The sequence below is a fragment of the Bactrocera dorsalis genome, chromosome 6 (assembly GCF_023373825.1).
Source record: "Bactrocera dorsalis isolate Fly_Bdor chromosome 6, ASM2337382v1, whole genome shotgun sequence".
NCBI classification, from domain to species: domain Eukaryota; kingdom Metazoa; phylum Arthropoda; class Insecta; order Diptera; family Tephritidae; genus Bactrocera; species Bactrocera dorsalis.
In genome coordinates, this window is record NC_064308.1 from 40,338,204 (window position 1) to 40,482,382 (window position 144,179).

At 39.6% G+C, this 144,179-nt stretch overlaps 4 protein-coding genes, 2 long non-coding RNA genes and 1 pseudogene across 14 annotated transcripts; 5 read left to right on the top strand and 2 right to left on the bottom strand.

Moving 5' to 3' along the window:
• Positions 1-15,985: 15,985 nt before the first annotated feature.
• Positions 15,986-20,593, top strand: LOC125779564 (uncharacterized). Of its 5 annotated transcripts, none has more exons than XR_007423324.1 (5): positions 15,986-16,147; positions 16,211-16,584; positions 16,637-16,739; positions 16,795-16,987; positions 20,441-20,593. It is a non-coding gene; the product is annotated as an uncharacterized LOC125779564 (long non-coding RNA). The 5 variants fall into 5 exon arrangements; XR_007423323.1 differs by lacking the exon at positions 20,441-20,593 and adding an exon at positions 17,071-17,357; XR_007423325.1 differs by lacking the exon at positions 20,441-20,593 and having other exon boundaries at positions 15,994-16,147; positions 16,211-16,246; positions 16,326-16,584; positions 16,795-17,357.
• On the bottom strand, positions 19,761-21,182 carry LOC125779536 (uncharacterized). Of its 2 annotated transcripts, none has more exons than XM_049460902.1 (3): positions 20,803-21,182; positions 20,644-20,744; positions 19,761-20,539 (listed from the first exon to the last, which is right to left on the bottom strand). In XM_049460902.1, the coding sequence occupies exons 1-3, from the start codon at positions 20,886-20,888 to the stop codon at positions 20,346-20,348; spliced, it is 381 nt and encodes a 126-aa protein (XP_049316859.1). In that variant the 5' UTR covers positions 20,889-21,182; the 3' UTR covers positions 19,761-20,345. The 2 variants fall into 2 exon arrangements, with proteins under 2 accessions (XP_049316859.1, XP_049316858.1); XM_049460901.1 differs by having other exon boundaries at positions 19,761-20,542.
• A 25-nt stretch (positions 21,183-21,207) lies between these two features.
• Positions 21,208-28,335, bottom strand: LOC125779589 (uncharacterized). Its single transcript, XR_007423365.1, has 5 exons — positions 23,207-28,335; positions 22,902-23,142; positions 22,567-22,832; positions 21,463-22,344; positions 21,208-21,365 (listed from the first exon to the last, which is right to left on the bottom strand). It is a non-coding gene; the product is annotated as an uncharacterized LOC125779589 (long non-coding RNA).
• Positions 28,336-31,750: 3,415 nt separating this feature from the next.
• LOC125779849 (small nucleolar RNA U3) lies at positions 31,751-31,880 on the top strand (annotated as a pseudogene).
• A 13,192-nt stretch (positions 31,881-45,072) lies between these two features.
• Positions 45,073-77,520, top strand: LOC105221846 (zinc transporter ZIP9-A). 3 transcript variants are annotated; one of them, XM_049460731.1, is made up of 4 exons: positions 45,073-45,471; positions 76,318-76,363; positions 76,439-76,672; positions 76,725-77,520. In XM_049460731.1, the coding sequence occupies exons 1-4, from the start codon at positions 45,373-45,375 to the stop codon at positions 77,246-77,248; spliced, it is 903 nt and encodes a 300-aa protein (XP_049316688.1). In that variant the 5' UTR covers positions 45,073-45,372; the 3' UTR covers positions 77,249-77,520. The 3 variants fall into 3 exon arrangements, with proteins under 3 accessions (XP_049316688.1, XP_049316687.1, XP_049316686.1); XM_049460730.1 differs by having other exon boundaries at positions 45,076-45,471; positions 76,318-76,672; positions 76,725-76,874; positions 76,941-77,520; XM_049460729.1 differs by having other exon boundaries at positions 45,079-45,471; positions 76,318-76,672.
• A 32,559-nt stretch (positions 77,521-110,079) lies between these two features.
• LOC125779389 (uncharacterized) lies at positions 110,080-113,094 on the top strand. Its single transcript, XM_049460727.1, has 2 exons — positions 110,080-111,728; positions 111,814-113,094. Exon 1 carries the CDS (start codon positions 110,739-110,741, stop codon positions 111,720-111,722), a length of 984 nt encoding a protein of 327 aa, XP_049316684.1. The 5' UTR covers positions 110,080-110,738; the 3' UTR covers positions 111,723-111,728; positions 111,814-113,094.
• Positions 113,095-113,130: 36 nt separating this feature from the next.
• Positions 113,131-133,972, top strand: LOC125779408 (uncharacterized). Of its 2 annotated transcripts, none has more exons than XM_049460760.1 (2): positions 113,131-116,963; positions 133,449-133,972. In XM_049460760.1, exon 1 carries the CDS (start codon positions 114,935-114,937, stop codon positions 115,856-115,858), a length of 924 nt encoding a protein of 307 aa, XP_049316717.1. In that variant the 5' UTR covers positions 113,131-114,934; the 3' UTR covers positions 115,859-116,963; positions 133,449-133,972. The 2 variants fall into 2 exon arrangements, with proteins under 2 accessions (XP_049316717.1, XP_049316716.1); XM_049460759.1 differs by lacking the exon at positions 133,449-133,972 and adding an exon at positions 117,043-117,660.
• Positions 133,973-144,179: the final 10,207 nt, after the last annotated feature.

Below are 144,179 nucleotides of genomic sequence, written 5' to 3' on the forward strand. Positions count from 1 at the left end.
CGTGAGTTGATAAACGGCAGATGGAATTGATATCAAACCACCGGAAGTATCAACCGGAATTAATCCATTTCGAATTTTTAGTGAAGTCGATGTAAAATGTCTTTGGCAATTTCATTTTTGTTCGTATCGCATAATAGTCGCGGATTTGAAGGCTGATATGTCGAAATGATTATCACGAAAAGTGTGCGAACTTCAATTGCATTCCAGTGATTATCATTTTCCAGCAATTGTAATTGCTGGCTTGCTTCTCAAAAAGTTGTACACACAGTATGCAATGACTCAAATGAAGTTGAACCGCGAACATTTATCAATAGCAACCGAAGGTAGAAACAATCGTCGTTTTCGGGTGGATTGTATAAATTCGTCCTAATGCATTAGTTGGTAACACACCTGGATGTCCATCTACTGGTTGGCCTTGCTTTCTGCGTAATTATTTCTTCAACGATGCATTTCATGTATAATATCAAAGTATTTCCGAATGTCCTCACAAACGGATCTCTGACTTATAACGTTTTCACTGAATAATTTTCAAAAATTTTTGAAGCAAACGACAAATTTGAACAATTCAAATAATTGAAAAACAAAACAAAAGAAATTTGTACGGAAAAATTAACTTTTTGGAATTTTCCAATTTTCCGACTTTTCCTCATGAAAAGCATACAGGTTTTTTTATTTCTAAACTTTCCCCGATCCACACAGAACATTCTCTGAAAATTTCATCAAGAGTGGTTCAGTCGTTCCCTTAGCGTTACTAATAAACCATGGAAAAAAGAAAGGGCTATTTTCAGGGGGTTTCCGGCAATTATTCGAATTTTTCTTGCCGTAAAACCATCTTTGAACCTCAGCAAACATTTAGAAAAAATAATTGGTCAAATTGGTCCAGGCGTTGTTGAGTAATGCACTTACCAACACATTTTGCGATTCATTTTTATATATAAGAAGATAGCTATATAAGATATTGCGAAGAGGAACGCAATTAATCTACATATATTCTAACTCCGCATTTCGACATATTAAAGTTTATGGCATACTAACCCCGCATCTTTATAGGTTAAAGTTTAGCATACTAATATGTATGCCATATATTGTATTCCATTAGAAATATGGAGTCTCCACAGGCAGTACATACAGCAATACAGTTAGTATACGGTAAAGTTTTGCCTGTCGAGATGCCCTGTAACTGTCGATTCTATTGCCATTGCCATAATCATTTGTTATCATAACATAATCATATGCGAAATGGCCATGGATAAAATGATGCGAAGCTCTCGTTTTGGCTCTCTTTTTTTTCTCAAACGCGTTCGTTGCTAGCGATGGGGATTAGGGAATTTCTAACAGCTGATATAAGAAAAGGCGGGATGCCACAAATGAATCACTATAATTAACTGACAAAATCAGTGTGAAATGAAAGTTTATTGAACTGTGCGAACATATTTTGATTAAATAAATGTTTATGAAAATTAATTATTGGTTTTTTCATTTTAACATGTACATATATATGTATATGCATTTTCAAAGTGTTTATTTTAGTGTTTTGTATAATTTATCGAAATATATATCTGATATATATTGTTGCCAATTTACTCCTTGCTAGTTTTACGAGTACTTTACTAGGTTCGTATCTCTGGATTGACAAATAAAACCAAAAGCCGTTTAATTCACTTCAACTAAATCTCTTTATTTTACAACTCGTCTACACTATAGCAGTTTACTCTTACCACTGGTCGATTACGTTGGCGCTGCCACGGCTTATATAGCCACGCACTCATCGCTGATGCCGACGTGTCCTTCTAGAATATTGCGTCTGGAAATTATAAGAACATAATGCTATACGGCGCCAAACTCAGCAATTGTTTAAGTAGACAAGCAGACAGCCGCGGCGCTAGACGCAACAATTGTTTAAGTAGACAAGCAGACAGTTGCTGCGCCAGATGTCTGTTGTTTCGACAAGCAGACAGCCGCGGCGCCAGATGTCTACAACAAGACAAATGCTATTCCATATACCTACAGCTATTGTTCATAATAAGGGATGCATATAGCAATACAAATACAACTTAATACTACTTTTGTAACACTGCCCTCCACTAAAGCCTAATCGTCCCGATTAGGCACAAATCCTCTTGAACCAAATGGGGCGAGCATCTCCAAATGTACTACTTTCATTTTACATCGTGCTTTTCCATTTCTTTGTATGCGGTATTCCACGTCATTAAGTCGTTTCATCACCATGTAGGGTCCTTCCCAGGCTGTCTGCAGTTTCGGGGACAAGCCTTTCTTTCGAAGTGGATTGTACAACAGGACCAGATCACCTTCTTCAAAACCTTTTGAATTTGCCGCTTGATCGAACCGGTCCTTCATCTTACTGCTCATCAGATGCGTATGCTGTCTTACCATTAGATGCAATTCATTAATTTTTTCCTTTAAGGCAGAACAATAATCTCCATCATTTCTTACAGCTGTAGGATTCGTTCCAAACTTAAGATCAGCAGGGAGTCGCAGATCAGATCCGAAAATAATCTTTGCTGGCGTGTAACCAGTTGTCTCGTGCTTCGCTGAACGATACGCCAGCAGGAGCATCTGGATGCACTTGTCCCACTTCCGTTGATCTTTATCAACGATTTTCCGCAGATGTTCTTCGAGCATTCGGTTGAATCTCTACACCATTCCATCTGATTGTGGATGTAACGCTGTTGTCCGTGTCTTGTGGATGCCCAATAATGTACAGACTTCTTGGAAAATGGACGATTCGAAATTCCTGCCTTGATCTACAAACGCTTCGGCTATTGTCTTCGCTTCTTGGTTGGGTAAGGCATAAAATTCTGGCCATTTACTGAAATAGTCCATGACAACCAGTAGAACGGACCTGCAACATCCATTGCGACTCGTTCAAATGGTGATCCCACGTTGTACTGTTGCAGCCTACCGCGACTTTTGACTTTAGGACCTTTAGCTGCCACGCACTTTACACGATTACTTATCCATTCTGCTATGTAATCTCGACCACCGATCCAGTAGAACCGTTGTTTAATCTTCTCTATAGTTTTTGTAATTCCAAGGTGCCCTCCACTAGGTCCATTGTGATATTCTTTCAATACTTTCGGGATCATGGACTTCGGTACTATGATCAGCAGACGAGACTGTTTGCCATCTTCGCTTTCCCAGGTACGATGAAGGTATCCATTAACGAGGTTTATGCTGTTCCATTGGGCCCAATATGCTTTTGCAGTTGGACTCTCGCTACTTATTTGTTCCTTTGGTGGTCGTACCCCATTTTCTTTGGCCATTACCAGCTTTGCAAGATCAGGGCCCTCCAGCTGATTGATTCTGATGCGGTGAGGAGTCCAATCATCATCAGGTTCTATATTCAGTAATCGCACGTCGATTATACCTTCTTTTCCTTCTGATTTGGAGCAATGTTTACATTCCAGTGGGCAAGGGCGACGTGATAATGCATCCGCATTTTTGTGGTGAATCCCCTTTCGATGTTCCGTTTCGAAGTCGTAATTCTGTTATCTTTCGATCCATCGTGCAATTTGGCCTTCCGGATTCTTAAACTGTAATAACCATTTTAATGCTGCATGATCAGTCCTCAGCAAGAATCGTTGTCCATACAAATACTTGTGGAAATGTTTTACACATTCCACCACAGCTAGTAGTTCTTTTCGCGTCACACAGTAGTTTTTCTCTGGTTTCCCGAGCACTCTGCTGTAATACCCAATTACTCTTTCTTGTCTGTCGATGAGCTGAGACAGGACACCTCCAATTCCATAAGCGCTCGCATCTGTTTCCAGGATGAATTTCTTTCCAGGCATTGGATAAGCTAACGTCAGCGCCGTACAAAGTAGTTCTTTAAGCTGCTCAAACGCTTTTTCTTGTTCCAACTGCCATACAAACGGGCGATTCTTCTTTGTTAAATCATGTAAACTTCTAGCCACGTTCGCAAATCCAGGTACAAAACGGCGGTAATACGTGCATAATCCAAGGAAGCTGCGGAGTTCATGTATGTTGGTGGGTCGAGGCCAATCTTTGACTGCTTTTATTTTTCCTTTCTCGGTGTGAATCCCCTCAGTTGACACTGTATGTCCGAGATATGTGACCTGCTTCTTCCATAATGAACACTTTTTGGGATTCAAGCGTAATCCGGCTGATGCTATTCGCTGAAAGACTTCCTCTAGATTTTTCAGATGATCATCGAAACTTTTTCCCATGATGATAATGTCATCAAGATACACCAAACATGTCTTCCAGTTGAGTCCTTTTAACACATGTTACATCAGTCGCTCGAACGTTGCAGGCGCATTACATAACCCAAATGGCATCCCAGAGAATTCCCATAGCCCGTCGCCCATACTGAAAGCGGTCTTTTTCGCGGTCACGTTCATCAATCTCGACTTGCCAATATTCACTTTGTAGATCTAATGTAGAAAACCATTTCGCTTCAGACAAGGTGTCTAATGTATCGTCGATTCTCGGTAGACGATAACTGTCTTTCTTTGTGACATCATTCAACTTCCTATAATCTACGCATAAACGGGTGCTACCATCTTTCTTTTTAACTAAGACGATAGGTGAGCTCCATGGACTTATTGAAGGTTCGATTACACCGTTTTTGTGCATGTCTTCAATAATTTTGTTATCATCCTCACGTTTTGCTAGTGGAACCCTACGCGGAGCTTGTCGGATTGGTTTAGCGTCTCCGGTATTTATGCGATGTTTGACAATGCCGGTTCTTCCTGTGTTGTTTCCTTCGTTTGCAAATATAGTTGCATATTTTTCTAATAGTTTTTCTGCTTTTAATTTTTCATTTCCATGCACCTCGTTCAGCAAATTGTTTAGGAGTGAAGGACTTATCTGCTGTGGCAGCAGAGCCTACTATTCTCCTGTTGTGACCGTTCGCATCGTGCACTTATATTCTGGCACTGCCCAATTACTGCTCCTTTCTTCAGACTTATAGGCGTATTGAATTCATTCACTACTCTGACCGGAATGGTATCGTCTTCTCTAGTTTTCACAAGTGTTCTTCCTACCAATATGGGTGTATCTATTTTTGTTGGTTCCACAATCCACAATTCCTCAGTCCCACCTCCTCCATTCACTTTAGCACATACAGTCGCCTCAGATTTTGGTGGAATACTCTGATTATCATCAACAATCACCCTCTTACTTTCAACGTTGGTCACATATCCGGTGTTTATAGGCATCTCCATGTTCTGGCAAAACAGCATTTGCTTGTTTAAATCCAAGGTAACCCCGTGATCAATCATGAAATCTACTCCCATTATAATTTCATCCGTGATTTCTGCTACGATGAAGGTGTGATTAACTTCCAGGGTACAAATCATCACTTCGCAAAACACTTTTCCCGCGACAGGTGCTTCCTCTCCGTTGGCCGTTCGAAGCTTGTAACCGACTAATGGTTCAACCGTTCCTCTTACCACATCCGGTCGGATAATTGAATGTGTGGCACCAGTATCCAAAGTAAGCGTTGACAGTCATCCATTTACGATACCGTTGATAGTAAGATTGTTATCATGGCGACCTATTTGTGATATCGAGATGGCGGGGCAAATAGTTGTGGGAACCAGCTCACGCCCCTTTGAACTGTTCCGTTTTAGTTTAACGACTTGTGAGATGTGGATGCTCCGTCCTCGCTATCTGTTGGTTGTTTCCGTTTTGATGGGTTTACTTTTATATTGCAATTTCGGGCAAAGTGACCCGCTTTTCCACAGTAGAAACAGCTGCCTGTTGTATTTACTTGCGGTGCAGCAATTGTCTTCAGAGTCTTCAGTATTTCTTCCATCAGCGCCGGTTGTTCCGTTTCAACCCTTTGTACTTTGTGTGCTGGTTTACTTAGTAGCGAAGCTGTTTCCTGTGTGAGGGCGTGCGAAACCGTTTCAGCAAATGTTCCTTTTGGCAATGGCGCGTTTGGTGTCCACAGCACGAATTCCATTCATGAAACTTTGAATTTTCACCCTCTCAATGTAATCCACAGGTGCATCTGCATTTGCCAAATGAGCCAGTCGTTCTATTTCAGTTGCGAACTCTTGCAATGACTCGTTCATTTTCTGACCCCTATTTTGCAGTTCGATCTGGTATATTTGTTTCCGGTGCTCACTACTATATCGTCTTTCTATCGCACTCACCAATGCCTCATAGTTGTCCCGTTCACAGTCTGGAATATTCTGAAGGATTTCTGCCGCAGGTCCTTTCAATGATACAAACAAGGACGCCACTTTGTCCGCTGCATTCCAGTTATTGGCCATTGCTGTCTTTTCAAACTGAAGTTTGAAAATTTGAAATGGAATACTTCCATCGAATGTGGGTGCCTTCAATCTTGGATTATTTGTTGATGGTGCAGGGCCATGCAGTTGCATTTCTCGCATACGATTGCTCAGTTGAAGAAATTTTAAATTTTCTTCTTCATTTTTTAACGTGCTTAATTCGTCTTCGAATTTTGAAAATTTCTCTTGCACTTGTGTTTGTAGGTGTGTAGTATTTTCTGTAATCTGTTGTACCAAACGATTTTCTAACTGTGTATTATTTTCAGTCATTTGTTGTGTAAGGCGAGACTCTAACTGTGATGTATTTTCAGCTATTTGCGTAATTAATTCCATCCGCTTCCATTGCTTCACGTAGTCGTGCCTGCAGATCCGCCTTTTGCCCGCTTATCGGCAAATTACGCTCCTCCAGTTCTTTTTTTAATTGCTGAATTCTCAATTCTCCGAATTTAACCATCTTGAATTTGGAATATTTGACAATTCCACTTCTGGCACCAATTGTTGCCAATTTACTCCTTACTAGTTTACTTTACTAGGTTCGTATCTCTGGATTGACAAATTAAACCGTTTAATTCACTTCAACAAAATCTCTTTATTTTACAACTCGTCTACACTATGGCAGTTTACTCTTAGCACTAGTTGATTACGTTGGCGCTGCCACGGCTTATATAGCCACGCACTACTCGCTGATGCCCACGTGTCCTTCTAGAATATTGCGTCTGGAAATTATAAGAACATAATGCTATACCTCGCCAAATGCAGCTATTGTTTAGACAAGCAGACATCCGCGGCGCCAGACTCAGCAATTGTTTAAGTAGACAAGCAGACAGCCGTGGCGCCAGACTCAGCAATTGTTTAAGTAGACAAGCAGACGGCTGCGGCGCCAGATGTCTATTGTTTCGACAAGCAGACAGCCGCGGCGCCAGATGTCTACAACAAAACAAATGCTATTCCATATACCTACAGCTATTGTTCATAATAAGGGATGCATATAGCAATACAAATACAACTTAATACTACTTTTGTAACACTGCCCTCCACTAAAGCCTAATCGTCCCGATTAGGCACAAATCCTCTTGAACCAAATGGGGCGAGCCTCTCCAAATGTACTACTTTCATTTTACATCGTGCTTTTCCATTTCTTTGTATGCGGTATACCACGTCATTAAGTCGTTTCATCACCATATAGGGTCCTTCCCAGGCTGTCTGCAATTTCGGGGACAAGCCTTTCTTTCGAAGTGGATTGTACAACAGGACCAGATCACCTTCTTCAAAACCTTTTGAATTATGCATGTGCGGATAGGAGAGCTTCTCCAGAGGAGGAATATGCAAATATTGTGTAAAAATAGCTTATACTTTTTAAAATATTCCCGATTAAAAATTCAAAAATTTACACTAAAAATACATGGTATTTCTCTAAGTTTCACTAAATTTTTTTTAAATTTTTCTCTTGGTATATGTAAATATACACTCTAAATATTGAATAAAGTTCAGATTTCGCTTTTATTTTGTTATTTTTCAGCTAAAATTATTAATTTAAAAATGACATAAAATTCATGGTTCAAAATATCGAAACGAGAGCAAAACCAGCTTTGCCACACTTTAAAAACCAAAAATGAAAGATTTTTTAGCGTTTCACAGAGTTTTCTTTGTTTGCACTTTCGAGTTATTCTTTTTTTTAATTAACTATAAAAAAAAATATGTGAACACTTTTTCCAAATACGTATATTTATAATATGTGATAAACACAGATAAGTAAAACCATATGATAATATTACAAAATTTATATCATATCAGAGTATTTGAAATATTTTCGCGTAGTACTCCTTTCTGCGTAGACACCGCTTACGCGATTATAGCCTAGTTAACAACAGCGCGCCAATCGTTTTTTTTCGCTACGTGGCGCCAATTGGATATTCTAAGCGAAGCCAGGTCGTTCTCCACTTGGTCTTTCCAAAGAAGTAGAGATTTTCTTCTTCCTCTGCTTCCCCCGGCGGGTACTGCGTCGAATACTTTCAGAGCTAGAGTGTTTTTATTCATATGGACAACATTACCTAGCCAGCGTAGCCGCTGTCTTTTAATTCGCTGAACTATGTCAATGTCGTCATATATCTCATCTCATACACCTCATCGTTCCATCGAATGCGATATTTGCCGTGGCCAATGCGCAAAAGACCATAAATCTTTCGCAGAACTTTTCTCTAGAAAACTTGTAACGTCGACTCATCAGTTGATGTTATCGTCCAAGCCTCTGCACCATATAGCAGTACGGGAATAATGAGCGACTTATAAAGGTTGGCTTTTGTTCGTCCAGAGAGGACTTTACTTTTCAATTGCCTACCCATTGGATTTCCAGGCTGACATTGTTGGTGGTGTTTATGCTAGTTCCCAAATATACGAAACTGTCTAGAACTTCAAAGTTATGACTGGCAGCTGTGACGTGAGAGTCAAGTCGCGAGTGCGACGACAAGAGATGTTTCGTCTTGCCCTCGTTCACTGTCAGACCCATTTGCTTTGCTTCCTTGTCCAGTCTGGAGAAAGCAGAATTAACGGCGCGGGTGTTGAGACCGATGATATCAATATCATCGGCATACGCCAGCAGCTGTACACTCTTATAAAAGATTGTACCTGCTCGATTCAGTTCTGCAGCTCTAATAATTTTCTCCAACAGCAGATTGAAAAAGTCGCACGATAGGGAGTCGCCTTGTCTGAAACCTCGTTTGGTATCGAACGGCTCGGAGAGGTCCTTCCCGATCCTGACGGAGCTTTTGGTGTTGCTCAACGTCAGTTTACACAGCCGTATTAGTTTTGCGGAGATACCAAATTCAGACATCGCGGCATAAAGGCGGCTCCTTTTCGTGCTGTCGAAAGCAGCTTTGAAATCGACCAACAGGTGGTGTGTGTCGATTCTTTCACGGGTCTTTTCCAAGGTTTGGCGCATTCCGGTCGGTTGTTGATTTGCTAGGTCTGAAGCCACACTGATAAGGTGCAATCAGTTTGTTGACGGTGGGTTTTAATCTTTCACACAATACGCTCGATAAAAGGTTATACGCGAGGTTGAAGAGGCTTATCCCACGGTAGTTTTCGCAGATTGTGGGGTCTCCCTTTTTGTGGATTGGGCAGAGCACGCTTAAATTCCAATGGTGGGACTTGCCTTCGTCCGACCATATTTTACAAAGAAGCTGATACATGCTCCCTATCAGCTCTTTGCCGCCGTGTTTGAACAGCTTGTGAAAACTAAATATCTATACAGAATTTAGTCCACACAACCCATAAAGATACACCCCATTGTTCACAACACAACGGGAAAACACCGCCACTTCTAGCAACATAAGAAGATTGAGAAACCAGACATGCAGATGAAATGACAACAAGAATGCATACGCAACGGTAAAAACACGCCACGCAAACAATACAACGGGATAGCCACTAGGGTGGGCCGATTCCGGACTTTTTTCGATTCGGGATTTCTAATAGTGCGACAAAGTTGCCTTAGTACTTCCTGATTCCAATGCAACTTTTTGTTTTGAGATCGGATTGCATTTTCAACCCCAACTCCGGCCTTGAAATTTCGGAAGTCCGCCTAAAATCGTGAAATTGTCTACCTAGCGTATGAAATACGCATCTCATGGCAAAATGTATAAAACAAAAGTTATTTGTCACGTCATTTGCTACCGAAATGGTATATGTGATCATGGCCGTAGGACGAACCGTTCCCGAGATACGAGTGAAAAGGCGGCGCTCCACAGCGCAAGGTGAAAATCGGCTTGCGGCCACACTTCTTGACGTTGATTTCGCCGAGTGTTATCACTTACATTCATTCACCTACGCCAAAGGACACGTTCGGACTGGTCTCCACAGAAATATTTTTTCATCGAGTTCCTTCACTCTAGTCGGTGATTTCGCCGAGTTCTATCACTTACATACATTCATTTCCCTGCGCCATACGACACGTTCGGACTGGTCTCCACATAAATATTTTTTCATCGAGTTTCTTCACTTATATTCTCTCAACAGAACACAGAACTCAAAATGTCTGTATCTAAATTAAAATTTAGACAGAAATGTCCTGTGTTTGGCATATATCCGTACAATCTCTCTGAGACCCAGTTACCTACTTACCAGGATGTTTTTTTGTGTTATCAGTTTGAAAGATTTCGTATAGGGCGACTCCGAGGCGACAACTATGAACCTAGGAGTAAAGAGGTTACAGAAATAGTTGCAAAAAAGGTTGAAAATACTTTCAAAAAGTCATCTATTCTGATAGTTTCACACACCAGAGTTGTACAAATGCTCACCACTTCCATAAGAAATTTCTGACTCTAAAACAAATGTTTTTAAGGAACCCAATAGGTTTGAGCTCTAAAAGAGACGACTTTGTCTCTTCTGCCGGAAAATTATTTGACATCGCTGCTTGTAAATGCATTTATTTTTCTTCTTGCACTTTTCCAAAGGAAAGGAAAGTTCCTATCAATGAACAACCATTTCTCTTGGACCAGAGAACCAGAAGAATTGGTCGCATTGGAAGTGTTGATCTACCTGAAAAAAAAATTACAAAGAAAAATGAACGTAAAGAAAAGCTTTCAAAACGTCATTCAACATCAACACTTAAAAGAAAAGTATCAGCTAGAACACGTGACCATTCAGATCAGCCAGACTCTCATACAGACGACAACAATGTAGGTGCGTCCCACATGGATTCTTCCAAAAACGATGCTGATGATGAATTTTCTCTTCCATCCTCTAAAACCAAACAAAACACACTAGCATTAGAACACACTGCTTTAGCTGCCCAAAGATTTGGAGTAAGTGATAGAGCAGCGGCCTTGATTGTTTCATCGGCTTTTCTGGATGCGAAAAAAGCAGGTTTGATAACAGAGGATCAGGCTAGCTTTGTCACTGACAAATGCAAGATTAGTCGGGCAGAAAAAAGTGTTGGAGTTAAGCTCCAAAACACCGAAAGTATTGACTCTGTATATGGGCTGTATTGTGACTGCCGCAAAGACAATACACTTACACAAGTCAGTGAAGGTGAAAAGTACTACCGCGACACTGTCAAAGAGGAAGACATTTCTCTTATAGCGGAACCTGGTTGTCATTACTTTGGCCACGTCACCTCTCCTTCCGGGTCAGCTAAGAATGAGACGCAACCTATATGGCAACATTTACAGGACAATTCAGTTGATGTGGAACATCTAGAAGTTGTCGGTGCTGATGGCACCAACACGAACACAGGTTGGAAAGGTGGAATCATTAGGAAACTAGAAGAAAGAATAGGTAGGCCATTACAGTGGGTTGTTTGTCTTCTAATTTCAACGAACTTCCATTTCGTGCTCTTTTCGAACACATAGATGGTGTCTCAAAGAGTCCAAATACATTCTCTGGCGACAAGGTAAACTGCTCCCTGATTGTGAGAAGTTGCCTGTTGTCAAATTTGAAAGTTTTCCACATTGCCAATTACCTTCTGAGGTTATTAATGCGACCCAACTTAGCACAGACCAAGCTTATCTCTATAAAATATCAGAAGCTGTTATTTCCGGTCAATGTTCCTCAGATTTAGCGTCGATGCATCCAGGTAACATGTAAAAATCTCGCTGGCTCACCTGTGCAAATAGAATTCTGAGATTATACATTTCTACTGACAAACCAACAAAGGAAATAAAGATTTTGGTCAAGTACATACTTACAGTTTACTCACCTTTGTGGTTCTCAATAAGATTCAACAGTTAAATCAAAGATGGCTCGCGCCATCTCTATGCTGCAATTCAAAGGTCGAGATACTTACCTGCTAAACTGCGCAAGCTTGTCTATTCATCCATTCAACAGAATGCCTTCTTTGCTCTTCCAGAAAACATTCCCCTTAGTATGATGCTTGACGAACGGATAGAAGTCAGAAAGTTGGCCCTTGACCGTCTTCTGGCGGCCAGAGAAGCAGAGTCTGACACTGTAAATGGAAGAGTTAGATGTAATAAAGAGCCAAAGCTAATAATCATTACGATATGTTTAACTGGAAGACTATTACTCTGACTGTTCCGCCAGTTCTTTGTTCAGTTTTTAACGAAGAACTCATAAAAGGGCTGTCGGGAGACACTGCAGATGTATGGAAATTTAGTGAATTCCCCTCTCGCACCGTGGCAGTTGAGAGAACCGTCAAACTGCTGACAGAGGCATCTTCTAAAGTTATTGGCCCCGAAGAGCAGCCACCTCCACGCGGTGGGTTCTGGGTGACCAATACAGGTTAGCTGAGAGCTGCAACAGTTTTCACCTTGCGCTGTGGCGCGCTGCCTTTTCGCTCGTATCTCGGGAACGGTTCGTCCTACGGCCATGATCACAGATACCATTTCGGTAGCAAATAACGTGACAAAGGCCGGAGTTGGGGTTGAAGATACAATCCGATCTCAAAACAAAAAGTTGCATTGGAATCAGGAAGTACTAAGGCAACTTTTCCGCACTATTAGAAATCCCGAATCGAAAAAAGTCCGGAATCGACCCACCCTAATAACCACGGAGACGGAAAACTCAGACAAGCTGACGAAACAACAACAAGCATACATACGCAGCGGTAAAACCACGCCACTGCCAGCAACATACGCCGTCCCAGCAACATATTGCGAATGTGTTAGCACGCAGCACAGGCTTGGTGGGGAGTTAGATGGCCGATGATCAGTCAGTCAGCTCGGGACTGTGACAGCGTACACACGTTCAGCATCAGACTACGCAGTGAGTTTATCCTCTAGCTAGTCTTGATACCCTGACTTTTGAACGCCGTCTGTTAAGGGTGAGCCTGATAGTGAGTTGATCCTCTGATCAACTCAACCTTTAACATTGCGGTCGCTAACGCAGTCTTCGTGATCCGGGTCATTGCAGCCTACACGAGCGCCGGCAGAAGTAGCCGAACGTAGTCGTCGTAGCACGCGAGCATCAACGTGTACGCCAGGACACCGTCATTGAAGCCTATACGAGCGCCGGCAGAAATAGTCGAGCGTGGCCGTCGTGGTACAGAGCAGCCATTCGTTTAGCACCCAGGAGCGCAGCAGAGCGGGAAACGGTATTGCCCTAACGGACCACACTGAACGGTTACCCTGACAGCACTTTCCTCGGGCGACAACATTACAACGCGGGCGAAAATTTTGTAACTTATAAAACAAAATAAAGTACGATTCGCAGAAGAGCCCCAATGTTTACAAATTTATTATAACGAACCCTGGAAAACAGCTTCGTTACACGTTTTATTGCTTTCAGGCACTTAATTGCTATTCGAACTTCTTCATGGTCGGGCAATGGAACGTCTCCATCGTCTTCGATTGGGGAATCGGGTTCGCCTTCTCCTGGTGTTGTACGTTCACTGCCATTCAGCAGGCTGGCCGCATTTTTTCGTAGAATTTTCGATCATTACCCCTGTCGGCCAGCTTATTAAGCTCTTCATACTCACGCATTTCGGCTTTTTTCTTTTTCTGTCTGCAAATGCGTCTCGCTTCCCTTTTCAACTCTCGGTATCTATCCCATCCCGCACTTGTTGTGGTCGATCGTTATAGCAGAAACAGCCAAAAACGTAGAATCGTGGCCCGTGTCAGCTGATACGACCTATCTTATGGGCGCACAATCTAAGTGAACAGCGAAAAATGCTACTCTCTTCTCTATTTGCCGTAGGAATCCACGGCTTTTTGGTTTTTGCCATAGAAACGTGTCAGCTGATTGCTCTCTCACAACGCAGGGTTGCCAATCTCGATATACTGTAGTAACTATAAAAGTTGTCTTCAATATGTTTGAAATTTTTTTAAAATAACTCAAAATCAGAGTCGAACGCTATTATTTATAAATATATAAACTTTTTTTAATACTTGCCTGTTTTGATATTTTATATTATGAAAAATTGTAATTGAAAACTTAGATGTGTACAAAACTATATATGCGTATTGAGTAATGGCAACATTGTTCAAATGGAAACAAACAAAGATGGCTGATTTCTACGTTTTTACGACGGGCTCAACTTTTAACACATTTTGCTCGCTAAGGAAGGAAGGTAGTAGCGTTTTTGGCTGTTTCTGCTATAACGTTGCGAGGTAGGCAGCCAGTTTTCTCTCCGCTGCGACACGGCACTCCTGGTCGTACCAGCTGTTTATTTGCATTTCCCGAAAACCACTGGTTTCTGTTGCAGCTGTACGTAAGGAGTTTGAAATGCCGTCCCGTCTCGACGTCGATCCTTTCTTTTGTTTGATGACGTGCATTTTTTTCTGCACAAAGGCGGGTGCGAATCTTGGCTGCAACAGGATAGTGGTCCGAGTCGATGTTAGGACCTCGGAGCTTACGCACATTTAGAACACTGGAGACGTGTCTTCCGTCTATCACAACATGATTGATCTGGTTGGTGGCTTTTCGATCCGGAGACAGCTAGGTAGCTTGATGAATTTTTTTGTGCTGGAATCTAGTAGTCTGGGGGGATTTCTTTTCCGAGGCTCGCCTTCAAACGGATGTTCTTAGACTACCCAGAGGATACTTGGTCAAAGACCGGAAGTCGTGAGCTGCTTGAGCCATATGTAAAAAAATCGTTTCTGGGTGCTCCCAAATGAATGGCGATCAGAGAACTTTCCTCACTTGGGTGAACTTCTACACAACACTCCATCCTCCTTGCAGAATCTACTGATATATAAACAGCTGATTCGGTCAATTTATTGTAAATGACTATTTTTTATGACTATTGTGAGTTGGGGCACCTTCTGCATTTATTCTTAGCAAATAAAACTGTAACAAATCTTTGTTATTTAAATAGAAATTATAAAATCTATTTAAAACTTACCTTCCTTGTGCCGTGGCACCAAGTGGATAATTCTGCAATTCGTGCACCGGGGTTCGGGCTTTGCAAGAGCAAGAGAATACCCCCATTGTTTTGTATTTTACGTGACGATGTGTACATTATTATATCGTCACCTGAAACGCAAAATAACGTATCATCAAAAAATTCCAAATTGAGTGTCTTATTGATTACGCTTAACTACTTCAAATAACATACATAATACTAAATATGTTCAATATTTTCAGGTTCTGCGCTCAGATATAAACCAGTTTTAACCAATATTAAAATTTGTTCACTCATGTTCCAATTTATTTCGTGTTTCATTCATGTAACTGTAAATTTCCGAAAATGTTACCATGACTGAAAGAAACACAATGACGACTTCAAATTTTGTTCGTTCTGCGCATCTACGTCACGGTTGACCAACGTCAATCAGCTGATTTTCAGTTGTTTATTTTTCTTTGCATTAAGAAGAAATTTTGTATTGCAGGCATACAAAAACATGAATATCATCAATCGATATAAGTGAATATTTTATAGTGAACATTTATCTACATATTCATTTAATTGTATTTTCATTGTAGTTATTATTTAATTTTGTCTCTTTGCTGTATTTGTTTCAACCATATACATCTATGCAAATAAAAAGATTGAATATTTTATGACCAAGTATCAATTAATTTATTGTCTTATTTTATTTTTTTTTGCTATACATATGGTCAATTAAGTTTTTATTTAATATCTTGTTCAGACCGAAAATTTAAAAGATTAGATTACATGTAAGCATTTCATAACCCAAAAGAGTTCTTACTGCCGTTGGTGATTTATAAATCAGATATTTTTGACATTCGGCCATAAACATCAAAGTATTTATTAAAGGAAAACATAGTAATGTCGTACCTTGTTATAAAAATTGTCTTCTTTTTTCTAAATTATCTCCGCTCAATGGAAATAATTTGGGAATTGTTTGATTCTAACCGCTTAGCAATGAAACGTTTGCTGTATGAGCACGTAGCACTAAAAATGTGTAGGCTATATAAAGCAAATTCAACAAGGTCTATTTGGATAAACGCAAGTACATACATATATAAATATTGGTATTATAACTTCATTTAATTATAATGTGTATATAATTCAGACTCGTGGCCAAACGTTTTGGGAAGTCGACTGCCAGGTGAATTCAGATGCATTTTTTAAAAAGAACTTCCGAATGAAGCGCAATTATTTCATTAAATTGTGTATTATGTTGAAAGGCTTGGAGAAGAAAAACACTAACTACCGGAAAGCAATTCAATTAGAGAAACGCGTTGCTATTGCATTATATGTTCTTAGCTCTTCTGCAGAATACCTAACAATTGGAAATATGTTCGGAATTGGTAAAAACACTGTCTGCTCCATTCTAATTGATATCTGTCATGTATTTGAAGAAATTCCCAATGAACGAAATTCAATTGCGCGACTAATTAAATGGTTTTGAGTCATTGGGTTTCCCTCAAGTGTTAGGAGCTATAGGTAATAAGTTAAATTTTTTACATTGGAGTATTTATATATTTTTAAGTTCTAGATGGTTGTCATATAGAAGTTCGCCCAGCTGCAGAAGATGCTGTTGACTACTACAGTTACAAAGGCTGGTATTCCAAAGTTCTTTTGGCTTTAGTAGATGCAAGGTAAGTTTTTCATGAAGCTGTTTTAAACACCTAATGTATTTCTTTAACCACATAGCCAACACGAAAATTGTCATAAAAGCGTGCTGCGTTTTGCACAACTTTTTAAATGAGGAAAATGACGAAATTGTGGATTGCAGCATAACAAATCGAAAACGAATCTCGGCAGTTGCCAGAAGACGTCTCTAACATTTGTGGAAATTTCAATCCAAGAGCAGAGGAAATAAGACGAGCGTTCGTTTCGTATTTCGGTGAGTTATTACATTCAAATTTGAAATATTATTAAATCTCAACCGATCCATATTTACATACATATCTCATAATTCAATTCCAGTACAAAAAACAGATATTTATATATATTATGTATCTATATACAGTGACGAGCAATACTGTAACACCCCACAGTGATCCATCCTAAAATGACGTCGTAAACAAAAATAAAGAAGGATTTTAATGATTTATTTTTTGTTTTCAATTAATTGTAGCCTTAGCTTTATTAAAGTAACTAATCATGGTAATTTAATAACAATTCAATATGTTTAAAAGTAATAACGTAAAAAAAGCTCAATGTTACAGTTTTGCATTCGGTGTAATGTTAAAATATAATAATCAAAAAGTTAATATTTGGTCCAAAAACCCTTAGCTTTTTTTAAAGCGTTCAACCGGTTGGGCATATTTTTTGTATATTTCGATACAAAATCGGGGGGTATTGCATTCCAAACCTCTTGAGTCCGCTCCCACAACTCATTTACCCCCTTAGGAGGATTAGGGTACTTCGCCAGCTGCGCCTTGACATGACTCCACAAATTTTCGATTGGATTCATATCCGGTGATTGAGGGGGCCATGTAGGGGTCGAAAATTTTTGACGTTTTATCCAATCTTGTACAAGGCGAGCCGTGTGCTTCGGGTCATTGTCTTGCTGAAAGATAACTTTTTCAGCAGCAAGACCCAAATTTTCGATGATGAAAATTATCTATAAATATAAAACAAACACGGGTTTGTTCGAACACTTATAACTCGAGATCTGCTGAACCAATTTTCACGGTTACTGATTCGTTGGATTTGTCTCCACCCCGAATAGCAGAATACATATTAAAAACAATGAAAACTCGATAAAATTGGATAATTCCAAATAGTAATTTTTTTCTAGGGAAAGCGAACCCAGTTCGATTCGAGTCGACAACAACATAACAAAAAATAACCAATATTTGATTTTTTGAATATTTGAAACGAGAATGACAGATGTACGTCAGATGCATGAACGAGATTCAGATACTACTGGCGCTAATTAAAAAATCATGCAAATAGTCAAATATTAAAATTATTCGAATTATTCGAACTATTCGAATAATGCGAATATACGGGTCGAATCTCGGATCGAATAATTCGGTTCGATTCGCGTCGAATAATTCGACATTTCGAATATTCGCATGCCCCTACTTTTTTCCATACAATTTTTTTCTATTTTCGTTTGTTTTGTTTTTCAATATTTTGATTTGTAAATTATTTAAATAGTTTAATTTCGGTCGCTTGCTTTTTTATTCCGGCTATTGAAAATAAAAATTATTAAAAATTATTCAGAGAAAACTTTACGTGTGTTTCACACAAAGAGGTCAATTGCAGATTGAAATTTGTTACGAAGCCACGAAGAGGTCGGCCTAATATCGGTCGGCGTTCGTTTTGCCATCAAAGTATGGCAGCCCAAGGAAAGGCAAGGCAAGAAGTACTCCCAGGATGCGGTGACATACGTGCGGAGTTATGGATCGCGGTCAATCAGCAAGCGATCATCACAGCACGACTTTTTAAACAACAGTTGCGATGTTTGATTGACTTTATCTTAAAGCAACGTATATATGGTGCTGTTGGATGCTAGATGTATTCTGTTGAGTGGCAAAATAGAGGTTTTAGGCACGCACACATTCTTCTTTGGATGGTGGATGATGGTTACACCAGATCAAATTGATGAAATCATTTCTCCGGAAATTCCTGATGTAGAGGAAGATCCAGTATTATATAAAGTGGTGGAAACCAATATGGTTCATGGACCTTGCGGACACTACAATCCCTTTTCGGTTTGTATGTCTAACAATAAATGCACGAAACAGTATCCATGTGCTTTTCTTTCGGAAACTCAAACTGGAAATGATGGATATCAACTCTATCGGCATCGCTCACCAGATAACAGAGCATTCAGCATTCAACTTAGAAGAGTGAATATCGAAGTTGACAACACATGGATCGTACTATATTCACCATTATTGGCTAATTCATATTCAAAACTCATATCAGTGTTTAGTATTGCAGTTTGGTGAAATCGATAAAATACGTTTGTAAGTACGTCACCAAAGGAAGCAACATGGCGATTATTGGTCTTGAACGATACGGTCGATACGTGAACTGCAATAAAGCGCTTTGTAGGATATTTACTTTTGCAATTCATGAACGTTTTCCGACTGTTGTGCGTCTCGCAGTTAATTTGGAGAATGGGCAAAAGGTGTATTTCAACCCAGAGAATACAGTATAGCCAGTGGAAACATCGCCAGCAACAAAATTAACATTGTCGAGTTTTTTCTCAACTTTCGTCAGTGATCCGTTTGTGAGAACATTGCTCTATTCGGAAATACCTTGATATTATACATGGAATGCATCGTCGAAGAAATAGTTACGCAGAAAGCAAGGCCAACCAGTAGATTGACATCCAGGTGTCTTATGCATTAGGACGAATTTACACAATCCACCCGAAAAACGACGATTGTTTCTACCTTCGGTTGCTATTGATTAATGTACGCGGTTCAACTATATTTGAGTCATTGCTTACTGTGAATGGTTCGATGTGTGCAAGTTTTGGAGAAGTAAGCCAGCAATTATATTTGCTGGAACACGTTAATCACTGGAATGAAAATGAAGTTCGCATACTTTTCGATATAAACATCGACATTGTCAAAGACATTTTACATTGTCTTCGCTAAAAATTGGAAATGGTACAATTTCGGTTGATACTTCCGGTGGTTCGATATCAATTCCATTTTCCTTTTATCAATTCACGAAAGATGAACTCATCACAAAACTACGATTCCTTAAGTGCACGCGTAATGTTAGCTGCCAAAAATACCGATGTTGTTGGCTTAAACTGGAAGGTTCAAAGGCAAATTTCGGCAGACTTGCGCTCATACAAATCGATCGATCGTCTTGACAATGAAGACGACGCCGTGAATTATCCAGTGGTATTTCTTAATTCTTTGGACAGGCTTGGTATGCCACCGCATCATTTGCGTCTTAATGTAGGATCCGTCGTTATTTTGTTTTGCAATCTTCATGCGCCGAATGCATGGGGGAGAATGCTTGATTCTACGAATTCTTTCGAGTTCTAACGATTTTCCATTTCAGTTCAAACGTATTCCGGCATAAATAAGGAAATGCTATGTTTTTCACACGGCCGTGGCGTGCTCACGAGTTGGAAAACCATCTTTTCTGTACACCGGAACAGAAACCAAAAAAACGTTGTTTATAAAGCTGCGTTACATTAAAAAAAAAATTAAATGATAAATTTAACTTTCTTTTCATTTCAAAATACATAATTTCACGCAGGAGAACGGCTGCGGGGTCAGCTAGTTATACATATATAAATCGCTTATAGTCGCCTTTAATAAGTCATCCTTAATTTCCTCCATTATTGTTAACACTGTTTTTTTCTTTTTCACAGCATCGCTTGACGATGGACGTGCGCAACCACGCGACGTTAAGACGCTTAAGAGCGGCGACTCTCCTTCTGTATCGTCCTCAATGTAAATAGGTTCCATGTCTACTGAAAATAGAAGAAACAAATAAAAGTGTAAAGAAACATTCCATAAACGTATTTTATTTTATTATGAATATTGGAATCTACTCCAATGCGCTTAAAACTACCCTCGGCGGAACAAAATCCGCATAGTGCTTGGTGGACCGCCTCATAATATTTCCACCGACTAGGGGAGCCACCCGCTGGACCAATTTTCTGCTTTTCTTGTCTAAAAATAAAAAAAAAAATATTTAATTTATATGTTTACCTCATAATTTATTACTTACCTGTATTTTTTGGTAAAATTGTGCAACTTAATTTTAATCTCAGTGGACGTATATTCGTGTCCAGCCAAAAACATCGTAGAAGACATTTCTTCGTATATGTGGTTATTTTTTTCGCGTTGACCCCAGATCTGGCGTGTTTTGTTGCCATACCTCTATTAAGTAGGCCTCGGCAGCCTCACTCTACATAACTCGTTTCTTTTTAATAGTTTTTTCTATATTTTTTTTTACTTTGTACTGTGATTTGTAATCAACGAAAATTTTGTTTTATTTTTTTGTCTTCTTTGTCTGTTAGTTTTAAATTCTGACAGTTTATAGTGTTAAAATCAGCTGAAATTAAACAAATTTGACCAACAGATGGCGCAAAATCAGAGTCGCACAGAGAGATTTAGCGTTGGTCTGTTTCAAATCATTCTGATGAAGTAATTTTGAACTGTCATTTTAGTATGGCGAAATCTGATAAATTTTTAAGATTAGTGGGATAATCCATTCACCAGCCGAAATCGTGTGATTAAGTGTCGGTCTGAACATGGTATAAGGAACGAATCCTAAAATACATCCTAGCTCTGAAAAACAATTATTTTACTTTCGAGCTACAATTTACAAAATTACTTAAATCTAAATGCTTCTGGACGTAATTTGTACATATATGCAAATCAGTACCATTGACGTCGTTAAATACTGCTTGCAAGCCTCTCATACTCTCCATCAACATATCTGTGGGTTTTGAGAGTCCTCCTTCAGAACGGCGATCAACCTAAGTATAAGACGAACAGTTTTCTGAATTGGCACAAATTCGGGAAAGTCTTTACCGAGTTTGTGGCAGATGTACCCTGCCAAATTCTCAAGTCCGTCGTTGTTGGGAATCTCCAACTCATCATTTTTTTTCAATTGGGTCAGTGGAATTTATACTATGTTCGGACCGACATTGAAAACATTTTGAAAACATATTTGTATGTTGTGGAATCTAAGTCGTTCGGACCGACAATGTGTGTTTTCGATGGGTTTTCACTGACAACTATCAAAAGCGGCATTCTCTTGCTCTTGCAAAATTGCACGATGACACAAAATGCAAAAATCCAGAATCTAGTCATACATAAATATATAACGGCTAACGGCACGAAAATAAACATGGGTTTTGGTCTGACATATTTTACAGCCATTGCAAATAATTTTCTGCGTGTGTTTGTTGTTGTGCCGTTGCACCAAAGGGAAAATTCAGCAATTTCTGCACGGTGCAAGGTTTTACAAGAGCAAGAGAATCCCCCTAATATGAGAAGATCAAGCAACAGCTGTATTTGTATATGGAATGTAAACAAATATCAAATGACAATTTAGGGCCGACAAAACATGTCTTCCAAAAACATCGATTAAACTAGAGCAAGCACCGATTATAATGAGTGGAATGTAAGTTTTCAAGTAGTTTTCAGCGACTGTGTTTTCGTTTGACAGATTTGCATGGACCAGTTTTTCCCACGAAAACATGTTTTCGTTGTCGGTCCGAACATAGTATTAGATCAACTGACACACGTTGAAAAATATCACCTGCAAAAATATAATAAACATACATACATGCTTATAAATAAATGGAATAAATTGTTAGTTAAGATTATAATTAGGATAAGAAACAGTGGTTAGTATTTCAAAAACTTAGTTTGCATGTAAGTACATATTTGCATATGTTAAAATCAATACATTTTTATATAAGAATGTTTTCTGTAGTTTTAGGTTTATAATACTATGTACGTTTAATATTTTGATAATTACCGGTTAGAGATAAGTAATTCCCTTCCAAATCTAGTGTGTTGTCGACTTCAACATTGCCTTCTTCTGTGATCACTCTTTCGTTGTGACCAAGTATATTGGAACGCAGCCTATATTTGAACTCCTGTCTGTCAGGGTGATCATGATTACGCCAAAAAAATTTTCCAAAACGTCCTGGTTTAATCGGTAGGTCAAAACGTAATCAATTTTGTACTGTTGTCTTAAGTCATCCAGCAGCAATTTCAAAGCAATATTGCTTTGGAGTATACCTGTAAATCATAAGTAAAACCAAAAACTGTAGAAAATCAACTTATCTAAATATATAGCTAGAGTATTACCTTTTTGGAATGGAAGCAATTGATGAAACCATCATCGATGACCTCCTCTCCTGCAGTTTGAGGTGCCTCTCCAACCTCGTCTTCTTGAATTACTTCAACAGGGGCGGTATTTTTCAACATTGTTGTTAACATCTCTTTTTTAGAACGAGACTCCATCCTTTTCTGTCGTTCATTAGCTTCTGCAGGAGTAGTGGTTAACGTGGGAAAAGCGCTAGGTAGCAACTTAGTTGGATTTCGCGAACTTCAACAAGCAAGAGTGTTTAGTTATAAAAGTAAAATTATTGTAATCAAAATGCTATAATTACCCATTTCAAACTGCAAGTTTCTTTCGAAGGCTTCTGGAGCGAAGTGCACTTCACAAATACATGCATTTTTATACTCTCGCAACAAAGTTGCTAAAGAGAGTATTATAGTTTTGTTCACATAACGGTTGTTTGTAAGTCCTAAAACTAAAAGAGTCAGATATAGGGTTATATATACCAAAGTGATCAGGGTGACGAGTAGAGTTGAAATCCGGATGTCTCTCCGTCCGTCCGTCCGTCCGTGCAACCTGTAACTTGAGTAAAAATTGAGATATCATGATGAAACTTGGTACACGTATTTCTTGGCTCCATAAGAAGGCTAAGTTCGAAGATGGGCAAAATCGGCCCACTGCCACGCGCACAAAATGGCGGAAACCGAAAACCTATAAAGTGTCATAACTAAGCCATAAATAAAGATATTAAAGAGTATTTGGCACAAACCATCGCATTAGGGAGGGGCATATTTTAATCTAATTTTTTTGGAAAAGTGGGCGTGGCCCCGCCCCCTACTAAGTTTTTTGTACATATCTCGGAAACTACTATAGCTATGTCAACCAAACTCTACAGAGTCGTTTCCTTCAGGTATTTCCATATACAGTTCAAAAATGGAAGAAATCGGATAAAATCCACGCCCACCTCCCATACAAAGGTTATGTTGAAAATCACTAAAAGTGCGTTAACCGACTAACAAAAAACGTCAGAAACATTCAATTTTACGGAAAAAATGGCAGAAGGAAGCTGCACCCAGGCTTTTTTTAAAAATTGAAAAGTGGGCGTCGCCCACTTATGGACCAAAAACCATATCTCAGGAAGTACTCAGCCGATCTCAATGAAATTTGGTATATAATATTTTCTTAACACCCTGATGATACGTACGAAATATGGGCGAAATCGGTTAACAACCACGCCTTCTTCCGATATAACGCTATTTTGAATTCCATCTGATTCCTTCTCTGTATAATACAATATATACATTATCAACCAAAATAAACAAATATGTAAATGACGGATAATGAAATCTCGATTATCACTTTATCATGCGAGAGTATAAAATGTTCGGTGACACCCGAACTTAGCCCTTCCTTACTTGTTAACATTAATTTGGTCCGTACGACGACAAAAATGAATCCATTGTTTTAGGACTATTTTATCTTTAGAGAAATGGAAAAATCTCCATTTCGTAGCACAATTTTTACCATTATTATTATTGCAACCGAATACTGCGCAACGCATTTTAAAAACTACTAGAGGACCCGTCCACGCTTCACTGTGGCTGATACATAGATAATACTACTACTACCATCTATATGATTTCTATTAGTTGGATTATAACTATTAGTTAATGAGATATAGCATTTTTCTGAAGCAACTTGTGTTAGTTTAAAAAAATCGATCATAAAGCATTTCATGTGTCAATAAAGCTTTGTTTTTTTGTGAAAAATACTCTTGAATTTGGGCTCAGGGAAATCCACCGTTGAGTTGCAAAGTAGGTGCTCGCAAGTTCATTATCCAACAAAAACAACTAATTCTGAGAAGTGTTTAAGTACTCTCTAATCGCAATAAATAAAAAAATATAGCTCCATCATTTCCCGCTGGAGTCCAATCGACAGTCATTCTAGTGGACTGCACATGATGAAGTTGGTGGTGATGGTTTTCAAGCGTGGAAAAACGAAAAAGGCGGCTGGAAAGGTTGTGACATCAGTCTTTAGGGATGCACGTGGTATAATACATACTCAACGACTGATTACTGAACCATTTATAATCTATTTCACGGCGTATTTGGTTGCAGTTCTTTTCTTCTATTCCAAATACATACTTAGCAATTGTATTATGGAAAATGTCAATGTTATTGGAAGTGTTTCCGCTGGCTGTACTGTATTCTCTGGGTTGAAAAACACTCTTAAGCCATTCTTCAAATAAACTGCGAGACGCACAACAGTCAAAAAACGTTCATGAATTGCAGAAGTAAATACTCTACAAAGCGCTTTATTGCAGTTCACGTATCGACCGTATCGTTCAAGACCAATAACCGCCATATTGGTTCCTTTGATGACGTACTTACAAACGTATTTTATAGATTACACCAAACTGCAATACTAAACATTGATATGAGTTTTGAATGTGAATTAGACAACAGTGGAGAATATAGTACGATCAATATGTTCTCAACTTCGATATTCACTACTCTAAGTTGAATGGTAAATGTCCTGCCATTGTCGTCTGATGAGCTACGACGATAGAGTGGATATCCATCATTTCCAGTTTGCGTTTCCGAAAGAAAAGCACGTGGATAGTGTTCCGTGCATTTATTGCAAGTGGGATGTCTGCAAGGTCCATGCGCCATATTGGTTTTCATCGCTTCGTAGAATAATGGATCTTTCTCTGCATGAGAAATTTCGGCAGAAATGATTTCATCAATTTGATCTGGTGTAACCACCATCCACCATTCAAAGAAAAATGTGTGCCTGGGGCAAACCTCTTTTTTGCAACTCAACAGAGTACATCCAGCATCTGACTGCACCATACTTGTATATAAATACATACGTTGCTTCAAGATAAAGTTCATCAAACACCGTAGCTGTTGTTTGAAAAGTCTTGCTGTATTATCGTGATGATCGCTTGCTGATTGACAGCGATCCATAATTCCACACATATGTCATCGCATCGTGGGAGTCTCATGAAGTTCTTGTGTCTTGAGCTGCCATACGTTGATGGCAAAAAGAACTCCGACCGATATTAGCGCGATGTCTTCGTTGCTTCGTAACAAATTTCAATCTGTAATTGATCACTTCGTTTGAAACACACATAAAGTTTTCACTGAATAATTTTCAATAATTTTTCCGGAATAAAAAAGTAAGCGACCGAAATTGAACGATTCAAATAATTTACAAATCAAAATATTGAAAAACAAAACAAAAAAGAAGTGTATGAAAAGTCACTTTTTGGAAATTTCCAATTTTTCGACTTTTCCTTATGAAAAGTATATGGTTTTTTTATATCTAACCCTTTCCAGATCCACAGCGAACAACTTCTGATTTCATGAAGATTGGTTCCGCCGTTCTCGAGCGTTAGCGTTACTAACAAACGAACAATCATTTTTACTTACATATGTATGTATGTATGTATATACAAAATAAAACGTTTGTATGGGAAAAAGAAAAGGGCTGTTTTAGGGGTTTCCGGCAACTTTTTTCTTACATAAGAACCTTCTCCTAATAATAACAAATACAACAAAAAAAAAATCAGCCAAATCGGTTCAGCCGTTTATGAGTGATGAAATTACAAAGAAAGTGGCATTGATTTTTATATATATAGAATAAAATTTCCCAATTAATACAACACTTGAAAACACAATTCGAATTGACATTCAAAAGCGCGGGCGAACAATAAGTCAACCGTGACAAGAACAGCTGACTGAAAGCAAACATGTGCATTGCGTAATCACTTTCTCTATCATTCTTGAAATGTTACGTTATTTTGCATTTCAGGTGACGATAAATAAAATTTGAGTTTTGGTTATAAAGTGGTTATATATTTTCGTATCCAGCACTCATACTGAAAAAAATAGAGATTTCATTATAAAATCGTTAAATATTGGTTATTATATCTGACAACGGTTTTCATTCATTTTTGATAATATGTTTTTATGTATTTTAGGTGACGATATGTATATTATTACATATATATAAAATTTTAATTTTCGTTATAAAGTGATTATAAAGAGGTTTCATGCATTGAAACAAAACTTGAGTTTTCGTTATAAAATGGTTCTTCTTCTTCTTAATTGGCGTAGACACCGCTTACGCGATTATAGCCGAGTCAACAACAGCGCGCCAGTCGTTTCTTCTCTTCGCTACGTGGCGCCAATTGGATATTCCAAGCGAAGCCAGGTCCTTCTCCACTTGGTCCTTCCAACGGAGTGGAGGTCTTCCTCTTCCTCTGCTTCCCCCGGCGGGTACAGCGTCGAATACTTTCAGAGCTGGAGTGTTTTCGTCCATTCGGACAACATGACCTAGCCAGCGTAGCCGCTGTCTTTTAATTCGCTGAACTATGTCAATGTCGTCGTATATCTCGTACAGCTCATCGTTCCATCGAATGCGATATTCGCCGTGGCCAACGCGCAAACGCGCTTGACCATAAATCTTTCGTAGAACTTTTCTCTCGAAAACTCGCAACGTCGACTCATCGGATGTTGTCATCGTCCAAGCCTCTGCACCATATAGCGGGACGGGTATTATGAGTGACTTATAGAGTTTGGTTTTTGTTCGTCGAGAGAGGACTTTGCTTCTCAATTGCCTACTCAGTCCGAAGTAGCACCTGTTGGCAAGAGTTATCCTGCGTTGAATTTCTAAGCTGACATTGTTGGTGGTGTTTACGTTGGTTCCACGATAGACGAAATTATCTACAACTTCAAAGTTATGACTGTCAACAATGACGTGAGTGCCAAGTCGCGAGTGCGACGACTGTTTGTTTGATGACAGGAGATATTTCGTCTTGCCCTCGTTCACTGCCAGACCCATTTGTTTTGCTTCCTTATTCAGTCTGGAGAAAGCAGAACTAACGGCGCGGATGTTGAGACCGATGATATCAATATCATCGGCATACGCCAGCAGCTGTACACTCTTATAAAAGATTGTACCTGCTCGATTAAGTTCTGCAGCTCGAACTATTTTCTCCAGCAGCAGATTGAAGAAATCGCACGATAGGGAGTCGCCTTGTCTGAAACCTCGTTTGGTATCGAACGGCTCGGTTACATAGTGGTTATTATATCTGACAACGATTTTCTTTTTTTTGTGTTGTTTGTTTTTTTTTTTTGATGACACGTTGAATGTTTACGCTGTGTGGGCACATAGACAAGACCTATCTGGCAACACTGTTTGTCAGTTATTCTATTATTCATTCTCTGTATATTCTTGGAAATTTACAGTTTCAACTGAATTCCTAATCCTTAGTTTTTAGTTTTAAGAAGCGTCAATTCTTGTCCAGACGCCAACGAGAATACAAGTACTCTTCAATAAATCATGCTTAATAATATATAAATGTGGTGATTAAGTCGCCACATAATTGGTGACCCCGACGACTGAACAGCACGCCATAATTGGTACAACTACAGTGTAACAACACTACATCACCTTGCCGCCCAGTTGCGTTTACGAGGCCGCGCAACTGCAACTGGCGCAAACGGCCAACGCAATACGCCACCTGTACGCCCACGGCCTCAGCAGCGGACAAGAAATCCAATGGGCGTCCAGCACCGATCTTACGGGCCTCTCCCCAGCCATCATCGAAGCGCCAGCCATCACCCAGGCGTCAGCCGCCGGCGATGGTACCACAACCTACTACGTTAGCAATTTGTATCAGCCCAAGTTGATTGCCACCACCACCGGTATATCGGCGCATTCGGCTGGTACAGCGCAACAACATGGCCACAGCCATCAACAACAACAACAGCAAAAACCAACACGTACAAATGCAATCGCAGGTGTAACAGCAACACCCCAACAACAGCGCAGTAACAGCAACAACAGACGCTACAGCTGCAGTTGCCGCTTCAACAGCTATATAAAACTTAAATCTTAATCACTATCTTTTCAACAGGACCTGTTGCTGGAGCAACGCACATAAGTACAGTACCGCTTATCTACCAGCAGCAACAGCAAGCACCACCACCACTGCCGCAAACTTTGTAGCAGCAGCAATCATCATCATGCTAGCAACAGTTCCTCCATATCCTGATGTACGAACTACCCAACTTCTAACCTCATCATCAACCAACATCACAACCTCCGACCACATATCAATTGTCGCAGGCACTACGAGCCGTCATCATGCAACACGCACAACCAAAAATGACGCTACAACCACTGCAGCACATGTCAAGGGTACATATGATCGACATCATTTAGAGTCCACAATGTATCGCTTCATCTGCAGTGAATTCGGCTCAACGCACTTTGCATCAGTCGCAGCCTCCACGCTACAGGCAACACTATCAAGTGCACAACAGCACAATCAACCCTCGCGCAGGTTGCCAACCGGCCGCCACGCTACGCTTCAACACCCTACACTTCGCACTACCAACAACGGTAACACATCGCCAACTATTAATTTACTACTGCACATCGAGTACGAAATTCCTCGTCGACAATGGCACGGATTTCGGCAACTCCGCTTTATCGTAAACTCAAAATAGTAAGTCCTTTTCGACTGCAAGCTGCAAACGGTAGCAAAGTCGGAACCTACGGAGATTAGGCGCTCAACTCAGTCTCGCACGTTTAGGCTTCTATGCAATTGTCACAGCCCTAACCGAGAACTCCACAAATATCCAATCGGTCGCTTGTAGACCCTAACCCAGACTCGCACGTTTAGGCTCCTATGCAACCGTCATAGCCCTAACCGAGAACTGCACAACAACCACTTAACCATACCAATTGGCCAGTGACAACAGTATGCCGCATAGCCGTACTCTCACCGAGCAAATAAATTCGCAACAACTACTTAACCATACCAATTGACCAGTGACAACAGTACGCCGCACAGCCGTACTCTTACCAAGCAAATGAATTCGCTACATACATCAACCAGCCTCACTGCACTAAGCAGCCGGACTAGGATCTAAAGGTTGATATCCAGCTCTCAAGTAATTGCTCAAGAAAAAAAAACATTATTTCTCCAAGTAATTTTGACAGCTGGTTACGCATTGTGAATGATACACATTAGAAGAGCAAGAGAGAATAAACAAAGAAAATAAACTTTGTGTGTAATATGTATGTATGTACATACATATGTGTATGGTAACATATATATTTTCATTGAGATTTAAGGAATGTTGTTGATGATTGGTAGATTATACGCAACATTTCAAAATGGAATATACTTCATAATACTGCTTTCAACTAATTTAGGACGAATTTGACGATTACTTCGAATTTCCTTCAAGAAACAATTGTTGATTTGATGTTTCTTCGCAAAACCAGGTTTGCCATATTCACATTTTATTGAAAAAAAGTGTTAAAAATTAGTACTAGATTTCTTTAGAGCTGCATACTAACACAAGTAAATTTATCGCAGGAAAGTTTCTTGACCGTTTCTTAAGCGTTTTTTATATGAAGTTTTTGAAGACTTTATTTGAGGGGGAGTACTGTGGGCACACAGACAATTCGTATCACATCTGGCAGCACTGTTTGTTCTATTATTTCATTCTCTGCATATTCTTGGAAATTTACAGTTTCAACTGAATTCCTAATTCTTAGTTTTTAGTTTTAAGAAGCGTCACTTCTTCATAGCTAACTTGATCGGAATCTCTTTTCTTGCTCTCTCGCTTGTCATCTGGCAGGACACCCTGATCTGTTTTCTGAGCTGGCAACAAAACACAATCAGGGTGCCGTCACCCAGCAGTTAGTGAAAAGGCGGGATGCCAGAAGGGCAGCGTTATAATTACTTGACGAAATTAGTTAGGGGTATTCTCTTGCTCTTGCAAGATTGCAGATTGCAAAAATACAACACCGAAATATACAAGGGCATGAGAGCACCCATTGCAGAATCTAGTGATATATGAGCGACTGGTTCAGTCAATTTATTGTAAATGACTATTGTGCATGGCTATTGTGAATTGGCGCACCTTCTGCATACATTTTTAAAGCTTAGTACGCAGCTCTCAAGAAACGTAAAAACTTCATATAAAAAAACGCTTAAGAAACGGTCCAGAAACGTTCCTGCGATAAAGTTACTTGTGCTAGTACGCAGCTCTCAAGAAATCTAGTACTAATTTTTAATACTTTTTTTCAATAAAATGTGAATATGGCAAACCTGGTTTTGCGAAGAAACATCAAATCAACAATTGTTTTTTGAGGGAAATTCGAAGTAATCGTCAAATTCATCCTAAATTAGTTGAAATCATTATTATAAAGTATATTCCATTTTGAAATGTTGTATAAAACCAACCAATCATCAACAACATTCCTTAAATCTCAATGAAAATATTTGTGTTACCATACACATACATATATACATACCTACGCACAAAGTTTGTTTACTTTGTTTATTCTCTCTTGCTCTTCTAATGTGGATCAGTCACAATGCGTAACCAGCTGTCAAAATTACTTGAGAAATAATGTATTTTTGAAGTTATACTTCTTATACGACGCCGGAAAAGGTTGCGATAGATTCTGGTTGCGCAACCTTCCATATAAAAGTAACGCAAAGTTGCGCAACCTCGCTCCATCCATATGAATGTAACGCAACCTTGTCTGCGAAGATGTGTGAGCAGCAAGCGAAGCGGTGACAATCGGCGATCGTTTGTTCGTTTCTTTCGGCACAGCTCGGCCGACACAACAACACAACACAATGTTCCATGCTTATGCTGTTGTTGTTTTTGTAGAACAATGTTTCAATTTTTGGTTGGTGACATATTCACATGTGTGCGCATATGTATGTTTGCATGCTTGTGCATTATTGAAGTTATACTTCTTTTTCTTTCGTTTGCCTTTCTGCGAATTCTCAACTATTTTACGTATGTTTTGGTTGAAATACTCTGCGTTGGCCTTTCAGAATCACACAGAATCATTTCTGTGGTTTTTGAAACTGACCCACGAGGACGAGGTATATGGTTTTATCTGGGAGCGTGAGATTTAAGAAAATCGCTCGCTTACAAGGGATAAAATGACTTCTGAGTGGCGATTTTAATGAATAAATTCACAGAATCATTTCTGTGCTTTTGGAAATCTATACTAATAAATATTTTTTTCTTACTAATAGAAAATAAATTTATCACAGCAATATACATAAACATATACATAATACATGTGATAAATTTAATTTCTATTAGTAAGCAAAAAATTAAAAATAAATTTATTAAGACTATACTTCTCAGGGCATCACAGCAATGTTATGTATATGTATATACATATTATGCATATTGTTACAAAAGTAGTATTAAGTTATATTTGTATTACTATATGCATCCCTGATTATGAACAATAGCTGTAGGTATATGGAATAGCATTTGTCTTGTTGTAGACATCTGGCGCCACGGCTGTCTGCTCGTCGAAACAATAGACATCTGGCGCCGCACTGTCTGCTTGTCTAGGTAAACAATTGCTGAGTCTGGCGCCGCGACTGTCTGCTTGCGTCTGGCGCCGTATAGCCGTATGTTCTGGTAATTTCCAGACGCGATATTCTAGAAGGACACGTCGGCATCAGCGAGAAGTGCGTGGCTATATAAGCCGTGGCAGCGCCAACGTAATCAATCAGTGCTAAGAGTAAACTGCTATAGTGTAGACGAGTTGTGAAATAAAGAGTTGTTGAATTAAATTAAACAGTGTTGATTTTATTTGTCAATCCAGAGATACGAACCTAACAAAGTAAACTAGCAAGAGTAAATTCGTAACAATTGGTGTCAGAAGTGGGATTGTCAAATAATCCAAATTCAAGATGGTTAAATTCGGAGAATTGAGAATTCAGCAATTAAAAAAGGAACTGGAGGAGCGTAATTTGCCGATAAGCGGGCAAAAGGCGGATCTGCAGGCACGATTACGTGAAGCAATGGAAGCGGATGGAATTAATGTGGACGAGTTCGAATTTGTTGGGCCAGAAACTTCTACAAAGGTAGAAGAGAAAGTAGAAGAACAACGAACATCATCAAGTGTAGACATGAACACGTTGTTAGTGGCTATTAAGCAAATGGCAGAAAATGCAGTGCAAACAGAAAATCGTCTGGCACAGCAAATGGCAGAAAATGCAGTGCAAACAGAAAATCGTCTGGCACAACAAATAGCTGAAAATACATCGCTGTTAAAGTCTTGCCTTACACAACAAATGACTGAAAATAATACGCAGTTAGAAAAGCGTTTGGTACAACAGATTACAGAAAATAATACACAAGTGCAAGAGAAATTTTCAAAATTTGAAGACGAATTAAGCACAATAAAAAATGACGAAGAAAATTTAAGATCAGAATTTCTTCAACTGAGTAATCGTATGCGAGAACTGCAACTGCATGGCCCTGCACCATCAACAAATAATCAAAGATTGAAGGCACCCACATTCGATGGAAGTATTCCATTTCAAATTTTCAAACTTCAGTTTGAAAAGACAGCAACGGCCAATAACTGGAATGCAGCGGACAAAGTGGCGTCCTTGTTTGTATCATTGAAAGGACCGGCAGCAGAAATCCTTCAGACTATTCCAGACTGTGAACGGGACAACTATGAGGCATTGATGAGTGCGATAGAAAGAAAAAAAATATAAAATATACCAGATCGAACTGCAAAATAGGGGTCAGAAGATGAACGAGTCATTGCAAGAGTTCGCAACTGAAATAGAACGACTGGCTCATTTGGCAAATGCAGATGCACCTGTGGATTACATTGAGAGGGTAAAAATTCAATGTTTCATAAATGGAATTCGTGATGTGGACACCAAACGCGCCACATATGCAATGCCAAAAAGAACGTTTGCTGAAACGGTTTCGCACGCCCTCACACAGGAAACAGCTTCCCTACTAAGTAAACCAGCACCCAAAGTACAAAGGGTTGAAATGGAACAACCGGCTCTGATGGAGGAAATATTGAAGACTCTGAAGACAATTGCTGCACAGCGAGTAAATACAACAGGCAGATGTTTCAACTGTAGAAAAGCGGGTCACTTTGCCCGAAATTGCAAGATAAAAGTAAACCCATCAAAATGGAAACAACCAACAGAACACCGAAAGAGGATTCACCTCAAAAATCCGGATGCCTTATCACATCGCCCTTGTCCACTGGAATTTAAACATTGCTCCAAATCAGAAGGAAAAGAAGGTATAATCGACGTGCGATTACTGAATATAGAACCTGAAGATGATTGGACTCCTCACCGCATCAGAATCAATCAGCTGGAGGACCCTGATCTTGCAAAGCTGATAATAGCCAAAGAAAATGGGGTACGACCACCAAAGGAACAAATAAGTAGCGAGAGTCCAACGGCAAAAGCATATTGGACCCAATGGAACAGCATACACCTCGTTAATGGATACCTTCATCGTACCTGGGAAAGCGAAGATGGCAAGCAGTCTCGTCTGCTGATCATAGTACCGAAGTCCATGATCCCGAAAGTATTGAAAGAATATCACAATGGACCTAGTGGAGGGCACCTTGGAATTACAAAAACTATAGAGAAGATTAAACAACGGTTCTACTGGATCGGTTGTCGTGATTCCATAGCAGAATGGATAAGTAATTGCGTAGAGTGCATGGCAGCTAAAGGTCCTAAAGCCAAAAGTCGCGGTAGGCTACAACAGTACAACGTGGGATCACCATTTGAACGAGTCGCAATGGATGTTGCAGGTCCGTTCCCAACCAGTACGGCCGGAAACAAATATCTACTGGTTGTCATGGACTATTTCAGTAAATGGCCAGAAGTATATGCCTTACCAAACCAAGAAGCGAAGACAGTAGCCGAAGCGTTTGTAGAAAATTGGATAACAAGGTTCGGAGTGCCCGTCGAATTACACTCAGATCAAGGCAGAAATTTCGAATCTTCCATTTTCCAAGAAGTCTGTACATTATTGGGCATCCACAAGACACGGACAACAGCGTTACATCCACAATCAGATGGAATGGTGGAGAGATTCAACCGAACGCTCGAAGAACATCTGCGGAAAATCGTTGATAAAGATCAACGGAATTGGGACAAGTGCATCCAGATGTTCCTGCTGGCGTATCGTTCAGCGAAGCACGAGACAACTGGTTACACGCCAGCAAAGATTATTTTCGGATCTGATCTGCGACTCCCTGCTGATCTTAAGTTTGGAACGAATCCTACAGCTGTAAGAAATGATGGAGATTATTGTTCTGCCTTAAAGGAAGAAATGAATGAATTGCATCTAATGGTAAGACAGCATACGCATCTGATGAGCAATAAGATGAAAGACCGGTTCGATCAAGCGGCAAATTCAAAAGGTTTTGAAGAAGGTGATCTGGTCCTGTTGTACAATCCACTTCGAAAGAAAGGCTTGTCCCCGAAACTGCAGACAGCCTGGGAAGGACCCTATATGGTGATGAAACGACTTAATGACGTGGTATACCGCATACAAAGAAATGGAAAAGCACGATGTAGAATGAAAGTAGTACATTTGGAGATGCTCGCCCCATTTGCTTCAAGAGGATTTGTGCCTAATCGGGACGATTAGGCTTTAGTGGAGGGCAGTGTTACAAAAGTAGTATTAAGTTGTATCTGTATTGCTATATGCATCCCTTATTATGAACAATAGCTGTAGGTATATGGAATAGCATTTGTCTTGTTGTAGACATCTGGCGCCGCGGCTGTCTGCTTGTCGAAACAATAGACATCTGGCGCCGCACTGTCTGCTTGTCTAGGTAAACAATTGCTGAGTCTGGCGCCGCGACTGTCTGCTTGCGTCTGGCGCCGTATAGCCGTATGTTCTGGTAATTTCCAGACGCGATATTCTAGAAGGACACGTCGGCATCAGCGAGAAGTGCGTGGCTATATAAGCCGTGGCAGCGCCAACGTAATCAATCAGTGCTAAGAGTAAACTGCTATAGTGTAGACGAGTTGTGAAATAAAGAGTTGTTGAATTAAATTAAACAGTGTTGATTTTATTTGTCAATCCAGAGATACGAACCTAACAAAGTAAACTAGCAAGAGTAAATTCGTAACAATATGTATATACATATTATGTATATGTATATTGCTGTGATAAATTTATTGCGAAAGCAAATGTTCTACAAAGTATGTATATTCTATACTTAAACAAATTTATTAGAACCCATCGTATGTTTCTTGCATTCATAACCAAAACATACTTAAGTCAGCGCAACCTAATTGTCAATGGTGGTGTTGGTGGTAAGCGCTTGGAAGGTCAAAATGCTAACACAGGTCCCAGGTTCGAATCCCGACAGAATAAATTTTTAATTTTTTATTTTGGGAATTTCCAAAAGTGTTTACTTTTCTGTTTACAATTTGTATGCATTTCTATGCTTGTTCTTCTCAACGCAAAAGTGTGACGTCACGAAATTGTTGCCCAATGTATTTGTTTTTGTAAGAATTGTCACGAGCTAAACCGAAAAATTAACGGTAGTACCAGTGTCGTAATCTTATATTCTATCATTCTTGTAAAAAAAACGCTTATTTTGAGATAGACGCTCTCACACTGGAATAAGTTGGGCATCCCATTATCCCTGGTCCAGACGCCAACGAGAATGCAAGTGCTCTTCAATAAATCATTTTTAATAATATATAAATGTGATGATTAAGTCGCCACAGCTGTATATTTTACACTTTATTACGTAATATTATAATATAATATTGCTTTCTCATATATATAATTCGACTAATTTGTTTATTAAATTTAAATATGAAAATGTCCATATGCTTGTATAGAGGAATTTTCGCAAAAAAGAGGAATTTCAGCGAACTGTCTTGTTATCATAAATAAGCGCTCCATTTCGTCGTAATTGTTAGCACATAAGTGGTGTTTACAACGAGTGTAAAATGTAATTTTTTAAATAAATGTTTTTTAGGTAAAAACGTGCAAAAAGTGTGAAATGTGGATTTATTTAAATGTCTATAGCTTAATTTAATTTATTTGAAGTGAAACATGTGCGTGAAGTGTGTTTAATGTGGTGAAATAGATTTTTGAAATGTTCGAACTTTGGGAATTTTTGAACTCTGAGGTCGAATATCTCGTAAACTAAGCGCATGGATAAATTGATCCGAAACTCCTCTCTTCGCTTTCTGAGAGAGCCCATGATCTCACGGTTTGGTATGGCAACACTGAAAGTTCATGGGCTACGAATCAGGTGACAAGCAAAACAATGAACTGCCAGACAAAATCCCATTAAAAATAACTGACAAAATCAGTTCGTTTTTTTCATTGTGGAATACATAAGTAATTGTGTTGTGAAAATATAGTGTTTTTTTATTAAAAATACAGTGTATAAGTGTTTTTACTAAAAATAAAGTTGGTAAGTGTATTATTAAAACCATCGTAAATACATGTATATAAATATATTATGTTTTCCTAACGTATTATAGGAAAATGCCGAGAACTAAAAATAAGTGTGTGGCTGGTTGCGTAGGAGCGCGACGGTTTTTCAATTTCCCCAACAAGGAGAAGGATGGATCCAGGTTCGTAAATAATTTTAATTAAGTAGTAGAAAAATATAGTTATTTAGTGAAATTTAGAAATATTTTTTCATAAATCTATATATATTGTTACGAATTTACTCTTGCTAGTTTACTTTGTTAGGTTCGTATCTCTGGATTGACAAATAAAATCAACACTGTTTAATTTAATTCAACAACTCTTTATTTCACAACTCGTCTACACTATAGCAGTTTACTCTTAGCACTGATTGATTACGTTGGCGCTGCCACGGCTTATATAGCCACGCACTTCTCGCTGATGCCGACGTGTCCTTCTAGAATATCGCGTCTGGAAATTACCAGAACATACGGCTATACGGCGCCAGACGCAAGCAGACAGTCGCGGCGCCAGACTCTGCAATTGTTCAAGCAGACGGCAGTGGCGCCAGATGTCTATTGTTTCGACAAGCAGACAGCCGCGGCGCCAGATGTCTACAACAAGACAAATGCTATTCCATATACCTACAGCTATTGTTCATAATAAGGGATGCATATAGCAATACAAATACAACTTAATACTACTTTTGTAACACTGCCCTCCACTAAAGCCTAATCGTCCCGATTAGGCACAAATCCTCTTGAACCAAATGGGGCGAGCATCTCCAAATGTACTACTTTCATTCTACATCGTGCTTTTCCATTTCTTTGTATGCGGTATACCACGTCATTAAGTCGTTTCATCACCATATAGGGTCCTTCCCAGGCTGTCTGCAGTTTCGGGGACAAGCCTTTCTTTCGAAGTGGATTGTACAACAGGACCAGATCACCTTCTTCAAAACCTTTTGAATTTGCCGCTTGATCGAACCGGTCTTTCATCTTATTGCTCATCAGATGCGTATGCTGTCTTACCATTAGATGCAATTCATTCATTTCTTCCTTTAAGGCAGAACAATAATCTCCATCATTTCTTACAGCTGTAGGATTCGTTCCAAACTTAAGATCAGCAGGGAGTCGCAGATCAGATCCGAAAATAATCTTTGCTGGCGTGTAACCAGTTGTCTCGTGCTTCGCTGAACGATACGCCAGCAGGAACATCTGGATGCACTTGTCCCAATTCCGTTGATCTTTATCAACGATTTTCCGCAGATGTTCTTCGAGCGTTCGGTTGAATCTCTCCACCATTCCATCTGATTGTGGATGTAACGCTGTTGTCCGTGTCTTGTGGATGCCCAATAATGTACAGACTTCTTGAAAAATGGAAGATTCGAAATTCCTGCCTTGATCTGAGTGTAATTCGACGGGCACTCCGAACCTTGTTATCCAATTTTCTACAAACGCTTCGGCTACTGTCTTCGCTTCTTGGTTTGGTAAGGCATATACTTCTGGCCATTTACTGAAATAGTCCATGACAACCAGTAGATATTTGTTTCCGGCCGTACTGGTTGGGAACGGACCTGCAACATCCATTGCGACTCGTTCAAATGGTGATCCCACGTTGTACTGTTGTAGCCTACCGCGACTTTTGGCTTTAGGACCTTTAGCTGCCATGCACTCTACGCAATTACTTATCCATTCTGCTATGGAATCTCGACAACCGATCCAGTAGAACCGTTGTTTAATCTTCTCTATAGTTTTTGTAATTCCAAGGTGCCCTCCACTAGGTCCATTGTGATATTCTTTCAACACTTTCGGGATCATGGACTTCGGTACTATGATCAGCAGACGAGACCGTTTGCCATCTTCACTTTCCCAGGTACGATGAAGGTATCCATTAACGAGGTTTATGCTGTTCCATTGGGCCCAATATGCTTTTGCAGTTGGACTCTCACTACTCATTTGTTCCTTTGGTGGTCGAACCCCATTTTCTTTGGCTATTATCAGCTTTGCAAGATCAGGGTCCTCCAGCTGATTGATTCTGATGCGGTGAGGAGTCCAATCATCTTCAGGTTCTATATTCAGTAATCGCACGTCGATTATACCTTCTTTTCCTTCTGATTTGGAGCACTGTTTACATTCCAGTGGACAAGGGCGACGTGATAATGCATCCGCATTTTTGTGGTGAATCCCCTTTCGATGTTCCGTTTCGAAGTCGTAATTCTGCAATCTTTCGATCCATCGTGCAATTTGGCCTTCCGGATTCTTAAACTGTAATAACCATTTTAATGCTGCATGATCAGTCCTCAGCAAGAATCGTTGTCCATACAAATACTTGTGGAAATGTTTTACACATTCCACCACAGCTAGTAGTTCTTTTCGCGTCACACAGTAGTTTTTCTCTGGTTTCCCGAGCACTCTGCTGTAATACCCAATTACTCTTTCTTGTCCGTCGATGAGCTGAGACAGGACACCTCCAATTCCATAAGCGCTCGCATCTGTATCCAGAATGAATTTCTTTCCAGGTATTGGATAAGCTAACATCGGCGCCGTACAAAGTAGTTCCTTAAGCTGCTCAAACGCTTTTTCTTGTTCCAACTGCCATACAAACGGGCGATTCTTCTTTGTTAAATCATGTAAACTTCTAGCCACGTTCGCAAATCCAGGTACGAAACGGCGATAATACGTGCATAAGCCGAGGAAGCTGCGGAGTTCATGTATGTTGGTGGGTCGACGCCAATCTTTCACTGCTTTTATTTTTCCTTCCTCGGTGTGAATCCCCTCAGTTGACACTTTATGTCCGAGATATGTGACCTGCTTCTTCCATAATGAACACTTTTTGGGATTCAAGCGTAATCCGGCTGATGCTATTCGCTGAAAGACTTCCTCTAGATTTTTCAGATGATCATCAAAACTTTTTCCCATGATGATAATGTCATCAAGATACACCAAACATGTCTTCCAGTTGAGTCCTTTTAACACATGTTCCATCAGTCGCTCGAACGTTGCAGGCGCATTACATAACCCAAATGGCATCACAGAGAATTCCCATAACCCGTCGCCCATACTGAAAGCGGTCTTTTCACGGTCACATTCATCGATCTCGACTTGCCAATATCCACTTTGTAGATCTAATGTAGAAAACCATTTCGCTCCAGACAAGGTGTCTAATGTATCGTCGATTCTTGGTAGAGGATAACTGTCTTTCTTTGTGACATCATTCAACTTCCTATAATCTACGCAGAAACGGGTGCTACCATCTTTCTTTTTAACTAAGACGATAGGTGAGCTCCATGGACTTATTGAAGGTTCGATTACACCGTTTTTGTGCATGTCTTCAATAATTTTGTTAGCATCCTCACGTTTTGCTAGTGGAACCCTACGCGGAGCTTGTCGGATTGGTTTAGCGTCTCCAGTATTTATGCGATGCTTGACAATGCCGGTTCTTCCTGTGTTTCCTTCGTTTGCAAATATGGATGCGTATTTTTCTAATAGTTTTTTCTGCTTTTAATTTTTCATTTCCATGCAGTTCGTTCAGCAAATTATTTAGGAGTGTAGGACTTATCTGCTGTGGCTCAATAGTAGGTTTCTGTTGTGACCGTTCGCATCGTGCTATTGCACTTATATTCTGGCACTGTCCAATTACGGCTCCTTTCTTCAGACTTATAGGCGTGTTGAATTCATTCACTACTCTGACCGGAATGATGGCGTCTTCACTAGTTTTCACAAGCGTTCTTCCTACCAATATGGGTGTATATATTTTTTTGGTTCCACAATCCACAACTCTTCAGTCCCACCTCCTCCATTCACTTTGGCCCATACAATCGCCTCAGATTTTGGTGGAATACTCTGATTATCATCAACAATTACCCTCTTACTTTCAACGTTGGTCACATATCCGGTGTTTATAGGCATCTCCATGTTCTGGCAAAACAGCATTTGCTTGTTTAAATCCAAAGTAACCCCGTGATCAATCATGAAATCTACTCCCATTATAATTTCATCCGTGATTTCTGCTACGATGAAGGTGTGATTAACTTCCAGGGTACCAATCATCACTTCGCAAAACACTTTTCCCGCGACAGCTGCTTCCTCTCCGGTGGCCGTTCGAAGCTTGCAACCGACTAATGGTTCAACCGTTCCTCTTACCACATCCGGTCGGATAATTGAATGTGTGGCACCAGTATCCAAAGTAAGCGTTGACAGTCGTCCATTTACGATACCGTTGATAGTAAGATTGTTGTCATGGCGACCTATTTGTGATATCGAGATGGTGGGGCAAATAGTTGTGGGAACCAGCTCACGCCCCTTTGAACTGTTCCGTTTTAGTTTAACGACTTGTGAGATGTGGATGCTCCGTCCTCGTTATCTGTTGGTTGTTTCCGTTTTGATGGGTTTACTTTTATATTGCAATTTCGGGCAAAGTGACCCGCTTTTCCACAGTTGAAACATCTGCCTGTTGTATTTACTCGCGGTGCAGCAATTGTCTTCAGAGTCTTCAATATTTCCTCCATCAGCGCCGGTTGTTCCATTTCAACCCTTTGTACTTTGGGTGCTGGTTTACTTAGTAGGGAAGCTGTTTCCTGTGTGAGGGCGTGCGAAACCGTTTCAGCAAACGTTCTTTTTGGCATTGCATATGTGGCGCGTTTGGTGTCCACATCACGAATTCCATTTATGAAACATTGAATTTTTACCCTCTCAATGTAATCCACAGGTGCATCTGCATTTGCCAAATGAGGCAGTCGTTCTATTTCAGTTGCGAACTCTTGCAATGACTCGTTCATCTTCTGACCCCTATTTTGCAGTTCGATCTGGTATATTTGTTTCCGGTGCTCACTACCATAACGTCTTTCTATCGCACTCATCAATGCCTCATAGTTGTCCCGTTCACAGTCTGGAATAGTCTGAAGGATTTCTGCTGCCGGTCCTTTCAATGATACAAACAAGGACGCCACTTTGTCCGCTGCATTCCAGTTATTGGCCGTTGCTGTCTTTTCAAACTGAAGTTTGAAAATTTGAAATGGAATACTTCCATCGAATGTGGGTGCCTTCAATCTTGGATTATTTATTGATGGTGCAGGGCCATGCAGTTGCAGTTCTCGCATACGATTACTCAGTTGAAGAAATTTTAAATTTTCTTCTTCATTTTTTAACGTGCTTAATTCGTCTTCAAATTTTGAAAATTTCTCTTGCACTTGTTTTTGTACTTGTGTAGTATTTTCTGTAATCTGTTGTACCAAACGCTTTTCTAACTGCGTATTATTTTCAGTCATTTGTTGTGTAAGGCAAGACTTTAACTGCGATGTATTTTCAGCTATTTGCTGTGCCAGACGATTTTCTGTTTGCACTGCATTCTCTGTTATTTGTGATATATTTTCAGCTATTATTTGCTTAAAAGCCACTAACAGCATGTTCGTGTCTGCACTTGATGATGTTCGTTGTTCTTCTACTTTTTCTTCTACCTTTGTAGAAGTTTCTGGCCCAACAAATTCGAACTCGTCCACATTAATTCCATCCGCTTCCATTGCTTCACGTAATCGTGCCTGCAGATCCGCCTTTTGTCCGCTTATCGGCAAATTACGCTCCTCCAGTTCCTTTTTTAATTGCTGAATTCTCAATTCTCCGAATTTAACCATCTTGAATTTGGATTATTTGACAATCCCACTTCTGACACCAATTGTTACGAATTTACTCTTGCTAGTTTACTTTGTTAGGTTCGTATCTCTGGATTGACAAATAAAATCAACACTGTTTAATTTAATTCAACAACTCTTTATTTCACAACTCGTCTACACTATAGCAGTTTACTCTTAGCACTGATTGATTACGTTGGCGCTGCCACGGCTTATATAGCCACGCACTTCTCGCTGATGCCGACGTGTCCTTCTAGAATATCGCGTCTGGAAATTACCAGAACATACGGCTATACGGCGCCAGACGCAAGCAGACAGTCGCGGCGCCAGACTCTGCAATTGTTCAAGCAGACGGCTGTGGCGCCAGATGTCTATTGTTTCGACAAGCGGACAGTGCGGCGCCAGATGTCTATTGTTTCTCAAGCAGACAGCCGTGGCGCCAGATGTCTACAACAAGACAAATGCTATTCCATATACCTACAGCTATTGTTCATAATCAGGGATGCATATAGTAATACAAATACAACTTAATACTACTTTTGTAACAATATAAAAGAAAGTTGTTGTTAGTTACGCCATTTATAACTCAAGAACGGCTCAACCGATTTGTCTGAAAATTGGTGGAGAGGTAGCTTAGAACCAGGGTAAGGACATAGGATACCTTTTATCTCTTTATGTCAAAGTTTAATACAACTCATAAATACAAAAATTATATTTCAAATCATAAGCATTTGTTCAAAATTCATGTTTGTAGGAATCATTTGAATATATTTGTACAATTTTAAACAGATTTTTCCTCAAAAAATTGCTAAGTATTTGGAATAGTAGAAAAGAAGTGCAACCAAATATGCAGTGAAATAGATTATAACTGGCTCGGTAATCAATCATTGAGTATGTATTATACCACCTTCATCCAAAAGACTGATGTAATAACCTTTCTAGCCGCCTTTTTCGTCTTTCCACGCGTGAGAACCGGTTCATCATATGCAGTCCACTAGAATTACTCTCGATTGGACTCCAGTGGGAAATGTTGGAGCAATGTTTCTATCACCGACGCAAAAATTCGGCTTGCGAGGTACCTACTTTGCACAGAGCTTTCGCCTCTTTAAGCTTAGCAAATATATTTTCATCGGTGGATTTCCCTGAGCTCAAATTCAACAGTATTTTCCTCCAAAAAGCAATGATTTATTAACACACGAAATGCTCTATGATCCATTTTTTTGTAAACTGACAGAAGTAGCTTCATATATTTCATTTTGTAAACTGACAGAAGTTGCTTCATATATTTCATTAACTAATAATTATAATCCAACTAATAGAAATAATATAGATGGTAGTAGTAGTATTATCTATGTATCAGCCACAGTGAAGCGTGAACGGGTCCTCTAGTTGTGCCTATTTTGATCTTGTTTTAGATGCAATTTATTGCATAATAAAAAATATATCATACATGCGAAATATAATGTAATTTAGTAAATAGTATTGTAATATTTAATAGATCCAATTTAATATGTTGTTTGGAGTAGCGTAGTAGATGTAAATATTACTATAATTATAAATTATAAGTACAAATAAATGTAATACTAGTACAAAGTATAGTAAATACTAATAAATATTGTGATTTTATTTTGTACCTATATGGGTGATATAGGCCTATAGGGGAACCGAGCACCCAAAACTAACTTCGGTAACGCGCCTTTTGTATACCTCAGCGGTGGTGTGGAAATTACAAACTCCCAAAACATTTACTAAAAATTCCCTAACACATTTCTTCCATAGTGGCATCATTGGCAAATGTTATAAAAAATGTGGACTTTGACAGCGCCCTCTCGAATCAAAGAGTTTCGTATCAATTTATCCATGCTAAGCGTTTGCGGTACCCATAACCGCACATGTCTTTTAATCAGGAGGACTTCCTCTTTCCAACGGTACCTTCAGATCGCGGCGCGAAAGAAATCGGAATTGTGCCTTTTGTTTTGAATTGTTTTTGTTTCTCATGTTTATATATATAGTAGTCAAAATACCCCAAAGTTATTTATAAAACACCCAATCAAATATTTCTCAGCAGAAGCTTCATTGCAAATTTTATAAAAAAATGTTAGTTTTGACAGATCTCTCTCGAATCAAAAAATTACGTTTCAATTTAGCTATGAAATGTCATTTGGTATGTTGGTAAGCTGCACGTTCAATAAATATCGTGAACCTTAATGGTGGTCAATTAATATTGAACGTGTAGGAGTACCCTTTCCTTTATTAAGTTTACGTTCTATACCATGTCTCTATTCTACTGCTATGAAAATAATAAACAATTAATCAAGTGGGCGACAACGCTATTTTTTAATAATATTTTTCTAGAGGGTCGTGTTACTAATCGAATCTAGCAATGCTTCCACACGTTTTTGTATAAATATTAGTTAAATTAAACCGCGAACACATTAATGTCATTACCATAATAGAGAGCTTTAAACGTGGCATTCCATTGCATGTCACAATATATGAGATTTGATTCAAATATAGTGCAAAGACAACAATTTTAATTGAAATTGTGTCTGAAACTGAAAAAAAAACACATTAGAAATGGCGGAAGATACGTTCATGCTTGTTTCTCTAGTAATCGTTATGCTTGTTGGCTCATATATGGCGGGCATGATACCATTGGTGATGAGGCTAAGTGAGGTAGGTATTGAAAGCTATGCGTTTATCAGTTTTGGGAAACTTTTGTATAATATCCCACGATTTCGGAGTTAAAAGTGGTATGGTTGGACAGAGCAGATGCTTCAGATTACAAAAACATAGAATTATTGCCGCCGGAAACTTGTAGTTTTCGGGATATTTGGATTTAAAGGTGAAAATTTCGCTAATTTAATTCCGCAATTTCTCGATTTATGGTAACTTTTTCTTTCATATTATGCACTTTTTATACACTTACACTTCACTGCAATATTTGTACATATTTACTATTTACAAATTTCACTACATGCACAATAACATAAGTGTTCCGTGTTGTCAAATAATAAGTGTTACCACATTCCAAACGATTGAAAACAATAGAAATAAATAAAAAAACTCAAATGCAGGAAAAAAATATCTCTGGCCGATTCAACACCGGGATGTGTCAGGTTTTTTTTTTTTTTTTGAGTAAAACTCCTTATTGCGTTGGCGGCTTTCGGCCGCGCTTCAAAAAAATAACTTTGGCCGCTCCAACATCGGGGTGTGTCAGGCTTTTTTTTGAGTAAACTCTTTTTTTTGCGATGGCTGCCTTCTGCCGCGCTTCAAAAAAATAACTCTGGCCAATCCAACACCAGGGTGTGTCAGGTTTTTTTTGTGTAAAACTCCTTATTGCGTTGGCGGGCTTCCAAAAAAAAAAATAACTCTGGTCGGTGCAACACCGGGGTGTGTCAGGTTTTTTTTTCGAGTAAAACTCCTTTTTGAGTTGACCTTCGGCCACGCTTCAAAAAAAAAATAACTCTTGCCGATACAACACCGGGGTGTGTCAAGTTTTTTTCGAGTAAATCTTTTTGGCTGGGATTTAGAATAGCATCCCCGGATTTCGGGAATAATATGGGTATCACTTGAAAGGTGACGTTCTCCTGATTACGAAAATATAAAGATATAGTTGCCGCTGACTTATAGTTTTAAAGATATTTGCATTTAAAGTTGAAAAATTGACAACTTTTACATTGATAATTTGTATATTGTAAATTACTTTTTCACTTATATTGCACTTTTCACTTACTAACACTTCACTATAACGTTTCTGTATGTTAATTTTTTTAATATTTGTTGTAAATAAACCAATTTTTAATTAATTTTTATTCGTTTGATAAATGTGCAATTATGGCAACACTTATTATACGTCAACACGGAAAAATAGAAATACAATAAAATTTAAGGTTCTGCACCGCGACCTATGGTCTATTGTGCTCTCCCCTATGTCACATGACCTCCCAGACCCCAGCAGCCTGAACAATTCCAGTAGTTTGCCGGGCGCTACTGAGGTGATGGGATCCTTGCTGATATAAATGGAATCCAGGGCCTTAAGCCTTTTTCCACAGATTGCCGTGCAATCCAGGATTAGGTGTGCTGGTGTTTCCGGCTCCAAGTCGCAGAACCGGCAGGCAGCACCGGAGGCCATGCCCATGTTGGACAGGTGCTTCCTGAGCTTACAGTGCCCTGTGTAAACTGCGACGAGGAGATGGAATTTCTCACGGGGGAGGTTCATTAATTCTTTTAACCTGGAGAGGATATATCCTCCTAGAAGCAGCGTGACGCATACTTGCTGCCTGCCGCCAGTACCGCCCCCTCTCCTCTCTCTCCTCAGTGCGAAGCAGCTCCTTAAGAGTGTGGGGTCCTACTGCTATATATGGCTCTGATCCCAACATCTTGGACGCTGCCGCCTTGCGTGCCAGTTCGTCGGCCTTCTCGTTTCCCTCTACTCCCTTGTGCCCTGGTACCCAAATTAGGTGCACCCGGTTGCGCATGGACAGGCGGTTTAGCCTTTCAATGCATTCCTCGACTAAAAGCGATTTGGTCTCGTACGACAAGATCGCCTTTAGTGCCGCTTGACTATCATTGAGGATAGCTATGCGCTGGTTGCGATAGTTGCGGCTGAGGTTAACTTCGGCGCACTGACTGATGGCAAAAACTTCAGCCTGGAAGATGCTTGGGAAGCAGCCCATAGGAATGGACAGCTTAGTATGCGGACCCGCTATACCTGCCCCAATGCCTTCCGGTGTTTTTGAGCCATCAGTGTACCACTGAATGGTACTGTCCTCCAGCAGCCTTTCCATAGTAGAATCATTCCACTCCGTTTTGCTGCCTAGAGTTACTGTGAAGTTCTTCTTGAAGTTTATTTTCTTTGATGTGCCGTCTCTCTCTCACTATCCTCCCTTTTCCACAGCCTTCTGCTGACATTAGCAGCATGGTGTGTTTTGCTGCTAGCTTGATCCCCTGATGCAGCGGTGTGAGCTCTAGTAGGACTTCCAGTGCCACCGTGGGGCATGTGCGCATTGCCCCCGAAGCACAGACACATGCAAGTCTCTGCAGCTTTGATAGTCTCTGGATCACAGAGGACTGTGCTGCTTTGTCGGCCCAGGCCACCGCTCCATAGGTGACGATAGGCCTTACTATCATGGTATACAGCCATCTGATGATATTAGGCTTGCATCCCCATGATCTGCCGGCCAGGCGTCTGCATATCATGAGCGCTCTAGTTGCTTTGGACAAGGTTAAGTCCAAATGCCTGCTCCATCTCAATGTTGGGTCTAAGGTGAGGCCAAGTAATTTGACCTCCTTTGACATTTCCACCTCTGTGCCCCCAATTGTTAGGGACCTCAGGCCCGGAAGAGATCTCCGCCTAGTGAATGGGATCACGGTGGTCTTTGCTGGGTTGATGTTTAGCCTTACCGTGGTGCACCATCCTTTCGCCAGGTTTAGGCCCCTTTGAACAATGTCACTGAGAGTGTTCTCAAATCTGCCTCTCGCCATTATGACAATGTCGTCCGCGTATCCCTGACAGCGGGTTCCATTGCTGGTGAGCATCTTGAGTAGTTCGTCTACTATCAGGCTCCATAGCAGAGGGCACAGTACTCCACCCTGTGGGCAGCCCCTCATGGTGCCAAGACGTATTTTACTATTTCCTACTGATGTTTCTGCAACCCTCGTGCGCAGAAGGGCTTCTATCCATCTGCGTATCGTGGGGTTGACGTTCCTTCTCTCGAGTGCCATGATCACGCTAGTAAGTCAACACGGAACACTTTTGTTATTGTGCATCTAATAAAATTTGTGTTAAATACAAAATGCTACTTTTAAGCAAATATCTAAATAATTACTGAAAAATAAGTATGTAGAAACAATGTAATGAAGTGTAAGTGTGTAAAAAGTGCATAATAGGAAAGAAATAATTACTAGAAATCGAGAAATTACAAGATAAAAGTTGCAAAATTTTCACCTTTAAATGCAAATATCTCGAAAACTATAAGTTTGCGGCGGCAATAATTAGATATATTTTTAATATGGAGCATCAGCTCTATCCAACCATACCACTTTTAACCCTGAAATCGTGGGATGGTATACTAAAGCCGACCCTTTTTTTATTAATACTGATTATTATTAATAATAGTCATGAAAATAAGTGCTCAAATTAAAAAATTGTATTTATTTCAAATTGCATATGTTCAGATCAAAAATGGAATAAAAATTAATTGATTTTCAAAAATAAGCAGTTTTAGATTAAAAATAACATTAATATAATTCAAGTTATAAGATTAAGTCAAAGTAATTAAGTAAGAAAAAGTAAAAACTTAGCTTAAAGAAAACGCAATACACATACATATATTTTCACAACGAAAATGTATTCAAAATGAAAATTTCTGCGTCTAACCACAAACAATCACTACATATATTCACAATGAATAAAGAAGTTTTCAAAATCACAATTTCTGCTTCTAACACCAAAAAATAACCTCATGCAATTGTTGTTCATAAGCTTGTGCCAATTGTAAATTTCATTCACAGTGATAAAATCACCGGTGGTGAAATATCGCTCATCACTATTGGCGACTATAATCTCCCCAGTAGCTGTCCTCAAGATGAATATGCAAATATGGTATACAGTGAGATGAGTGTGGCTAGCTGTCAACAGTATAATCAAATTCGTACTGTAATGATCGTATGCTTGACTTATGCGTTAGCAGCGTTGAAGTATGTGTGGACAGTACCGAGGCTATTATTGATGAAGATTAGCACCACCCGGCTATAAGTATACGTGCTGAAATTAAGGCCAACCCAAAAATAAACGAGGATGGAGTCATGTGTAGAAGTTCACGCAAGTGAGGAAAGTTCTCTGATCGCCATTCGCTTGGGAGTGGCCAGAAACGATTCTTTTACATATGACTCAAGCAGCTCACGACTTCCGGTCTTTGACCAAGTATCCTCTGGGTAGCCTAATAACATCCGTTTGAAGGCGAAACATTCCCTCCGCAGGGTTGTGCACTGAGTTTGGGACCCGCCACGTAAAAAATCTTACCAATGAAAAGGAACAAAAAGCCTCGGATGAGTGACCCCGTTTTGATGACGACCATGGCAAACGAATTAAGGACTATGATTTGAGGGCAATCACCTGGAATTTCCGGTCCCTTAATTGGGAAGGTGCCGCTGCCCAGCTGGTTGATGTCCTCGTGAAAATAAAGGCTGACGTCACCGCCGTCAGAGAAATGCGATGGACGGGACAAGGACAGAGACGAGTAGGTCCTTGTGACATTTACTACAGTGGTCATATAAAGGAGCGCAAGTTTGGTGTGGGATTCGTGGTGGGAGAGAGACTCCGTCGCCGAGTACTATCATTCACTCCAGAGAATGAACGTCTAGCCACATTCCGCATCAAAGCTAGGTTCTTCAACATATCGCTGATTTGCGCCAACGCCCCGTCGGAGCAGAAGGACGATGTGACCAAAGATGCCTTTTTTGAGTGCTTGGAGCGCACTTATGAGAGATGCCCCCGCTACGATGTCAAACTCGTGCTTGGCGACTTCAACGCCAGGGTGAACAAAGAAGGTATCTTTGGTACTACGGTCGGTAAGTTCAGCCTCCACGAGGAAACATCCCCAAATGGGTTGAGGCTGATCGACTTCGCCGGGGCCCGAAGTATGGTTATCTGTAGTACTAAATTCCAGAATAAGAAGATACATTAAGCTACCTGGCTGTCCCCGCATCGAAAAACCACCAACCTGATCGATCATGTTGTGATAGACGGAAGACACGTCTCCAGTGTTTTAGATGTGCGTGCGCTCCGAGGTCCTAACATCGCCTCGGACCACTATATTGTTGCAGCCAAAATTCGCACCCGCCTCTGTGCAGCAAAAAACGCACGCCAACAAACACAAGGAAGGTTCGACGTCGAGAAGCTGCAATCACAACAGACAGCCGAACGATTTTCTACTCGGCTTGCACTCGTCGACAACTCGGTATAAGGGAACTGTGGGACGGCATTTCAAACTCCTTACGTACAGCCGAAACCGAAACCATTGGTTTTCTGAAAGTGCAAAAGAACAGCTGGTACGACGAGGAGTGCCGTGCCGCAGCGGAGAGAAAACCTCGCAACGTTACGATCGACCACAACACGTGCGGGATGGGATAGATACAGAGAGTTAAAGAGGGAAGCGAGACGCATTTGTAGACAGAAAAAGAAAGAGGCCGAAATGCGTGAGTACGAAAAGCTTGATAAGCTGGCCGACAGGGGTAATGGTCGAAAATTCTACGAAAAGATGCGGCGGCTTACAGAAGGTTTCAAGACCGGAGCATACTCTTGTAGAATCCCCAAAGGTGATCTAGCCACCGATGCCCAGAGCATACTTAAATTATGGAGGGAACACTTCTCAAGCCTGCTGACTGGCAGTGAACACACAACACCAGGAAAAGACGAACCCGATACCCCAATCGATGACGATGGAGCAGACGTTCCATTGCCCGACCACGAAGAAGTTCGAATAGCAATTGCTCGCCTGAAGAACAACAAAGCGGAAGGGGCCGACGGATTGCCGGCCGAGCTATTCAAACACGGCGGCGAAGAACTGATAAGGGGTATGCATCAGCTTCTTTGTAAAATATGGTCGGATGAAAGCATGCCCAACGATTGGAATTTAAGTGTGCTATGCCCAATCCATAAAAAGGAGACCCCACAATCTGCGCCAACTACCGTGGGATAAGCCTCCTCAACATCGCGTACAAGGTTCTATCGAGCGTATTGTGTGAAAGATTAAAGCCCACCGTCAACAAACTGATTATACCTTATCAGTGTGGCTTTTGACCTGGAAAATCAACAACCGACCAGATATTCACCATGCGCCAAATTTTGGAAAAGACCCGTGAAAGGAGAATCGACACACACCACCTCTTCGTCGATTTCAAAGCTGTTTTCGACAGCACGAAAAGGAGCTGCCTTTATGCCGCGATGTCTGAATTTGGTATCCCCGCAAAACTAATACGGCTGTGTAAACTCACGTTGAGCAATACCAAAACCTCCGTCAGGATCGGGAAGGACCTCTCCGAGCCATTCGATACCAATCGAGGTTTCAGACAAGGCGACTCCCTATCGTGCAACTTCTTCAATCTGCTGCTGGAGAAAATTATTCGAGCTGCAGAACTTAATCGAGCAGATACAATCTTTTATAAGAGTGTACAGCTGCTAGCGTACACTGCTACTTTGGACTGAGTAGGCCATTGAGTAGTAATGTCCTCTCTCGACGAACAAAAGCCAAACTTTACAAGTCACTCATTATTCCTGGTCAGCTCTACGGTGCAGAGCGTTGTCGATGACAACAACTGATGAGTCGACGTTACGAGTTTTCGAGAGAAAGGTTCTGCGAAAGATTTATGGTCCTTTGCGCGTTGGCTACGGCGAATATCGCATTCGATGGAACGATGAGCTGTACGAGATATACATAGATTGACATAGTTCAGCGAATTAAAAGACAGCGGCTACGCTGGCTAGGTCATGTTGTCCGGATGGATGAAAACACTCCGGCTCTGAAAATATTCGACGCAGTACCCGCCGCGGGAAGCAGAGGAAGAGGAAGACCTCCACTCCGTTGGAAGGACCAAGTGGAGAAGGACCTGGCTTCGCTTGGAATATCCAATTGGCGCCACGTAGCGAATAGAAGAAACGACTGGCGCGCTGTTGTTGACTCGGCTATAATCGCGTAAGCGGTGTCTACGCCGGTAAAGAAGAAGAAGAAAAATAAACGTAGCACCGACTTATGCATTCAAGAAGGCGGAATGCATGGGATTGAATTACTTCCTTTTGAAGAGTAACTGGATTGAACTATTTAAGTTAGTATCACTGGATAACAAGGTAAACTGGCTATACGAGAGAATTAACGATGGAATTGTGCAATTTGTTCCTGTCCATACTAACAGGAAAAGCAATTATCCATCTTGGTTTTCTAGGGAGCTGATGAAGAAAATAAAGCAGAAAAAGGATGCGCATGTTACGCCTACAATGTTTTTCGTCGGTTACGGTCGGAATGCAAAAGAATCGGCTAAGTGTGTTACAGCGCATACACGTCCAGGATGGATTCGAGTCAGTTTTGGAACTGTGTACTTTGCAAATTTTTCGTCAATTTGCAAAGCTTTCTGTTCCACAGAACTATGAAATTTGATAAGTGATAAGTGGAAATTGATAAGTGTAATTTGCAAAGTCTTTGCAATTTTTATGTTCTCTTTGCAATTTCTGTTCCACGTACGTTCTCTTTTGCAAAGTGCAAAGCTTATATTGAAAAGTGTAATTCGCAAAGACTTTGCATATAATTATGCTGTTCCGTTCCACAAAAACTGTAAACTCTATTTTTGCAAAGCAAAATTTGATAAGTTTGTCAAAAATTTGCTAGGTAAATGATCGCTTTGCAAATTCATATTATCATAACTAGTCAAGCTTTCAAAATGTTAAGACGTGAGTTTTTGTTCGACAATAGTGAAGACGCGGTTAAAGCTAGAAATTATAGAGACCGACTTAATTTTTCGGGACTACAAAATTTCAATTTTAAAGAGTGCTTCCGTTTAAATCGAATCCAGGTGGATTTTCTTTTAAATAATGTACAAAATGTATGTAAATAATGTATAATGGACAAAAATTAGAGCACAATACACAGCGCAGTCATGCTTTGTCGGCTGAAAATCAACTGCTACTGTGCCTGCATTGGCTCGGAAATGGTTGCCAGTACCATGGAGTTGCAGCCTTGCATGGTGTTGCAAAATCCACAGTTTGCAGAACCATCCATAGAGTTGTCGACATTATAATAGACGTTTTATTTCAAAAAACAGTGCGATGGCCCGATGATGTCAGTGGTATTGCTGAAAAGTTTTTTCTGATGGGTGGATTCTCTTCTGTGTGTGGTTGCGTTGATGGCACAATCATTAAAATTGATGCGCCTCCATTACACGAGGAAGGATATGTTGACCGGCATGGAAACCACTCATTGAATGTGATGATGATATGTGGGCCAGACTACACATTTTACAGTGTAAATGCAAGTTGGCCGGGCAGCGTTCATGACTCAAGGGTCCTACGGAATTCGGCTGTAAGTAAAAAATTTGACAATGGATGGAGACCATTTCCGGATGCTGCTGTTTTGGGTGATAGTGGTTATGGATTGAAAAACTGGTTGATCCCACCATTACGCCGAAATCCCAATAATCCTGCTGAAGAAGTTTTCAATCGTTGCCACAAAAAAACACGCCGCATAATTGAAAATAGTTTTGGCATTCTTAAAGAAAGATTCCCGTGTCTAAATTATTTGCGACTGAGGCCTGAGTTTGCAGGAAAGACAGTCATAGTTTGTGCCATCTTACACAATATTGCCTGTAGCATCGGAAGAAGTAGTGAAAATATGCAGCCCACTGAAGACACTGACAATGAAAGCGAGGAATTGGATGAAAATGCTGAAGAAGAAAATGATGCCCTTAATAATATAGATCAAGAGAGTGGAATGGAAAGGGTTACTTCCCTGCTACAATACTTTACCTAATGCCAACTATTATAGTATTGTTTTAAAATAAAAGTGGTGTTTTGGTCATGACTTTTTTTCCACTGCAAAAGCGTTGTATCTTATTGGGTTTAAGATTAAGGTCTCAGAGAATAAATAATAAAGGAAGTATTTTTGTATTTATACATAATTTTATTAATTTCAGAGTTTTTTTGTTTTTATCACAAATTATTTCAAAATAAAATGTTTAGAAATTAAATATACACAAATGAAAAATTGGCCTTTGGTAATCAAACCTCCTCAAATAACACACGCGATATATTTTCTGTTTCTGCCGTTGCAATTCCCAGCGTGATAGCAGAGGGTGGAAGTAGGAGCTCCCTCTCCAGTTTTAGGCATTGAAGTTTCCGGTAGTAAACCTCAACCTCAAGGAGCTCCAGCCGGCATTTTTTCTCTCTATCCAAAGTTTCACTTGGAAACTTGGTAGAGCGCTTCCTCTTTCTTGGGTTTAGAGGTGGATTGGCAATAGTTTCTTCTGAAATAGATATTCTGGAATCATTCTCAGCTGACGGTAGATTTTCTGAGTTGCCATAACTTTCTGGCAAATTCAAACCATCTACCACAGCTGAGTCTGATTCCAGAATATCGAGGATGGCCAAGTCAGCTTCATCCATTACTTTGTCCTTCCCACCTCCGGATCCAGTATTTCGGGCGTTATCCCTTTTACTCTGCAAATTAAGAAAATTAAATTTACAAAAATACAAAAAGTTTCTCGTTAAAAACCGGAAGCTCGATTTTAATTTTAAAGCCATGGTTTCTTGGGCAAATTTTCTTAGAACTCATCGTAGCTTGCGATTTTGATAACCGCTTCGTCGAAAAAAAAAATTGACCCACTCTAGTACACATAGCAATTAGTAATATTTTGGTTAAACCGGTTGTTATCACCAAGAGTTGTTGATTGAGTGCACTGTTAACTCACAACAACAATGTCTATGATGACGTTTTGTTTTGTTGTTGTCAACAACATGCTTGTTAGTTATTAGCAATGCACAATATAATAATTCCAACAACAACAAATGATGCAAATATAGTTATTTGATATGTGTAGGCAATAAATTGTTGTACTTACCATTGTCCGGCTCTTCCAGAGCCCAAACAAACTGTCCCTTGCATAGGTCCATGTTTTTTGTGCTGACGCCAGTTGTAGGGATTGGGCTTTTTTTAACACATCCTCCCATGCTGCCTGTTTATCTAATTTGCTAACCTTCACAAAGAAATATATACTTAAATATGCTTGAAATTTACAATTATTTATTTAAAAAATACTTACTCTGTTGTTTTTAAAACTAGCAAATAAAATGCTTTTTTTTCTTTTATTACATTTAAAACAGCAAGTTTTTTTTCAATTTGTATTTTGCGGCTCATTTTAACAACACATATAAAGCAATAATTAGGCTGTTCACGATAAGGTGGTTATCGGGTTATGTGATTAAGTAAACAACAACAAAATGCGGTATGACAAAACCCTTGTTTATAGATTATGTGGTTGTTTGCTTATTTCCAGTGTTAGAAAGTCGTTGAAATTTTACTAAATGGCAGCACAAAAAATAAATAAAACTAAGCGAATGGCATTTCCATTTAGATTTTCTTATTGGAAAATCTGCTATTAACAGCTGTTTTTTGTTTACAATCAGCAAATTATGCAAGATATCTGTAAATTTTATACAAAGAATTTTTGAACCCTTAAAATTCGGATTATTTAATAAGCACATACCTTCACTAAAGTGAAAAACAATGAACAGCTGTTTGTGTAAAAATAAGCAAATAACCATACAACATAGGGTGCTCACGAAGCATAGAGGTTATTCTTAATTTAATAACCACATAACCCGATAACCACCTTACCGTGAACAGCCTAAATGCAAAGTGAAAAGTGATGAGACAGAAATGCAAAGTTGATAAAACGCTTTGTGGAACACTTTGCACACTCACTTTGCAAGAGAGTGCAAAGACTTTGCCAATAAAGCGCAAAGACTTTGCACTGAGCGGAAAGAGCGTAAAATCTTTGCCAAAATATGCTCAATGCAAAGTGAGATTCGCAAAGAATATTGTGGAACAGAAACGCTTTTCACTTTGCAGTACAATAACAATTGACAAGTGCAAAGTGAAAAGTTGATAAGTTGTTTTGTGGAATAGGGCCCTGGTGTATCATTACTAGATCATTACTAAAATTCCAATAAACTTTAAGTTCATGTAACCTAACTCTCACAAGTACAACCACACATACTAACGTATTAACATCAGGAGAGTATATTTTGACTAGGTTTGATCATAAATCACACATTAATGATTTATTATTAACCCTTAACCCTTGAGACGTAGCTCGCATACGTACAACCAAACATATTAATAGCTTGATAATATCTATTGACTAAGTTTACAACCCTGCTCCTCGGACACCCCGCACGTAGTTCTTCGAAGAGTTGACTGCTTTTAACAGTCTGCGCGACCTCAACCCAGGCATACGACCTACAAGGGCGAATTGTTCCAAAATTTCCGGAGAGCCGGTTAATCCATTTAGTGATTTAAAAGCAAACAAGAGATATGATATTTGTCTCCGACTCATCAGGTCACAAATCCCAAATTGACCACGAACCTCCTCTGAGCCTCCGACCCATCCTTTACGTCCCAGGAAGTACGCGACATATTCACAGAGTTTCTTCTGCACTCTCTCCACTTTGTCAATGTGACAGTCGGTATGAGGAGACCAAACCAATTAACAATACTCCAACATCGGACGCACCAAGGTCGAGTACAGTCTTACGAACGTATCAGCATTCCTGAAGTCAACCCCACATCTGAATATGAACCCAAGTGTCCCGTATGCCTGTGATGTAATTTTGTCAACCCCACATCTGAATATGAACCCAAGTGTCCCGTATGCCTATGATGTAATTTTGTCGATGTGCCCGGCGAAATTTAGTGCATTGTCAATCATGTCACCAAGATCTTTTACTACTGTGAGTTCTTCTAGCTGATGATCAGTGATACGGTAAACAGCTGGACGACGACTCAAGGACCGTGACAAGAACATCACCACGCACTTTTTTAAATTTAAGGGGTTATATACCTCTTTATTTCCAAAAAAAAGGTCTCTAAGGCCACAGCCACCCTTTAAAAACTATTTGATACTTTTCCACGAAATTTCTCACAAACATTGTTAATAAAGTTTTAGAGCAACGCCTTGCAGCAGGGTTGCTCCGTATCCTCCTGACTCGTGCTGGCATTGAGTCCAACCCGGGCCCGGAGGATTTTTTCTGCTGCGTCTGCGCTAAAAGGCTCCATCCAAGCTCCACCTCGGTCAGGTGCAATACATGCAATGGATGGAGCCATCTTAAGACCTGCTCAGGCCTTAAGACCCACAGGGAGTGGACCACGCGTTACGTGGCCCCATGTTGTCTGCGCAATACTGCGATACAAGCCTCTACGGCTGTGCAACCTGCACACTTTTCGCGCGCCGCGCCGCCATTCAATCAGAGTGGCCAACAAAGGACCTCTACGGTCAGGAGCTCAAACAGGCAACACAGCTCCCACTCTGACTTGTCCCCCCCCCCAACCTTCATCCCGCTCCAATCCTCGTGCGAGAACCAATCAGCAACTCTTGGTTCCTCGCACAGTCTGTTCCGTGTGTCAGACCGTCATACGTCGGAACGTCGCATCAGTTAAGTGCAATTCCTGCACTGGCTGGTGCCACTTCCCGACGTGTTCCGGCCTGCGCACCACACGTGAGTGGAGTGTCACCTACGTTGCCCCATGCTGCAGGAGTCTGCCCCCGCAACTCACAACAGTGGCGTCGCCAACCAACACCCCAGTGCGACAACCGCCCCCGCGGGTTCTGCAGCTGCAACAACCACCACCAACACGTCACTCCCTCACCCCCAGGATCATTCACGGACACCCGCGACAAACGAGACTACTTCAATTCAACTGCAACGGACTCCAGAGCAAGATCGAGGAGATAGTTGCACTCATGAATCGGGAACGTATATCGATAGCTGCGGTCCAAGAAACCAAGCTCAACAGCCGCTCAGACCTTCTGAGTTGTGCAGGTTTCAACATCATTCGTAAAGATCGCGAGCGAGATAATGGTGGTGGCCTAGCCTTCATATTGCACAACACCGTGCAGTATCGTCAAATCGATGAAGACATCGACCCCAGGGATACTACCCTAGAATGTCAGGGCATAGCTATCCGGTCAGGCGATATCGAGCTCGAAATATTTAATATATACATTCCCCCAGTTACATGTTGCCCTACAGGATATCACCCGAATATAGGCGCGCTACTTCGTGGTGAAAACCGTTTGGTACTAGGCGACTTTAACGCGCACCACGATCTTTGGCATTCCTGCCTGTCAAACGATCGTAGGGGAATGGAGTTGGCGGAACAGATTGACGATTCGACATTCTGCACAATGAGTGACGAAGCCCCCACCAGAGTTATGGGCACCTGTAATAGCTCGCCGGATATTACCATTGCTAGCGGTGGCCTGATAAACAGCATAACCTGGCGACCTATGCTAACCCTTGCATCAGACCATCTGCCCATAATTATCTCGATCGAGAAGCCTCCCGATTTCGTTTCTGTGGACAACCGTACCTTCATTAACTTCAAAAAAGCTAATTGGGTCGACTTCACAGAATTCACTGAGAGCACCTTCAACGCTCTACCCATTCCTACGGACGTATGCGTTGGCGAACGTCAATTCCGCAAGGTGATCGCAGCAGCTACTGCTCGCTTCATCCCGGCTGAAAGAATAGCGGAAATCCGCCCCAATTTCCCAGCCGAAGCAGCTGTCTTAGCTAATGAGCGCGACACCTTACGCCATGCCGATCCCGGGGATCCCCGAATAAGGGATCTCAATTTGGAGATTCGGCGAATGGTAAATCAACATAAGCAGACGAAATGGATAGAGCACCTGAAGTCCTGCAACCTCTCCACCGGTGTGAGTAAGCTTTGGGCTACTGTCAAAGCTTTGTCTAATCCGAAGAGACACGACGACCGAGTTGAAGTTCAATTCAATGGTCATGCCTCTTCGGACCCGAAGAAGTGCGCGAGCTATTTTAGCCGGCAGTTTACACTGCACCCTTCGGTAGACAAAGCTAAGAGATGTGTTAACCGACGGCTGCGCAAAATGCCAAACAACTGCGCGCCACTTACTTTCATCGATGAGGAGGTTCAGAGTGTCATCAAAAAAGCTAAATCATCCAAATCCATTGGCCCTGATGGAATCAACATGCTAATGCTAAAGCATCTAGGCTCGACGGGAGTAGGTTATCTCACCAGAGTCCTCAACTTGTCACTAACCACTCTTCAAATACCCGATGTGTGGAAAATCGGAAGAGTGGTGCCACTACTGAAACCTGGGAAACCCGCCAACAAAGGGGAATCTTATCGCCCGATAACTCTCCTCTCCCCAGTAGTGAAGACACTTGAGGCTCTGCTACTCCCGACTTTCACTCACCACCTGAGCCTAGCCAGCCACCAGCATGGATTCCGAAAAGTGCACAGCACCACCACAGCACTTAGCGTCATAAACACCCAGATAGTCCGTGGCCTCAACCAGAAGCCACCCTGTGAGAGAACGATCCTCGTAGCGTTGGACTTGTCAAAAGCCTTTGACACAGTCAATCACACAACGCTACTGCAGGACATAGAAAAAACAACGCTTCCTCCAGGGTTAAAGAGGTGTACCATGAACTACCTGAGTGGTCGTCAGTCATCCGTACTATTTCGAGGCGAAACATCTAAACTGAGAAGAATTAAACAGGGGGTTCCGCAGGGTGGTGTCCTCTCCCCACTACTGTTTAACTTCTATATCTCGAAACTCCCACAACCACCAGAGGGGGTTTCCATAACCTCGTACGCTTATGACTGCACGATATTGACGTCGGGCAATGGAATCGATGGCATGTGTTCGAAAGTGAACAGCTACCTCTCCGACCTTTCTCGTTTCCTCACTGCACGGAATCTCCAACTTTCCCCCACCAAATCCACAGCGACCATATTCACAAACTGGACGAAGGAGTATAGACTTGAGCTTGATATTGCAGTCGATGGCGTCAAAATTCCGACTGTCAATAACCCTAAAATTTTAGGTGTAACCCTTGATAGTCTATGCTCCTTCTCTCCCCATACGACCGCGATTATCGCCAAAGTACAGAGCCGCAACAAGATCCTCAAGTCACTAGCCGGCAGCACATGGGGAAAAGACAAAGAAACGTTGCTGGCAACTTACAAGGCAATCGGCCGGCCGGTCCTCAACTACGCAGCACCGATATGGTCGCCTGGATGCAGTGGCACGCAGATGAGGAAACTACAGACCTGCCAGAACACAGCACTCCGGACTACGACGGGATGTCTCTTGATGTCTCCCATCGAACACCTCCATAGTGAGACGCGCATGCTTCCTGTAAAGGAGCATAATGAACTCCTCTCCAGGCAGTTCCTGCTGGGATGTTTCCGTAGGAATCACCCTTGCAGCCATCTGCTTGGAGCGGAGCCGCCTCCTAGGAGCATCAAGAGGTCATTCCTCGACTACGTCGACGACATCGTACAGTACGCCGACCGAACTTCGGACGCTACAGACTTCAGACAGGTACTGACCGCCATTCACAGTGGAGCCATTAACACCTTCACCGACTCCCTTCACGTGAATGGCGTTCTTGGAGTCAAAGCACCACCTATTGCAGATGAAGAGCTCCAGTTGCCTCGAGAAACGCGAGTGACCCTAGCGCAACTTCGTTCTGGGTACTGTAGCAGGTTAAACTCCTACTTATCCAGAATCGACCCCGACATATCCAATATATGTCCTGCGTGCAACGAGTCTCCGCATGACACTGGCCACCTCTTTGCATGCCCCACAAACCCAACCCATCTAACACCTTCCTCCCTTTGGTCCGACCCCGTGGAAACAGCGCGTTTCCTGGGCCTACCGTTAGATGACCTCGACGACAACACAGATAACCCTTACCATCCTAACGGGGATTAGCATATCCGTTTAAACAACAACAACAACGGGAATTATGAGCGACTTATAGAGTTTGGCTTTTGTTCAACTCAGTCCAAAGTAGCACCTGTTGGCAAGAGTAATCCTGCGTTGGATTTCCAGGCTGACATTTTTGGTGGGGTTAATGCTGGTTCCTAAATAGACGAAATTATCTACAACTTCAAAGTTATGACTGTCAACAGTGACGTGAGAGCCAAGTCACGAGAGCGACGACTGTTTGTTTGATGACAGGAAAAATTTCGTCTTGCCCTCGTTCACTGCCAGACCCATTTGCGTTGCTTCCTCGTTCAGTCTGGAGAAAGCAGAACTAATGGCGCGGGTGTTGTGGCCGATGATATTGATATCGAGAGTGTACGCCAGCAGCTGTACACTCTTATAAAAGATTGTACCTGCTCGATTAAGTTCTGCAGCTCGAATAATTTTCTCCAGCAGCAGGTTGAAGAAGTCGCACGATAGGGAGTCGCCTAGGCTGAAACTTCGTTTGGTATCGAACGGCTCGGAGAGGTCCTTCCCAATCCTGACGGAGCTGTTAGTATTGCTCAACGTCAGTTTACACAGCCGTATTAGTTTTGCAGTAATACCAAATTCAGACATCGCGGCATAGAGGCAACTCCTTTTTGTGCTGTCGAAAGCAGCTTTGAAATCGACGAATAGGTGGTGCGTGTCGATTCTCCTTTCACGGGTCTTTTCCAAAATTTGGCGCATGGTGAATATCTGGTCGGTTGTTGATTTTCCAGGTCTAAAGCTACACTGATAAGGTCCAATCAGTTTGTTGACGGTGGGCTTTAATCTTTCACACAATACGCTTGATAGAACCTTGGGCGCGATGTTGAGGAGTTGGCGCAGATTGTGGGGTCTCCTTTTTTATGGATTGGGCATAGCACACTTAAATTCCAATCGTTGGGCATGCTTTCATCCGACCATATTTTACAAAGAAGCTGATGCATACCCCTTATCAGTTCTTCGCTCCCCGTGTTTGAATAGCTCGGCCGGCAATCCGTCGGCGCCTGCCGCTTTGTTGTTCTTCAGGCGAGCAATTGCTATTCGAATTGCTATTCTTCGTGGTCGGGCAATGAAACGTCTGCTCCATGGTCATCGATTAGGGTATCGGATTCGTCTTCTCCTGGTGTTGTGTGTTGACTGCCTTTTAGCAGGCTTGAGAAATGTTCCCTCCATAATTTAAGTATGCTCTGGGCATCGGTGGCTAGATTACCTTTGGGGATTTTATAGGAGTATGCTCCGGTCTTGAAACTTTCTGTAAGCCGCCGCATCTTTTCGTAGAATTTTCGAGCATTACCCCTGTCGGCCAGCTTATCAAGCTCTTCGTACTCACGCATTTCGGCCTCTTTCTTTTTCTGTCTACAAATGCGTCTCGCTTCTTTCTTCAACTCTCGGTATCCATCCCATGTGTTGTGGTCGATCGTAACGTTGCGAAGTAGTCAGCCTGTTTTCTCTCCGCTGCGGCACGGCACTCCTCGTCGTACCAGCTGTTCTTTTGCACTTTCCGAAAACCAATGGTTTCGGTTGCAGCTGTACGTAAGGAGTTTGAAATGCCGTCCCACAGTTCCCTTATACCGAGTTGTTGACGAGTGCTCTCAGAGAGCAGGAGTGCAAGCCGAGTAGAAAATCGTTCGGCTGACTGTTGTGATTGCAGCTTCTCGACGTCGAACCTTCCTTGTGTTTGTTGGCGTGCGTTTTTTGCTGCACAGAGGCAGGTGCGAATCTTGGCTGCAACAATATAGTGGTCCGAGTCGATGTTAGGACCTCGGAGCGCATGCACATCTAAAACTCTGGAGACGTGTCTTCCGTCTATCACAACATGATCGATCTTGTTGGTGGTTTTCGATCCGGAGACAGCCACGTAGCTTGGTGAATCTTCTTATGCTGGAATCTAGAACTACAGATAACCATATTTCAGGTCCCGGCGAAGTCGATCAGCCTCAACCCATTTGGGGATGTTTACTCGTGGAGGCTGAATTTACCGACCGTAGTGCCAAAGATACCTCCTTTGCCCACCCTGGCGTTGAAGTCGCCAAGCACGATTTTGACATCGTGGCGGGAGCATCTCTCATAAGTGCGCTCCAAACACTCATAAAAGGCGTCTTTGGTCACATCGTCCTTCTCTTCCGTCGGGGCAGGGGCGCAAATCAGCGATATGTTGAAGAACCTCGCTTTGATGCGGATTGTGGCTAGACGTTCATTCACCGGATTGAATGATAATACTCGGTGACGGAATCTCTCTCCCACCATAAATCCCACACCAAACTTGCGCTCCTTTATATGGCCACTGTAGTAAATGCCACAAGGACCTACTCGTCTCTGTCCTTGTCCCGTCCATCGCATTTCTTGGACGGCGGTGGTGTCAGCCTCCACTCTAACGAGGACATCTACCAGCTGGGCAGCGGCACCTTCCCAATTAAGGGACCGGACATTCCAGGTGCATGCCCTCAAATCATAGTCCTTAATTCGTTTGCCATGGTCGTCATCAAAAAGGGGGGTCTCTCATTCGAGGTTGTTTGTGGTTTTTCATTGGGAGTGTTTTTTACGTGGCGGGTCTCAAACCCAGCGCACAACCCTATGCAGGGTATTATAAAATAAATAAAATAACACCTGCGTTGCCGTATTCGCATTTTATTGAAAAAATTTATTAAAAATTAGTACTAAATTTCTTTAAAGCTGCATATTAGCACAAAAAAATTTACCGCAGGAAATACATAATTTTCTTTAGTTTTATTTTTTAATTCCGCAAGCAATTCACACGCTGGTTTTCTCAACTCGTGATCTTAAAGGATACGGTAATTTTGAATGTTAGAATTAAATTTTAACTTTTATGCTTTGCGCACACACTTGCTTTTCGTTTGCTAGCACAACCTACCCACATGAATCTATCTTACACCTTGCATGACTTCGTTTTATATTATAGAAAATCAAATAATCACTTTTTTCTCAAACCCTTTTGTAGGATTTCCACTTCCTTACGTGGATTCCTTTATGCTTGAAATAAATAAGTAAATGGAAATGTAATACAAGTATACATATACTATATATATCTTATACACTGACCTACCTGTATAAGTATATTCGGCATTAGATTTGTTAGAAAAACCAAAATAATTTTTTATTATACAAAATCAGCCGGATGTTCAAAAATCCTGGTAATGGTCATATGGGAGCTAGGTGAAGTTTTCGCCTAATTGTATCCATTTTTGGCACAATGATATAATGTTTTGTGTAAAATACGTTCTGAAACTTTTATGGAGATAACTCAAATATTGGCCGATATATCCAGCATAAAGTCACTTGGAACTTTGAAAATCGTATTAGGTATATGGAAGCTCAGGGAACCGATTTACCGCAGGAAATTTTTTTGACCGTTTTTTAGCGTTTTTTCAGATGATGTTTTTACATTTCTTTAGAGCTTGGAAACAACCCTTATATCTCTAAATATGAAACAGAAAATTTTTGATTATTTTTTAGGACTCAAAATATGACAACACTACTATTTGTCATAAATGTAAACACACAAATCTCTTGAAAGTGTGAATGTGCAAAGTAATTTTTAAGTATATTTATTTTCTTAACCCTGACCGTCCAGGTTTTGTACATTAACGTCATCTTTCGTCAATATGACGACGACTTATTTCAAATCCATTTTCAGTAGGGTGTGAGTCGAAATAATGAACGCGTTTTATTTTTTTTTTTATTTATTTATTTCATTATTAATAAATACAAGTCAAAAATAAAAAGGAAAACTTATATTTTAACTTAAAATTAATAATTCACAATCTTCTATCAATTGGCTTCAACTTTAAGGCATTACCTTTTAAAAGTAAAAAATCACAATTTGTGGCAGGAATTCTGATACAAGTCTTTGAGTTTCTTAAAACTAAATAATTAAACTTAAATAGAAAAATTAGCTTTTAAGTTCAAACCTCAGATAAGACAGGAGGCACAAACATCAACTTTATGCTCTCCACATAGGTGTTTATGGCACTTTGCGCATACCACCTTCGTCATTCTTCGTTTGGAAGAAGGACACATGGCACAAATCTTCCGTTTCTTAGCTTCTGATGCCCGTATCATATTTTCTGATCCATTTTTAGGATGGTCAGGTCGTAAATTTATTATGTCATTTCTTACCGTAGTGGTAATTGTTGGCATATTAAGTCTGTTATCTAAGTGACTATCTATAAGACTAGTAAAAAGCTTTTTCATAAAATCTACCCGTTTTAAAGGCTTTTGTCCAACTTAAAACATATTGTGTGTGTAAATTTTACTTTATTTTATACAAAGCTTACATAATAATTAATTATTGTGTAAACTAAGGCAAACGCAGCGCTAGCAGCAGAGGCTTTCGGCCGGCTGGTTGGGTCAGATACGACGGAGTAGGTCTGTGTCCTTTAGAAATTTGTGAATTTTGCTGATATTTTCTTCTGTGGCGTCCATTAACAATAGGAGAGGGTCCTTGTTGTCGAAATGATGAAGTCTTTGAGAGGCAAGTTCTGGGCAGGATGCCAGTAGGTGTTGCACGCTGACTGTTGCTTGACAGAAGGGGCAGGTGTTGGATCTAATGCCCTGTAATAAGTGCGTGTTGGTAATTATGGTGTGCCCAATTCGGAGACGTGTGTAGGGGGTGATGTGGTTGGTAGGTATCGATGTTGTGTATACGGGTTTTGTTCGGTTGGGGTTAATGTCCGAATAATGGTGATTATAATCCGCCCATTCACGTAATAACTTTGTTTGCCTCTGACTATGAATTAGTCGGTATATGTCGCTAGGTAGAATGACTTCGGATGTGATTGTTGGTGTGATGGAAATATCTTTGGCGATGGTATCTGCAAGTGTGTTGCCCTTTATGTCGGAGTGTCCAGGTATCCACATGATTTTGATCTTGCGCGGAAGGGAAATAAGTATGTTTTTTATATTTTTGATGATGCTGCCTGATTTGTTGTTGTTTTGTATAGCTTGGAAACATGACATACTATCGGTGCATATTATATGTTTACCCTTGTTTTTGGCAGAGTATTGAACAGCGTGGAATATAGCGGTTGCTTCGGCGGTGAAAATAGAGCAGAATGAAAAAAGGAGGCCGTACGCGACAACTTCTCGATTTTCCTTTACCACAGCATAGGAGGTGTGTGAGGCCTTCGATCCATCCGTGGAAATCAATTGCCAGCCGTTGGATTTATAATGTGCGATTGTTTCGGAAAACTTGGCTTTATAAACGGTGTTTGGTGTGCTATCTTTCCGCAAGGAGGCTAGGTCATTAATGAAGGATGTTTTGCTGGCCGCCCAGGGGGGGTGATGAGTGTACCGCGGAATGTGCAGCTTGATCGGCAGTTCAACCTGATTCGCGAGTAAGAAGCAGGTGTGTATTGAAGAGGGTTGTTTAGGAGTGGATACCCGTGAAGCGGCAGATTGGAAGTCTTTGTGGATAAGAGGATTGGGGCTCAGAGTGAGCTTTGAATAGAGCCTGAATATTTTGTCTTCCATGTTGTCGTGAAGAGCCGGCAAACCCGATTCGGCCAGAATGTTTTTTATGGGTGACGTTGGAAATGCGCGTATGGATCTTCGCACTGCGGCGTGGTAGGGAGCAGCGATCATCTTTAAATTTTGTTTAGCGTGTAATCCATAGATTTCTATGCCGTAGTTGATGGTTGATAAGATGAGAGCGTTTGTCACGTTAATCAACAGAGCCGAACTAATTAGCGAGCGTTTGCTTGATAAATACTTAATAATGTTTAACTTAACATAAAGTCTTTCCTTAACATATTTACAGTGCTGTTGAAAGGAATATTTGGGATCGAATACAATACCGAGAAACTTAAGATTATCTGTACATACAATATTTACACAATTGAAGGTAAATGAAGGAGAATTGCAGGATCGTTTTTTGCATATATGGAGCATTTTGGTTTTATTGGGACAAATTGAGGGGCCTGAGGAGAGGGACCATGTGGATAATAGGCGTAGGATTTTGGAAAAGGTCCTCATGACTTCTGTTTGATCATTGGATTTGGAAAACAACAAAACGTCGTCTGCGTATATTTGGTGTTCGATGTTTGGGAACTTGTTTAAGATGTCGCTAATTTCATTGAAGGCTATAATGAACAAGATGACTGATAAGGGGGAGCCCTGCGGGGTGCCATTATCGAGTGGAAAAATGGAAGAGCGGGTGTTGGATATAAGTACACTTAGTTTTCGGTTTGAGAGAAATGATTTTATAAAATTGTACATTTTGGGGCCGATCTTCCATTTGTCGAGTTGTCTTAGTACTACCGGAGTTCCAATCCGATCAAATGCTTTTTGAAAGTCGAGGGAAAGGAGGGAAACATGGTTTTTGCTGGAGAGCGCGTTTGAGATGAAATGATCAAGGTGTAGTAGGGCATCTGTGGTGCCTTGTCCCTTCTTGAAGGCTACTTGGTTGTGGTGGATAAGTTGGTTTGAGTGGGCGTACCAGGTTAGTCTGGTAGCAATTATCTTCTCCATTAGTTTACCTAGACAGGGAAGAAGGGAAATTGGTCGATAGCTGTTAACTTCGCAAGGGGATTTGCCAGGTTTTAAGAGGGGTATTATAGCGCTGGTTTTCCACGCGTGTGGGTAGTGACCTGTGTTGAGGATATTGTTGTAATGCTTAATGAGATGGTGAAGGAGTAATCTGGGGAGATGCTTAATTATGGGATAAGATATTTTGTCGATGCCGGGTGTCTGGCCTTTTACTGCGGACAGGGCGAGTTGGAGTTCGTAAAGAGATATGTCGGCTTCTAAAAGTTTGGCTGAATGAGAGAGAGTGGTTGGTGTGATACGGTGTTGGAGGATTTGTGAGCGTTTAGAGGCGATAAATTCGGGGGGGAAGGTTTGGTCTGACGAGGCGTTGGAGAAGTGACTGGCGAATTCTTGAGCTATATCCTGGGGATATAGAAGATTGCCATGAGAGGTGTTAAGGGAGTAGATTTGGGGATTAGAGGGTAAACCGGTGAGTGTTTTTATGTCAGCCCAGATTTTTTTAGGGTCGGATGACGCACTGATGCTGCTAGTGAATTTTTGAAAACAGTCGAGCTTAGCATCTTTGATTTTCCGGCGAAATTGCGCGTTCAGCTTTTTGAATTGAATGAGAGTTGTGGTGGACCGGTTGCGTTTGAAGTTGTGCCAGGCTTGTTGTTTGGCTTGCCTAAGGGCCGCAATTTCGTTGTTCCACCATAGGGGGGCTGGCTTTACTGGTTTGGTTGAGGAAAGAGGGATAGAGACGTTGGATGCACAGCGGATTGCTTTATGGATATTGGAGGTTTCTTGGTTGATGTTGGAGGATGTTGGGAAGGATTTGGAATAGAACTCGCATGCGCTTTCGAATTTATTCCAATCCGCTCTATCTGTTTTAAATTTGATCATGGGAGAGAAGGGAATGGTGGGTCGGGATGTGAGAATTTTGATGAGGATCGGGAAGTGATCGCTGCCGTGAAGGTCATCTATAAGGTGCCATGATGAGTTGTTGGAAAGGGAGGGAGAGGAAAGCGTAAGGTCAATATGGGTAAAGGTTGAGTGGGTAGAGAAGTGGGTGGGGGAGCCGTCGTTTAGTACGATGCAGTTGGAGGTGAGGATGGCATTTTCTATAGAATGTCCTCTCTGATTATAGGAGGCAGATCCCCAGAGCGGACTCCAAGCGTTAAAGTCGCCTGCAAGGATGAAGGGTTGGGGAAGGGAGGGGAAAAGATTGTAAAAGTCAGCTGTTGTTATTAATTGACTTGGCGGGGAGTAGGCGCAAGTTATGGTGATCCTGATGGGGGTTTGAAGTTCTATGGATAGTGAGGATATATTGGATTGGGTAGGAAGGGGCTGGTGGGGAAGGTTTCTCTTAACCAGAATAGCTATTCCTTGTTTGTTTGAGATTATGTGAGGTAGGTTGTGGAAGTGCCCTACGTAGGATTTGGGGGTGGGGGCAGAGGAATTGTGGGCAAGGTGAGTTTCGTTTAGGAGTATAATGGAGGGTTTATACATCTTTATTAGGATTTCAAGTTCAATGTAGTTATTGTGATACCCGTTTATGTTCCACTGTAATAATGATAACATTTGTTATATAATATCTGTGTTAGTATATGAATTAAAGGGTTAGTATAAGGATATTTATATTTACGACTTATCTATGTTGGTTGACTTGTGTGACGGTAATGTTGTTTTATATGTATTTGGTGTTATGAGGACGTTAAGATCGGGGAATTTTGCGTGTAATTGGCTGAAAGGTGACATCTCGGTATCACTGATAATTGGGCTGGGGTATGTAGGGGTGGGTGGGCTGGAATTTTTTTCTGCATTTCTACTTGTAGTTGCTATTTCTGGTGTGCTGACGTTGATTGCTGTTTGTTGTCTTACTGGGGATGTTGATGTGCTGTATTTCTGCTGAGGTTTGGATATAGTTGAAGTTGTTTGTGTGATTGATTTAGTATGACATGTTTTCTTGGATGCTCCGTTATTTGCTTGTGGGTTATTGTTTGTAGTTTTTACATGGGGTTTGTTTGCTGGAGTTGTTTGCAAGTCGTGTGCTGTGTTTACAGTTGTTGGTTCGGTCGTTATACTGCTGGTGTTTTTTACAATTTGTGCGAAGGACGGCGCCCTTATTTTTTTTAGAGGGGGTTGCATTTGATGTGTGTTGGGGTCGCTGTTGAAAATTTTCCATGCATCTCTAATTGTGCATCGGCGCTCTATTTTTATTTTATTTACTGACTTGTATTTAAGGAAAGTGGGACAGCCAGGGTCATTGGATGGATGGGTTTCAATTTGGCAGTTTATGCAGAATGTTCTTGGGCATGGATTATGTGGCGGAGAGGTTGCACACTGGCTACATAGCTCAATATTTCGACATCTATTTTTGGTATGACCGAGTCTTTGACAGCATTTGCACCGCATCGGATTTGGGATAAATTCTTGCACACGAACCCTTTCCCATCCTAATTTAAGGATTTCTGGTCTACGGATTAGGTCGAATGTCACAATTGCAGCACCGGTAGAGATTAGTACGTCACCCTCTTTTCGCATGATTTTTTTGACTTCGATTACTTTTTGGTTTCCTAGCCCTTCTACTAAGTCTTCTTCGGAGAGATTGATTAGGTTTCTGGAAAATATTCTGCCTTGCGTGGTGTTAAGACCTTTGTGAGAGGTAATTTTTACAGGTATAATGCCTATGTGAGTTGCTTTAATATACTTTTCGGCCGATTTCGCATTTTCGACTTTTAGGAGGAGGTCACCGGATCTTAGTTCCGTTACAACGGTGTTATCGCCGCAAATGTGTTTTAAACCCCTTTCGATTTGAAAGACATTATATGATGATAATGGACGGATTTTGTCATCTGCAATAGGACCGATGGCACTTGCCACTAAGAACCGAGGGATATGGTCGTCATTTTGTTTTGGCACAGGAAGTGGTACAAAGTCACTGAATTTTGGTCGTTTGTTGGGACGTTGCAAATCGGGATCGAGTAACCGAAACCTATTGCTTTCGGGGGGGTCAGCCCCGTTCATGGTGTCGAATGATAACTACGGCACTGAGTTTTTTTTTTTTATGTTTACACTGAGTTTTTTTTTTTTATGTTTCCACTAATGAATTAACAACTACAACTTTAAAGAGCAGCGGTAAATGAAACAGCTAGACTATCGTAGTCGATCGCAAAGAGGAAAAGAACGCGTGAAAAGGTCACGGGACGTGTTTACACGGCGGTTGCCCACTTTGAACTGTGTGTGTAAATAACATACGAATTTATAAAGGAAATGTTCAGCATACCGAAAAATTGGCGCAATGGCCACCTGTTCGTTTTTCTTGAACAACTCATTGCGCTGCACATCTGATCCAGGGTGTCTACTCTCCCTTTGGTTCCGTTGTAAAACTCAATCATGGTTGGCTTATTTGAAACGGGGTTAATAGTACCTATTTCATTGCAAGATGACAGAAGATATACTATTTTGCTAGGTTTTGGTTTATAGGATAATAGAGTTAAATTTTTGTCGTATCAAAACATTGACGTTCCGCATTTACGTCCCTTTTTGTGTTTTAATTCAGAAGTGTGCCAACTATTGTTAAATTGTACGGGTGATTTCCCAACGACTGAGCCGAATGTATGGATGTAAACCAGTTGTCCATCGTAATACTTCTATTCGAGCCATGTACTGATTTTGTTAGCTCTTTAACGTAGAACTTTCCAAGATGCAGTTTCGTGGTATTGGAGCCTTTACCTAAATACGGCATTGCATTTACCATGTAATAAGTTCCACTATCACACATCATTATAATTTTAATGCCATATTTGGCTGGCTTATTTGGTATGTACATATGGAAACGGCATTTACCTCTAAATGCCAGTAGCTGCTCATCAATTGTTAGGTATGGACCATGATTATAATTTTCCCTGCACTTTTGGACAAACATTTCCCATATTTTCCTTATAGGAGCGAATTTGTCCTTTACTAGTTGAATGCGTACAGACTTATCGTCGAACCGTAAGCAAGCCATTAGGAACTTGAATCTTGCTTTTGTGGTGGGTTCCACTGTATGACCGATCGAATAATTCATCAGCAGATAAATGCTGATCCTTTCTAACAGCCGTAATTACTAGTACTCCTAAAAGGGCGTTTATTTCCATTTCAGAAGTGATCCGTCTTTGTGTCATATCTGTATCTCCAATCACGGTTAATTGCCGTTGAATTATTTCTTGGTTTGTCCACTGCACGATTTCGCTAATAATATCCTTTGTGATAAACATTTGGAAACATTCTAGTGGGTCAGTTATGTTTTTGCATTCACCCGCTGGACCTCGATTTTGATGCATGAAGTTCAAACTATATCGATGTGTTTTACCTTTTACCGATGACCATTTATGGCCGTTTTTTCCACGCAGTATTACTTTAGAGCATGATATAATATTAGAATTTGATTTTAAAATATTAAGGGAAACGTCGTCTTCATCCACCTCTTTTTCTTGATCTGAACAGCTTGAATTATGAGCGTAATCGCATTGATCCACACTACTTTCTTCACCTGACAAGCTTGTATTTTGAGTGCATTAGTCTTGATCCAATTCCGTGTCAATACTTAGTTCACTAGCTTCGATTTCCAACTCATCGTCATCGACTAAGGAGAGAAACTTCTCGATTTCCTCATCATTTAACGGTAGCTTAGTAGTCATGGCAAACGAAATAAACCCCTAATCGATCAAGAAAATAATACCACAAAAACCTGAAAGTTACGTAAACGTCATCCTTCGTCAATTTGACTACGACATAAAACATAACCGAAAAAAATCTACTTGCGATTTGCGTGCTCCTCTGTATGTGTGCATTCAAAGAGAGTAAACAACCGACTATCGCTGTACGAAAGCGGAGATCAACACGAACAATTAAAAACATATTTACTTCTTCTTCTTAATTGGCGTAGACACCGCTTACGCGATTATAGCCGAGTTAACAACCGCGCGCCAGTCGTTTCTTCTTTTCGCTACGTGGGGCCAATTGGATATTCCAAGCAAAGCTAGGTCCTTCTCCACTTGGTCCTTCCAACGGAGTGGAGGTTTTCCTCTTCCTCTGCTTCCCCCGGCGGGTACTGCGTCGAATACTTTCAGAGCTGGAGTATTTTCATCCACCCGGACAACATGACCTAGCCAGCGTAGCCGCTGTCTTTTAATTCGCTGAACTATGTCAATGTCGTCGTATATCTCGTACAGCTCATCGTTCCATCGAATGCCATATTCGCCGTGGCCAACGCGCAAAGGACCATAAATCTTTCGCAGAATTTTTCTCTCGAAAACTCGCAACGTCGACTCATCCGCTGTTGACATCGTCCAAGCCTCTGCACCATATAGCAGGACGGGAATTATGAGTGACTTATAGAGTTTGGTTTTTGTCTGTCGAGAGAGGACTTTGCTTCTCAATTGCCTACTCAGTCCGAAGTAGCACCTGTTGGCAAGAGTTATCCTGCGTTGGATTTCTAGGCTGACATTGTTGGTGGTGTTTACGCTGGTTCCAAGATAGACGAAATTATCTACAACTTCAAAGTTATGACTGTCAACAGTGACGTGAGTGCCAAGACGAGAGTGCGACGACTGTTTGTTTGATGACAGGAGATATTTCGTCTTGCCCTCGTTCACTGCCAGACCCATTTGTTTTGCTTCCTTATTCAGTCTGGAGAAAGCAGAACTAACGGCGCGGGTATTGAGGCCGATGATATCAATATCATCGGCATACGCCAGCAGCTGTACACTTTTATAGAAGATTGTACCTGCTCGATTAAGTTCTGCAGCTCGAACTATTTTCTCCAGCAGCAGATTGAAAAAGTCGCACGATAGAGAGTCGCCTTGTCTGAAACCTCGTTTGGTATCGAACGGCTCGGAGAGGTCCTTCCCGATCCTGACGGAGCTTTTGGTATTGCTCAACGTCAGTTTACACAGCCGTATTAGTTTTGCGGGGATACCAAATTCAGACATCGCGGCATAAAGGCAGCTCCTTTTCGTGCTGTCGAAAGCAGCTTTGAAATCGACGAAGAGGTGTTGTGTGTCGATTCTCCTTTCACGGGTCTTTTCCAAGATTTGGCGCATGGTGAATATCTGGTCGGTTGTTGATTTACCAGGTCTAAAGCCACACTGATAAGGTCCAAAAAGTTCGTTGACTATGGGCTTTAATCTTTCACACAATACACTCGATAGAACCTTATATGCGATGTTGAGGAGGCTAATCCCACGGTAGTTGGCGCAGATTGTGGGGTCTCCTTTTTTATGGTTCTTCGCCGCCGTGTTTGAATAGCTCGGCCGGCAACCCATCGGCCCCTGCCGCTTTGTTGTTCTTCAGGCGGGTGATTGCTATTCGAACTTCTTCATGGTCGGGTAATGGAACGTCTGCTCCATCGTCATCGATTGGGGAATCGGGTTCGCCTTCTCCCGGTGTTGTGCTTTCACTGCCATTCAGCAGGCTGGAGAAGTGTTCCCTCCATAATTTAAGTATGCTCTGGGCATCGGTAACTAGATCACCTTTGGGGGTTCTACAAGAGTATGCTCCGGTCTTGAATCCTTCTGTAAGCCGCCGCATCTTTTCGTAGAATTTTCGAGCATTACCCCTGTCGGCCAGCTTATCGAGCTGTTCGTACTCACGCATTTCGGCCTCTTTCTTCTTCTGTCTGCAAATGCGTCTCGCTTCCCTCTTCAACTCTCGGTATCTATCCCATCCCGCACGTGTTGTGGTCGATCGTAACGTTGCGAGGTAGGCAGCCTGTTTTCTCTCCGCTGCGACACGGCACTCCTCGTCGTACCAGCTGTTCTTTTGCACTTTCCGAAAACCAATGGTTTCGATTGCAGCTGTACGTAAGGAGTTTGAAATGCCGTCCCACAGTTCCCTTATACCGAATTGTTGATGAGTGCTCTCAGAGAGCAGGAGTACAAGCCGAGTAGAAAAACGTTCGGCTGTCTGTTGTGATTGCAGCTTCTCGACGTCGAACCTTCCTTGTGTTTGTTGGCGTACGTTTTTTGCTGCACAGAGGCGGGTGCGAATTTTGGCTGCAACAATATAGTGGTCCGAGTCGATGTTAGGACCTCGGCGCGCACGCACATCTAAAACACTGGAGACGTGTCTTCCGTCTATCACAACATGATCGATCTGGTTGGTGGTTTTTCGATCCGGAGACAGCCAGGTAGCTTGATGTATCTTCTTATGCTGGAATCTAGTACTACAGATGACCATATTTCGGGCCCCGGCGAAGTCGATCAGCCTCAACCCATTTGGGGATGTTTCCTCGTGGAAGGCTGAATTTACCGACCGTAGTGCCAAAGATATCTTCTTTGTCCACCCTGGCGTTAAAGTCGCCAAGCACAATTTTGACATCGTGGCGGGGGCATCTCTCATAAGTGCGCTCCAAGCACTCATAAAAGGCATCTTTGGTCACATCGTCCTTCTCTTTCGTGGGGCGTAGGCGCAAATCAGCGATATGTTGAAGAACCTCGCTTTGGTGTGGATTGTGCCTAGATGTTCATTCTCCGGAGTGAATGATAGTTCTCGGCGACGGAGTCTCTCTCCCACCACGAATCCAACACCAAACTTGCGCTCCTTTATATGGCCACTGTAGTAAATGTCACAAGGACCTACTTGTCTCTGTCCTTGTCCCGTCCATCGCATTTCTTGGACGGCGGTGATGTCAGCCTTTATTTTCACGAGGACATCAACCAGCTGGGCAGCGGCACCTTCCCAATTAAGGGACCGGACATTCCAGGTGCATGCCCTCAATTCGCAGTCCTTATTTCGTTTGCCATGGTTGTCATCAAAAGGGGGGTCACTCATCCGAGGCTTGTTGTTCCTTTTCATTGGGGGTGTTTTTTTACGTGGCGGGTCCCAAACCCAGCGCACAACCCTATGCAGGGGATGTTTCGCCTTCTCACGTTAGCTCGCCTTCAAACGGATGTTCTTAGGCTACCCAGAGGATACTTGGTCAAAGACTGGAAGTCGTGAGCTGCTTGAGTCATATGCAAAAGAATCGTTTCTGGCCACTCCCAAGTGAATGGCGATCAGAGAACTTTCCTCACTTGCGTGAACTTCTGCACATGACTCCATCCTCCGACATTATTAGACACATCAAAGAGAAATATAGTTAACAACCAAATGAATGAAAAGTAATGAATTAGAATTCATTTGCAAGTCAGCTTCCTAAATAAAAAATGCGTGCATTATTAACACTAAATGAAAAAATATTTCAAACCAGAAAACTTTTATAACAAAATAAGACATTACAATGTTCTCTTTTAATAAATATTAAACGATGTGATTTTTTTAATGCTGTTTTGGACAGCTGTTTTATAAATCCCCAACTGCACTGATGATGGTCTAGATTACTTAATAAATTATATGTGATCTAATCACATAAAACTTTTGATATTAGCGATGCCTGAATTTTCAAATTGTATATGTACTAAAAACACGAAATAAAATACATACATATTTAACTACTTTCAGGAAAAACTAAAGTTTGTTACAGTTTTGGGCGCAGGCTTATTGGTAGGTACGGCATTAACCGTTATCATTCCGGAAGGAATACGCTCATTATATATGGATACCTTAAAACCCAATTTGCCAGAAATTGCTACGATATCAGGACGTAAAGTTGAAAAATCTCTATTTTCTGCAACAACAGAGACTTTTAATGTTGACCACATGAGAGGACCTGACTTCTCCCGCACTATTGGTGTATCGCTTGTATTGGGGTTTGTATTTATGCTGCTTGTGGACCACATTTCGCAACATAAAAGCGTAAACAGTTCAAAAGACAAAAACATAACAGCAACATTAGGCTTGGTTGTTCATGCCGCTGGTATGTATGAAAATTTTACAGGTATTTTGAATGACATATTTTTCATTTTCAGCTGATGGAGTAGCTCTTGGAGCTGCAGCAACGACCACTCACCAAGACGTTGAAATTATTGTATTTTTAGCAATCATGTTGCATAAAGCTCCAGCTGCCTTTGGGCTCGTTAGTTTTCTTTTACATGAAAAAATTGAACATCAAGAAATACGCAAGCACTTGTTAATTTTTTCTTGTTCGGCTCCACTATTAACTCTTTTGACTTTTTTTGGAATAGGACAGGAACAAAAGGAGACCCTCAATTCCTTAAATGCGACTGGAATAGCTATGCTTTTCTCAGCAGGAACATTTCTTTATGTAGCAACAGTGCATGTTCTACCAGAACTAACTCATGTCTCTCATTCGCATTCACATGGCCATTATGATTATCGTCAACTGAACAGTACAGTAAGTGGGATTGAATCTCAAGGTGATATACATTCTACCAATGTACGGTTTTCGAAAGGTCTTCTTTTAAGTGAAATGATAATATTAATATGTGGTGCATTACTTCCTCTTATAATAACTTTTGGTCATCATCACTAAATTAAGCTTTGTTCTTCTCTTAATGAAAATTTGGATTTAACGAGTGCAGTCGATGGTTACATTATATTAACTAAACATATCTGTATCTAATGAAAAAAAACCTAACATGATTGAGAATAATTGGCTTGGCTAATAAACACAGCGTTAACGTACACATATATATTTTCTTTGTATATACGCCAGCCGAAATACATACAGCTGCGAAAACAGCTGTGCCTGTGGCAGTTTTGCATATAAAATAAAAATAAAAAAAATTAAAAAAAGGGAAAAAACTTTGGTTTTTTTATGTAAAGAGCGAAAGCTCCTGTTTTATTTAGTTCCCTTTACGAACTAAATAACAAACTACCGAAATGGTTTTATTACAGGTATGTTTTGTATCACTTAGCTGTTTTCCGTTCCCACAGTCTGTAAGACACTTCCCTGCCAACCATGAGCGGGTAAAAAACCAGATAATCAGTAGGTAGTAAAGTGGAAACATATGGTTTGCCGCGTGAAGATTCTACCCAATTTTCCCCTCACACGTACGTATACATGTGATCATGCATCTCTGTTGCGCTCATTCAGCAGTGTCATATAAAAAAGTATATCTGCTCTAATATCCCTAATCAGGGGCTTATATTTTAAACAGCTGATGCAGGATTGCATTTTTTGATTCCTACTTTAAGAATTTCTTAAAATTTCAAAAAAAAGATTTAATTTTTAAATTATTAATTTTATTATTTTTAATACATATTTACATAAAATTTTAATTTATTGTAATTAAATATCTTAACACTAACATTGTGTAAATAAAAATATATTTAATTTCAAAAAATAATTTCATCTGAAAAAAGATTATAAAAGACAAATATCTGAAAAAAGATTGAAACAAAATAAATGTTATTAATACCTGAAAATAAATAATAATTACATTGAATTTATAATATCTAAAAGAAAAAGAACGATGATAATAATATCTGAAAGAAAAGATTAATATTATCTGAAAAAATAAAATACATATATTAAATACAAATAGAATTTACTCTGAAAGCAAATATTAATTAAATAAAAATAGTGATAAAAAGAGGATGGAGTCATGTGTAGAAGTTCACGCAAGTGAGGAAAGTTCTCTGATCGCTATTCACTTGGGAGTGGCCAGAAACGATTCTTTTACATATGACTCAAGCAGCTCACGACTTCCGGTCTTAGACCAAGTATCCTCTGGGTAGCTTAAGAACATCCGTTTGAAGGCGAGCTAAAGTGAGAAGGCGAAATATCCCCTACTTAGGGTTGTGCGCTGGGTTTGCGACCCGCCACGTAAAAAAACACCCCCAATGAAAAAGCAAACACAGCCTCGGATGAGAGACCCCCCTTTTGATAGGTTTCAAGACCGGAGCATACTCCTGTAGAACCCCCAAAGGTGATCTAGCAACCGATGCCCAGAGCATACTTAGACTATGGAGGGAACACTTCTCCAGCCTGCTGAATGGCAGTGAACACATAACACCAGGAGAAGGCGAACCCGATTTCCTAATCGATAACGATGGAGCAGACGTTCCATTACCCGGCCATGGAGAAGTTCGAATAGCATTTGCCCGGCTGAAGAACAATAAAGCGGCAGGGGCCGACGGATTGCCGGCCGAGCTATTCAAACACGGCGGCGAAAAACTGATAAGGAGCATGCATCAGCTTCTTTGCAAAATATGGTCGGATGAAAGCATGCCCAACGATTGGAATTTAAGTGTGCTATGCCCAATCCATAAAAAAGGAGACCCCACAATCTGTGCCAACTACCGTGGGATAAGCCTCCTCAACATCGCGTACAAGGTTCTATCGAGCGTATTGTGTGAAAGATTAAAGCCCACCGTCAACAAACTGATTGGACCTTATCAGTGTGGCTTCAGACCTGGTAAATCAACAACCGACCAGATATTCACCATGCGCCAAATTTTGGAAAAGACCCGTGAAAGGAGAATCGACACTCCCCACCTATTCGTCGATTTCAAAGCTGTTTTCGACAGCACGAAAAGGAGCTGCCTTTATGCCGCGATGTCTGAATTTGGTATCCCCGCAAAACTAATACGGCTGTGTAAACTGACGTTGAGCAACACCAAAAGCTCCGTCAGGATCGGGAAGGACCTCTCCGAGCCGTTCGATACCAAACGAGGTTTCAGGCAAGGCGACTCCCTATCGTGCGATTTCTTCAATCTGCTGCTGGAGAAAATAGTTCGAGCTGCAGAACTTAATCGAGCAGGTACAATCTTTTATAAGAGTGTACAGCTGCTGGCGTATGCCGATATTGATATCATCGGTCTCAACATCCGCGCCGTTAGTTCTGCTTTCTCCAGACTGAACAAGGAAGCAACGCAAATGGGTCTGGCAGTGAACGAGGGCAAGACGAAATATCTCCTGTCATCAAACAAACAGTCGTCGCACTCTCGTCTTGGCTCTCACGTCACTGTTGACAGTCATAACTTTGAAGTTGTAGATAATTTCGTCTATCTTGGAATCAGCGTAAACACCACCAACAATGTCAGCCTGGAAATCCAACGCAGGATTACACTTGCCAACAGGTGCTACTTCGGACTGAGTAGGCAATTGAAAAGTAAAGTCCTCTCTCGACGAACAAAAACCAAACTCTATAAGTCGCTCATAATTCCCGTCCTGCTATATGGTGCAGAGGCTTGGACGATGACAACAACCAATGAGTCGACGTTGCGAGTTTTCGAGAGAAAAGTTCTGCGAAAGATTTATGGTCCTTTTCGCGTTGGCCACGGCGAATATCGCATTCGATGGAACGATGAGCTGTACGAGATATACGACGACATTGACATAGTTCAGCGAATTAAAAGACAGCGGCTACGCGGCAGAGGAAGAGGAAGACCTCCACTCCGTTGGAAGGACCAAGTGGAGAAGGCCCCGGCCTCGCTTGGAATATCCAATTGTCGCCACGTAGCGAAGAGAAGAAACGACTGGCGCGCTGTTGTTGACTCGGCTATAATCGCGTAAGCGGTGTCTACGCCAGTAAAGAAGAAGAAGTGATAAAATCCGAAAGGAAAGAATAATTCAATAAAAATAATAATAACATCTGAAAGAAAGATAAATATTATATGATAATTTAAAATATAAAACAAACATTTGTTTTCATATATTTTATTGGAATTTCACTTACATACCGTCTTGTTGTACGGGCCAACTTTACGATGGTACGATTATGAATGGCGTGCGTCTCTCAACTATCCCTTTTGGGATTTTCTTTTGGCACTATTGACAATTATGTTTTCTCCTTCGCACTTATTCAAATAAATCAAGAAATGAAAGAAACTTTTTCATCGCATTTAGGTAAACAAAAGATAACCAGAAAATGTGCGTTGGTGTTAGCGCATAGAGAAAAAATGTGTAGTTGTATTTGAATATTTGGCCGTGGTTGACAGGGTTGGTTGTCAAAAATGATTTTGCGCGCGTGCAGTATTGTCTCCTCCTCATACGTAACTGTTTTAACATTTCCAATGCTAAAACTTCTTCCATCATTTCGGAATTTGCCATGGGTTGGAGAATTGCTGGATTGGATTCTGATCAACTATCTTTCTTGGTACAACTAGCTTATCATTTATTTGAATAGTAGCATTGTGGTGGGTGCCCTTGAATGATATTAATTCATCATTAACGCGTATGCTTCCTTCATACTGGTTTAGGAATAATATTCCTGGCGATATTTCCTCTACAGTGGGAATCTGTTGTTTGTTTATTGCGCTGCAGTTGGCACTTCGACTTCTCAATAAATTAGGAATACTTCTTTTTACAAAATCACTTCTGTGGCATTAATTTCTGAGTTTGACAGGATATAGGAATTCATAATATGGGCTTTTGCAGAATGGACTGCATCTAGGATTTCATCTTTGAGGATCTGCATTTCAAATTTAACCTTTAAGTTTTCAAAGGATTTCGTTAGTTATATTGGATATTTCATTAATTTTTTTAACTGTTAATTTATTTATAATCAACTGATTATTGTTGTTGTCAAGTAAATTATTAAGTTTATTTGTTATTAAAGGGTGATTTTTTAAGAGCTTGATAACTTTTTTTAAAAAAAAAACGCATAAAATTTGCAAAATCTCATCGGTTCTTTATTTGAAACGTTAGATTGGTTCATGACATTTACTTTTTGAAGATAATTTCATTTAAATGTTGACCGCGGCTGCGTCTTAGGTGGTCCATTCGGAAAGTCCAATTTTGGGCAACTTTTTCGAGCATTTCAGCTGGAATAGCCCGAATTTCTTCGGAAATGTTGTCTTCCAAAGCTGGAATAGTTGCTGGCTTATTTCTGTAGACTTTAGACTTGACGTAGCCCCACAAAAAATAGTCTAAAGGCGTTAAATCGCATGATCTTGGTGGCCAACTTACGGGTCCATTTCTTGAGATGAATTGTTGTCCGAAGTTTTCCCTCAAAATGGCCATAGAATCGCGAGCTGTGTGGCATGTAGCGCCATCTTGTTGAAACCACATGTCAACCAAGTTCAGTTCTTCCATTTTTGGCAACAAAAAGTTTGTTAGCATCGAACGATAGCGATCGCCATTCACCGTAACGTTGCGTCCAACAGCATCTTTGAAAAAATACGGTCCAATGATTCCACCAGCGTACAAACCACACCAAACAGTGCATTTTTCGGGATGCATGGGCAGTTCTTGAACGGCTTCTGGTTGCTCTTCACCCCAAATGCGGCAATTTTGCTTATTTACGTAGCCATTCAACCAGAAATGAGCCTCATCGCTGAACAAAATTTGTCGATAAAAAAGCGGATTTTCACATTTCGAACCGAACACTGATTTTGGTAATAAAATTCAATGATTTGCAAGCGTTGCTCGTTAGTAAGTCTATTCATGATGAAATGTCAAAGCATACTGAGCATCTTTCTCTTTGACACCACGTCTGAAATCCCACGTGATCTGTCAAATACTAATGCATGAAAATCCTAACCTCAAAAAAATCACCCGTTATATCAAAATCATTATGGTCCGGATTTTCGGCTAACCATTTCCAAGCTGTTCCAATAACGTTAATTGACCTTTTAGTTCCTTTGTTCGTTCTTAATCTATTGAAATGATTTCTAATATTTTCTGCTTCTAGGGATAGGAATAAATAAAAAGGATGAGTATGATTATGCGATGAATTTCTTGTTCTTTCTTGTTTCTTTTTTTTTAGTATTTCTCCATTTTTCTTCATTCATTTCTAATGGCTCGGGTCTTTTCTTCAAATAATACATGCGTTGGCTTTTGTTAGAGGGGATGGAATTGTTGTATTTGTAGAGTGCAATATCCAATAGTTCTTAAAAAGATTTATAATTATTTTCTGCTTTAAGGCATCTGATAATTTCTGTTAATGTTGAGTGTAGCCGTTCTATTTGGCCGTTTGCTAAACTGGCGTAAGGTGGTGTTTTATAGATTTGAATGTTAAATTGATTTTCGAGCATTAAAACAATAGAATTGAAGTTCAAAGATTTTTCGTTATCTATGACAACTATTTAAGGAACACCAAAAGCTAAGAGTATCTGTTTTAATGGTTCTTTAATATCTTCTGTGGCCCAAGAAACCTTATCGATAGCAGCGGGTAAATTTTTCTTATCGGTAATAAAAATACCTAAATGAATTATTTGTCCAGCAAATTTGGGTGTAGGAGTTTCTTCAATAACTATCTTGTTTGAATGTCAATCCTATTTACTCTCTTTGCAGATTTTATTCTTAATTTTTGGGGTCATCTGTTAAAAATATAAATTCTCTAATAGTTGCAATTTATTCTCCTTGTCGTTTCCTTTGAGCCCTAAAATGTTCTTTTATAGTTTCGTACTCCTGATCTTTTTCCTTTGTTAGGTCTGTTACTAATTTTCTAGTATAACAAACTCGGTATTGATTAACATGTACAGAATAACGGGTGATTTTTTTGAGGTTAGGATTTTCATGCATTAGTATTTGACAGATCACGTGGGATTTTAGACATGGTGTCAAAGAGAAAGATGCTCAGTATGCTTTGACATTTCATCATGAATAGACTTACTAACGAGCAACGCTTGCAAATCATTGAATTTTATTACCAAAATCAGTGTTCGGTTCGAAATGTGTTTCGCGCTTTACGTCCGATTTTCCGATGAGGCTCATTTCTGGTTGAATGGCTACGTAAATAAGCAAAATTGCCGCATTTGGGGTGAAGAGCAACCAGAAGCCGTTCAAGAACTGCCCATGCATCCCGAAAAATGCACTGTTTGGTGTGGTTTGTACGCTGGTGGAATCATTGGACCGTATTTTTTCAAAGATGCTGTTGGACGCAACGTTACGGTGAATGGCGATCGCTATCGTTCGATGCTAACAAACTTTTTGTTGCCAAAAATGGAAGAACTGAACTTGGTTGACATGTGGTTTCAACAAGATGGCGCTACATGCCACACAGCTCGCGATTCTATGGCCATTTTGAGGGAAAACTTCGGACAACAATTCATCTCAAGAAATGGACCCGTAAGTTGGCCACCAAGATCATGCGATTTAACGCCTTTAGACTATTTTTTGTGGGGCTACGTCAAGTCTAAAGTCTACAGAAATAAGCCAGCAACTATTCCAGCTTTGGAAGACAACATTTCCGAAGAAATTCGGGCTATTCCGGCCGAAATGCTCGAAAAAGTTGCCCAAAATTGGACTTTCCGAATGGACCACCTAAGACGCAGCCGCGGTCAACATTTAAATGAAATTATCTTCAAAAAGTAAATGTCATGAACCAATCTAACGTTTCAAATAAAGAACCGATGAGATTTTGCAAATTTTATGCGTTTTTTTTTTAAAAACAGTTATCAAGCTCTTAAAAAATCACCCTATACATTGCTTGAAGCTTGCCTAAAATGTCATCACTCGTTTTAATGCAATTCGTAACTGAAGGGTTTAGGTAACGTTTAAACATCTGAAATATTTTTTTTTCAATAAACTCTTTTTCTCCAAATGTAAGAATTAATTGGTTCTTAAAAGCGTTTACCGGAGCTGCAGTAAATTGTATTAAATTTTGTGATGCATTATGTTGGCTAACAGAAATTGAATTTATTTGCAAATCGGTGGCCTTGACAAGCCTACGGCAACTTTATTATTAGTACCTGGTTTAAACTTTTATTCGTAATTATAATCATCAAGCATTGCTTTCCACCTTTTAAGTTTGCTATTTGTGTTCTGTGTGTGAACTATATACAAAATTTCTTAATGATTTAAGGGGGGAGCCTGCTTCAGAGGCTTCAAAAACTCGATTTTTTTGAGGATTTTTTTTGGGAGGGAAAGAAATAATTGAGTAAAGCGAAATTTCTAGAGTTTATAGTTATATATTTAAACATCACCTTCAATTTTTTTGGATTCGAAATCTTTTATATTCTGCCTTTGGGAAATAATTGCCCGATGCATCTCGCATGTGCATTTGCCGGACGGCGGGGGGAGAGTATGTCGCAATTTCTATCTGAAACAAAAAATTCAAAGAGATTCATAGTTGTTAATAACTTTTCTTCTAGTTAAACTAAGAAAACTCCAAAAATAGTGTAAAATTATACAACTTTTTTTTCTTAAAAAAAATATGTTTTTTTTTTACCCAAAACCATTACTTTACATATGTTGTTTAAAAATATGTTCAAACTTGACTTTTCGCGATGGCGCTTTCTGTGCTAGCACCTTAGTATTAAGTTTATTTTTGTAATTTACTTACTAAATAAACTGACAATAATAATAATAATGTTCAAACTTGACTTTTCGTAGTCCTTTTTTAGTTTAAATAAAAGATAATTTAATGCCAAATATAATAAACTTTGACTCAATCCCATATAACGTTCAGTTTTTTTTATCCTGCCCGTCAATTAAGGGGCACACCTAGTGTGACAGCCTAAAAAAAGACAAATTTTTGGGATCAAAAAAACAAAACTATTCAATCAATCGTTTTAAAATTATGAGGGTATATTTATACATGTTTGAGGAGTACACAAAAAAAATTTTGAAAGAAAATATTAAATATTTTTGAAATGACAAGCGATCTCCGGCGGCGCCAAAAAAGGGTCCTCCACTGCTACCATGATTGCAGCTTTCTCTGTTGATGAAACCTAAAAAAAAAATTCTCGTTAAACTAAAACATATTGTCTGTACGGGTTAATAAAAAAATCAAAAATTCACAAAATGGTGGCATGTTGAAAAAAAAGTTAAATTTCACCCAAAATTATGGTCGTTTTTGGCCTGCCAAAATTCGATTTTTGATTAGATCAAAAAACTGGAGCGTCATCGTATGGAGAACTATATAGAGAAGAGCAAAAAAATTCGATATCGATCGGATCATTTGTCTCCGAGTAATCACTCCAGCAAATTCGAAAAATGCAGTTTCGTGAAAAACGCGTTTAAAGATAAAGTGATTGATTTACTACTACTGCTACTCTTTTAAATGGCTGTAACTCAAAAACTGTTTCAGATATCGATTTGAAATTTTAGTATGTTATTTTTAAAGGTATAACCTATCGAAATATGAAAAAATCGATTTTTTGAAAATTTCACACTAGGTGTGCCCCTCAAGAAAAATCGTAAAAATGAAAAACCGAGAAATCGCGCGGCAAAGTCTGCGTAAGCGCTAGTTAACGACATAGCCTCGCTCCGGGTCACACACACACACTCACATACATCTTATATTTTAATATACATCCCGAACGAACTATGTAAACCGATGATTGACATGCACTATCAGTCGAACAATAGAAATGGACTATTATTACAATACCAACCAAACATGCATTATCTAGAAATGCATTCTCAACATATGTATAAATGACAAACATCTGGCAATGGAATAATCCACTGCGATAACCACTTACGCATCTCTTCTACTTGTATAACAAACAAGTGATAGCAAGATAACGGATATCGAATTACAACAAAGAAGTTTCAAGCAGATAACAGCAGCCGCATTTCACTAGTATAAATAGCTGTAAGATCTTATATTAAAATTAGTTCTTAAGAATATCAATAAAGGCACGCATTTCGGCGTAGAAATAAAATTGTTTTCTTAAACTCATATCGTGGAAACGATATTAACTCGCTCATATACCTACTAGACGTTCGTCACTATTTCCCCTCTAGCTTAGACAATAGTTCGAATTCCCATCTAAAACAATTCATCTGTATCGGGAACTTCGCGTGAATAAATCATTCACATTTATTTTTAATTTCACGCAAACGAAAAATTCGTATCTTCAGAACGCAAATTCAACGAAGTACATGCACGCGCGAGTTAATATACGTATCAACCTAAGTACAGCCAACACTACACACAATATATACCACACCCAGTTGCTAAGTGAATCAAGGCGGAATCCGAACCATTCCAGAGTCGTATCTTTTACATAGAACAGCAGATAATATTAACCAATCATAGAACTCCAGCTCAATATAGAAATACTATATAAAGAATTGTAATCAATCAGACAACGTTCTTAATTGTTAGACTGCCTAAGTCATAAGTTTATTACACTACGAGCATGTGTACTCTGAATTAATAGATATCAATAAAAAGACAGCCCCTTTACTTGGACTTAAAACAATACATATATTTTTATTATTTGATAAGAATATTTACTGGCGTCCGAGCAGGGACTGCCATGCCTACTACACCAGATTATAAATGTACATTCAATAATCCCGAAGAAATAGATCTGAACATATTGAAGATCCTCACCAGGTTCAACGGTGACCAAAACGAATACAGAGCATGAAGAACTGATGATACGACAAACAATCTATCTATCACCATGTACTACGAACAAATAAATCAAGCACTAAACTTGACCCTATCGAAAATAGAAATTACCCATAAAAACGAGGAAGTATCCCGAGCTATAACAACTGAAGTACAATTCAAAGCAGTGCGAACATTTATATCAGGATTAAGAAGCATCACTACAAAAAACACACTATACTCTCGAGGATGTAAAACACTAATGGAGGCATATGCAATAGCCCGAACAATGCAACACGACGCGCAATATCAAAATCTGGAATACTTGCCAAGGATATATCAACTCACGAGAAATCCATATATGCAGCAAACCTCACAGAATCAGCCCTGAAGGTGCAACCCGTAGAATCACTGGAAGTAGATTCGTCCGCTCAATATAGAGAACGACAACATCAACAAGTGCATCAGAATGTTCCCCAACAATTACAGCAACAACAACGCTTTCATTCTTTCCGAAATCTCAATTAACCACTTCAGGAAGAGATATCGAGAAGAATCATTCAATCAACAATGATTTAAGGATAGGAAACTAAATAAAATCACCAGGGATCAATCCGACAACCATTCCCTATACAATGACAAACGACAACGATAACAGAAGAAAATTATGGAAGTATAAACTATTCGTATCCTAAAAGAATTAAGTTAGTGAAACAATTAAATACAAAAACAATGAATTTACTAGGATTCGATATGGAATTCTTGGAGTTAGATAAACTCAAACATTATGATTTTATTATAGGCATTAAAAGCTTAAAAAAATGAAAGCCAACATAAATATTTACGATTACTCCATTAGTTTGTCACAAATTCAGATTAAGTTAACCTAAACTATACTGTAGGAGAACAAAAATATGAAGAAGAGCTAAATATTTTAATGCAAGACAATCATAACAATAAATTACTACCATACGTAACTACGGTTGAAGCTGAAATCAGAACTGAAACTAACGAACCGGTATGGGTAAGACAATGTCCCTACCCATGGACAGATAGAGGATTTGTAGAAAACGAAATAAATAAATTACTGAAAAATAAAATAATTCAACCAAATAAAAGTCCGTATAACTCGCCTATTTGAACAGTATCAAAAAAGGGTACAGACGATAAAGGGAAAGCAAAAGGAAGGATGGCAAGAGACTTTCAAAAATTAAATAAAGTAACCATCCCAGACAGATATCCAATCCCAGGCATAACAATGATGCTACAGAATTTAGGTAACGTTAATTATTTTATCACTCTCGAATTAGAATCAGGATTTTACCAAATCATGATCAAGGAACAAGTCAGGGAAAAAATAGCCTTCTCAATAAATAGTGCGAAATACGAATTCCTTCGTTTACCATTCGGACTAAAGTCTAAAGAACGCCCTCTCAATCTTCCAGAGATGTGTTGATGACATACATACTTCGGCCTTACATTGGCAAATGTGTGTATTTTTATATTGATAATGTCTTAATATATTCAGCTACACCTGAACAACATACGAAAGACATTACCGATATCATACAAACTTTACATAAAGCCAATATGAAAATCTCAGTCGAAAAGTCACATTTTTTTCAGAGACAAACAGAATTTCTAGGGCACATTATCAAAAACGGTAGGAATACAGTAGACCCCAAAAAAATCGAAGCCATAGATAAGTGCCAAATTAAAATATAAACCAGGCTCTCAAATATAGCAATGGACGCACTCAGCAGACATACACAAAATTATAAATACTACATTTGATTCAGCGAAAAAGAAACACTTATTGGAAGACATAATAGTAGAGAAAGAACGAGATGAAATAATGAAAATAGAAGCGCAGAAAATAAAAAAAAACAACTCTGAGAAAAGATACAAAGGAACTAGCAAAAATATGTGTGATATGCAAAGAAAATAAATATGAACATCACCCAACAAAACAAGTATGTATATGGGAAAACACCAATACCAGAAGGCATAGGTACATCCATACAAATGGACAAATTTCACATTAACAATACCACATCCTTAACAAGCATAGGTAGTGTTGACGCCGCCAACTTCTTATGCCACGTCTCACAGTGATCGATTTGAAGTATTTAGGCAGCCAAAAGTCAAAATCTTAAATACGGAGTAGGCACAAAATATTGACGTCTACGTATAGTAAACACTTCCGCGAATTACCCCCCACTCTTTTTTTCAACAACCATACGTCACCGCTTCCGTGCAGTTAGACACAATTTGATCGTTGACTTGATACGTACGAGTATTTCTATTTGGGTGCCCAAATTATATCAAATTTCGCAATACGCATGTATGTTTATTTTAAGTTGTGTAGTGAAGTGAAAGTGATTCCCATTTATTAAATAAAGAATAGTTTTAACTTTTATTTTCGACTTTCGTTATATTTTTCGGTAGTTGAACATACCCTCTTTTTCACAAAAAAAAAATGTAATTTTTTAATTTCAAAAGCAATTTTGTTATGGATCAGAGTTCGTCCGGATCATATTTTTTTTGTTAATTGAATACGTTACACATTCAGCTTTTCTATAAAAAAAAACAAGAGCCGCAGAATCCCGCTTATTCCTTAAGGACAGCAGTTCAAAGTATTTTGTTAAAAAAATTTAAAAACCCATTTTTTTTAATTTTATGTTTTTTTTCAGTTATGGAGATACCTAGTTCGTTGGGGGTGAAAATAGTGATCCGTAAATGTATATTTCAGCAAATGCAACTACAAAATTTGCTAAGTATGGATGAGAAATTGGAGTTTTTAGAAAACCACTTGCTATTGTGTTGCGGAGACACTGTGGAAAGAAAAAGAGCCTTAAGCATAAATTTTCCTACATCAAACACGAATTTAAACAGAGATGGCTAAAAACTCATAAAGTTGAAGAAGTTTTTATGAAAAACAACCAGAAGTGGCTGGAAGGCACTTTTGAAATACCAGTGCATTCGCTTAATCAAGCAGGTCGTCCGAGCAAATCATTTTCAGATTCGAGTGAACGAAGCAAGAGAATAAAAACTGAGGAAATTCGATTAAATGTTGATGGTGAAATGATTATACATACCGCACAAGGTATATTGCAAACGAAGGGAAAAAGAAATGCCTCAAAAGTGCTCAAAGATATACGAAATTCACCAACAAAGGCTAGTAAATATAGAAAAGCCTATTCCAAGACCAATGAAACAATTGCTCCTTTGATCCCGTTCCAAGCACTCAAAATATTCGTTGAAGCTGACCTAACAAGACGACAATATGAAATAATAAGGGCAACTAACCCAAAGCATTACTCTTGTTACGACCTTTTGTTGAAAGCAAAACAAGAATGCTACCCACCAAAGACGGCATTGCGAGTAGCGGCTACCTGCGAAAAGAAAAGGACTGAGGAAGAGAAAGCATTAGAAGAAGAAAGGAAAAAGAAATCCAAGAAAGATTCCGCTTAGAAACTGGGCTGTTGGTAGACATGCCTAAAGCCAATTTTGGTAATACCAATGATGGCAATACGAGTAGGAGATTTTTTGAAAACACAGAATTAGCGGCGGACGTAACAGGCATTAACCACGAATTAATACACAAATTTAAAATCTTATTAGAGGCGATTTCAAGTGGACACAAACTAAATACAATAAAATTCGAAGAATACGCCTTCAACACCGCGCAAATGTATGTGGAATTATACGGATGGCATCCCATGACTCCAACAATGCATAAATTATAAATTATAGTAATTACTATTACATGGGGCGACCATCATAGATAATGCACTGTTGCCAATCGGCCAATTGTCGGAGGAGGCTGCAGAAGGACGAAATAAACATTTTCGGTCATACAGACAGAATTTTTCAAGAAAATTTTCAAGGGAAGAATGCAACCGTAATATTTATCAAAGATTGCTTCTTACCTCAGATCCACTCGTAAGTAGTGAAAGATCGTTAAAGAAAACTTCACACAACATTTTTTCCAGTGAAGTTATAGAACTATTAGAACCTGCCGAGCCCCACAGACAATCAAGTATTGAGCACGAAGAAGTCGAGATAGAAACATTTTTTAACCCTTTCAGCCCCGAAGTTGCTTATAAGCAACTTCTATATATGTTTGACATCATTTAAAAAGTCCTTTGGGGCTGAAAGGGTTAATAAGACAATTTAATGCATTTTTATTTTTTTATGATTTATGAGAATAAAATATGTTTTTATTATAAAATATATGTTTTTCTTATTTATTTTTAAAATAAATAGACAGTTTTTTAAAATACAGTCTTTCGAAGCCATTAACGTCCAAAAATAGTTTTGGCCGCCTAAATATTTCAAATCGACCACTGTGCGTCTGTATCGGCAGAGCAATCTCTTCTTCGAAGTTATAATTCGAACGCAACCAACCACAATTTGGAAAAAATGATTTATGATTCACCGAGATCAGAGTGAGGAAATAGCTCAGATATCCGACAGCACAGACACTACTGAGATTTCTACTAAATCTCATGTGGCCTCTATTAAGGCCAATGTTTCAAATATGCCTACCAGTTGAAACATGCTCTTAGGTACAGCCATGGTGACCATATGTCACAACGAGAGCACCTTCACTGTCAGAGCCTTGATTGATTCGAGATCTGAAGCAATCTTCGTAAGCAACAGTCTATAGAAACGCTTAAATCTGACAAGCAAAAAGGTCAGCGCCCAAGTTTCAGGATTGAATAATACCGTGTCAAGACGAGTTCAATCGGTATGCTCGATCACAATTGGCGCGCCCCGTAACAAAAGTTTAAAACTAGAACCGGAAGCGTTGGTACTGCCAAAATTGACTGGACTGCTTCCATCCAGATCAATAAACCCTTCAATTGTAAAAAGGTTACCCAATATCCCCTTAGCGGATAATAATTTCTGTACGAGTCAAAAGGTTGACTTGTTGATCGGAGCGGATCTCTACTCGAAAATCATATTAAATGGGGTAAAATCGAAAATCTTCCGTTCCATCATTGCACAACGTACAGTGTTCGGTTGGATTTTAACGGGTTCCGTTCCCTCCGAAGAACCGAAGATAAATGGCAAAGGCGACGGACAAAATTCAGCAATAACTCAACAACAAACACAGAACCATTTTTGTAGTGAAAATAATACTAATATTATATTTATACAACAGCAACAACATCAGTAGTATCAACAGCAGCAGCAGCAACAACAGGATCATCGCACAATCGCACAACGGTGACCACGTATCTGGCAGTAGTTCGTCACAACAACACAATTCGATGCCACACCTGCAGGCATTTCACGGCGGCCTGCACTCGCATTTATTGCGCCGCCAACAACATGCTGCAGCCACAATACAACGAAAATCCGCATTTGAGGAAAAACTCTTACAATTCATGCAAGATGCTTTTCCAAAAAAACGGAAGAATCGTGATCCCGATAAGCTCTTCTTGCCCTCACTCTACGAGGATATCAAACGTGTGCCCGAAGGGATACGACTCGATGTCAAGGGCGAACTCATACAGGTGCTCAAAAAATACCAGAAAAAAACACCGGTGAAATAGGAGAAAACCCAATCACAAACACATGCACAATCCATAGCGTCGTCAACGTTCTTAAACTCATATCGTGGAAACGATATTAACTCGCTCATATACCTACTAGACGTTCGTCACTATTTCCCCTCTAGCTTAGACAATAGTTCGAATTCCCATCTAAAACAATTCATCTGTATCGGGAACTTCGCGTGAATAAATCATTCACATTTATTTTTAATTTCACGCAAACGAAAAATTCGTATCTTCAGAACGCAAATTCAACGAAGTACATGCACGCGCGAGTTAATATACGTATCAACCTAAGTACAGCCAACACTACACACAATATATACCACACCCAGTTGCTAAGTGAATCAAGGCGGAATCCGAACCATTCCAGAGTCGTATCTTTTACATAGAACAGCAGATAATATTAACCAATCATAGAACTCCAGCTCAATATAGAAATACTATATAAAGAATTGTAATCAATCAGACAACGTTCTTAATTGTTAGACTGCCTAAGTCATAAGTTTATTACACTACGAGCATGTGTACTCTGAATTAATAGATATCAATAAAAAGACAGCCCCTTTACTTGGACTTAAAACAATACATATATTTTTATTATTTGATAAGAATATTTACTGGCGTCCGAGCAGGGACTGCCATGCCTACTACACCAGATTATAAATGTACATTCAATAATCCCGAAGAAATAGATCTGAACATATTGAAGATCCTCACCAGGTTCAACGGTGACCAAAACGAATACAGAGCATGAAGAACTGATGATACGACAAACAATCTATCTATCACCATGTACTACGAACAAATAAATCAAGCACTAAACTTGACCCTATCGAAAATAGAAATTACCCATAAAAACGAGGAAGTATCCCGAGCTATAACAACTGAAGTACAATTCAAAGCAGTGCGAACATTTATATCAGGATTAAGAAGCATCACTACAAAAAACACACTATACTCTCGAGGATGTAAAACACTAATGGAGGCATATGCAATAGCCCGAACAATGCAACACGACGCGCAATATCAAAATCTGGAATACTTGCCAAGGATATATCAACTCACGAGAAATCCATATATGCAGCAAACCTCACAGAATCAGCCCTGAAGGTGCAACCCGTAGAATCACTGGAAGTAGATTCGTCCGCTCAATATAGAGAACGACAACATCAACAAGTGCATCAGAATGTTCCCCAACAATTACAGCAACAACAACGCTTTCATTCTTTCCGAAATCTCAATTAACCACTTCAGGAAGAGATATCGAGAAGAATCATTCAATCAACAATGATTTAAGGATAGGAAACTAAATAAAATCACCAGGGATCAATCCGACAACCATTCCCTATACAATGACAAACGACAACGATAACAGAAGAAAATTATGGAAGTATAAACTATTCGTATCCTAAAAGAATTAAGTTAGTGAAACAATTAAATACAAAAACAATGAATTTACTAGGATTCGATATGGAATTCTTGGAGTTAGATAAACTCAAACATTATGATTTTATTATAGGCATTAAAAGCTTAAAAAAATGAAAGCCAACATAAATATTTACGATTACTCCATTAGTTTGTCACAAATTCAGATTAAGTTAACCTAAACTATACTGTAGGAGAACAAAAATATGAAGAAGAGCTAAATATTTTAATGCAAGACAATCATAACAATAAATTACTACCATACGTAACTACGGTTGAAGCTGAAATCAGAACTGAAACTAACGAACCGGTATGGGTAAGACAATGTCCCTACCCATGGACAGATAGAGGATTTGTAGAAAACGAAATAAATAAATTACTGAAAAATAAAATAATTCAACCAAATAAAAGTCCGTATAACTCGCCTATTTGAACAGTATCAAAAAAGGGTACAGACGATAAAGGGAAAGCAAAAGGAAGGATGGCAAGAGACTTTCAAAAATTAAATAAAGTAACCATCCCAGACAGATATCCAATCCCAGGCATAACAATGATGCTACAGAATTTAGGTAACGTTAATTATTTTATCACTCTCGAATTAGAATCAGGATTTTACCAAATCATGATCAAGGAACAAGTCAGGGAAAAAATAGCCTTCTCAATAAATAGTGCGAAATACGAATTCCTTCGTTTACCATTCGGACTAAAGTCTAAAGAACGCCCTCTCAATCTTCCAGAGATGTGTTGATGACATACATACTTCGGCCTTACATTGGCAAATGTGTGTATTTTTATATTGATAATGTCTTAATATATTCAGCTACACCTGAACAACATACGAAAGACATTACCGATATCATACAAACTTTACATAAAGCCAATATGAAAATCTCAGTCGAAAAGTCACATTTTTTTCAGAGACAAACAGAATTTCTAGGGCACATTATCAAAAACGGTAGGAATACAGTAGACCCCAAAAAAATCGAAGCCATAGATAAGTGCCAAATTAAAATATAAACCAGGCTCTCAAATATAGCAATGGACGCACTCAGCAGACATACACAAAATTATAAATACTACATTTGATTCAGCGAAAAAGAAACACTTATTGGAAGACATAATAGTAGAGAAAGAACGAGATGAAATAATGAAAATAGAAGCGCAGAAAATAAAAAAAAAAAAACTCTGAGAAAAGATACAAAGGAACTAGCAAAAATATGTGTGATATGCAAAGAAAATAAATATGAACATCACCCAACAAAACAAGTATGTATATGGGAAAACACCAATACCAGAAGGCATAGGTACATCCATACAAATGGACAAATTTCACATTAACAATACCACATCCTTAACAAGCATAGGTAGTGTTGACGCCGCCAACTTCTTATGCCACGTCTCACAGTGATCGATTTGAAGTATTTAGGCAGCCAAAAGTCAAAATCTTAAATACGGAGTAGGCACAAAATATTGACGTCTACGTATAGTAAACACTTCCGCGAATTACCCCCCACTCTTTTTTTCAACAACCATACGTCACCGCTTCCGTGCAGTTAGACACAATTTGATCGTTGACTTGATACGTACGAGTATTTCTATTTGGGTGCCCAAATTATATCAAATTTCGCAATACGCATGTATGTTTATTTTAAGTTGTGTAGTGAAGTGAAAGTGATTCCCATTTATTAAATAAAGAATAGTTTTAACTTTTATTTTCGACTTTCGTTATATTTTTCGGTAGTTGAACATACCCTCTTTTTCACAAAAAAAAAATGTAATTTTTTAATTTCAAAAGCAATTTTGTTATGGATCAGAGTTCGTCCGGATCATATTTTTTTTGTTAATTGAATACGTTACACATTCAGCTTTTCTATAAAAAAAAACAAGAGCCGCAGAATCCCGCTTATTCCTTAAGGACAGCAGTTCAAAGTATTTTGTTAAAAAAATTTAAAAACCCATTTTTTTTAATTTTATGTTTTTTTTCAGTTATGGAGATACCTAGTTCGTTGGGGGTGAAAATAGTGATCCGTAAATGTATATTTCAGCAAATGCAACTACAAAATTTGCTAAGTATGGATGAGAAATTGGAGTTTTTAGAAAACCACTTGCTATTGTGTTGCGGAGACACTGTGGAAAGAAAAAGAGCCTTAAGCATAAATTTTCCTACATCAAACACGAATTTAAACAGAGATGGCTAAAAACTCATAAAGTTGAAGAAGTTTTTATGAAAAACAACCAGAAGTGGCTGGAAGGCACTTTTGAAATACCAGTGCATTCGCTTAATCAAGCAGGTCGTCCGAGCAAATCATTTTCAGATTCGAGTGAACGAAGCAAGAGAATAAAAACTGAGGAAATTCGATTAAATGTTGATGGTGAAATGATTATACATACCGCACAAGGTATATTGCAAACGAAGGGAAAAAGAAATGCCTCAAAAGTGCTCAAAGATATACGAAATTCACCAACAAAGGCTAGTAAATATAGAAAAGCCTATTCCAAGACCAATGAAACAATTGCTCCTTTGATCCCGTTCCAAGCACTCAAAATATTCGTTGAAGCTGACCTAACAAGACGACAATATGAAATAATAAGGGCAACTAACCCAAAGCATTACTCTTGTTACGACCTTTTGTTGAAAGCAAAACAAGAATGCTACCCACCAAAGACGGCATTGCGAGTAGCGGCTACCTGCGAAAAGAAAAGGACTGAGGAAGAGAAAGCATTAGAAGAAGAAAGGAAAAAGAAATCCAAGAAAGATTCCGCTTAGAAACTGGGCTGTTGGTAGACATGCCTAAAGCCAATTTTGGTAATACCAATGATGGCAATACGAGTAGGAGATTTTTTGAAAACACAGAATTAGCGGCGGACGTAACAGGCATTAACCACGAATTAATACACAAATTTAAAATCTTATTAGAGGCGATTTCAAGTGGACACAAACTAAATACAATAAAATTCGAAGAATACGCCTTCAACACCGCGCAAATGTATGTGGAATTATACGGATGGCATCCCATGACTCCAACAATGCATAAATTATAAATTATAGTAATTACTATTACATGGGGCGACCATCATAGATAATGCACTGTTGCCAATCGGCCAATTGTCGGAGGAGGCTGCAGAAGGACGAAATAAACATTTTCGGTCATACAGACAGAATTTTTCAAGAAAATTTTCAAGGGAAGAATGCAACCGTAATATTTATCAAAGATTGCTTCTTACCTCAGATCCACTCGTAAGTAGTGAAAGATCGTTAAAGAAAACTTCACACAACAATTTTTCCAGTGAAGTTATAGAACTATTGGAACCTGCCGAGCCCCACAGACAATCAAGTATTGAGCACGAAGAAGTCGAGATAGAAACATCTTTTAACCCTTTCAGCCCCGAAGTTGCTTATAAGCAACTTCTATATATGTTTGACATCGTTTAAAAAGTTAAATACACAAAAACTTCTTTAAAATACACATCCTATAGATCAACTTCATGATCATGATTAACCCTTTTAGCCCCAAAGTTGCTTATAAGCAACTTCTATATATGTTTGACATCATTTAAAAAGTCCTTTGGGGCTGAAAGGGTTAATAAGACAATTTAATGCATTTTTATTTTTTTATGATTTATGAGAATAAAATATGTTTTTATTATAAAATATATGTTTTTCTTATTTATTTTTAAAATAAATAGACAGTTTTTTAAAATACAGTCTTTCGAAGCCATTAACGTCCAAAAATAGTTTTGGCCGCCTAAATATTTCAAATCGACCACTGTGCGTCTGTATCGGCAGAGCAATCTCTTCTTCGAAGTTATAATTCGAACGCAACCAACCACAATTTGGAAAAAATGATTTATGATTCACCGAGATCAGAGTGAGGAAATAGCTCAGATATCCGACAGCACAGACACTACTGAGATTTCTACTAAATCTCATGTGGCCTCTATTAAGGCCAATGTTTCAAATATGCCTACCAGTTGAAACATGCTCTTAGGTACAGCCATGGTGACCATATGTCACAACGAGAGCACCTTCACTGTCAGAGCCTTGATTGATTCGAGATCTGAAGCAATCTTCGTAAGCAACAGTCTATAGAAACGCTTAAATCTGACAAGCAAAAAGGTCAGCGCCCAAGTTTCAGGATTGAATAATACCGTGTCAAGACGAGTTCAATCGGTATGCTCGATCACAATTGGCGCGCCCCGTAACAAAAGTTTAAAACTAGAACCGGAAGCGTTGGTACTGCCAAAATTGACTGGACTGCTTCCATCCAGATCAATAAACCCTTCAATTGTAAAAAGGTTACCCAATATCCCCTTAGCGGATAATAATTTCTGTACGAGTCAAAAGGTTGACTTGTTGATCGGAGCGGATCTCTACTCGAAAATCATATTAAATGGGGTAAAATCGAAAATCTTCCGTTCCATCATTGCACAACGTACAGTGTTCGGTTGGATTTTAACGGGTTCCGTTCCCTCCGAAGAACCGAAGATAAATGGCAAAGGCGACGGACAAAATTCAGCAATAACTCAACAACAAACACAGAACCATTTTTGTAGTGAAAATAATACTAATATTATATTTATACAACAGCAACAACATCAGTAGTATCAACAGCAGCAGCAGCAACAACAGGATCATCGCACAATCGCACAACGGTGACCACGTATCTGGCAGTAGTTCGTCACAACAACACAATTCGATGCCACACCTGCAGGCATTTCACGGCGGCCTGCACTCGCATTTATTGCGCCGCCAACAACATGCTGCAGCCACAATACAACGAGAATCCGCATTTGAGGAAAAACTCTTACAATTCATGCAAGATGCTTTTCCAAAAAAACGGAAGAATCGTGATCCCGATAAGCTCTTCTTGCCCTCACTCTACGAGGATATCAAACGTGTGCCCGAAGGGATACGACTCGATGTCAAGGGCGAACTCATACAGGTGCTCAAAAAATACCAGAAAAAAACACCGGTGAAATAGGAGAAAACCCAATCACAAACACATGCACAATCCATAGCGTCGTCAACGAGCAAACAAAGTACGACTACCACAAGTGACAAGATACAATTGTCACAGCATGCGCAAATAACTCACAGCATGTATCAGCTGCAAAGAAACACGAGAAAACTGGAAAAGAAGCATCGCCACAATCTCAAGTCGAACGCGCATCGGCTTCAGCCATTCATTAACAATCGGCACGACGGATTCGGACCCCTCTCAACTATGTCAACGGACGTCATCAGTCACGCAAAGCTCTGACGAACCATGCCTCTCTTGCATACCACACGCCCAAGATCGAGCCAGATTCGAGTCGTGTCGCCGACTTCGGCGTGCTGGTAACTTCCTTTCGGATTGGCGGAATGGCAACGATCGACTGAGACTCGATTCGTCTCAGCGACATTGCCCGGACCGAGTTCCGCCGGCTACCCCATCCGTATAATCAAGGATAGGTACGCCACGCTACCTTGGTAGCAAAGAATTTCGCTGTGACCAACCGCTTTAATAAGGGTTTGAACTGCAACCAGGTTCATAATGCGTGCCATGATTAGTCCGGTCAGTCCATCCACTGTTATCCTCGCCTCCACAATTTCACGATTGCGACTGCGTACACATGCACGTGGGGACAGCCGAGTTTGCGATCTAATGTTTCGGGACAACCATGGTGGAGAATCGGAATTCTCCGTAAGTGCCTTAATACAACGTCATCCGTTAGCACCGACGCCAGTAAGGTCTCTGGAAGACCATACATTTCAACACTTCCAGAACTTAAGACTGGCAGACAACGAGTTCTACAAGGCAGCGACAGTCGAGGTAATTTTGGGAGCGTACGTTTACCTCGGGCTCATGTCGCCAGGGTTACAACTAGCGGCAGTGGAACAACTCCTCACTCAAAATGCGACACTGCGATATATAATATTTGGCGTCGTATAATATCGGTACAATTAAGTGTACTGGCTGCCGACGGCTCTCTCTTTTACCACCTACCCAGGATCGAGTTAGACTTGAGTCGTCTCGCCGACCTCGAAATGTGGTGACTTCTAAGCAAATTGGTGGCATAGCAATGACCGACTGAGACTCGATTCATCTCAAGGGTATTTCCCTGACCGAACCAGACTCGATTCGTCTCGTCGGCCACCCCATCTACGAAGACAACGTGAGAGAGGAAGTGCAGTAGCCAGTCGCACCTTAGTTTTAAGTAATTTAATTGTAAACTGCATTTGCAGTAATACTGCAAGGCGGGGAGAATGTAGACGCCGCCCCCGCCCAATTTCTTTTGCCACGGCTGTATCGGCAGAGCAATCTCTTCTTCGCAATATTTTTTTATCTAAATGGATAAAAGTTGCGCTCTCTCTTCTTTTGCGAAAGCTCAACCGATCCAGACGTGGTAAGCGTGTTTCCGAATTTTTACATTAAAAATATATTTATTATAAGAAACATTTAGTTTTTTATTTAATATTTTTGTGTAATCATTTGCGCCGTCTGTTTCCCCACGACCAACCACAACTACGGAGCGAGCCACACCGTGATCCACCAGCCGAATTATCAGATAGATACTCAAAACATGAGTATATTAGGAAACTAGAAAAAAAAAGGAATTCCATAAAATTGTAGAAGAAGTTGTCACTCAAATATACCTATTCTGTTCACGAGCATTATATACAATTCAGTGAAGTCAAAATAATAAAAGGAAAAACATTGCAATCCGAGTTGTGACAACTCAGCAATGAATTTTCCTAATTCTTCCTCTCTGAGCAAGGATGAGTTACCGCTCTCGCTGAATCGATCCATTCGTATCTGCTCTCAATAGACCACCTTCTGAGAACGTTTGACTCCCCGAACGCTTCGACACTACCACGTCCTCCTCTCCCGCAAAACCCAGCGAAGGCGATTTTCAACTTAAAATGAATCGCTGGCATCAGGGTCAAGGTAGAGGCAAAAGGAAAATTTAAAGGTATACCGCAAGGCCTCCGCTGCCTTAATTTCGCCCACGCGGCGAACTACCTGCTTCCATTGCAAGGGCCTACATCGCGCATCCTATCGGGGTTGCTCCCAAGCTTCCAAAAATCCAAAAAATCAACCCGGACCTCCAAAATACCTCCAAGGCTCTCCCACAAAGAGCCACCCGTCCCCCGGCAGCGATCACATCACAATCCCATCCCTAACCCCAACCACAACGGCAGGGATCTCATTTTTCTTACGCCAAGGTTGCCAAAAACGCAACCAAAAAGCATAATCCTATACACATTATATTATATTAATAGGCTCAAAACCATTTGGTTGGTTTACCCCGACCGGACCCACAAAAGACTCCCCCGCCCCCCCCCCAAAAAAAACACCCAGCCATTCGACGTCAAACGCTCACGGTGAACGGTTATTAGAAACAACTCGCGCCCAAATCGCGAAAAATAAAAGTACCGCAAACGGAGAAATATTTAGTGCCGTAAAAGAATATAATCGCTCCATACATTCGAACAAAAATCTCAAACCAGTGGATGTGTTCTTTGAAACAAACAAATTCAGTGAAATTAAAGACTAAATAAAAAAGGCAGAATAAAATAAGAGAGAATATATACACCAGGAGACGAGGTGTATATAAAATTAAACCCTCGCGAGAAATTCACTCGACAATACATTAAATAAACTGTTAAAGAAAATCGTGAGAACGCGATCTTAACAGACAAGGGGAGAATAGTACATAAGGATAACCTTCGCAATAATGAAAACTCAAATAATTATAATCCTAAACCTGATGTTCTCCATGACAGCTCAGAAAATAACGAGCCTGCAAGATAAGAAATACATACTGACGGAAACCGATCCAACCTACGTCTTCGGGAGAGAAGAATATCTATTCCATATGACGAATCACGAACAAGAAAATGTTCCAGTTATTAATGTTTTAAAATATGCAAGAATTTACATACTAAGAAAACAAGACACCTTTATTGTAATATATAAGTATCCAATCATAAACAAATTATGCCGAACTTTCAAACTAACACCTTTAATGTATAACAAGGCAACTTACAATTAGACAACTTAGTCACTATATGTAACAATATTACACTCTTGTACGAAACTGTAAAAAAAATTTAGGAAAATGCATATGTAAACAGGAAAAGGAAGACAATTGTACTATGCCTGTTTAATCCAAACAAATACTCCTCTGCATTACTCCCACAAATTACAAAAAGTAATAGAGGCGTAATGTAGAGGAGTATAAACCGCCCCAACTTCACGCAACAGGCGAAAAAGGAGGAATGAAGGAGACGATTTTCCCGCGCTTTCACCAAAAAGGCTAATATTATCCCGCCAGCAGCAGCGATATAACACAATACATAGCGAACATATAAGCGACAACAAGTGAAATACACAGTGAATACAAAACATAAGTGAATACGAGGAAAACATTCAGTGAAATTATACAAAGTGAACAATTACATATATCGGGTCAATAGTACAAACACGGATAAATACAGCGGTGACAATTCCTAGTCAAGTGGACAAACATTGGAGAAACCATCAAACCGGCACGTTCAATCAACAACAACAACACAGGATATAAAGTCGCAGCAGGTTACAATAATTTACTAAACTAACATAGATTTACATATATGTATAAAGTAACACAATTAGTTATTGTTAATAACACATACACACACCCATATACATATTTATATATACACGATTAAATCAGCATTTTTTATAACGTTTGAACTCCAATTAATCGTCTTTTTAATTATCCGAAATCGGCCCCATACGTCGACATACCCCGACATTTTGGTCCTATCGAGCCGCGATAATTAAAAGAAAAAGACTTCGTGGGAATTTTATCAACAACATCATCGTTGGAGTTCCAGATCCAAACCAAAAATCAAAAGAGTGCACCCAACAAACAAAAACTCTATACGCTGAAGCAACAAACACCCATCAAGTAAAACAAAAAAGAACCGAAATTAATAAAGCGGAAAAACTGTAAGTGCGGCCCATATTTTTTCTATACAATAATATAAAGTGCAAATCATATTTGTTAAAAAACAATACCCAATTTCCAAAATGTGTCCTTAAGCACACTTAAGCACAATTTATTTGTTTTATTGGGTTGACAAGAGAAGAAGTGCAATAATAAAACATATTGTTACAAAAAGTAGTATTAAGTTGTATTTGTATTACTATATGCATCCCTGATTATGAACAATAGCTGTAGGTATATGGAATAGCATTTGTCTTGTTGTAGACATCTGGCGCCACACTGTCTGCTCGTCTAGTTAAACAATTGCTGAGTCTGGCGCCGCGACTGTCTGCTTGCGTCTGGCGCCGTATAGCCGTATGTTCTGGTAATTTCCAGACGCGATATTCTAGAAGGACACGTCGGCATCAGCGAGAAGTGTGTGGCTATAGCCGTATGTTCTGGTAATTTCCAGACGCGATATTCTAGAAGGACACGTCGGCATCAGCGAGAAGTGCGTGGCTATATAAGCCGTGGCAGCGCCAACGTAATCAATCAGTGCTAAGAGTAAACTGCTATAGTGTAGACGAGTTGTGAAATAAAGAGTTGTTGAATTAAATTAAACAGTGTTGATTTTATTTGTCAATCCAGAGATACGAACCTAACAAAGTAAACTAGCAAGAGTAAATTCGTAACAATTGGTGTCAGAAGTGGGATTGTCAAATAATCCAAATTCAAGATGGTTAAATTCGGAGAATTGAGAATTCAGCAATTAAAAAAGGAACTGGAGGAGCGTAATTTGCCGATAAGTGGGCAAAAGGCGGATCTGCAGGCACGATTACGTGAAGCAATGGAAGCGGATGGAATTAATGTGGACGAGTTCGAATTTGATGGGCCAGGAACTTCTACAAAGGTAGAAGAAAAAGTAGAAGAACAACGAACATCATCAAGTGTGGACATGAACTTGCTGTTAGTGGCTATTAAGCAAATAGAAAATCGTCTGGCACAGCAAATAGCTGAAAATACAGAAAATGCAGTGCAAACAGAAAATCGTCTGGCACAGCAAATGACGCAAATAGCTGAAAATACATCACAGCTAGAGTCTCGCCTTACACAACAAATGACTGAAAATAATACGCAGTTAGAAAATCGTTTGGTACGAATCCTACAGCTGTAAGAAATGATGGAGATTATTGTTCTGCCTTAAAGGAAGAAATGAATGAATTGCATCTAATGGTAAGACAGCATACGCATCTGATGAGCAATAAGATGAAGGACCGGTTCGATCAAGCGGCAAATTCAAAAGGTTTTGAAGAAGGTGATCTGGTCCTGTTGTACAATCCACTTCGAAAGAAAGGCTTGTCCCCGAAATTGCAGACAGCCTGGGAAGGACCCTATATGGTGATGAAACGACTTAATGACGTGGTATACCGCATACAAAGAAATGGGAAAGCACGATGTAAAATGAAAGTAGTACATTTGGAGAGGCTCGCCCCATTTGGTTCAAGAGGATTTGTGCCTAATCGGGACGATTAGGCTTTAGTGGAGGGCAGTGTTACAAAAAGTAGTATTAAGTTGTATTTGTATTACTATATGCATCCCTGATTATGAACAATAGCTGTAGGTATATGGAATAGCATTTGTCTTGTTGTAGACATCTGGCGCCACACTGTCTGCTCGTCTAGTTAAACAATTGCTGAGTCTGGCGCCGCGACTGTCTGCTTGCGTCTGGCGCCGTATAGCCGTATGTTCTGGTAATTTCCAGACGCGATATTCTAGAAGGACACGTCGGCATCAGCGAGAAGTGTGTGGCTATAGCCGTATGTTCTGGTAATTTCCAGACGCGATATTCTAGAAGGACACGTCGGCATCAGCGAGAAGTGCGTGGCTATATAAGCCGTGGCAGCGCCAACGTAATCAATCAGTGCTAAGAGTAAACTGCTATAGTGTAGACGAGTTGTGAAATAAAGAGTTGTTGAATTAAATTAAACAGTGTTGATTTTATTTGTCAATCCAGAGATACGAACCTAACAAAGTAAACTAGCAAGAGTAAATTCGTAACAATATGCATATATTTTGCCGTCGGCTATTGCATTCTTCTCGTTGAACTCAAATTATATATATAAATAAATATACACCCGCCATTACATACCTACATACGAATAGCGCACCCATTCCTTTATATTTGTTGGTGACAAAATTTATTGGCGAACAGCGCGTCAAAAGACAATTACCCAGTAGGAAATTAAAAAGGTGACCCAGTAGGAAAAAGTGCAAAACCCTGCAAATTTTTTATTTATCGATTTTTTTCTACGATTCATCGGAAATTTAATAATTTCGCATCAACATTAACAATCGGACACCATCGAGATAAGAACAAGCCAATTAATTTGAAATTTTGAAAATAAATAAATCATTATACAAAAGTTTTTTAAAGTTTGTTTTCTTACATTTTCGTAACCCTACGCGACTCATTTTCTCATTTAACCCAAAAATCAAAGATATTTTACCCAAAAATGGAAATGGAGGATTTCAAAATCACAACAACGGATTTAATTGAATTCGTGGAAGACCATCTTCAACCCAAAGTGAAGATGAATCGGTCTATACCCTCGAAATTAAAAGGGTCGAACTAAATTCGCTTTACGAAAAAGCAAAGCACTCATACGATGCGATCAGAAGAATTTCCCGCGAAAGTCATGAAACCATCGATTTCTTTAAAGTGAAAGAAAAATACCAAAAAAGTTACAGAATGTACCTCTCTTGCTTAGCTTCCATCAACGAAGATGTAGATGCGCGTAAAACACAAGTGTCAACCCAACCCATTAAGGAAAGGACTTCAGAAGCCACAATGATGGATTTCGCTCCTGCAGTTCACCTTCCACCATGCGACACCGACATCTTTTACGGAGATTACACAACTTGGCCCACCTTTCGGGATATGTTTACAGCCCTATACATCCGTAACCCAAGGATTAGTAACGTGGAAAGACTCTTTCACCTTACTCAGAAGACCCGAGGAGAAGCAAGAGAGGTTATTCTAAACGCACCCCTAACAAATGATGGTTTCATACTCGCCTGGAAAAATTTAGTCGACCAATACGAAAATAAGAGGTTGCAGGTAAACACCCAATTAAAGACCCTTTTTAATCTACCCCAAGTAACTCAGGAAACAGGTTGTGCTATAAAAAGCTTACAACGTTCCGTTAATAACGTTTTAACTAATTTAAACAACCTTGAGATTGACACACAAAGCTGGGATCCGATATTAATATATCTTTGTAGTTCCAAACTACCTAAGCAAACTCTCGAAACCTTTGAATATACCCTAGCAGACAATTCAGATATACCGACGTGGTCAAATTTCGACAATTTTTTAACCCACAAATACAAAACCCTCGAATCTGTTGGAAATTTCAAAGCTTCAGTAGCAAAATTACCCCCATTCCACACCGGTGCAGTTAAAAGAACAGATGAAAAGAAATACAACACTTTTCATGCAAACGTGGCTGAAACGCCAATTGCTAGACCCTCTAATACCCAAAGAAATAATAATTTCAACTTTACTCAACATAATATAGATACAGAAAGCTGTAAGCTCTGTAAAAAGCAGCACCCTATTCGAGAATGTCCCAAATTTCTCGCAATGAATGTGGAGTCACGTATCTCCACAATCAAAAAATATGGTTATTGCTATAACTGCTTGGCCATATCACACAGCTACAAGAACTGTGTGAGTAAATTCTCGTGTCGTAAGTGTCACAAAAAACACAATACTCTGATACACAGAAAATCCAGCTTTCGACCTGAATCCACTCCGGAAATACCAAACGTCACTAGTTCGAACCATGAAAACGCTTCAAGTACCGCACTACCCACCCAAAGCACAAATACAAATCGGCAAGCCTACACTACAACTATACAGTCCACTATATCATCAACCCAAGACCCACCCAACCCAAGTAGGAAGCAGATATTACTCGGTACTGCAATGGTTCAAATAGAACATAATGGCCAGCGATATTCCGCGAGAGCCCTTATTGATTCAGGATCGGAAGCCACATTTATATCTCGAAGACTTCAGAGAAGCTTGGATATACCCACCCACTCTGTATCAGCCCAAGTGACCAGACTGCAGTTCAGCAACACCAACGAACATCTGTGAAATCACGCTTTGCTCACCTTTAAACACAAATTATAAGCTATCAGCACAGGCATTTATACTAAATAGCCTAACTGATAATTTACCCTCATACCCTATAGATCCAAAGCAGTGTCTTAAAAATCTTGGATTCACTTTAGCCGACACCCAATTTCACAAACCCAGACCCGTGGATATACTAATCGGCAGTGATATCTATCCAAGTATTTTACTCAATGGAGTAAAGAGGAACATACTAGGTTCACTCTTAGCTCAAGAAACAGAATTCGGATGGATATTGTCCGGACCCATAACCCAACCATCCCAAAATTCCACCATAGTATCATTTCACAATAAAGTGAATCCCGAGAGTCTTCTCACACGTTTTTGGGAGGTGGAGGAAATCCCAAAGGAATCCGTAGTTTCCAAATCGGACCAAATTTGTGAGGAAATTTTCCAAAAAACTACCCGTCGTAATCCAGATGGGCGCTATATAGTAACCCTACCCTTCAAAGAACCCGACAATATTGATATCGGACAATCTAGACATATAGCGTTGGCCCAATTCCTCAGAAATGAACGAGCTTACTTAAAAAACCCGAAGTGAAAGCAGAATACGACAAAGCAATCATGGAATATTTGGAACTCGGACAAATGAAGAAAGTAGAGTATGACCCTTCTGGTAAAGCGACCCAATATTACTTACCACACCACGCGGTCATTAAACCCGACCGTATAACCACGAAATTGCGTGTGGTATTTAACGCATCTTGCCCCACGTCAAATCACAAAAGCTTGAATGACGTCTTACATATCGGGCCTACTTTACAGAAAGACCTTGTCATTCTGATAACAAATTGGCGACTCTTCCAATTCGTTTTTAACGCGGATATTCAGAAAATGTACCGGCAAATACTCGTAGACCCTAAACACACTCGGTTCCAAAGGATATTATTTAGGAAGTCCCCGGAAGACACAATAGAAGACTTCGAATTGCAAACAGTCACGTTCGGCATAAATTGTGCACCGTATCTAGCAATCCGGACCCTCATGAAACTTGCCGATGATATAGAAGAAACCCACCCATTAGCAGCCAAAATACTTCGCCAGGAAATGTATGTAGACGATGTTTTAGCCGGAACACATGACCTGACCACGGCAAAGTCAGCACGAGATGAACTCATTTCCGCTCTGAAGACCCCAGGATTCGCTCTGCGAAAATGGACCTCCAATGACCCACACATTCTGAAAGGACTTCCACAGGATCATCTTTTGGAGACAGAAACACTCAACCTTTCGGAACCCGAGAACACCAAAACCCTGGGCATTCGATGGAACTCCAAAAAGGATTCATTTTTCTTCCTCGTCAACCCAATGGAGAAAAAACCCGCATACACCAAACGAGAAGTTTTATCAGCCATAGCAAAATTGTTTGACCCAGCCGGTTGGCTTAGTCCAATAATAATCACGGCAAAAATAATTATGCAACAAATATGGCTGGATAAAACTGACTGGGATGAAAGCCTGAAACCCCTCACCCTTCATCGATGGAACAGCTTCGTAAAGGATTACGACAACATCAACAAAATTGAAATACCCAGGTGGACCTATTTTAACCCAACAGCCACCATTGAATTCCACGGTTTCTCTGATGCTTCAGAAAAAGCATATGCCGCGACACTTTATATAAGGGTTTCAATTGGAGACAAAATATGGACAACTCTCTTAGTGTCAAAAACAAGAGTTGCTCCCATTAAAACCGTATCCCTACCCAGATTGGAACTCTGCGGAGCGGTTCTACTGGCTAACCTTTTCAACTCCACCCTACCCCAACTACACCTAACCCAATATAAAAATTATTTTTGGACTGATTCAACCATAGTTCTCGCTTGGTTAAACAAACCACCCTGTTCATGGAACACTTTCGTTTCTCATAGAGTAGCTGCAATCACCGAGAAAGTGGGAGTCGATAATTGGAACCATGTGGAAAGCCAAGACAATCCCGCAGACTTGGCAAGCCGAGGTTGTACACCTACCGATCTATTGAATTGCAACCTCTGGTGGCATGGACCCCAATGGCTACAACATGAAAAGGCGCATTTCCCAGCAACGGAGAAAATATACAACACCACCGTGGAGTTCAAACCCGTTAAGACGTTTGCGATAACCACCCAAGAGGATATACTCGAAAGGTTTTCCTCATTCCCCAGAGCAATTCGCGTTATCGCTTACCTATTCAGGTTTTGCGCAAATGCCTCACCAAGGAGGCGAGAAATTGATTACTCAAACCACGAAATAACCCCGGAAGAGTTCAAAACAACCCGAATGAAGTTAATCATTCACACCCAAAAAACACATTTCAGAGAAGAATATGATGCATTGACCCGTAAAACCCAAATACATAAGAAAAGTTCATTATTGACTTTAAATCCATTCATTGACCCTAAAGGAGTTATGCGAAGTGACGGAAGATTAACTAATTCCGCAGCACTATCATATAACGAGCGTCACCCTATCCTATTACCCTATAATAGCCGTATGACAAAATTACTAACTCAGTTTACCCATTTAGCAACGCTACACGGCGGAAATCAGCTAGTTCTTCGACTCCTGAGGACAGAATTCTGGATACCCAAAGCAAAGATGCTGATTAAAACAATCATTCATCAATGCAAAACGTGCATCATACACAACAAGGCTCAACAAACCCAAATAATGGCAGCTCTTCCAAATGAACGAACCATCCTAACCCGGCCGTTTGCTAACACTGGTATCGATTTCGCTGGACCCTATGACATCAAAAACTACACTGGGAGAGCATGTCTAATCACCAAAGGATATATATGTGTATTTGTATGCTTCTCAACTAAAGCAATACATCTGGAACCCGTTAGCGATCTCACTACGCAAGCCTTCCTAGCAGCATTCTCTCGTTTCTTCTCGAGGCGTGGATGCCCCGCCAATCTTTATTCCGACAACGGAACAAACTTTATAGGAGCTTCACAGTTGCTAGTTAAAGATCGGCGTGAATTCTTACATACACTTCGAACTCAAATTGCATCTCTCCATAGCCATCAAAATATCTCATGGCACTTCAACCCACCAGGAGCTCCACATATGGGTGGATTATGGGAAGCAGGCGTAAAAAGTCTAAAAACCCACCTAAAAAAGATCGCAAAACTACAAAAATTCACGTTCGAAGAATTTGCTACCCTATTGACCCGCATTGAAAGCTGTTTAAACTCTCGACCCATAAGCCCCATAAGTGATGACTCAACAAGCTTGGAACCTCTAACTCCAGGACACTTCCTTATAGGTACCCCATTGCTAACCCCTGCCGAACCCAATTTAGAGGATGCAAATTTAAGCATCGTTAACAGATGGCAGAAACTAAAAATACTCTACCAGCACATTTGCAAGAGATGGAAGGAAGAGTACCTTAAGGAACTACACAAGCGATATAAATGGAAATACCCACATCGTAATGTTGAAGTTAACGACTTAGTCGTTATAAGAAACGACAATACTTCACCCAACGAATGGAAGCTCGGTCGAATCCAAAAGGTCTTCCCCGGCTTAGACCATAAAACACGAGTGGTTGAAATCCGAACTGCTCAAGGCACAGTAACCCGCCCCATCACAAAAATTGTGATATTAAATACAGAATAACATACAAGTTTTCTCTTCTTTTTTAGTGAAATGGCCCCAACAATCACCAACTCACCCAAACCTCGTCGTATAAGTTCAACAATTGCCATCCGGTCCCGTAGCGCAACCCGTAGCATTACACCGATTTCGGAAGACGAAACGATGTCACGACGCATTCAACGTTTCAAGTCGACCCTTCCCACGATTCGCGAGGAAAAGGAACGTGATGATCACACAACCCGCAGAACGATCTCACATAAGAGAAAAAATACGTCATCCCGTCATGTCGCTTGCGGCATATGCAAAAAAGACCACCGTCTAGTGACTTGCGCTACGTACTCGGGATACAATATAAATAAAAAATACGAAGCAGTAATAAAACACCGCTACTGCGTTAATTGCTTAGCCAGGTCGCATAAGACGGAAGGATGCACAAGCAAAAATCGATGTTCAATTTGTCACGGGAAACATCACTCATCCCTACACGGACATCCGAGGCTATACCCGGCCAACGATGCAAATACTGTTGAGAAACATCCACTTGCGCTAGAGACCCGATTACCATCCTTACTGGCTAAGCAGACCCTAGTACCCACATTGAAGATACGATTAAGATGCGATGGTGAATGGCATAAAGTTCGAGCCATTTTAAACCCTACCCTCAAAATCACGAATATAGCAGCTGAACTCGTCAAACACTTAAAACTGCCAATTACATACCTCAACACGTATCGTATTTGTAGCATACAAATCAGCTCAAATAATGACACAAAGTTTGCTCTGGAATGTAACGCAGTTATCACCCACAAGCTACCCAAAAAACCCTATGAGCGAGATCTAAGCGACGATGTGCAAATGCGCTTTGAACACTTGGTTCTCGCTGACCCTCAATTCCACAGCAACAAAGAGTTAACGTTGGAGATTGGAGCGGATATGTACCCTCAAATTATCAGAAGTGGACTCTTCAAACCCGATAACAGTACGGTGGTAGCGCAGAATACAGCATTTGGCTGGACCCTTACTGGCACCATCTAACCATAAGTATATTGCTGATAAATACTCAAAAAAAATCTCAATTTTTTCAATACCCAATCAGTTACCCTATTAATACTCAATTATTTCGCAGATTCTGCAAGGTGGCCGGGATGTTTAATCCAAACAAATACACCTCTGCATTACTCCCACAAATTACAAAAAGTAATAGAGGCGTAATGTAGAGGAGTATAAACCGCCCCAACTTCACGCAACAGGCGAAAAAGGAGGAATGAAGGAGACGATTTTCCCGCGCTTTCACCAAAAAGGCTAATATTATCCCGCCAGCAGCAGCGATATAACACAATACATAGCGAACATATAAGCGACAACAAGTGAAATACACAGTGAATACAAAACATAAGTGAATACGAGGAAAACATTCAGTGAAATTATACAAAGTGAACAATTACATATATCGGGTCAATAGTACAAACACGGATAAATACAGCGGTGACAATTCCTAGTCAAGTGGACAAACATTGGAGAAACCATCAAACCGGCACGTTCAATCAACAACAACAACACAGGATATAAAGTCGCAGCAGGTTACAATAATTTACTAAACTAACATAGATTTACATATATGTATAAAGTAACACAATTAGTTATTGTTAATAACACATACACACACCCATATACATATTTATATATACACGATTAAATCAGCATTTTTTATAACGTTTGAACTCCAATTAATCGTCTTTTTAATTATCCGAAATCGGCCCCATACGTCGACATACCCCGACAATGCCCATATTACGAGTACTAAACAAAGAAGCGCATTGTAACATATTCTAAAACCTATCCTCTAATAGATTTAAGTCATGGTAACATTATAATCTACGGAACGCATAAAGTAAATAACAAAACCATGAAAGGAATTAACCTAGTTCAATTCAATTTATCTGTAGAAATTAATTCCGAATATTATCATAACCAGGACCAAGAGGTAAAAGAATTCATCGAATCCCAAGGATATGAAAGAATTCATGTATTAGAAATGTTGGAATCACAATCAAAATATCAATTTGACAACATTTAGAAATTAAACAAATTAATAATTCCATTCGAAGAACACCCCATTAGAAATATATTTATGTTGATAACAACAATAATAATTATCGGGTTAAGTATATACATAGCTTACAAATTTTATATGATGTATCAGAAAATGAAATATATAAAAAATTATAATCATGCTCTCACAAATGCCCTATCAACCAGGAAAGTAAATTGTAGATCAGGAGATTTTTTTTTACAAAATCCCAGTTAATGTACATATCAACCTAAGTACAGTCGACATTACACACAAACTATACCACACCCAATTGTTAAGTGATCACAACGGAAACCGAGACATTCTAGAGTCTTATCTTTTACATACAGCAGCAGATAATATTAACCAATCACAGAGCTCAAACTCATTATAGAAATACTATATAAATAGATATCGATATTAACACATTGCCATCGGGCGATTTTTGCATCAAACTATTTCGGTGTGTGAATTAAAACTGCGGTTATTATTTTTCTAATTAATATTTTGTATTGAAATTTTTAGATGTTGTACATAATTATTATCAGTACTGTTTTTTGGTATGATATGTGGTGACACAGCTTCCTTTGTGTATTGGTACTTCACAGAATTTGCATATCGTGTTTCGCTCCTTACTCCATGTGTTTTACATACTATACATACTCTTGTGGGATGTTTTTTAACTTTTTGTCGGTTTTAGTGTCTCAAGCGTGTGTTGTTTCATATCACCTAAATCAATAAAAGTGAGACATTTCGTTTTCCGATATCTACGTAATTTTTTTAAGAACGAGAAATCTCGTTTCCCGATCGCAATGTGTTAATAGATATCAATAAAGAAACAGTCTCTTTATTTGGACTTAAAAAAATATATATTTATTATTTGATAAGAATATTAACTCGCCCATAATGTTGTGGTGTTCTAAAAAATCGATGGAGATGTGTAATTACGCTCCTAAATTGTATAAATTACCGATGCGATGACACACATTTTATTAGGAATGAATCTTGGCAGGCTGAAGTTCTTGAAGCAATACCGTTTGATGAAACCGAATCCAACTCCTCCTATATCAATGAGGCTAGACGTGTTAGACCACTTATTGGGAATTCATTATAAATTTTAAAACATGCTTTGATAATTTAAATATAAATATTTTTCATTTAACTTTTAAAATCAATAGTTTCATTCAATAAACGATATTATTTTTCTTTAAAATAAATATACTTAATTTTATTAACATTTTAATTTGATTAAAATTTAAATAAAATGTGTTAAAATAAAGTAAATATAGTTCATTAATTACAGAAAAAGAAAAATTAAAAACAACGAATAGGTATAGTACACCGTAAAACAACATTACTAGATAATGCTTAAGCTTCTCTTTGCAGGCAATATTTTTATTTTTTGAACTTCGATTTGTATCTTTATAAGTTCTAGCTTATTTTCTATTTCTAGATTTCTGAGGAGGATGGAGTCATGTGTAGAAGTTCACGCAAGTGAGGAAAGTTCTCTGATCGCCATTCACTTGGGAGTGGCCAGAAACGATTCTTTTACATATGACTCAAGCAGCTCACGACTTCCGGTCTTTGACCAAGTATCCTCTGGGTAGCCTAAGAACATCCGTTTGAAGGCGAGCTAAAGTGAGAAGGCAAAACATCCCTTGCATAGGGTTGTGCGCTGGGGTTGGGACCCGCCACGTAAAAAAACACCCCCAATGAAAATCAGCTATAAGCCTCGGATGAGAGACCCCCCTTTAGATGACGACCATGGCAAACGAAATAAGGACTACGAACTAAGGGCATGCACCTGGAATGTCCGGTCCCTTAATTGGGAAGGTGCCGCTGCCCAGCTGGTTGATGTCCTCGTGAAAATAAAGGCTGACATCACCGCCGTCCAAGAAATGCGATGGACGGGACAAGGACAGAGACGAGTAGGTCCTTGTGACATCTACTACAGTGGCCATATAAAAGAGCGCAAGTTTGGTGTTGGATTCGTGGTGGGAGAGAGACTCCGTCGCCGAGTACTATCATTCACTCCGGAGAATGAACATCTAGCCACAATCCTCATCAAAGCGAGGTTCTTCAACATATCGCTGATTTGCGCCCACGCCCCGACGGAAGAGAAGGACGATGTGACCAAAGATGCTTTTTATGAGTGCTTGGAGCGCACTTATGAGAGATGCCCCGCCACGATGTCAAAATCGTGCTTGGCGACTTCAACGCCAGGGTGGGCAAAGAAGGTATCTTTGGCACTACGGTCGGTAAATTCAGCCTCCACGAGGAAAAATCCCCAAATGGGTTGAGGCTGATCGACTTCGCCGGGGCCCGAAATATGATTATCTGTAGTACTAGATTCCAGCATAAGAAGATACATCAAGCTACCTGGCTGTCTCCGGATCGAAAAACCTCCAACCAGATCGATCATGTTGTGATAGACGGAAGACACGTCTCCAGTGTTTTAGATGTGCGTGCGCGCCGAGGTCCTAACATCGACTCGGACCACTATATTGTTGCAGCCAAAATTCGCACCCGCCTCTGTGCAGCAAAAAACGTACGCCAACAAACACAAGGAAGGTTCGACGTCGAGAAGCTACAATCACAACAGACAGCCGAACGATTTTCTACTCGGCTTGCACTCCTGCTCTCTGAGAGCACTCGTCAACAACTCGGTATAAGGGAACTGTGGAACGGCATTTCAAACTCCTTACGTACAGCTGCAACCGAAACCATTGGTTTTCGGAAAGTGCAAAAGAACAGCTGGTACGACGAAGAGTGCCGTGTCGCAGCGGTGAGAAAACAGGCTGCCTACCCCGCAACGTTACGATCGACTACAACACGTGCGGGATGGGATAGATACCGAGAGTTGAAGAGGGAAGCGAGACGCATTTGCAGACAGAAGAAGAAAGAGGCCGAAATGCGTGAGTACGAAGAGCTTGATAAGCTGGCCGACAGGGGTAATGCTCGAAAATTCTACGAAAAGATGCGGCGGCTTACAGAAGGTTTCAAGACCGGAGCATATTCCTGTAGAACCCCCAAGGTGATCTATCCACCGATGCCCAGAGCATACTTAGATTATGGAGGGAACACTTCTCCAGCCTGCTGAATGGCAGTGAACACATAACACAAGGAGAAGGCGAACCCGATTCCCCAATCGATGACAATGGAGCAGACGTTCCATTACCCAACCATGAAGAAGTTCAAATAGCAATTGCCCGCCTGAAGAACAACAAAGCGGCAGGGGCCGACGGATTGCTGGCCGAGCTATTCAAACACAACGGCGAAGAACTGATAAGGAGCATGCATCAGCTTCTTTGTAAAATATGGTCGGACGAAAGCATGCCCAACGATTGGAATTTAAGTGTGCTATGCCCAATTCATAAAAAGGAGACCCCACAATCTGCGCCAACTACCGTGGGATCAGCCTCCTCAGCATCGCATATAAGGTTCTATCGAGCGTAGTGTGTGAAAGATTAAAGCCCACCGTCAACAAATTGATGTGACCTTATCAGTGTGGCTTTAGACCTGGAAAATCAACAACCGACCTGAATTCGCCAAATCTTGGAAAAGACCCGTGAAAGGAGAATCAACACACACCACCTCTTCGTCGATTTTAATCTGCTTTCGACAGCACGAAAAGGAACTGCCTTTATGCCGCGATGTCTGAATTTGGTATCCCCGCAAAACTTATAGGGCTTTGTAAACTGACGTTGAGCAACACCAAAAGCTCCGTCAGGATCGGGAAGTACCTCTCCGAGCCGTTCGATACCAAACGAGGTTTCAGACAAGGCGACTCCCTATCGGGCGACTTCCTCAATCTGCTGCTGGAGAAAATAATTCGAGCTGCAGAGCTTAATCGAGCAGGTACAATCTTTTATGAGAGTGTACAGCTTCTGACGTATGCCAATGATATTGATATCATCAGCTTCAACACCCGCGCCGTTAGTTCTGCTTTCTCCATACTGAACAAGGAAGCAAAGCAAATGGGTCTGGTAGTGAACAAGAGCAAGACGAAATATCTCCTGTCATCAATCAAACAGTCCTCGCACTCGCGACTTGGCTCTCACGTCACTGTTGACAGTCATAACTTTGAAGTCGTAGATAATTTCGTCTATCTTGGAACCAGTGTAAACACCACCAACAATGTTAGCCTGGAAATCCAACGCAGGATAACTCTTGCCAACAGGTGCTACTTCGGACTGAGTAGGCAAGTAAGTAAAGTCCTCTCTCGACGAACAAAAACCAAATTCCATAAGTCACTCATAATTCCCGTCATGCTATATGATGCAGGACGATAACAACTACTGATGAGTTGATGTTGAGAGTTTTCAGGAGAAAAGTTCTGCGAAAGATTTACGGCCCTTTGCGCGTTGACCACAGCGAATATCGCATGCGATGGAACGATGAGCTGTACGAGATATACGGCGACATTGACATAGTTCAGCGAATTAAAAGACAGCGGCTACGCTGGCTGGGTCATGCTGTCCGGATGGACGAAAGCACTCCAGCTCTGAAAGTATTCGATGAAGAGGCAGCCCTCCACTCCGTTGGAAGGACCAAGTGGAGAACGACTGTCTTTGCTTGGAATATCCAACTGGCGCCACGTAGCGAAAAGAAGAAACGACTATAATCGCGTAAGCGGTGTCAACGCCAAAGTCGTCTAATCTCTACGTTGTGACGTTTTGTTCCTGTTAGTAAATCTTGATTTCTTTCAAAATTTGTAATGCCTTCTTTTAAATTCTTTACTTCTTCTCTTTTTCTCTGTAGTGTTCACTCCGTAATTGTAGACTCTTACTTAAGTTAGCACATATTTTTTTTTGTATCTTTACTGGGAATGCGCGAATAATTTGAAGCCTAATTGCCTGTCACGAAAAGAAAATATTCCGATAAAGAAAACACGTCCGTTCACTTTCTAGGTTTTTAATACAATATTTCATTTGTTCCGTTCTTGGAATTGCTTAGCCTAAATCTTAAAACTAACGGCTTAAGCTAGTGGTAATGTAAATACAAGGGGTAAGTAATTATCTTTCGTTAAATATTGTAGTAGATGAATTAAGGTAAGTAATAAATGAAGGTAATATAAATGTATTATTAAGGTAAGTATGCTATTTTGTACAATTCAATATTTATAATTTCAATTTCATTTTTCATTATAATAATTTAATATTTCATTTTCTTATATTTAGTTTTAGAGTTACAGAGATGTCGCTTCGCGCAACACCGGCCGCCTTGACAGGATCAGGATCCTTCAATATCCATGGGCAGTAATCCGAGTTTATGTATGGGGCGCTTAATTGTGCCCGCCTTCGTTGTTACGTCTGCGACTCGCACCTTGCCGTCTTGCCCTTCGACGGTTGCGACGACTCGTCCTGTTACCCACTGCTGCGGTGGTGTGTTGTCTTCGTGTACGAGGACGAGGTCGCCGGGCTGCAGATTCCGTTTCGGATGTAACCATTTGGTGCGCTCCTGAAGACCCGTCAGGTATGTTTTGGACCACTGTCGCCAAAACTGTTGCTTGAGACAGCAAACAAGTTGCCTTCGCCGTCGTTGGGGTCCTGGTTCAGAGGTGTTAGGGGTCGAGAATTGACAATTGCCTCCACTTCGGCCAACAGTGTTGATAGCTCCTCTACTGTGAGGAGCACGTTGCCGATTGCGCGAACGATGAGATGTTTGGCGGACTTCACCGCGGCCTCCCATAATTCGCCGAAGTGCGGCGCCTGCGGTGGTATAAAGGTGAAGCTGAACCCTTCTTCTGCGGCGAATACCTTCAGTTCCGTTGCCTGGACCAGAAACGCCTCTTTCAGCTCGCGCAGCTTGCGATCGGCGCCGACGAAGTTGGTTGCGTTGTCGCTGAACATCTTCTGGGGAACCTTTTTAGGGCGAAAATAAATGAATTAGTTGACAGGTCTGAAACTAATTCTAAATGAACTGCTTTGGAAGTAAAGCAAACGAAAACTGCAATATATGTTTTTACGGGTGGTCGACCGCGTATTTTTAAAGTTGTGTATATCGGACCACAAAAATCTACGCCACATATAAGAAAGGGTCGTAGTGCTCGAAGTCTTTCGACTGGCAAATTTCCCATTATTTAGTTTTGCAACTTCGGCTTGTAATGAAAACAATGTATACAGTTTCTTACGGTTCTACTGCAGCTTCTCGGGCATTAATTAGCCATATGCGTTCTCGAAGAAGCGCACCCAACGCTTTAGCCCCAGCGTGGTGATTTCGAATATGCAGGAACCGTAAGTACGTTATAACGAAGTGCGAACTTTTATTTAAAAAAAGCGGAAATTTGGCATCGTATGGGAGAGGTGCATTTAATAAGCGACCTCCTCCTCGGATTAATTTGAATGACAGCGACATATCCGAGTACTCATGCAAAAAGGGGTTGAGTTTTTGCAAGTTTGCGGGTAGGGTGGTGCCTTTATGCAATTTTTGAATAACATCCGAAAATTCTGAATATTGGACCACCTGTGCAATTTTTAGAAAGCTCAAGTTTAGCTCTTCTGAACTCAGATCTTGGCCCCTGGAAGATTTTGGTGGTCGCCTGATCCATCGTAATATACTCGTATATGCGACCACACGAAGCAATTTTTTATGAGAAGAGAATTTTTCAATAAGGTCCAATATTGAGTTTTTCTCAGCAGTCGAAATTAATGTAAATGTATTTTTCTTCTTCTCTAATTCTTCGTCTTCTGGTGAGAGCTGGAAGTGGTTATTTATTGGCCATAATGCAGGGTCTTCTAGGAGGAACTGTGGACCGCCAAACCATATCGAATTATTCAATTCATCCACGTTACAACCCCGAGACACTTGATACGCAGGATTTTGTTTCGTTGGCACATGTCGCCAATGTACTTTATCAGTCAACTCTTGGATTTCGGACACTCTGTTTGCGACGAAGGTTTGCAGTGAAGATGGATGTGTTTTAATCCAATGTAAAACGATTTCGGAGTCTGTCCAAAATGTAATATTTTCGAAATGTCGACTCAACATAGGCGCTACTCTTGACCATAATTTCGAAAGAAGATGTGTTGCCGAGAGCTCAAGACGCGGAAGAGATTTGGTCTTCAGCGGAGCCACTCTAGACTTTGCAGTAAGCAGCATGCATTTAATACCACTAGCAGATTGGCTTCGTATGTATATGCAGCATCCGTATGCCCTTATTGAGGCGTCGGAGAAGCCATGTATTTGGCAGATGGCACTCGACTCAACGTTTACGTAACGAGGAATGCTTATCGATGAGAGCTGCATTAGGTTGGCTTTAAAGTTCTGCCAGCTAGTGTCAAGGCGCAATGGAATCGACTCATCCCAATCTAGTTTTTGGATCCAAAGCTCTTGCAATAAGATTTTTGCTTTGGTAACTAGTGGGGCTAGTAATCCAAGAGGATCAAAAAGGCGAGCAGAAACTGATAATATGTTTCTTTTAGTGGCTCGCAGATCATTAAAATTGTCATCTAAAACAAATCGAAACAAATCCTCTTTCGGCAACCAATGGATTCCCAACGTTTTTGTGGAACTTTTGTCATTGAAGCTTAATGACTTTTTAGTGCAATCACTGTCGAAAAATTTAGGGTGGTTCGAAAACCACTTCGTTAAGGAGAAGCCTGCCGAGTTTAATATTTTAATTACCTCACTTCTCAAAAGATCTAGAGACTCAAAATTTTCGGACCCTGTTAATAAATCATCAACATAAAAGTCTCTTTTGATGGCCAATGAACCGAGTGGGTATTTCATTGTATTGGCATCACTGAGCATTTGCAAACACCGTGTTGCGAGAAATGGAGCAGGCGCAGTGCCGTATGTTACGGTGTTAAGACGAAAAATTTGAATTTGCTCAGAAGGATGCTTTCTCCACACAATAAGCTGACAATTTCTGTCTTCTTCATGCATAATTATTTGACGGTACATTTTAGTAATGTCCGCTGTTAATGCATACTTATGTAAGCGAAAACGAAGAAGAGTTGAGTATAACTCTTCTTGGATGGTTGGACTTACCATCAAAAGTTCATTCAACGCTATTTGAGTTGAAGATCGACTCGAAGCATCAAATACAACACGTAATTTGGTTGTTGTGCTCTCGGGCCTTAAAACGCATTGATGCGGAATGAAGTAGTGTGGCTCATTCGGGATCTTATTGTTCGTTGGGCTCATGTGACCCAAGGCTCTATATTCATTCATAAAGTCCAGATACATTTTGCGAAGTTCTGGATCTTTTAATGTCCTTCTCTCCAGGGCCTGAAACCGCCGAACTGCGGTTTCACAGGAGTGACCGAGTAACTTACGGTCAGCTTTAAAAGGCGATCTGACTTGAAGCCGTCCTGCAGGTAATACTTGAGCTGTATTTACGAAAAATTGTTCACACTGTTGTTGCTCTTGTGTGAATTTAATGCCATTAGAATCAGGAGGTAATTCTTTTAGAGCCCAAAATTTTTGGACTACTGAATCGATTGACGTTAAGTCTTCTTCAGCTTGGCATAATGTGCTATGTAATCTGGGAGGAGAACTTATATTACTGGCGTATTTGCCAGATACAATCCATCCTAAAAGGGTTTTCTGAAGAGTTGGTTGGTTAGGACCATTTTTAATTTGACCAACAGCTAAAAGCTCGAAAAATGTTTCAGCACCCAAAAGGATATCCACTTTTTAAGATTTGTGGAATTCTGGGTCCGCCAATTCAATATTGTGCGGAATTTTCCAGCCTTAATGGCATTGATGTTATGGTCTGGATGATTTGCCGAAATGCATCGCATTACCCAGAATTCCGCCGAAAATTCAAAATTATTTAACCGCGACTTGACAAACGCGCTTAGTGTTGACCCCACTTTTGAATTGGAATTGTCAATTCCTATTACACTTAATGTTTTATGCTGACGTCGAATCCGCAACTTTTGCGCCAAGTCCTCCGTCATAAAGTTGACCTGGGAGCCTGAGCCCAGCAAGGCTCTCGCAGGCAGGTAATCTCCGCAGCTGGTCATCACTAGAATTACTGCTGTTGCCAACATGACCCGATCCGGCATACTTGCTGTATGCATGGCATGTGTGGTTGATGGTTGCCGATGAGGTACAGCGGGGAAGGACACTGGATACTGGTGCAACAGCGAGTGATGGGATCGATTGCATATGCGGCAACGATCCGCTCTGCATTTGGAAACCGTGTGACCCTTACGCAAACAATTTATGCATAAGGGCACCGATTTCACGAACTCGAACCTCTGCTGCACCGGAAGTGCCTTGAAGGTGGGGCAGGCAGTCAAATGGTGATCCCTCGATTTGCACTGTTGGCAAAGAGGCTGCCTCGTATTTGCAGCAACCAGCGCCGATTTGGTCCTGTCCATATGTTGTTGTTTCCCATGATGCGCATTGCTTGTAGGTATGGGCTTCGTCCTAGAGTGTGCTGCTCCTTCCGCTGATAGTTGCTGGTATCTCCTATTTAGGGTGGCTTCACAGTCCTTCCACAGTGGCAGTTTGTCATAGTCAAGCGCTTCTTCCCATTTCGATCGGGTGGCAGGGTCAACCTTTGTCATTACAATGTGTATGATTATTGCGTTCGTTATTTGTTTTTCATCGTCCAGCGATAGCAATGAATCATATACCGCTGACACTTCGTCAATCATTGAACGCAGGGAAGGCGCAGAAGGCTTTGGGATTGTTGGCAGCTCAAAAAGTTTAGATATTGTATTGAAAAATATCAAACATTTATTATCATAAACTTTTTTGAGACTTGCCAACGCTTTCGGGTAATTTTCATCCGACATCTGAAACGCTTTAACTGTTTCCAAAGCCTCTCCAGATAGACTATTAACCAAATGGTTAAATTTTTCAATATCTGGGATATTTGGATCATTATGAACCAAGCTCTCGAACAAACTTATAAAATTTTTGAATTTTGAATATTCTCCCTTGAATTTCGGCAAATTCATTTTAGGGAGTCTTGAGCTGTGAGAAGCTACAAAAGATGTTTCGGCAAGTGAACTTTTATTTTTCGATAAAATTGACTTAATTATGGACTTTGTTTCAACGATTATGTCCTCTAACTCCCCTCGGGCCATGTCGTCCTCATCAATTTCTTCAATCTTTGATTGGCATTTCATTAATTTTTCACTATGTGAATTTAATATATCTAAACGACATTCCAATTCTATTGGATCTAAAGACAATAACGGTTGGCAACAGATGTACTGAGAATCGATAACGAAAACGAAAAATAAATGTTGATTCCCAAATATACGAAAGCCAAACTAATAGCAATAAAAGTTGGCAACAAATATATTTGGAATCGGTGACGAAAACGAAAAAAAAATAATATCGATTCCCAAGTATACGAAAACCAAACCGATAAATGCGCATAATGAGCAATAGCACAAAAAAGTAATTTAATCGGAAAATGTCCGAACGAAAATCGACGAAAATTGCGAAAAAACGACCGATAAATGCAAACGCGGATCGAAAAAATTGCGAAAAATATAATAATTTAATTTGCAATTAAGAATTGTTCACCTTTATTTCAAAATAAAGGGCTACCGCAAAATCCCAAAATCCCTTGTTCACTTTGAATTCGTATATGTCTGAGCATATATTAAGATATGTATATATATATGTATATGTTTGTATATTAAATACAAGGCAATATAATAAATCAATATGATATAAAGTGAAAAGGGAGAGCCAAAAACTGAAAGTGCACTTGTTTTGTTGTATGCCTTTTTTTTGCACTGCTTTCAGTAAATCGCACTCGTTACCTGGTGCGTCGGCTGTTTGCCGGCGCTTACGTTCCTTTTGCAGAGAATGCAGTGGCAGCTCATTCCCACGACGGCAGCGGTTTGATGGTAGCAGCGACGATGGCAGCAGCAGCGACGATGGTAGCAGCGGCTTGATGGCAGCAGCGAGTGATGGAAGCAGCGATTGATGGTGGCAGCGACTGATGGCAGCAATGAATAATGGCAGCAGCGATTGATGGTAGCAGCGACTTGATGGCAGCAGCAAGTGATGGTAGCAGCGACTGATGATAGCAACGGTGGCAACGGTGGTGACAGCAACGGTTTTAAGTACAACGGTTTTAAGCTTACCGGTTTTTCCACTAAGCGGCACTTTAAACAGTTTATAAAACTGTTACACAATTTTTTTTTTAAACTGTAACGCAATTATTATTATTACTTTTTTAGGGCAAAACCGTTTGAGCTTTTATTTGCGCCCACCACTGTACCGCATGAATAATTCACCTTGCACTGTACCACCTTTTCTTCTTATTTTTTCTCTGGTTTGGATATTAGGTGAAATTGTCACACGAACATTTAGCAACACACACTATGTATTTATAATACTGTATGTATATATGTATGTGCACGCACTCCACAATAACTCCTTTTTTTTGCTCTTTTAGGTTGAGGTAAGTAAATTTATGCACTCCACTTTACAAATATATATGTATGTATATGATTATTATTATTTTTTGTTTTTTATGTAGTATGTATGTTTAACTTAAGCTTTCTCACTTAGCCTTTTTTATATGTATTTAGGCTATGTATATACATAGACCGATATTTCTGTATTTGAATTTGTTATTTTATTGTTTGTTTTTTTTCAGGTTTAATTTGTTTTCACTTCACTTGTCGAAAGGCCGAAAACGAAACGAGTTGACAGGCAATTAGTTACGATAACGAAAGTTAGTACTAACACGATTAGATGGCACTTTTAGAAAAAATTTACTAAATCCACGCACTTAGTCCCTGCTCGGGCGCCATGAAAAATCTCAAGCGTTTTTGAGATGCGAAAAAATCTTTACTGGGAATGCGCGAATAATTTGAAGCCTAATTGCCTGTCACGAAAAGAAAATATTCCGATAAAGAAAACACGTCCGTTCACTTTCTAGGTTTTTAATACAATAATTCATTTGTTCCGTTCTTGGAATTGCTTAGCCTAAATCTTAAAACTAACGGCTTAAGCTAGTGGTAATGTAAATACAAGGGGTAAGTAATTATCTTTCGTTAAATATTGTAGTAGATGAATTAAGGTAAGTAATAAATGAAGGTAATATAAATGTATTATTAAGGTAAGTATGCTATTTTGTACAATTCAATATTTATAATTTCAATTTCATTTTTCATTATAATAATTTAATATTTCATTTTCTTATATTTAGTTTTAGAGTTACAAAGATGTCGCTTGGCGCAACAATGCTTACATTTCAATGAAATTTTCTTCCCTCTCAATGACTTTGTGCACGAATTTTATGATTTCACATGAAATCAAATACATTTACGGTTAGGGAATACGAAATTTGGGAAATTTTTCATTGGGAACGGCGTTCACGTAAAGTTCATGATAAGACTGATTCTTAGATAATTTTTGAAGAAATTTTAGCAAAAAAAATCTATAGTTGCAAAAATTGCACTTCTTGTTTCAATGCTTTGGTCGAGTCGAACCTTCATATTTGAAATTTGTAATGTTTGAAAAATTTTTTCTGTATTTTCTTATATGAGATTACTCATTATCGCCAAAAATGACTATGTCTCAATATAAACATATCATATTTCCTCTATATACATAGGGTTTGTCCGGAAAGTAAAAAGACTAAGTCGATTTAAAAATAATTTATTGAACAATCGTTACAGTTCTTTAAAAACTTCAAAATAGGCTCTTTCTGCGTCGATGCAGCTTTATTGTAATATATAAATATCCAATCATAAACAAATTATGCAAAACTTTCAAACTAACATCTTTAATGTATAAACAAGGCAATTTACAATTAGACAACTTAGTCACTATATGTAGCAATAATTACCTCTTGTACGAAACTGTAAAAACAATTTAAGCAAATTCATAGTAAACAGGAAAAGGAAGACAATTGTACTACACCCATATTACTAAACAAGGAAGCACATTGTAACATAATCCAAAAACTATCCTGTAATAGATTGTAATAGATTTAAGTCATGGTATCTGGCTAAATGAGATAAGCGGTTTAGCGGTTTGACACTTCGTCTTAAACTTAAATAAATACTATTAAATAAAAAAGTGGTTTGTTAATTTGGCGGGTTTTACTTTTCTTTTATTTTTCGTGAACTTTGTTGAATTTTGCCGTTAAGTGTTAATATGTGTATTTTGTTTTTTTTCGGAACTGTAGAAGAAAGATATTTTTATTTTTTGATCCGTCCACTTAATGTTCATTAGCGAAGTTGGGGATTTTATTTTGTATGTAATTTTGGTTTAGTACCTTTGTTATTTTTGTAATTTTAATCATTAACAGCGGTGCTAATGTTCTGTTTTTTGTAATATATAATCACTTTGCACAATAATGTTTTTTTTTTTTGATTTTACAGCAGTTTTATTTTAAAGTTTCCCAATTTGTTGTAATGAAGTTAATATATGAATGTTCGTTTTACAAAAAATTAGTTTAGCACTTCTATAGTTTTTATTCTATTTGTTTGATTTTGCCGTATATTTATTTTCACATTTCTTAATATTATATTTAGTAATATTAAAAAAAAAAAATTTCGTTTGCGAGAAATTCGTAATCACTGGATGTGGAACTTTCTATCCATGTCCCATCCTCGTCGCCAGTTATATTTTTCTCTAATCCGGTTGAAAACCGACGTTCAGAGTTATATTTTAATTTAAGGCCAGTAAAACCCGCCAAAGTAACAAACCACTTTTTTATTTAATAGTATTTATTTAAGTTTAAGACGAAGCGTCAAACCGCTAAAGTAATTCTTTTTAATGCATCTTTAGTCTAACGAAACATCATTATTTATACCCTAGCTTAACATACGATATCATATTAACATTCTTAGCAGAGTGGGTATTATACGTTAAGTACTCGTACATTAACATTGTGGATCTCTATATATAGATAAATAAATTTAATATGAATAGTAACTATGTAAAGGGATTGAGATCCACATATATGAAACATATGTACATGCATATGTACAAAGTGCAGTGATCTCTAAAACGAGCGCTCATTCGCACATAATAAATAAAATATCCACCCATAGGTATACCCTATAGAACATTTGGACATAAAATATATATACAATAAAACAAATGTATATAGAAAAATAAAACATATAAAATAACTATTTCTGGTGAACTATAAATAATTAAATCAAATTTAGCGATATTCTATATACGTGTAATATTTTATTTGATTTGGAAAACTCTTATTTACTTAAAAGATTTCACGTCTAAACATTTCGTTCAAAGCTCTTATAAACTAAAAAGAGTTCGCGATTACACATACTTTCAAATACGTAAGGCTTCTTGCCATATCAAGTTCGTTCGAAACTCTTATTTACTTAAAAGAGTTCTCGTCTAATCATATAAAAACATATATGTACGAGGGCTGGCCGATAAATAACCGACCTCAACGTGAAGCTAGCGGCACATCTGAAAAAAAAGTTTCTACTTCAAATTGTGCATATTATAATAGCTACTCGCCAAAATTTCAGAAATTTATCTTGCGCAATTATCTGTTGACAGTCGTTTTTGTGAGTCTATTTCGGTGATTTCCCCAAAATGGAAAAAATTGAATATCGAGCTGTAATTAAATTTTTATTTTTGAAAGGCAATACGCCTTCACAAATCAAAGATGAGTTGGACTCTGTGTATGGTGACTCTGCACCATCGTTTACCACCGTAACATTTTGGGCAGCTAAATTTAAACGTGGTCGCAGGAGCTTGGAAGATGATGAACGTCCTGGGCGTCCAAAAACTGTAACCACTAACGATAACATCGCTAAAGTTCATCAATTGGTACTAGACGACCGCCGGATTAAAGTTAGGGAAATAGCTGAGATTATGAAGATGTCAAAAGAAACTGTTTGTCACATATTAAACCAAGATTTGGGGATGAGAAAGCTGTCCGCGCGTTGGGTGCCGCGTTTGCTTACGCTAGACCACAAACGTGCGCGTATGAACATTTCCAGCGCTCTGTTGGCTCAGTTTAGAGGCAATAAGACCGAGTTTTGGCGCCGATTGATAACTGTAGACGAAACTTGGATTCATCATTATACGCCCGAAACAACAAACCAATCTAAACAGTGGATTGAAAAGGGGGAACCAGCCCCAAAAAAACCTAAAGCTGTGTATTCGGCTGGGAAAGTGATGGCGAGTGTTTTTTGGGACAGCCATGGAATTATTTTTATCGACTATCTTGAAAAAAGAAAAACTATAACAGGAGCATACTACGCATCATTATTGGACAAGCTAAAGGAAGAAATTTCGAAAAATCGGCCACATTTGCAAAAAAAGAAAGTCTTGTTCCACCAAGACAACGCACCATCTCACACCTCAACAGTCGCTATGGCGAAAATCCACTAATTGCGGTTCGAACTGCTTGACCATCCACCTTATTCACCGGATCTAGCACCAAGCGATTTTTTTTTGTTTCCTCAACTTAAAACTGCGCTCGGCGGCCAGAGCGTGCATCATGGTTAGGTCGGTTATTTATCGGACAGCCCTCGTATGTATATACGAAAATATTTTTGAAATTTCGGTTTATCAAAAAGCCATTGGTTTTATTGATTTTTTTTGGAACTTTTACATACAAAAGAGTCTTCTATCCAACATTTCATATACGAAACTTTTTCTAGACATCTACAAGTCTAGTTTTCACTAAGACGTTTTGATTTATTCTATACATCTTTTAAATGAGCTCAGACTCAACATAGATCTTACATACAAAAGAGTCTTCTATTCAACATTTCATATACGAAACTTTTTCTAAACATCTACGAGTCTAGTTTTCACTAAGACGTTTTGATTTATTCTATACATCTTTTAAATGAGCTCAACTCAGTTGCTAAAAGTTCCAAAGATGACTTCAGAAGAAAAAAGTCCGTGTACACCTGCAGATGCTACACGCTCAAAGCAAGGTGCTACAAAACAAAAAAGGGTGAAAGATATTTCATACACCAAATTTATTTCCAAGAGTGACAGTCTAATTCGATACTGCACTCGATTCTCATTTTCACCGATTCAAGACAATTCTAAATCGGTATTAGAGATTAAAAAAGAAAATCTTGAGAACTTCTGGACACGTCTCCAAGTGGCATATGACGCAATCGTAGAATCTGACGACTCAGATCTACCAGAAAATTTCTAATCCTCGGCTTACGCCAAATACGAAAATTGCTTAGACCAATTCGAAGAGACAAAAGCCATGATCTCTGATCAACTAAAACTAATCAAATCAATTGAACATACTCCACAAACGAGAGTAGAGCTGCCACAGAGACAAGCCCAAGAGGCAAGTTCAGGTATTCACCTTAAAGCGACACATATATTTCATGGTGGTTATGAACAGTGGCCGTCCTTCCGGGACATGTTTGCGGTCGTGTACATAAACCATCCTAAATTACCACAAGCGCAGAAATTGTATCACCTCAGATACAAAACCAAAGGTCAAGCAGGCGTAATAGTCAAACAGTTCCCTCTCAATGACGAAAATTTTAGTTTTGTTTGGGAGAGAATATTGGTCGACAAGCAAGTGACGTTACTAATGAATTTACCAAAAATTCAGAAAGAAACCAGTGAAGAATTCATAAAGCTTCAATCCACTGTTTTAAATTGTTTGTTGGTTTCATCGACACAGAATATTCTCACAAATAACTGGGAAACCATTCTGGTAAATATATGCACAGTTGCATTACCAGAAAAATCATTACTTTTGTGAGAGCAATCGCTCTCATCGCGAAGAAAGTGCATAACGTGGCAGCAAATGAAAGAATTTCTTACTACCCAATATGAAATTGCAGAAAGGGTAGATAAAAAACTAGTCAGAACAAAAAACGTTCAAAACGACCACAATAGAAGCTTCAATAGACCCCAATCAAGTAGCCACAATAATTTAAATAGAAGCAAACGCAAAAAAAGAGCAACAGGTTTAGTTGCAACAACAAATTCAGAAAACTGCCAAGAAGTACCATGCTGCTCAAAGGCGTTAAAAACCCAAACGCTACATAGCGAAAATCACAGTAGGGTACTATTACCCACAGCAGTTGTCTCCATCGAACACCGGGGAGAACTGTTTAAACTCAGAGCTTTAATAGACCGAGGATCACAACGATCATTTTTAGCGTCTAGGACACAAAACAGGCTGCAGTTGCCAACAAAACTGGCCGACATTGAAATATTGGAAGAGTTGTTCAAAATTCGAATTAAATCTGCTCCATTACCCTCTTTACCGCAATTAACCAATATGCTACCCAGCTATTATATAAATAGCAAGCATTGACAAAAGGTTTCACACCATAAGTTAGCAGACCCCAACTGCAACACTCCCGCTCAAATATATATTCTATTAGGCAGCGATCTCATACCACAAATTATTCTCGAAGGTGTTGAGAAAATTACAAAAACACTTCTGGCGCAAAAAAAACATTTTCGGTTGGGTCCTAAGCGGACTAGTTGGAGAACCAGCCACAACAATGACAACTCAAGTTGAGGAAGTCTCAAACGAGTACCTCAATATTTAACTGAAGAAATTTTGGGAGTTAGAAGAACTTCCCCCCATATCAATCACAACCCCAGAAGATCGACATTGTGAGGATTTTTACAAATCCACAACTACTCGATTAGATAATGGCCGGTACGTCGTACGACTACCACTAAAGCCAGAAATTCCCCACACACTCGCCTTAGGTCACTCTCGTACCTCTGCTATTCAACAGTTTTTAAGTATGGAAAAAACTTACTTAAAAAAGGCGAGCTAAAACCAGAATACGATAGTGTTTTAGACCACATGGAGGAAGTCAGCCCTGGCGAAGAAATTATAAAAGGTAAATACTATTCATTTTACCTGCCACATCATGCAATAATTAAGCCAGACAAAAGAACCACAAAGGTAAGAGTTGTCTTTAATGCATCAAAATCATCAAGTTCGGGGAATTCCCTAAATGACACTCCATGAATTGGCAGAAGACACAAAGTCAGAATTTCCTCTGGCAACACAAGTGTTGAAAACACAAACGTATGTAGACGACATTCTGTCTGGAAGCCACAATCTTCCAAAGGCATATGAGTTACTAGCACAAGTGACACAAGCGCTCAATACAGCAGGGTTTCCGTTGAAAAAGATAACGGTGAACCACCCTAATATTTTAAAGGACATACCTAAAGAAAATCTATTAGACACTAATTTCCTTAAATTCGAAAAGGAAAGCACAACAAAAACTTTGGGGATACAATGGAATGCGATATCTGACCAGTTTTCATACACTAATGGGTCAATATTCGCACTATCAGCTATAACAAAGAGGCAAATTCTATTCTCGGTGGCAAAACTTTTTGACCCCGCAGGATGGCTTGTGCCAATTATGATACAAGCAAAAATTCTAATACAAGAATTGTGGCTAGACGGAACTGACTGGTATGAACAAGTGAAACCACTTCGTATAGAAAAGTGGTCTCAGTTCGCGGGTAATCTGTATGATATCTTACAGATACAAATCCCACGATGGATAAATTATGCCAATTATGATACAAGCAAAAATTCTAATACAAGAATTGTGGCTAGACGGAACTGACTGGTATGAACAAGTGAAAGCAATTCGTTTAGAAAAGTGGTCCCAGTTCGCGGGTAATCTGAATGATATCTCATAGATACAAATCCAACGATGGATAAATTATGCCCCAGAGCACAAAGTCGAACTACATGGCTTCTGTGATGCCTCTGAAAAGGCAAATTGTGCCACCATCTATGTGCGCACACAATCTGACACTGCGACCACCAGTCACCTAATGGTAGCCAAGCCAAAGGTGGCTCCGCCAAAAACAATACGTCTGCCACGACTGGAACTATGTGGTGCGCTACCACTAGCCAAACTAGTATCCATGGTGCAAACGCATCTAAATATGACTAAATATAAATTGTATCTCTGGTCTGATTCCGAAATTGTATTAGCCTGGTTAGAAAAACCTCCACATGCATGGAAGACGTATATTTTCAATCGAACGTCTCAAAGCCTTGACCTAGTGGGATCAGCCATTTGGTGACACGTGGCCAGTGATGAAAATCCTGCTGACCTAGGTACAAGGGGGTGCAAGCCTCTGCACCTTGCAACCACCACTCTTTGGTGGAATGGCCCTCGATGGTTAATAAAATCCCCCAATTCTTGGCCACGATCACCCATACGCAATATAATTGCCCCCGAAAGTCGAAAAATCGACTTTTTTCGCACGATATTGGATGATACTGACAACCTTGAGCGATTTTCATCATACCCTCGAGCCCTCAGCGTAATCGCTTACATGCTAAAATTCATAGAGCGACTAAAACTTAGAATTAAGGGAATACGCACAGTATACCCCCAAGGCCATACAATGACGCACCTAGCCTTACAAAAAGCAAAGGTCGCTCTTATCGCATCTACTCAAGCACGCCACTTCAGCTGCGAGATGTCACTACTAAGAGAATCGAAGCCGATTGACAAAAGGAGCTCACTCTTAGTACTAAATCCATTTCTGGATACGAAAGGTCTGCTTCGTGCTAATAGTCGGCTTGCTAACTCAAGCCTGACATATAACGAACGCCATCCTCTAATAATACCAGAGAAGTTTCAACATACAACATTGCTACTCAAGTATATACACATACCATTACAGGTGTTGATTTTGCTGGGCTTTTTCAGATAAAGGCGCCCATGCTAAGGCCTCCCACACTAATGAAAGGCTACGTGGCTGTCTTTGTCTGTTTTACGACAAAAGCAGTGCACCTCGAGCTATGTACTAATCTGACAAAAGAGGATTTTCTCGCGGCATTTGCTCGCTTCGTCGGACGACGCGGTTTTCCGTCCAAACTTATGAGTGACAATGGAAGAACCTTTATCGGGGCTCAAAGAGCCACAGAAAAACAGTTTGTGGACTTTATTAAACAAGTCTCCCCTGAGATTGTACAAAAGTACGCTCCCGAAGGCATTAATTGGCAATTTATCCCCCCAAGAGCTCCTCATATAGGTGGTTTATGGGATTCAGCTGTAAAAAGCTTCAAATCCCACTTAAAAAGGGTAGCTGGAAACTACAAATTTAATTACGAAGAATTTACAACACTATTAATTCGCATTGAAGTCGTTCTCATTTCACGGCCACTAACAACACTTTCGCAAGATCCCTCAGATCTCACAGCCCTAACCCAGAGCACTTTCTCAAAGGAGCACCCATTCTAGCCACACCTGAGCCAGGCGTAGCGTCGCTATCCTTATTAAATCTATGGGAGAGAATTAAAATTCTCCATCATAATTTCAGTCGCAGATGGAAAGAAGACTATTTAAAGGACCTCCACAAGAGGTATCGATGGAAAACATCAGAAAATGCGCCAAAGCTTGGAGATTGTGTACTGATTAACGACGATTGTCTCCCACCTACCGAGTGGCGACTGGGCCGTATAGAAAAGCTCCCTTACGGCTCACATCCGGGTAGTTGATCTCCGTACTCAAAGCAGAATACTAACCAGACCACTAGTTAAATTATGCTTTCTACCAACCGCGGATAGTAGCGAAAATCCGATAATAAATAATGCCGAAACACAAATGAAAATAAACCAATAAAACCGCAACCCGCAACAATCCCTTAAAAATAACAATAAAAATTACAAAAAAATGGTCGGTCAATACGACGACCCAGTCATGCCACATAACGTGGCACAATCACATTCTATTTATATACTACCATGTATATTCAAATACAATTTTTTACAGAGATCAAGATGGACGTGGACATGCCTACAGTCCCAACACCAACTGTTCGGTCGGCAACCAACGGGGCACGTACTGGGCCTACTCCTCCGCTCCGCCCTACCAATGCTACTGTATCGACTGCCGCTTCTGGTAGTGGCTCACGAGCAAGCCAAGTCGAGCCGCGTCGCATCCGATGCCCGCTATGTCGCCGGAAACATGGACTACAGCACTGTGGACTATTTAAGGAGCTAACACCGACACAACGTCAGCGTGTTGCCCAGGCACATGAGCACTGCCTCAACTGCCTGTCGCACACGCATGGGACGCAGGAATGTGTTTCTGCCGATCAATGGCGTTCGCACCACGTTGAACCAACCAGGCGTCGTCCAAAAGCGCTACAGCATCGCCCCGCTACTGGACTCAGCAAAGATTGCTAGGCTGAATATTCGCCTAGAAGGGCCGGGATCGCTAAATGAGATAAAATAATAATGAATAAATAAAGAAGCAGTAATAACCTACTGTGATCAAATTGAAAGGTGAAACAATTCTTTTTCAGCAAACAAAGATAAAAAAAACATTAAAACAATAGAAAAACTAGAAAAAACGTCAACTTCGGCTGCACCGAAGCTAATATACCCTTCACAGGTGCATTTCTTTAGGTAACTATGTGTCCAGCTTGTATGGAAGCTATATGTTATTGTAATCCGATCTGAACAATTTTTTCGGAGATTATGTTATTACCTTGAACAGTAATCCATGTCAAATTTTGTGAAGATACCACTTCAAATGCAAAAGTTTTCCATAAAAGCCCTTGATTCAGATCGTTCAGTTTGTATGGCTATGTGCTATAGTGAGCCGATCTGAACAATTTCTTCCGATATTACATTATTTCTATGAAAAATAACTCATACCAAATTTCGTGAAGATACCTATATCGTCAAATGAGGAAGTTTCCCATGCAAGCATTTGATTCCGATCATTCAGTTTGTACGACAGCTATATGCTATAGTTAACTCATACCAAATTTCGTGAAGATACCTATATCGTCAAATGAGGAAGTTTCCCATGTAAGCATTTGATTCCTATCATTCAGTTTGTATGACAGCTATATGCTATAGTTAACCGAACTGAACAATTTCTTCAGAGATTACATTGTTGTCTTAGAAAATAGTCTGTAAAAAATTTCGTGAATATATCTTGTCAAATGCAAAAGTTTTCCCTACCAGCACTAGATTCCGATCGTTCAGTTTGTATGACAGCTATTATTATTATCTTAGAAAATTAATTAAAAACTAACCAAGAATTTTGCGTAAAACAAGAGAAACAAAGGCAAGAATAACAACAACAGGAGTAGAAGCAAAGACAACAAGAACAACAACAGAAGTAGCAGCAAAGACAATAAAAGCAACAACAGGAGTAGCAGCAAAAGCAAGAAAAACAGTAACAGTAGCAACAATCAATATCATCATCAAAGACATCAGCAACAACAGTAAGGTACAAAAAATATTAAAATTTAAAAATATATACACCTATTCTCGCTTAAACTAATTAACTTCAGAATATACAATTATACAAAAGCATTTTGCCAAAAGCAATTATTTTATAAGTTGTGATTTGGAAAAAAAAAACAAATAATAATAATAATTAATCTTAATCTGAATTAAATTAAATTTAAAAACACACCAAGTATAATGGCAGAACACATATCATTACGAAGCATCTTTAACTCAAATAACTGCGCAAAATGCAGCCAATAACCAATTGTCAATTAGGCAAAGAATAGGAAATGATTTACAATATTTAGCTTTCTTCGAAGGGAATGTAAAAAAATTGCCATCCTTCATTGAGGCAATTGACAGAGTACGGAGAGACTATGGGCAGGAAGAAATATTTTTTGAGATGATCTATGATCTAAAAATCGGTGGTTCAGCAAAAAATTTTGTGCAAACAAACCCACCTCAAGATTGGGTTAGCTGTAAAGCTAAGCTAAGGCATCATTACAGACGCACAAAAGATCACGAAAGAAATTTCGGAACTTAGGGTATACAGCAGAAATAATAGATAATATAACAGAATGTAGTGCACCAGTGAAAATTGTAACACTGTGAAAGAAATTTTTTCGGGAATGCTAATTCAGCGAATAAAACAATTAGCAGCAGGGAAATTTGCATATACAGTGCAACCAATCACATCATTGACTGACATAACAAATAAAATTTATAAATTTACTGGTTTGGATGAAGGCAATTTAAATCCTCATCTAAAATTAAAGGAAACCAATTTTCATGTTAATACCAGAAATAATAGTATTAACCATAAAAATTTTCATTCGGGACAAAGGGAACATACCACTTATCAAAACAGACCACTTTCGGGGCAATATCGCTCACAACAAAATCAAAGCTTCTCATGACGTTATTGTTTAAAAAACCAAAATTCCTCAGAACAACAGTATCGTCCACAATCTGGAAAACATCAAATGAGTTCCTATGGACAACAAAATAATCATACAAGACAGCCATCGGGACAAAGTCATCAAAATTATTCAAGGCAAACTCAAGCTAATCAAAACTATTTTAATTACTCGAGACAGCAAAGAAGCTCGGAAAATAGTAAACAACAATTTCAGAGAAGGGGACGTGAACCCATGGACGTGGACGCAATGAGTAGAAGAGGTGATCTACAAGAATCCAATACGAACGAAGAGTTTCTTACAAATTAGCCTTGGAATCTTGAGAAAATAAAATTATAATTGTATTAACGATTTTTGGAAAACAATTTTATGCTCTGGTTGACTCAGGCCCAACCATAAGAATAATGAAAAAATCTAGTTTTGAAAAATTTTAATTGCCAGTGCTTGAAAGTGAAAGCTCTATGATAAATACTTTAAACGGAATAATTGAAACATCAAAAGAATTCAAAAATCCGGAAAACGCCAGAATGAGATGGTTATTAATGGATTTTAATAAACCATATGATTTATTGATAGGAAATGAGTTCATTTTTAAAAATGTTGAAACAATTGGTGTCGAAAATATGACAGTAATTTTAAAAAATGGTGCGAATCTTCCATTCTACATGAAAACGATACAGGAGCAAGCTTATTCATTGGAGATAAGCGAAGTAAAGAGCATCATTCTTGATCATCTAAAATCAGATGAAAAAATCAAGATTGAAATTCTATTAAACCGATTCTACAAATTATTTTACAAAGAGGGCGATAATCTCACCAACACAAAAACGGTGGTACATGAGATTAAGATCACAACCAACCAGCAGATAAATTCAATAATCTATAGACTACCTCCAAAACACCAGGAAGAGGTAAGAAAGCAAATTTATGAGTTAGAAAGTCAGAGAATAACTCGAAAAAGTAGGAGCAGGTATAGCTCACCTATTTTAATTGTACCAAAGAAAACGGAGGGTTCAAATATTCAATAATATAGATTAGGGGTTGACTATAGGAGACTTAACCAACTGACTGTCGATGACAAATACCCTCTGCAAAATATTGATGGGATTTTGGATAAATTGGGCAAAGCGCAATACTTTAGCACCATTGATTTAGCCAAAGGTTATCACCAAATATTAATGGCAGAAAGGGACATCGAAAAGACAGCTTTCGTTACTCCGGCAGGAATGTATGGATATTGGGCTTAAAAATGCCCCATATTCATAAACAAAATTTGTGTTGTCTATCTGGATGATATTCTGGTCTTTTCCAAGTCCTTAGAAGAGCATATTCTATCACTTGAAAAAATTTTCGCGGTTTTAGCGAATCACAATTTAAAAATTCAGACAAGCAAGTGTAGCTTTCTAAAAAAAGAAACGAAATTTTTAGGGCATACTTTAAAAAAAGATGGAATTAAACCTAATACAGAAAATAAAAGAGTTGGAACTTCCGAAAACCGAGAGACAGCTTAAAGGTTTTTTGGAAGCTACAGGGTATTATTGGAAATTTATTAAAGACTATTCGAAAGTAGTCTATCCAATTATAAAGTGCTTAAAAAAAAACAAGTGATTACGCAATAGGCGCAGTGCTTTCTTAACAAGTTCAGCCAGTGTGCTACATTAGCAGAACGTTAAATAACCATGAACAGAAATACGCTACAACAGATAAAGAATTTCAAGTCATTATATACATATTCAATAGCCTATTATATGGCACAAAATTTAAAATTATAACTGATCATAGCCTGGTAGAGTTTTTAAATATAAAGGTAGGGAGTTTTCACAACGTCACCGAAGGTGGCTATTGAAACTGCAAGAGTTCAATTATGAAATGGAATACGAGTATCAGAAAGGGAAAAATATTGTAGTAGCAGATTTTTTAAGTCGGATTGATAACTCTCAAAAAATCGACAAAAGCAATGACAAAGAATCCAATTTAGAAATGTCAGATAAAATACATTCCGCAGAAGAGGAGCTGTTAGAACATTTCTTCATAAAAGAAGAAATTGTCAATAAGTACTCGTACATATATAGTCACCAAACTGAAGTTCAAATAATACATGGAAGGAAAGTAATCGAGATTAACTCTATTGACACGGAGAACACATTGAAAAATATTTTCCGAAGACATATTGACACGGGCAAAGTGGGTATTTTTTCCGAAGAGGTGGCGGCCGATTGTCACAAAATTCATCTATTACTTATAAGCATGTGTTCTTGCAATAGTAAGCTGCAATTCATAAAATGTACAAAAAGAGCAACAGAAATTATACAAGAAGAAGACCTGCATAAACAAATTTCACTTTACCATAATAATAACGATCGGTACATTCTACCATCAAATGCACACCCCGAATAGCAAGAGATGAAGTGCCTTCCAACGTTTTGAAGATGGACTGTACCTATCTGCATCAGAAGTGCTTCAGGTAAAGGACCTAGAGGGGTTGTAAAGGAGAGTAGAGACCTGATTCTAAATCTTAATGGTCATAATATTCGTTTTCAGAATCAAATGAAATATCTTGGAGTAACCTTCACCAACTTATTTAAACTCAATTTTCATGCTAATGACATGGTGAAAAAATGTAATAACCGTTTTCATGCCTTATCAATGATAATGAAAAATACAAGTTTAAGCACAAGAACCAAAATTTTGATTTATAAAGTGGCTCTCCGTCCAGTCTTAATGTACGCTTTGCTGATTCTTTGATGAAAAAAATTGAAATATTTGAACGTAAAATTATAAGATTTTGTTTAAACAATAAAAAAAGGTGCGTGGAGTCCTTACGCGCGGAAGAAGTTATACTTCTTAGTGATATTCAGAAGCAAAATGCGAAACAATCATACATATGTACATATAACTATTATGTCGTTTGCACATTTGTCTGTACTTAAACAAAATTATTATTATTATTATAATAGTAATAAAGGAGTACAAGTTACTGTGGCCATCGCCTCCGATATAATTGTATAAAGTTACAAAGTTCATATTTTATTATAAAAATTACATTCTTTTAGAAAATTGCATATATTAACAATGTTTGCGAAAGATGGAGTATTTAACAATGTTTGGTATTTACTAGAATTAAAGTGTTTTTGCCTAATACTCTCTAGTGCTGGACAGATGTTGAATATATGTTCCATGGATAATGTGCTGGGGCAGAATGGGCAGGATGGTATAGGATTGCCGCCAAGAACATGTTGGTGAGTGATTTGCGTGTGTCCGATCCTTAATCGAGCAAAAATTGTTGCTTGCTGTCTTGAGATGTTGTTGGGGTAGCGTACCTTTTCGCGTAGTTTGTTTAGAATTGCGTATTTGTGTTTAAATTTCTTCCAGTCTGCAACTTTCTTTTCATATATGTGTCTGCTTAACATTTTATTGAGGTCATTTTGGTCTTGCACCTCGTTGAGAAAAGTGGGGGCAGATTCGAAGAATCTTGCCGCGTTGTCCGCATATTCGTTCCCAGGAATGCCAACGTGACCTGGCACCCACAGAAGCGTTATTTTTCGTTTATGTTTAATGCAAATATCTCTAATTTTAGATATTACTATGGAATTATTTCGTATGTTGCGTATGGCGTTCAAGCAGGAAAAGCTGTCGGAGCAAATAAGGAATTTGCCTTTTTGTAAGGTAGCATATTTTAATGCCATATATATTCCAATTGCCTCGGCGGTAAATACGGACGAATATGATGGAAGAATTCCGCCAGTAATAGTTGTCCCGTAAGCTGTGGTAACAGCATAGGCAGTGTTTGTTAATTTGGACGCATCTGTGAAAATTCTTTAAACTTTTTATTCTTAGAGACGTTGGTTAGTTCTAAGAAGTTTTGTTGAAAAACTGTGTTACTGGTGGTGGATTTTTTGAAATTATGTAGAGATGTATCTATTGAAATATCGCTAATCAGCCATTCAGGTTGAGTGTTGATTGTATAAAATTTAGATGGGATATGAATGTTTAAAGTTTTTGCAAACTGAAGACAGCGGCGGAGGGTAGATTTAAGTTGAAAGTTTCTTTTGTGTTTTGCTGCAAGCGTTATACATTTCTGAATGCCAGTGTTTGGAGAATTAAGTATTTTTGGAAGAAGTTGTATCGTTTTTTCGTAAACTCTTTCCTTTATTGACGGTAAGCCACTTTCTCCTAAGATACATTTAGTTGGTGATGTAGGAAAAGCGTTTAAGCTACGACGAATCGCGGCGTGGTATGGAGCCTCCAACTGCTTGATGTTAGTGTTCGAGCACCAACCGTAAATCGGTAGGCCATAGTCAATTTTAGAGAGTATTATGGCTCTTGTAATATTAATAAGTGTATTTGTATGTATAAATGACCGTTTGCTAGATAAATACTTAATTATGTTTAGTCTACTAGAAAGCGATTTTCTAAGGTTAATACAGTGATACTTAAATGTAAACTTATTGTCAAAATATATTCCTAATATTTTTAAGTTATTTACGCATGATATTAAAGTATTGTCAAAAATTAAATCTGGGTATGAACATCTATTTTTTTTACAAATATGTAATAATTTACATTTAGAAGTTGAGATAGATGCTCCGGAAAGTGAACCCCATTTTTTGAATTTCGTAAGTACTTCATTGAAAACATCATTAGTTGCATGCGGATCTTTCAAATTAGTGTAAATAAAAGCATCATCGGCATACATAGTTATTTTAATATTTTTTATATTTAGGCAGATATCGGTGAGTTTATCAAACGCTATAATGAATAGTACTACGGATAGGGGGGAGCCTTGGGGTATACCGTTGTTAAGAGATTTTACCTCGGAAAAAGTATTATTAACACGAACTCGGAACTGTCGGTGGATCATAAACGCTTTTGAACCAACCTTCCAGTCTGCAAGTTGGCTCAGTACTGCGTGAACGCCAACGCGATCAAAGGCTTTTTCGAAGTCGGTAGCCAAGATTGTGGCGTGGTTTTTTGTGGCAATCGAGTCGGATACAAAATGTTGCAGTTGCAAAAGTGAGTCAGTTGTACTTTGTCTGCTTCTAAAAGCAGTTTGATTATGTTTGATACGATTATTTTTAGTAATGAACCAAATTAGTCGCTTCGCAATAATTTTTTCAAACGTTTTGCTGAGGCAAGAAAGCAAAGAAATAGGTCTATAAGAAGAAACCAAGTTGGACGGCTTATGTGGTTTGATTATTGGAATGACTGCAGCAGTTTTCCAAGCATGAGGATAGTAGCCTTTTGCAAAGATATTGTTGGAGAGGGATTGTAATCTTTGTTTGGCAATTAGAGGTAGATTTGATAGCATCGGATAAGATATACGATCGATGCCAGGTGTTTTGCCTTTGGCATGTACGAGTGCGGATTCCAGTTCACAGTATGTTATCATATTGTCTAAGTGAATTGCCGGTAAGGAAAGATTTATAGGAGCGTAGTTCATGGAAAGCCAACGACGTTTTTCCTGGATGTATTCTTCAGAAAAGTTGCCGTCAACTGAATATTGGGACCAATGTTGTGCAAAAGCTGTTCCAATATCTATGGAGTCGCATAGAACTGTTCCCTCGGATTGAATAACTGTTATATGGGGATGTGGGATACTGGTTAGAAGTTTGATGTCATGCCAAATTTTTTTGGAGGTTGATGAAGGAGAAATATGCGAGGTAAAAGTTTCAAAATTCTTTCTCTTGCCTGCCTTGGCCGCCCTTTTGAAATGAGCATTCGATTTTTTGAAGTTCATTACATTTGCATCCGTTATGGAGTTTCTTAGAGTCTTCCAGCATTCAATTTTTTGGGTGCGAAGGTCTTGAAGTTCTTTATTCCACCAAATGGGGGAGTCTTTGGAAATTTTTCTTATACTTTGGGGAATTGATTTGTTAGCTGCTGAGCGTATAGTTTTTGTAATAAAAGAGGTTTCTTGGTTTATATTGCCTGTAGGCGAGCCTTGTATGCTATTTAATATTTCTGCTTGAAATTTGTCCCACTTAGCTAAGTCTGCCTTAAATCGGGGGAGGTAAGTGTATTTTGTAGGATGTAGGACAGTAGCAATATTGATTGAAATTGGGAAGTGGTCACTACCTTTAAGTTCGGAAAAAACGCTCCACTCGATTCTCGGAGACAGTTCGGGAGAAGAAAAGGAGAGGTCTACATTGGTGAACGTTGAATGAGTTGAAAAGTGGGTGGGAGCGCCATTATTAAGTAATGATAATTGGTGGTTTGTTAAAAAGTTTTCAATTATTAAGCCCCTTGGATTTGATTTGGGAGAGCCCCAAAGTGGGTTCCAAGCATTGAAGTCGCCAACCCATAGGAAAGGTTTGGTAAGCTGATGATATAAACACCTTAGGTCGGATTCGTTAAAAATTTGCTGTGGGGGAATGTAAGTATTAACAACACAAATTGGATGGCTGAGTTTTAATTTGATTGATATGGTAGACAACGTTGAAGTAATATTAAAAATTTCATGAGGTATATGTCTTTTAACTAATATACCAACTCCTTGTTTGTTAGTTTGTATGTTGTTTAAATTAAAAAAGTGCCCAGTGTATTGTTTGGGAAAGTATGTCTTTTGGATATTTGTTATTGGGATGTGAGTTTCCTGAATACATATCACATCTGGGTTCTTTTCTTTAATAAGTAATTGTAGCTCATGGTAATTGTTCCAATATCCATTCATGTTCCATTGGATAATTTTTAATACCATTGATAGAATGAGAGGAAAGCAGAACGTGAGAATATGTATTCATGTGAATAGTCGTGTATGAAGTGTTTCGTTAATCTAGCATTTCATTTTCAGATGTGTTTTGTTCTTGAGTAGCGAGAACTTGAGAGAGAGAGTTGGAAGAGGTTGATAATATGATTGGAGTTGAGAGAAAGAGTATGGTGAGTTTGATTGAAGAGGTGGATTTATATTATAGTTTGTTTCTATTTCGTTTTGATCTGTGATTGGATGTGAGATTTCCAAAACCGGAGAGTTGGAAGAGTTATTTTGATTGTTTTTGTTGATAGTTGATGGAATTTTATTATTTTTATTGCTGTATAAGATTGTACTTTCGGAGAGTCTGGTATGTTGGCTTGTTTGCTAGGAGTACTGGATATGTGGGAAAGGTCTAAGTTGTCAATATTGGTTTGTGTATTATTTAAGTTTTTTTTTTTATTGGCATTATTGTTGTTTTCGTAAATTGTTGTGTTGGTGGAGTTGATTGTATTGTTTGTTGTGACTGCAGTGGATGCAATGTCGGCATATGAGCCATTGGAAGAGTTTGTTACGTTTGCATGGGGAGGGGTATCTATTATCGAACAAATACTTTGCACCAGGCGATATCGATTTTATTGGGTAAATTATAAAGGTTAAAAGTGAGCAAAACCATTCCCGATGGTAATAATTTCCCATCGATATATTTTTTAAATTTATAAACTTCGACCACTCCTTGGGGGGATAATTCTTGAAAAATTTCCTCCTCTGCCGCATTGTTGAGAAAAGGAGCGTATACGGTACCTTTCACTTGGTTGAGTGATGCATGTAGCGTGGCTACTATGGGACACACTCCTACCAATTGTTTCGCCCTTAGAAATTTGTCGGCTATTTTGTTATTCTTTACCAGAAGCAACAGATTTCCATCACGAAGAGTGGATATGTTATGCACTTCACTGCTAATTTGCTTGATGGCATGATGTATTGCGAAACATGAGTAAGATGCAACAGGTCTGGACGAATCAGTAGCTTCAATCACAATAAATTTCGGGAAGACATGGGAAATCTTCTAATTGAACAGTTATTGGAGGTTTGCGTTTTTTTCTTTTAGGTCCCGTGTCAAGTATAGAGAAGCGATTCTCCCTGATATTTGATGGCATTGGAGCCATCGTACACGTGTAAAAGTTTATGTTTTTGAGGTTGGGATGCTAGTGAGCAATGTAAACACGAATAATGAAAGAAATAGAGCACTCGCGAGCGGTGATAAGCGAATTAGGTAGTCGATGAAATTAAGAAAAACACTGCGTAAGCGAAAAAACAAAAGACGTCTTTACGGCACGAGAGATAGTCGACGACTGTAAACAAAATTATTAGAACCATCGTATGTTTCTTACATGCATAATTAAACCATACTTAAGTCAAGGCAACCTAAGTGTCAATGGTTGGCGGTAAGCGCTTGGAAAGTCAATATGCTACCACAGCTGTGCAGATGTTCGAATCCGACAGAAATAAATTTTTAATTTTTTGCTTTTAACATCGTATACTATACAAATAAATATTTTTTCTTACTAATAGAAATTAAATTTATCACAGCAATATACATAATATATGTACATATACATCTTCTATCCTGTCTTGTGTATCTGCACAT

Bases quoted from the DNA above. Each gene is read 5' to 3' on its own strand.
- LOC125779408 (XM_049460760.1), top strand. From the start codon at position 114,935: ATGCCCCGCCACGATGTCAAAATCGTGCTTGGCGACTTCAACGCCAGG.
- LOC125779389 (XM_049460727.1), top strand. From the start codon at position 110,739: ATGGCCCCAACAATCACCAACTCACCCAAACCTCGTCGTATAAGTTCA.
- LOC105221846 (XM_049460729.1), top strand. From the start codon at position 45,373: ATGGCGGAAGATACGTTCATGCTTGTTTCTCTAGTAATCGTTATGCTT. The intron at 45,472-76,317 runs GTAGGTATTGAA...AACTACTTTCAG, and splicing joins TGGTGATGAGGCTAAGTGAG to GAAAAACTAAAGTTTGTTAC. The intron at 76,673-76,724 runs GTATGTATGAAA...TTTCATTTTCAG, and splicing joins CTTGGTTGTTCATGCCGCTG to CTGATGGAGTAGCTCTTGGA.
- LOC125779536 (XM_049460901.1), bottom strand. From the start codon at position 20,888: ATGTCTTCTACGATGTTTTTGGCTGGACACGAATATACGTCCACTGAG. The intron at 20,745-20,802 runs GTAAGTAATAAA...TTTTATTTTTAG, and splicing joins AATTTTACCAAAAAATACAG to ACAAGAAAAGCAGAAAATTG. The intron at 20,543-20,643 runs GTAGTTTTAAGC...TTCTATTTTCAG, and splicing joins CGGATTTTGTTCCGCCGAGG to TAGACATGGAACCTATTTAC.